The sequence below is a fragment of the Thamnophis elegans genome, chromosome 1 (genome assembly GCF_009769535.1).
Source record: "Thamnophis elegans isolate rThaEle1 chromosome 1, rThaEle1.pri, whole genome shotgun sequence".
Lineage (NCBI taxonomy): Eukaryota > Metazoa > Chordata > Lepidosauria > Squamata > Colubridae > Thamnophis > Thamnophis elegans.
The window spans coordinates 59,471,786-59,615,964 of record NC_045541.1 but is presented as its reverse complement, the minus strand read 5'-3'; the positions used below and the strand labels follow the sequence as shown (position 1 = coordinate 59,615,964).

The window sequence follows — 144,179 nt, the reverse complement described above, 5'->3', positions numbered from 1 at the left end:
CAATTGTATCACAGCGGCCAGTTGTTTCGCCGGATTTGGCATTGGTTACTGGTCGGGCCCCACCCAGGGGCCTAGGACGTCGTAACGTATTTTCGTAATATGCGTGCAGATCCAAGCAGTGCGGCTTTTTGCATTTGACTGATGGTGATTTTGTCAATTTTTAACTGTTTTAAATGTAATTCCAGTGCTTTTGGAATAGCACCCAGTGTGCCAATTACCACTGGAATTATCACTGCTGGTTTGTGCCATAGTCGTTGAATTTCGATTTTTAAGTCCTGGTATCTTGCGATTTTTTCATGTTCCTTCTCGGCGACCCTGCTATCACCTGGTATTGCGATGTCTATGATTGTGACCTTATTTTTCTCAACCAGTGTGATGTCTGGTGTATTATGCGCCAGTATTTTGTCGGTTTGTATACGGAAATCCCACAAGATCTTGACCATCTGATTTTCGGTGACTTTTTCAGGCTGATGTTCCCACCAGTTTGTTGCTGTTTTAATATTATAATTTTTGCACAAATTCCAATGGATCATTTGTCCTACTGAATTGTGCCGCAATTTATAATCAGTCTGCGTGATTTTTTTACAGCAGCTGAGTATGTGATCAACAGTTTCATCAGCTTCTTTGCAAAGTCTGCATTTGGCATCATCAGAGGATTTTTCGATTTTGGCCTTAATGGCATTTGTGCGGATAGCTTGTTCTTGTGCAGCCAGGATTAGTGACTCTGTTTCTTTCTTTAATGTACCTGTTGTTAACCATAACCAAGTTTGTTCACTGTCCACTTTATCTTTTATTTTTTCCAGAAATTGGCCATGCAGTGCTTTGTTCTGCCAACTCTCCATTCTTGATTTTATCACATCTTTTCTGTATTCTTGTTTCGTCTGTTGGGCCTTCAGTAGATTTTTGTTCTTTACTTCGATTAATAGATGTTCTTGACTTTCTTTTAAATAATCAGCCAGTCCATGTTTTTCTTCTTCAACTGTTTGCTTCACTTGTAATAATCCTCTGCCACCTGATTTTCGGGGCAGGTACAGTCTATCAGTATCACCACGTGGATGTAAACTGTAGTGCATTGTCATTATTTTCCTGGTTTTTCGGTCCAAAAGGTCCAAATCAGCTTGTGTCCAGTTAACTATGCCAGCTGTGTATCTTATAACTGGTATTGCCCAGGTATTTATGGCCTTGATTGTATTTCCACCATTCAATTTAGATTTCAAAATTTTCCTAACTCTGTTGGTGTACTCTCGCCTGACAATAGTTTTTACTTCTCCATGCTTGATGTTATCCAACTGCAGAATGCCTAAGTATTTGTAGGCTTCATTTTCTTTGCATTTAATTAGTTGGCCATTGGGCATTTCAATTCCCTCAGATGCAGTGATTTTGCCCCTTTTTATGGATACAGTGGCGCATTTTTCCATGCCAAACTGCATTGAAATATCGGTGCTGAATACTCGGACTGTATTTGTCAATGATTGGATTTCTATTTCTGACTTTCCATAGAGTTTCAAATCATCCATATATAGTAAATGTGAAATTTTTTCAGCTTTTTTGGCTGTTTGGTAGCCTAATTTCATTTTTTTTAAGATTACTGATAGTGGGATCATTGCGATGATGAAGAGAAGAGGTGAAAGTGAATCACCCTGGAAAATTCCTCGCTTGATATTAACCATTCCGTAGCTCTCATTCCCTACTGCCAACTCAGTTCTCCATTGTTTCATTGTCTTTTCAGTAAAGGATGTAATATTTTTGCTAATGCCAGTTGTTTCTAAGCATTTTATGATCCAACTATGTGGCAGTGAGTCAAATGCCTTTTTGTAATCAATCCAGACCATATTCAAGTTCGTTTTTCTGTTCTTACAATTTTCTAATATCATTTTATCAATTAGAAGCTGATCTTTTGTGCCCCTGCTCCTTCTTTTGTTGCCTTTTTGCTCTACTGGCAAGATGTTGTTTGTTTCCAAATAATCCATCATGTTATCTGCAATAATGCCTGTGAGTAATTTGAAGGTTGTTGGCAAGCATGTTATTGGTCTATAGTTTTCAGGTGTTGTTCCTTTAGTTGGATCTTTCTGAATCAAGTATGTTTTTCCAGTTGTCAACCATTCATCAATTTGGCCCTTTTGTAAAATTTCATTCAGTTGCCTGGCCAATATTGCATGTAAACTGGTCAGATATTTGAGCCAGAAACCATGTAATTGGTCCTTTCCAGGTGATGTCCAATTCTTTACCTTTTTAACTCGATTTTTGATCATCTCAGTTGTTATTTCTAATACTTGCATTTGTTTGTTGCCAATGGTTTTCTCAAAGTCATGTATCCACTTTGCTTCCTTGTTGTAGTCCTTTGCATTTTCCCACAATTCTTTCCAGAATTCAACTCTGGCCTGCTTTTCTGGTTTTTCACTTTTGGTGTCACCATTTACATTAAGACTTTGATAAAAACACCGTTGGTCTGATCGAAATTGCTGATATTATTATTATTATTATTATTATTATTATTATTATTATTATTATTATTATGCAAACTCTCCATGTTAGCACAGCATTAATTTGTGTGGCCACATACCTTCCGCTCATTTCTTTTGAATGCCTTAAGAGGATTAAAATGAATTATAATTGGTGAACTGGTTTTCAAAGGTCAAGGGATGTAATAATACAAAACCTGTTCTTTAAAATTCAGTATTTATTTTGGGGGAGGAGGAGAAGATGGGCGGGCTAAGGAAAACAGTTTCCATGAAAACTGGAAAATAAACAAGCTCTATCTAAATCAGGACAGGTTAACCAAAGGAAACCCAGAGTTGACTTCTAGAGCTCATGTGAAGCCTGAATAGGATTAATCTAGCAGTGTATTTGATTCGTTACTTCCATCTTGAATCACAGCAAATATGCCAGTGATATTTTTCCCAGTATAGTAATATAAAATTAATGCAGTATATAGTATAGTATATAATAATATATTAATTTCAATATTCAACTGCTGTATAGAAATACATTTTTCCCTTAATAAATTGTAGATAGTTCTAAATATCTGCTAAAATTATAAAATGAAGGATGTGTTGATTATACAAAGTTGCAATAATTTTTCTCCCTCTAAAGTATTACAGGATTGCATTGTTGGTCTGACTCTTTGAGTTCTGTGCTATACAACCAATCTAAATTCATCTGAAAAACAGCAGTGGCCAGGGTTACATCATTGTACTTATTTTGTTCCCCATCAGCTTTTATTGGGACATCGAATCTCCCATATTAAATGGCAAATAATTAGTAGAAAATCAACAAGCACCACTGCAGACCAAGATAAACCCCATTATCTCCCCCATTCTTTTCCATTAAGAGCATAAAATAGCACTTAATTAGTTTTTTCCATTGCATTTAAAAAATTTTCATGAGATCATTTGCCTAAATAAATCTGTAATCAGAAACACATTAGCTAATGCCATGGCATCCTTAAAAATGGATGAGCGGTAGATGGATTGATGCCTGCCACAACTGGAAGTGGACTGTAGTAAAACACTTATTGAAAGGGCACCCCAGTGAAGCTCTTAGCATTATTACAAGACACTGTCATTACTAAGGAAGGTAGGTTGGGATGGATAGATGAGAGAGGGCCAATAGCTGCCTCTATGGATGTTACACAACAGGTAGTCCTTGACTTAGAAACATTTGTTTAATCACTGTTTAAAATTACAATGGCACTGGAAAAAGTGACTTATGATCATTTTTCACACTTACTATCATTGCAGCATCCCGATGGACACGTGATCAAAATTCAGATGCTTGGCAACTGGCTCATATATTCTACGATGATTGCAGTGTTCTGCGGTCATATGATCACCTTTTGTGATCTTCTGATAAACAAAGTAAAAGGGGAAAACAGACCCACTTAACAAGCGTGTTACTAACTTAATAAAGACAGTGGTTCATTTAACAACGGTAGCAAGAAAGATTGTAGAATGGGGCAAAACTCACTTAACTGGTGCCTCACTTAGCAGTAGAAATTTTGGGCTCAATTGTGATCGTAAGTTGAGGACTACCTTTAAAACACCACTACCGATTATACCACCTAGGGCTAATGGGATTTTGAGTTCAGCATCTTCAGGTCTTGTGAAAGACTGTGGAAAGGAAGTGATGGATGAGCAATTTGGTTTATAGGAGAAAGAGTAAGTCTAGGTGCCAGGAAATTGGGGGAAAATGTTGCAAAGAGACTGTGCCTTAATTAACTCATGAGAACTATAGCTGGGAATTTCCTCTTATGGTTTTCAAGGTCCTGTTTTTCACTCAGGATAGCATTAAAGTTGCCTTCACAAAATCCATGTGATTCTTTGTTGGTTTGCTGGCTACAAAGGACTTGACATCATCCAATCATTGACGACAATCTTGAAAACTGATAATTTCTCAACAGGAATTATTACTAGTTAATTAAGGCACAGTTTCAAACACTTTTTTTCCAGATCTTGGCATCCGGATTGAGCTATGTTTCCTCACACAAACTCATCATCCCTCTGTATGTTGCCTATCCCTTTTTCAGTGTTGTAATTTGAGGAAGCTAGAATTAAAACTTGCACAAAAATCACAAAATTTACTGAATGTCTCCAAACCAAATTTCTACCACTCAACACCGAGCTCTCTCATGCTGCTGTTTTCAGTCCTCAAATTAATTGCACTTGTTTTAAACCAGTTCAAGATTTGTCACCTTGCTGCTTATCTGAACAGAAGTAGACCACCACAGGAATCGATAGATGATTAATGAGAGAACACCCAAATTGGCACACAACCAATACCATGATTCCCCTAGTCCATGTTGCTACTTCATATTATGCCTATTAGTTCAGTTTTTTTTTCTTTTTAAGTAGAACATTTTCCTTCTTGAGTTAAAAGAAAGCCAAATAGGCAGCAGAGCATTTTGGCAAATGGCCAGTAGAAGAGGATCAATTGAACATCTGACTTCACTTGTAGAGGCTCTTCAGAAATTCCCAAAGCATTGACCACATACCCACTGAGTGTACATTGAGAATATTATTGCCTTACCTGTTCTATGTGTATGAGGTTTTAAATTTTAAGGTATTTCCTTTTATTGATTCATTGGGAGCTGAGAGAAAATGGCTTTATTTCAGCACCATGTTTCCATTTGTAATGAAAATAAATAACCTAAAGTATAGGGTTGCCGTGAAGGCATATAATTAGCTGAATAAGGTTGTCTTGGTTTAGGGTCCAGTACCATCAGTATAGAAATGATACCCAATTATATGTCTCAGTCCCTGGTCAATTAAGTGCTGCCATCAAGGACGTGTCTGAAAGTATGGGAGTCTGGAAGCAGAAGAGCAGACTCAGGCACAATCTTGACAAGACTGGGTGACTGCAGATACTTTGTGCCCCAATATCTGAGAAATCTTCCATCTTTGATTTTGGATGGAGCTGCATTTCCCATTCAAGGATTGTGTACAATCTTGGACTCAATGCTCCTCCCATAGGTACAACTAGTACCTCACTTGTACCTTTTCCTGGAGGCAGTCACTCATACCTTAATCACCTCACAAATGGATTATTGTAACATGTTCTATATGGGGCTACTCCTGAAGACCACTTAAAAGCCTCAGCTGGCCCAAATGCAGTGGCCTGGGTTGTCTCATGTGACCCCTGCTGTTCTGGCTTTAGAGTATGCTTCAAGGTGCTGGTCATCACTTACAAAGCTTTTCATGGCATAGGGCCTGGTTATTGAAGCACTGCCTATCTCCAGTGTTTTCTGCCCATCTGCTAAGATGAGGCAGAGCAAACATGCTTAGATCTCATTGATTAAGTACTGTCATCTAGCAGGACCTGGAACTTATTTTTTATGTTTAGAGAGGTTTTAGCAAGCTGTTGTGTCAGTAAACAAATTTGGGATTTTTGGAAGCAAATAATGATTTTATGCCCAGGTTAATCACTACATTGTTGTGTCTGAGCTTTAGAATCGAAGCAGGCAGATAAGAAAAGATAGCTAAGATAGATGGATCATAATTAACAATTTCATTTTATAGCTGGATAAAATTGGGGATATTATTTTGTTTTGTTTATGAGTTAAGTTCTTCTCACATAGAAAGGAATTACATTTTCTTATAAAATCAGCCAAAGGCTGAATAACAGAATAGATTTGATTTGAGTCATGATTTAAATCATTACCTAGGAAGTCTCAGTTTAATCCTTTAAATATTTGATTTATTCACTAGCCAGGAAGATTCTATCATCATAATTTCTAGTAAAAATATGTTTAGGTTGCTTGATATAACCTGAATATATATTCCAATTATAACCTCTGTCAAAATTAGAGGATAAGAGAACAACCAGCAAAGCGAGATGGAAGGCAATTCAGAACAAAAAAAATAGCATCTCCTACTGGTGCATTATTTATTTGTCAATAGTCTTTCGGTCTTATCCCCAATGATGCCAAAATGAAGGACTTTGCATTATGATTTTGTAATTGGTAACAACGGATTTGCAATTAAAACTGATTCATCAAAAAATGAGTTTATTGGATAATAAAATAATAAAATAAAATAATAATAATGATAATGATAATGATAATAATATAAAATAATAATAAAATAATAAAATAATAAAATAATAAAATAATAAAATAATAAAATAATAAAATAATAAAATAATAAAATAATAAAATAATAAAATAATAAAATAATAAAATAATAAAATAATAAAATAATAAAATAATAAAATAATAAAATAATAAAATAATAAAATAATAAAATAATAAAATAATAAAATAATAAAATAATAAAATAATAAAATAATAAAATAATAAAATAATAAAATAATATAAAATAAAATCAGGCTGAGAGAAAGGCAGACCATTTTTAAGTAGGGTGCCTAACAGATAAAAAAATATTTAATTAGATTTCCCCCTAAATTTTAATTAAAAATGGAATGATGATCAGAATACTAATCAAGCAGATAAATAAAGTCATTAAGAGCTGTAGCTACTCCAGATCAATGAAGGGCAGTGGATGTTGTGGCGAAAGGTTTCAGGATATACTTGGAGAGTAGATAGATTTTAAGTGGTATCCATAAATTGCTTATTCTAATTAGATTACTTCAATAAATAATAAAAATATATTCTTGTTACAATAAACAACACAAAGTATTTTTAAAAATAATAATGTTATTTAAAGACATTATTTTTATTAAATAGAAATAGGTAACATCAGCCAAGCCAAGCACACAAAACCTAAAATAATAGCTAGGTTGTAAATTCAGTCTTTATCTGTGCCTTTCTTATTATTTATGATCTGGGCGCTAAGCTTTCCAGCTTTTTCATTTCCAAAATTGTTTCTAATTTTGAATAAATTACTTCAAAAATGGTGAAAATATGCCAGTAGACATAGCCACTGCTATTAAATTACTGCTTCAGTTATCGCTAAAGCCAGATGGTTAAGTGAAGTCCATTAGCTCACTGATATGGCTTTCTTTGAAACAATAGCAGGAAATCTATGTTTCTTCCCTAAATCATCCTTTACTTGGAAATTTATAATAGTTTGTGGATGATGGATGATATCTGGGTACCCATGCCAACTCATCTTCTTCAGCATTAAGGACAGATCTAGGCACTAATATGGAGAACATAAGCAAGAACGTGAACTGGAAACAATGCTTGTTTCATTTCTTTTTTTAGGGCTCACGTGCCAAGGACTTTTTTCAAGGTTCCACTGAGTTCCTTTCAAACTTCAACAGCAATAAAACAGCTATTACTCAGCACACAAAACCACAGAAATGGGGTTTAGTCATCAAGGGTTTAGCCTATGTTGGGCAATTTTGCCTGACTAGTTCATCTACTTTTTTATGATTTTGTTCATGAATTACCATCAGAAAGAGCATTTTTTTTTTAGTATAATACCCAAACAACCCATTCATGTGTTCCCTTAGACATCTTACTGGAGGGTTAATTTGTTTTCCCCACTCTCTTCAAAACAGTTACTGAAAAAATGCTTTGCCGTGACTATAATGTTAATATTTGTTTCTGGAACATCAATGTAATTTGCTAGGAGATGCATTATGACATGGCAGATGCATATTATTAATTGGGGGACTTCTTCCCTTTAAAAATCTTGCCCCATTTTTCATGACAAGGCTACATTCTATGCATTTGAAAATATTTTAGTTACAGCCTTTACTTCTCCCCCTTGTAAATGATTAGCAGAATGTGCATTCATGCTGTATTGGTACTTTCAGATAAAATACACTGCCTTCTTTTGATACTTACAGGTACTCCTTGATTTATGACCACGACTGAGCCCAGAATTTATATTGGTAAGTGAAAAATTTGTTAAGTGAGTTTTGCCCCATTTTACAACTTTTCCTGCTGCATTTGTTAAATGAATCACTGCAGTTAAATTAGTAACATAGTTATTAAGTGAATCTGGCTTCCTCATTGACTTTGCTTGTCAGAAGGTCGCAAAAGGGGATAATGTGGCCTCGGGACACTGCAACTGTTGTAAATATGAACCAATTGTCATGTATCCGAATGTAAATCACGTGACCATAGGGATACTGCAATGGCCACAAGTATGAAAAATGGTCATAAGTCACTTTTTTCAGTGCGGCTGTAATTTGAATGGTCATTTAAATGAACTGTTGTAAGTTGAGGACTACCTGTATATATAAGAGAATCCTTGTGGCCATTGAGATTCAGAATAAGGATTTCCTTTCTTCCTTCATTAATTTGCACATTTCTCACTTTCTTCTTTCTACATTTCATTCCAACGGTTTCATGCCACATGTGTTTCATTGGCTGAGCTATATTCTAGATGAAATAATTAAACCATGTCAAAGAAGTGTGTGGTGTCAAGCACTGAGAAAAAATAGATTGCTACTTAAAGAAACCAATGTTTTTTTCCCCTTCAATTGCTTCCTGCTGCAATCCAGTAGTTTAGACAAGTTATCTTGATGAAGGTGGGGCGATGCTTGATCTTGTAGCTATAGAATACTGTATATACTATGACTACCATGAAGTGGCTAGAAATAAGTACTTCTACAGCTCACATACCTGAGAAATGATTACCAAGGAACTCATTATTCCCTATACCATCCATCTAGTAAACTTGCAAGATTTGTTTCTCTTGCCATGTATACATCCAAATCAGGGGTGGTTTCCGGCTACTGGTACTGCTGGTTTGCTCAGGGACGTGCTGCACCCTGCGTGTGCTTGCCCGCTTTGCCCTTGATGCGCACTATGTGCCATGCACAATACTAAAAAAACCAAGATAGGCGCCACCGAGAAAATTGGTTTGGGGGCATGGCAGGCTGAGTTACTACCTACTTGGCTGAACCAGTCCAAACTGGTAGGAACCCACCTCTGATCCAAACTAAACTCTGTGGTTTTATTGTGTTATATACTATATGTGGGTATATGCATAATTTTGTATTTATTTATTTATTTAGTCATATTTATGTAGTGTATATTAGAGGTGGAGACCCTTTGAGAGCTGTATGCAATGAAATTTCATTTTAATGTATGCCAATTATTGTACATTCAAAGTAACAATAAAGTTATTCTAAGTCTAAGTCTTCTAAGTCTAATATATCATTGAAGGTGGTGTAGAAGATGGTGGAGTGGTCTGCTTGTGCTTTCAAGCTGAGTCCAAATAAACCAAGTTAGTGTACCTATTGCTTATACAATTTATAATCAAGGCACTGATAAAAGTGGAATGGTTAACTAAATATTTATCTGATTTTGTTTAGCTTTGGGAGGTAGCAAGAAATAAAATACCTGAAGGTGATTCTGCCAGCAGCCTCCTGAAGCAGCTGTTCCTGCAGTCAGGTGATGAGGAAGCCATCCCAGTAACTTTATATTTTCATGTTACCTGAGCTATAAAACAGCTTATAATTCCCTTGCCCCTATTTCTGCTTTGAAAGATAGCATGCATTTGATTCCCTCTTTCTTCAAGACCATCAGATCTCCTGGGTAGAAAACTTTGGCGTGTATTTAAAGCACAGATGGTAGCTTTACAAGAGGCTGTTTTGTGTGTTAATATTAAGGAGATAATCAAAACATCCTGCAAACAGCAAGATGCTGAAAAAAATCAATTGGAAATGAAAGTAAGACTTTCCTGGGAACATGTAGAATATTATAGAGGAGCACAAATCAAAAGGCTAGGCTGCAAATTCCTTGATGGAATTTATATAATATACTTAGGTTTATTGCTCACTGTGATTAAAGGGCTTCTGATTTCTGGTAAGGACATGGTAAACTGAAGATGTCTCTGAAGAAATTGGGACAGCATTATAACTGAAATCTGGATATGGAATCTGAGCTGGCTAAATCTCTCCAGAGAAAAGAGAGATTGAGAGGTAGCCCACACATATTCAGTACAATGACTGCTGATGAATTGATGGCAGACACCAACTTTTTGCAATCTACTTGTCAGTTAAGTGGCTGGGAGTCAAAAGATTACATCAAAGTTTATAGTCGTAATGTAGGCTTTAAAGACAAAAGGTTTGGCCAATCTTCATTTCTTAATCACTTTGGAATTAAGTTTTATTGCATTTTAAATATTGGGAACGTTGAGAAGAGCACGTTTCATGATATTCATTGTGTAAATTTCTTTCAATTCTTTATGAAAATTTTAAATATGAGTTTTAACTTTTTTAAACTCATAATTAACCTAAAAAGGACACATGAATAATAAATCAGAAAAGTGTCTTGGATAATCTGTCTGTATTAGATTTACAAAGGGATTGGTTAATGTTGTCAGAAATTTTATGGCAAGAGACAAAGAGAAAATAAAAAGAAAACAAGTGTTTAGACATTGTTTGAAGGGACCAAAAACCAAGATTATTGATAGCAAGATGAAGGAATATAAATTTGATTTATTTGATCAAAGTTAAAATAGATAGGTTTCTATTTTTTGACATTTTAATGGACTTTTTTTGTGACCAGTAATTTTTTTTTCTGATGATGATGCCTTAAGATATTGTTTATAAATAGGAATTAAATGAGAATGAGTTTATATGCTATATATTAGATTTATCTGATTATGTTTAAAATATTTATATTGTTGTCTCTGGTAACTTTTATTGGATTTTTACTAACTAGAGTTGACAGATATTTGTATGATTTGTTTTATGATAGAAAATGAAATATAAATGTAAAAGAAATGATTCAAGTGGGTTTATTCGATCAGGTTTATAACAGATAACTTATCTATTTTCTATTAACAGATCTTAACTATCTGTTAATCCTGGTAGCCCTTAATGAACTTTTTCTAATTAGGATGGATGTCAAGATTTTAAAGATTTTTTTATAGAGTGTCATGCCCCAGCATATAACTTTTATATACTGTTGTGGCTCTCTGGCCCCATTTAGTGGCCAGAGGGACAAATATGCTCCAACATACAATCTTTATATACTGTTGTTGTGCTCTAGCCCTATCTAGTGGCTGAAGAGACAAAATACCAAGTATATTATCTGAAGCTGACCTAACCCATTTTACCCATCAGCCTGCACTCTCAAACCAAGTGCGTGCTGGAAAGCCAGACTCTATTTCCTTTAGCATTTGGAGAAAGCAGAAGTACAAGAAGAATCCATCTTAATCTATGGCACATGTCATCCAAGGACAAACCCACAATCGGGGTGAGATTCTACTGGTTTGGATCAGTTTGGGTGAACCGCTAGCTCCAACTATCAGCTGGGAGTGAACCGATTCACTCTGACATTGAAGTGGGCCTGCCTGCCCGCCTCTGTGCTATACTCACCTATATTTCCTTTTCTGAAGCCCAGTTGATCGACATAGCAGAGTGGATTGCCACACTTCAGCTGTTTTCCTTGCCAGCAGTAATGCTGAAGGTGAGATTTTGGCAAACTATGCGCACATGTGCAGTGCGCATCAGACACATCATGTGCATGTGTGTGCTCAGCATGCGCTCAGCACACACTCAGTGAACTGGTTATTAAACTGATAATGTCCCACCCCTGCCCACATCTTACAGAAAGAGCATCGCTGGTGAGATTTAAAATGCTTGTATTTTACAAGCATTTGAAATCTCACCAGCGATGCTCTTTCATTGTTATGTTCAACGGTTACTTAATACTGTCTATCTTATATTTGGTTCTCATTGTATATTTCCCTATTTTTCCCAGTTTCACCATATTCAGCATTCAGATCTATGAAACACAGTCTGTTTCACTGGATGGTAGGTGGGTTTAGCTGCATGTCGAACTGCATACAGACTAACATGTAGTAAGGACAGAACATAGAGAATGAAGTGAAATATGGAATGAAGAGACTGTGTGTTGTATTTTAAGAGATGGTGATAAGTTGCTAAAGCTATTTATATTTGTTGAGACAAAGGAGGAAATTACTTCTTTTCGTTCTTTATAACTTTGCACATTTTCTTTTGTGTTTTCTTATTTTATATACTTCATATTAGTTTTATCATCTATAATATAATCTTTAATATAATTATTATCATTTCCCTATTCTTTTATTGCTTAACATAGACTCAGAGATAATAACATAATGAACTCTTTCTCTTCTCCTTCCCCAGAGTTACTTTTTTCCTTCTCTCTTCATTGTCTTTCCAACAAGCATCTGGGGTCCATAGCCATCAACTCCTGCCAACTTCATTTGGAAGGCACTTAACATTTGATTACTTGCTTCTCTCTCTTAAGCAATGTCATAACTTCCTTCCATTTATGTGTGTTTTGTTTATTGCTTCAGCTTGCAGGGGACTTCATTTTGGAAGATTCTGAGTGGCTTACAAATAATAACATGAAATTAAAGCATATCTCAATAACATAAACAACAATAAAACCCTAATGTGTCACCATTTGGGCAAGAGAATCTTCAAATATCTTCAAATGTTTCTCTGAAGAAGAGTCGTGTTTGCTCAACTCTTTAAAAATATAATAGCCTCACCATTTCTCTTGAAAGCCTTTGTAGGAATTCTTTTCATTTGTCTAGTCCTGGAGCAGTCTGTGATGTTCTCTTTGCTGCTCATGTGGATTCTGCTTATCTGTTTTCAGCTCCCTTCTCTGGCTTACAGCAGCTGTCAAATTCTCAACTCTGCATAACAAAATGACTGCCTCCTTTCTTCCCCTTCCAGGTTCCTTCCATTTTGCAGGTTAGCTTTCCTGGATCTTTTTAAACACTAGTAGTCTGCTGAATTGCATATCACAGCTTCTTGGCTTCTGTCTCATACACTCATACTCACATTCACACTTTCCAAAAGCAATCTCCTTGCCTTGTTGCAATGTTTTATCCTCTTCATCTTCAGAATGTCTTTTGAGCCTTTAAATGCTTAACTTCCTCAAGCTTCATTACTTCTGGTCTTCTTTTGTTTTTTCCTCTTCATTCTCTTCCCCAATATAAAGGAGCTCTTCTTCCCCCGAACCAAATAACTTCCCTTTTTAATGCCTGTAGTGTCGCCTCTCACCTTCTAGCATGTCTGGTTGGATATGTCTACAGGTGATTAATGTCCTTAGTAAAAAAGTGGTAAAGAGACCACCCTCTTTCAAAGGGTCTCCAAGGCTCTTGTAAATGTGCAAAAGGCATTGAAAAATATATTAAATATTTTCATGCTTTATGGACAAAAGAACTACAAAGACCAAGAATGGTACTGATAATAATTAGGTTTGCTGATGAGTACCCAGAGATAATTTAACTCCCTTTTTCTGTTCTACTGTTGACCTGATATGATGCTGGGACCAGTAGAACAATTGGGCGAACTTTGTATGTCCTTCTCCAACTGGGCAACCTCTGGATGGATGTGTCAATTTCAGCTCCCAGAATTGTCAATAATGGCTAGGATGGCTGAGGAAATCTGAAAGTTCAAGTACATACATCAGAGAGATGTCCAAACTGGCAGTATTTGGTTTAGAAACTCAGAAATTCAGTCTATGGTGCAGTGGTGGGTTCTGGATTCTGTTGCAACCATACCAGTTGCAACAGGGCCAAGCATCCTCCACATGAATGTGTGCAGTGTACGCATGTGCCTTACTTTCCAGCGACGTCTCCAAAAGCCTCTGCGATGCTCCAGCTGCTCAGTGGAGCATCGCACAGGTGCTGTATGCGCCATGCATGTGCACGGAAGCGCCAAAGGCTTTAAAGACAGATAAAGAGCACGGGCAGGCAGGTGGGCCCTCCGCAACACCATACCAGAATGGTACCTGGTGCTCCGGGCAGGCTCCATTACCCCCGTACTGGGCTCACCACCTGCAACCCACCATTGCTATGGTGAATTGTAATATTCCAGATGAAAGTGATGTTCACTCTTTCCCACATTGTTGAACACAAGAGATTCCATTGTGGTTTTCCAATATTGCCCTTTCTGCCTCTTTCTGAGCATTGCTGTTCTTTCATTTAGGCTCCATGCCTGTCTCATGGAGTGTTTCCAACAGAGTAGTAAGAAAGTTGATTTCAGACTGATCTTCTATGAATAGAAGTTACCTCTTTTATCTTTGAAATTGATTTAAATAGCAATAGCATTGTGTTTCGGGATAAAGATGAGCTCCAAGGTACTTCTCACTGTGCCTGGCCAGGATCCATCTGTTCAAAAAAGCTGGTTACAATAAAAAAAACAATTCATCTCTTTCTCCAAATCTTTGGTAAGCCATGAATAATATATGAAAAGATACTGAACTGTCCTTGACCAAGCTTTTTGTGTGCAAAGGAAAAGTGCTGTGTTTAACTCTTATTTTATACATGATTGCATAATGTTTCTGAAGTTCCAAAATTCCTAGGAAATCTAAACCTGGTTTCCTTTATGGGGAAGGACAAAAAGAAAAAAGAAGTCCTCTAAGTGTATTACCGATAACACATATTTTTCAGTATCATGATTGCTTCCCTGGTTGCCACCTTTTCAGTGAACACTTGTATGCTAGTGGAAACCTTTACAAATTTTATGTCCAAATTATTCCTCTCTTAATAGATTCCTGAGAATTCTGGAACCAGGGACATTTGTGAGAAGGAATGTTTCTTTCTCTTCATCCCCAGCATCTGTTGGCCTCTCTGAAAAGCCTCTGTAACCATCAAGAGGTTTTCTGAATACTGTAAGAGGGGAACATGGAGGATAGCTTTGGCGAAATGAGTTCTGTATCAAGTGATTCCATCTGAGAGACTTTTCTACCAGCATAGATTAATGCAATTTTTCTTCCATGAACATCTTTGTGTTTCAAGATGAAAGATTTAGCTTTCCATACCAAACAATGCTTTGAATAATGCAACTATTTGCACTGTATTTATTGATGTATTGTTGTGATTAATTCATGAAACTTATCTCTATGTCTATTGCTCTCTCTAGACTGCTCTTCTCACCAAGATAACTGTCTCGCGTAGCATGCTGCTTATAATGACTGCATCCCTCCTTCAATGTTTGCTTGTGATTTTCACAGCTATTAATTCCTTTATATTAAACTAGTTTTTTTTCTGCCCCTCTACTAATATCACAGAATTCAACTTCTGGTTAATTTCAATGTACACCATTTAGCAAGATTATTTTGCAGAACCTAAGCTGAATTACTTCATGAATTGTTTGATTGTTATATTTAAAAGTTCTCAGAGTTCTCAAACACATACAGCTTTTTCAAGCCAGTTCTGTTCTGCTTTAGGCATGAAAGGGCCAGTCAATCTCCTCCAGATCAACCCACCTGACAGGGCGATTTTTTTTATGGGGAAAATAGGAAGAGGAAGAAGTATTAGGTATGTTCACCACCTTGAGCTATTTATAAAAATAGTTAAGGTGGGGTATAAATAATTAAAAAGTACAATGTATTTTTTAAAAAATGTTAAATGTTAAGCAAGAGTCTTTAATTACAGGAAGATATCATAATTGATCTTATTGTTTTGTGTGACTTCATCTTTTAATTAATAAAATCTTTGCTATTTTAGCTTCTCTAATCTAGCATTGATTTATCATATTTCTTGGATAGTAATTTCTTTAGATATGCTAATCTGTATTCAGATTGGCTTATGCTGTTACTCTTAGAGCACTTCCACCTCATCTCTGCTTTGAACCCACCCCTAACTATTGAACAATTTAAAATGACTCACAAGCAGGAATGGGTTTCAAAAATTGTTCGAACCTACTCTGTGGGTGTGGCCTCCTTTGTGACTGGATGGGAGTGGCTTGCCTCCCATGTGACCTGGTGGGAGTGGCCAAGACGATGTTATTACTAGATATTACTAATTACTAGATATTATTAATATTGCTAGATCATTATTAATGCATAGATAACTGCGGGACATTACACACCCACACACACCCACACACAAACTATGACAGTGCAGGAAAACACCAAAAAATAAGAATCCCCCCCCCCCAAAAGACTGCCAATGAAACCAGTTTTTTTTCCTAAGCCTAAGGACAGGAAAGACAAAGTCACTGGAATAAAAACCATCAAGGCAATGTGGAAAATTATAAAGGACAGGTGCTCACAGAACCATCAACCACCTCAGAATTACCTAAACAACGAGGGCGAAACACACTAAATCTGGCAAAGCTGCCTTGCAAGAAACCTGGCCTGCCCATAGAACAGCAGCCACTTTGAGACACATAAACCTGGTCTGAACACTTAAAAGCAACATATTGCATCACAAATAAAACATTTGCAAAAAGGAATAACATTTCTTGTAGTAAATATATTTTATAAACAATTAAAAAATAAAATTCCCCCAAAAATAATTTAAAAAGATATTCTATAAATAAAAGAAATCCTTAAAAACCATTGTTAAGTATTACACCAGCAATAATTTACACTGTAACAATTTTAAGTTATTGTACCAGCCATAGTATACTGTAACCATTAGTTCAATCCACCAGCAATAATTTACACTGTAACAATTTTAAGTTATTGTACCAGCCATACTGTTACCATTAGTATTTAGTATTTTTTTTTTAGTATTTTATTAGGATTTATAGGCCGCCCTTTTCCCTGAGGGGACTCAGGGCGGCTTACAATCATAGGGAAGGGGGTGAAATGCAAAAACAAACAATATGTGAATAAAATAAAATGATAAAAACACAACTTGCATTCAACACTCAACACTCGGGCGGGGTGAAATTGGAAACCTATCCCCAGGCCTGTTGGGATAGCCAGGTCTTAAGGGCTGTGCGGAAGGCCTGGACGGTGGTGAGGGTGCGTATCTCGACGGGAAGGTCGTTCCACAGGGTCGGAGCTGCAACAGAAAAGGCTCTCCTCCATGTAGTCGCCAGTCGGCATTGACTGGCGGATGGAATTCGGAGGAGGCCCATTAGTTCAATCCAGCAGCAATAATCTACACTGTAACCATTTCAAACTGTTCCACACACAATAACTTAAAATCAAACCATTAATAATATTCCATACACAATAAATTACAATAAAACTATTATAAAAAATTCTAGGCACAATGCATTTCAAAGTATTGAGTGTATAATATTTTTAAATGGTTTATTTTAATTTATTTTGGATAGAATCTTTTTTTAAATAGTCTAAGACAATTTAAAAAAAGAATCCACACAAAATAAATTGAAGTAAACCATTTTAAAATATTCTACACTCAATACTAAGTAAAACTATTTTAAAAAATTATGTGCATTAAATAAAATATTATTTTAAAATACATTAAAAAAATAAAAGAAAAAAACCGGGTCACTTACCAGCAGGCAGAATCAGCAGCACTCCGATGGGATGGATGATCCTCATCGCGATGGATGGAAGCAACAGGGAGCAAGCAGGCAGCAGGAACAGGTAAGACACTGGACTCTCAGACAAGGCTAGGGTCACTAAGCAGGTCGCCTGGCAGGCTTAGCCAGCCAGGCGAGGCTGGAGAGGGGGGGCGGGGGGCTTCCCTTGCAAAAGGTAGGCCACCTTCACCGCCAGGCCATGGCTTTCACAAGGGAAGGCCTAGAAGCCTTCCCTTGCGAAAACTAGGCCGCCCCCCACCCGCCTTCGGCCGTGTAGTGCATGCAAGCCCGCGGCTTTCGCAAGGGAAGGCCTTGAGGCCTTCCCTCGCGAAAGCTAGGCTGCCACTCCCCCCCCACCCGCCTTTGGCCGCGTAGCATATGCGAGCCTGCGGCTTTCGCAAGAGAAGGCCTGGAGGCTTTCCCTTGCAAAAGCTAGGCTACCGCCCCTGCCTTCAGCCACTACCATCGCTACCGTTGCTACCGCTGCTACTGCTGCTACCACCCCACCCGGCTTCGGCTGCGTGGCATGTGCCAGTCCGCAGCTTTCGCGAGGGAAGGCCTGGAGGCCTTCCCTTGCGAAAGCTAGGCTGCCGCCCCCCACCCTCCTTTGGCTGCGTAGCATACACGAGCCCGCGGCTTTCGCAAGGGAAGGCCTCCAGGTGTTCATGAAGGCCTCATGAAAGCTAGGCCACTGCCCCCTGCATTCAGCCACTACTGCCACTACTGCCGCTGCTGCTGCTACTGCCGCTACTGCTGCTACTGCTGCTACCACCACTGCTACTGCTCCCACCCGGCTTTGGCTGCGTGGCGTGCACCAGCCCACGGCTTTTGCGAGGGAAGGCCTTCCCTCGTGAAAGCTGGGCCGCTGCCACCCACCCGAAGCCTCCCATGTCCTGCCACCGAGGCTTAGTTGCTTACCTGAGGGGGAAGCAGCAAGCTCCTGAAGGAGAAGGCCGAAGGGAATTTTCAAATGGAGGTCAAGCATGAAAAAAGCTTCGCTTCGCCTCCAGCCCGCTCACTGATTGGCTGGACTCCAGCCAATCAGTGAGCGGCAGGCTGGGCTTAGTGCGGACGGGCAGTGGAGCAAGCGAGCGAACTGCGGATGGGCGGGGGAATGAGTGAGCGAGCTGCAACGCACCGGCAAAAGAGTGCTTTTCAGTGACAGGGGCCAGGACCCGTGCCGGCGTTCCCGGAAGTTAATTACTTCCGGGTTCACCGATCAGCCGGTACGCGCAAAGTGGGGCGAACCGGGAGGAACCCACCCCTGCTCACAAGTGATCTAACTATCAAACCCAGCCATGTTCAGAATCTCACATAGGGGCTGTGCTACATTGGTTAGCAGATCTGTGAAGAAACAGCCATGGGGGCTCTTAAGGTAGGAGTGGGCACCATGGCACTATCTCTTGGCCTTCTGCAGTGTAACATGGTGCTGGTAGAGAAAGTGGTAGAGAAATAGTGTTCAGGAGTTCTGAGATGAGAGTTCCTACAAATCAGACACTGCTATGTGACCAAGCTCTATAAAGCTGCAGAGCAACACACTGAAACTCAGATTTTGCCATTTCTGTGAACCTGCAACAACTTGAAGTTAAATCAGCTTAGCTGCCTGATAGCAAAAGTGGTGTGAGATCCAAATATGGGATCAGCATCAAAGACCTGTATGGAAAGGCCCTTACTGAAACATACGATTTTTTAAAGCTATTGCCTATAACTTGTCTTAGGAAAGTTTCTTTTGAAAAGTAGCATTTAATATCTGAATTACATCAATATATCAATATGTACACAGGAGAGTGTGTGTGTGTGTGTGTGTGTGTGCGCGCGTGCGAGAGAGAGAGAGAGAGAGAGAGAGAGAGATTTTCATTCTTAATTATGGCTCAAATGTATGCTGCCTCTAGGACAGATTGACTGATGGCACCATCTTCCACTGATTTAAAAAATGGTATTTCTGAGTAGGAATGTGAGAGAACACTGGAACCTTCTTAAGCTTTGCTACCCCAAATTGATGCTACTTGGCCTTAACTAAAGCCAGCATTGGCCATAACACTATGTTAATATCTTTCTTAGTTCATAGACTATAGGAGGCCCAGGCAAATTTGTCCAGCTGTTTATTTAATTATTTGTTGAATTTATTTCTCCCTTTAACACCTCTCACTTCTTGAAAAATTGGTCCTGGTCCCATCTATCTTTGGAGTGCATCTCTTGACATACTGCACAAAGCCTGTATCAGAATAGAATAGAATAGAATAGAATAGGAATGTGAAAGTAGTTAATTAAATAAATACTATTAATTTTGAATGTAATTTAAACAATATTGGGAATTTAAAATGTTTATGATCGGGGAAGGGGAATTCGTGATTCGAATTATTTTCGAATTATTTTCTGGAAAGAAAAAATAGGGTAAATTACTGGGAAAACTGTAAAAACGGTGAAATACAAGGCTTACAGTGATGTTCACTATGTGCAAAAATTGAATAAGAAATGATAAAGAATTATGTAAAGAGAATAATATTGTGGAAGTTGGTATAGCAAAGCTATGGTTAAAAATGGTTAATTTGTAAAGATGAATTAATAGTAATTAGTTGAAGACAAAAAGGAAAGCGTGTTTAGTAATGATATGTAAGCTTAAATGAATTAATGGAAAAAAGATATACATTATACAATTATACAAAAGAGATGAATATGGATAAAAGTGGTGAGATTAGAATATATTGAAACTATGATTATAAATGTGATACATAAGATGTGACCTGGACCACACTCCGTCCATAAAGTATGTATGATTGGGGGGAGGGATGCAATAAAACTTGTCTTTTAAAAAAAAGAATAGAATAGAATGAGCTGGAAGGGACCTTGGAGGTCTTCTAGTTCAGTCCCTGCTCAAGCAAGAGGACCTATACCATTTTAGATAAGTGACTGTCCAATCTCTTCTTAAAAACATCCAGTGATGGAGCACCCACAATTTTGCAGGCAAGCTGTTCTACTGATTAATTGTCCTCACTGTTAGGACATTTCTCCTTAATTCCAGGTTGCTTCTCTTTTTGATTAGTTTCCAACCATTGTTTCTTGTCCTGCCCTCTGGTGCTTTGGAGAATAATCTGACCCCCTCTTTTTTGTGGCAGCTTCTCAAATACTAGAATACTGCTATCATGTCACCCCCCATCTTTTTTTCTTTAAACTAGCCAAACAAACTCTTGCAGCAGTTCTTCATATCTCTTAGTCACCAGGCCTTTAATCATCTGAATTGCTCTTCTCTGAACTTTTTCCAAAGTCTCAAATCTTTTTTGTAGTATGGTGACCAAAATTGGTTGCAGTATTCCAGGTGTGGTGTTACTAGGGTTTTATAAAGTGGTACTAGTACTTCATGTGATCTTGATTCTATGCCTCTGTTTATACAATCTAGGATTGTATTAGCTTTTTTGGCTGCTGCCACACACTGCTGGCTCATATTCAAGTGATCATCCACTAGGACTCCAAGGTCCCTTTCACAGTTACTATTTTTGAACCAGGTCTCACCTAATCTGTACTGATATCTTTGATTTTTCCTACCTAAATGTAAAAGTTTGCTTTTCTCCACATTGAAATTCAAACCATAACCCAAACCATAAACCTAACCCTAGCTTACCAAGAGAAGCAGGTTGTGGTCTACTTTGTCAAATGCCTTACTGAAATCTACGTGTACTTGAAGGTATGCACTGCTATACAAATATATATGACTAAGGTTGTCTTGTTTCATTTTCTACCTCAGTGCCAGACCACAGGACTTCAGATTCTGTGGTATGGGCTTGGTGGTCTCTGAAGATTGGAAAAGCATCAAAAACTTTGAGAAAGCTCTAAAGAAACCCCCAAGCTGAGAACTTTTGGAATGTTGTAAAGACACTGTGTTTTGTTAAATCTGATAAGGAAAAAAATAATGGTGTTTCAAAATATGAGAAACTTTAAGTGAAATTTCCATGAGTAACAAAGAATCTTGTGCTACAATAAAGCATAAAATATTTATTATGGCCATTAATAATGGATCAGGCATGAGATCAGGTGAAGGGGTGAAGATTGTGTCCTGTTTTTGTTGTGCAGTCAGTTTTTGTTGTGCTCTTGAATTTCTCTAGTTTCTCTACACATCTGATCTGATCAATCCCAAGGGAAGATGTATGAGACAATTCTGCTCACAGAGCTTTTTCAACTCAGGAAACAGGCAGACAGGAAGCTGCAGAGCAATGGAGTGTTGTAGAGGGGAAAAAACCAAAACCAAAAAGGAAGTTGCACCCACTTTTATCCTTAAGCTAGGAATAGAAACATCACAAAGACAACCTTGCGGGGTGGGGGATGACTTCTATGTGAAAAAGAGTTAGAATGACAAAAGTTTTGAAACTGATTTTCAAAAGTTTTTTTCCCCTTTAAATAAATAAATTAGATTGTAGCATTAGAAACATTAGGTTTTATCCTCAAAATTAAATGGTTTGAATTATAGCCAGATGCCACATTGAAAAGCATGCATGCAATTAACTCAGATTTTTAAAAAGAAAAATGCAATAAATATAACGATAACAATGCCAACAATAAAGCAATGATCCTCAACTGATGCATTTTGCTATATTAGAGCCAAGTCTGGAATAGCATCCTTGCAAAATATTAACTTGTCTTCAAAACTGGCACTGATTTCTCTGGATTTGGTTGCTGCCATGATTGATGACGCAGCAAGCACAGTGCCTGAGAAAGAAAAGAAAGACATCTCATATTCTGTTGTATCTGAACTTTAGGTCCTCTAGGGAGGGAGGCAGCCTATTTCTGCTGCCTATCAACTTACTCAATATGAGTTTTCATGTAAAAAACATCAGTAGCACCAGAACCTCAACAAATCAAACAATGGAAAATGAATCTGACAACATATGTAAATGCATAGGCTTTCACTGCATAAATGCAGACTGTGAAATGTTGAGGGTGAACAAAGGCAGAGAATGCTAATAAAATAGATTCTAAAAATAAAACCAAAATAAAGGATGAAGCTTTCATCTTGAAGCCTCTAAGATACAGGAGAAAAGGTCAGAAGAATTTGATTTCCCATTTCTAAACTTTGAGAGTTTGCATCACAATTTTCTGTCCGTATTTTTTATTTGCTGTCAAAATCCATGCCTTTGCCATTTTGTACAAACTGAAGAGGGATTTCTGAACATTAGAGATCCCTCAGTTAATCCACAGACCTCGGGGTCTTCAGAAGGAATTATTTAAATCAGTAGTCACCTACTGCTAGTCCGTGGACCACTGGTGGTCTGCTAGAAAATTTTGGTGGTCTGCAGAAAAATTATTTGCATTTTTATATTGCACTAAATACTATTTATCTTTTTTAAAAAAAAAAACCATATTAGTAGTCCACGGGATTTAAAATTAAGAATTTAGTGGTCCCTGAGGTCTGAAAGGTTGGTGACACCTGATTTAAATTAGTTTAAAGGGTGCAGAGGGTCAAAATACAGATGGACTTGCAAATCATTGCCTTAAATCAGCATTGAGATACTAATATATATTACTTTTAAAAACTTTACTTCTGCTTTTTATTTGTACTTGCTCAAGTGTTCTGACTTTACTTAAATTAGTAGCCACAAGGCCACATGGTTTGAAGCGTTCCTTAGCACACACCTGATTAGAGAGTCCTCAGTCAGATTCAATGGGTCAACCAGAGGATGTTCCCAGTGCTTTCAGAAGGTAACTACTGATTCTACTCAAGTTAATTATTATGGTGCCATTATATGGCTTAATTCATCCAAAATGAAGCATCCAAAATATAATTACAAGCATAATGCTTGGCAAGTAAATGCATAGTAAACATGAGGGAAACAATTAGCATCTATCTAAAAGATACATTTATATATAAATCTTTTAAGCTTCATTACTTAAAATGGTGCAATAAGCAATGTTCTTGGCTTATATCTGTTCTTCCCAACAATAAAAACAGCTTGAAAGGATTGCTGTTTTCCACTGAGAAAGAGAGGTTGCAATCCCCGGAAGTGCATTTGTATAACTATATATGTGATTGTAAAGAGAGAATTGGATATAGCTGGGGAGCAGGATGAATATCAAGACAATCACACAAATGATTCAATGGGGAGAGGGAGTTAGGGCATGACAATGTGCCTATTAAGTAGCCCATAGGGTTGGATTCCATAAGGCTTTCAACAAAATAGACCACAACCTACTTCTTGGTAAAAAAAGTGAAAAAAGTGGAATAGATAGCATCACCACCAGATGGATTTGTAACTGGCTGATAAACCATACTCAATGAGTAGTCCTTAATGGTACTACATCTACGTGGAGAGAAGTAGGAGTAGGTTACTTCCATCTTAGGCCCAGTACTCTTCAATATCTTCATATATGACTTAGATGAGGGAATAGAAGGAGAACTTACCAAATTTGGAAATGATACTAAGCTGGCAGGAATAGCCAACACCCTAGATCAGAGGTGTCAAACCTGATTGCATCATGGGCCGTATTGGGATATATCTGGATGTTTTTTTGACTTTGCGGAACTGGGATGGATGTGGCTTCCACAGGCTGTATACAGCCTGTGGGCCACCAGTTTGACAGGCCTGCCCTAGATGATTGGCTCAAAATCCAGATGGATCTTGACAGACTTGAACACTGGGGTCTCTCTAACAAATGAAATTCAATGCAGAGAAAAGTGAAAACTTATGCAAGAAAAACCAAAAATAAATATACAGATTAGGTGAAACCTGGCTTAATAGCAGTAACTGAGAGGGATCTTGGAATCATAGTGGACAATCAACTAAATATGAACCAGTAGTGTGCGGTAGCAGCCAAAAAAGCCAATGCAATCCTAAATGGCATTAACAGAGGAATGGCATCAAGATTACATGAGATACTAGTATAAAGCCTTAGTAAGGCCACACCTAGACTACTGCATCTAGTTTTGGTTGCCAAACTATAAAAAAGATGTTGAGAGTGCAGAGAAGAGCAATCAAGATGATTAGGGGCCTGGAGGCTAAAACATATGAAAATGGTAAAAAGATCTGGGCATGTGCTTGTCTAGTGAAGAGAAGGACTAGGGATGACATGATAGCAGTGTTCCAATATTTGAGAGGCTGTCACAGGGAGGAGGGAGACAACCTATTTGTCAGAACCTCTCCATTAGATAATTAGGAAAGAAAACCACGCGACTCCATTTGTAGAAATCAAGTGTACTTTTACTAATTATAAATGATTAAAGGCATAGCGTAGCGAAATCTGATTATTTAGGCGCGAAAGCGATTGATATATAGAATAGCCCATTCCCCACCCCTTGGCATCACAGTTACAGTCCAATCATAATTCTCTCAAGTGTCAGGTGTGAGATAATTTCAAAAGGCATCACGAAGATGGAATGTCGGTGCCGTTAGTCCTGGCGGGAATCTCCTACGCATGCGTAGTCAGACAGGCAGCTGAGCTCCAGAACCTTCCTCCAGCACAATGAGTAACCCCTCCCAAATACCATGCCCTCCCTCCCCGTTTCATGGCAGCCGAAGCAACAGCAAAGCAGAGGCTGACATCCGGCCGTCCCCCGGAAAAAGGCATTCAGGCCTGGAAAACAAGAAAACACAAACAAACAGACAAACAACAAAAAACAGAAGAGAAAAAGAGGGGAGGGGAAGAAAAAGTCAAGGCTTGTCAGGATAAGCAGAATAAAACTGTCGAAGCAGTCGGGGAGCACGGACATGGGACTTGTCCACCCATTCGGTATGAGAGGGAGGAAAATGCTTCCAAGCCACTAGGTACTGTATCCGATTTCTCCTTCATCGGGAGTCCAATATCTCACGAACCTCAAAATGTCGTTCACCATCAATCAATAGGGGAGCAGGTGGAGGATCCACAGGCGGATGTAAAGAGGAGACACGAACAGGCTTAATGAGGTTAACGTGGAAAACTGGATAAACACGGTTGAGATGCTTGGGCAGCTGCAAACGAACTGAAACAGAATTGATGATCTTGATGATGGGAAACGGGCCCACGTACTTAGGTCCCAATTTCTTAGACTTTTGTGTAGTATGCAGGAACTTTGTGGACAAATAAACCAGGTCACCCTCTCTGTACTGGTAAGGATGTGCACGCTTCTTATCAGCCTGTTTCTTATGAGCACGATGCGCCGCATCCAAAGTAGTAAGAGCTAAAGGCCAAACACGGCTCAAACGTTCGCTCCATTCAGAGACGGAAGCAACTTGTGGCTGTTCAAGGGGAATTTCAGGAATAGGAACAAAATCCTGACCATAAACGACACGAAAAGGAGTGAACCCAGTGCTGCTATGGACAGAATTATTGTAGGCCACTTCAGCGTGCGGCAACAAGTCCACCCAATCATCTTGTTGATAATTGATGAAACAACGTAAATATTGCTCCAGAACAGAATTAGTCCTCTCACAAGCTCCATTAGTCTGAGGGTGGTGGGCGGAGCTTAGGCCCTGGGCGGAGCCAATGCATTTAAGAAATTCTTTCCAGAATACAGAAGTGAACTGGACACCTCTATCGGAAATGATGCGATCAGGCACCCCATGCAAACGGTAAATGTGAGAAATGAAAAGTTTAGCAAGCGCCTTCGCAGAAGGAATCTTGTGGCACGGAATAAAATGAACTTGTTTTGAAAATAAGTCAGTAACCACCCAAATGACGGTGTGCCCCTGGCTCTCGGGAAGTTCGACAATAAAGTCCATAGAAATTTCCTTCCAAGGGGCGACAGGGCGGGCTACCGATTGGAGTAGGCCTTGCGGGTTCCCTGGTGGCCGTTTAGCGGCTGCACAGACCGGACAACTGGCAACATAAAGTTCAATGTCCTTTTTCAAAGAGGGCCACCAAAACTGCCTCTTCACTAAATGTAACGTCTTTACAAATCCAAAGTGACCCGCCAACTTGGAATCGTGAGCCCGTTGGAGAACGACGAGACGAAGAGAGGCAGGGACGTAAAGTTTAGCTCCGATCCACGGTAAATCGTCCCTCATTGTGCACTCACCCTGATGCTGCTGGAACCAGTCATCCTGGGGAAGGGCCCGTTTGAGGTCAGAAAGGAAATCCTGAGGCACCTCCACTTTCGAGCGCGCCTGCTGTCGAGTGACCACCGGAGCGGCAAGGCTGGATGCGGGAACGACAGGTTGAACAATACTCAGTTTAGAGCAGTTGTATTGAGGGAGTCTGGACAAAGCATCAGCCATGAAATTCTTCCCTCCCGGGATGTACTTGAGTGTAAAATTGAAGCGGTTGAAATGTTGAGCCCAGCGCATCTGCTTAGGAGAGAGGCGGCGTGGAGTCCTCAAAGCCTCTAAATTTTTATGGTCGGTCCACACCTCGAAGGGGTGTTTAGCGTCCTCTAGAAAGTGGCGCCACGTGGCCAAGGCCCAGCGTACTGCAAATGCCTCTTTCTCCCAAATTGCCCAACATCTCTCAGTGTCTGTGAGCTTGTGGGAGGTGTAAGCGCAAAGTTGCAAATTACCTTGGTCGTTGGCTTGAAGCAAAACGGCCCCAACAGCCACGTCGCTGGCATTAGTTTGGACGACGAAAGGCTTGTCCATGTCCGGATGCTTCAGAACTGGTTCCGCTGCAAAGAGGCGCTTCAACTTCTCGAAAGCAGCTTGACACTCCATGGTCCAATTCAACGGCTTGCTAGGCTTGGGTTTCGGCCCACCCTTGGACTTCAACAAATTAGTGATGGGAAGTGCAATTTTGGCAAAAGAAGGGATGAACTGGCGATAGAAATTGGCAAAACCCAAAAATTTCTGCAATTGCCTGCGTGTACGGGGTGCCTCCCACTCAGTGACCGCCTTGACTTTAGCAGGGTCCATCTCCACACCTCCATGTAAGATACGATAGCCAAGGTAGTCTATCTTCTCCTAGTGAAATTCACATTTGGACAACTTGGCATAAAGCTCCGCGGCTCGGAGTTTCTTTAGGACAGTACGGACCAACTTGACATGTTCATCATGTGTTTGCGTGTAAATAAGGATATCATCCAAATATACAATAACGCCCTTGTAGAGGTGGTCATGCAAAACCTCATTAATTAACTGCATGAAAACTTCAGGCGCCCCTTGCAGGCCAAAGGGCATTACATGGAATTGGAAGCAACCTAGGGGGCAGTTGAAAGCAGTCTTCCACTCATCCCCCTCCTTAATCCGGACCCTATAGTATGCCTCCCGTAAGTCCAGTTTAGTAAAAATGCGGCCTTTCCCCAGTTGGACCAGCATGTCCTTCATCAGAGGCAAAGGGTAGAGATTGTGGGAAGAGATTGAATTAAGGTTCTTAAAGTTCATGCAGAGCCGAAGAGAGCCATCTTTCTTCTCCCTTTGCAAGTTCTTGTCAATAAACTTCCTCATTTCCTCCATCTCTCTGGGTGACATAGAATATATTTGGGGTTTTGGAAGCGGCACCCCAGGCAAAATCTCGATGGAGCAATCAGTGGGTCTGTGGCGCGGAAGCTTATCGGAAGATTTTTCACTAAAAACTCCTTTCAGGTCCCAATATTCCTTCGGAATCTTCTCTTCCCCCTCAATTCTCTCTTGGCTCCTGGTGGCCAAAGTGGGGCCGGAGCCAGCAGGCTCTGAGGCTTCGGCCTCCCCGTCTGGGGCTGTGCTGGTTTGAATGCGCAGCCACCCCTCCCTCCAGTTAATGCGAGGGTTCCATTTACGAAGCCAAGGGAGTCCCAAAATAAGGGGTCTGTCCATCCCAGGTGTCACAATAAAAGAGATTAATTCTAAATGGATGCCCATTTTCATTTCTATAGGTTCAGTGTAAAAATGCCCCCCCCCCTGCAATGGATCCATCAATCTGGCAAAAAACAATAGGGGTTTTCAAAGTCCTCAATTTCAAGCCCAATTTCTCAACCATTGCTGGACTAATCATACATCTAGAGCAGCCCGAGTCGAGGAGAGCGGAAAGCTGCTCTGTCGCACCAGCAGGTGGCACCCTTAACTCAATTGGGATTAACATGGGGCCTTTATTTGAACTCACCCAATGAGGCGAGGCGTCGTCATCGGATTCATCAGAGGAGCTGGTGGTCACGTCCGCTTCCTCCTCCACCTCCGGCTGGAAATGCTGGGGGGTATTTTCAGCAGCATACGCAGCCTCCTTCTTCTTCCCCGGGGCCTTGCTTGCCTTCCCTTCCCTCTTAGCAGGGGGTGGGGCGGTCGGGGGAAGTTTAACGCAGCAATCCACGGTGCGGTGGCCTCCCTTCCCACAACGGAAGCACGTGAAAGGCTTGGTCTTGCTGGTGGAGCTTCCCTTCCCTTCACCCCTGATGCGGAATGGGGCTTTTTGAGCTGGGGGGGTGACCTCTCCGCTTTTTCCTCTTTTGCACGTTGAAGTCTAATCAAATCTAGCTCAACGTCTGCTGCATTTTCATACCAAGCAACAACTCACTGTTAACGCATTGTTGGTAAATGTCCTCATTTAATCCCAATGCAAACTGATCCAAGAGGGCCTCCTCTGACCACCCCCTCATATACGATGAAAGCTGTTGAAACTCCTGAACATATTCAGCCACTGGTCTATTTCCCTGCTTTAGGGCCATAAAATTCACCTTCCCGCGTTTCTCAATCAGCGGATCATCAAACCTCCTCTTTAGTGCAGCCATAAAGTCATCAAAATTCCTCAGGAGAGGGGAATTACATTGGTGTAAGCTCACCATCCAATCGGCCACCTTTTCTTCCAAAGAAAGTAAAACCATTCTCACCTTCATCTCATCGGATTCTAAATCTGGGCCATATATTTCCATGTAGTTCCAAATCTGAATGACGAAAAGGCCCAACCTCTTGGCATCACCGTTATATTTTACTGGTAAGGGAGGGACTTTTGCCATTCTGCGTCTTCTGGGGGGGCCTACTCTGGCAGCAGCCCTGGCTGGTGGGTGGAGGCTGTTTCTGGGTTTGCTTGCTCCCATCCCCCCTCGGCCTCTTCACCCTCCCTAAATTTATGCATGGAGTACCTTTGTTCAAATTCTTCAGTTTGCTCCCTTTCCATCGCTCTCCCTTGGGTCTTCCACTCAGTCATAGCTTCTTCCCAGTCTGCTGGGTTTTTTTTTAGTCTCCTTCTGGTAACTCCTGCATCCAATTCCTCAGAATCCTCTTTTTGCCCCACTCCCAAAGTCCATCGGGGGCGAACCGCAGGCTCCTCTACTCTTAGGCCAGCTAGCCTTTCAGGTAAAGATGGTTCTGCAGTTTCCCTTTCAGTCTCCTCTTCATCGCTCGCTCGCAATGACATTTTCTTCGTTCCTTCTTGTGAGTACACCCCCCATGGTAGGTTGAAAACTCCTGGTGGGGTGTGAGTGAGTCTTTGCTTACTGTCACTAGATGACCTACAAGGTCCCTTCCAATTCTCTTATTATGTAAATTTTATTCTGTAATCCAAAATTGGTGGAAGTTTTGCACAAAATTGATTCCATCCATAACCACTCTATGGTAGCACCAAAACCCAGCCAATTACTCTATTATGCTTATCTATTCCATAATGTGAGGAAGACAATGATGAACAGCTCTTACCATTCTTTACTCCAGCTGAGGTAGCTGAGAGTTATAGTACCACAGTGCCTGGAGAGCCATACAGAGTCTCCATCTATGATTCTATGCCTGATCTACAGCTGACGTATAAGTGTAATAAAAAGCCCAAGGAATTCACAAAGTACAATACACTAACTGAGAAGCAGCAACACCTGTTTTGTCTTCCAAACAATGGCATAACTATACTAACAAAGCCACACATATTTTTTTAAACTCTAACTTGGCTCACTATAAATGTCTCCAGATTACTGAAGTTAGGGCTAAGGTCTGTGTCCTGCATAGTACATCTTTACAGATGTTTGCGTGTTAACCTACTGATATTTCTAAGCTCTTCTCTCTGATTCCTACCATCTCAGTTTCCCTCATCCTCAATCATCCTTCTTACCCTCCATTGGAGGTCAAAATCCAATAGCTCCAACTCCTCCGGAGCTTACGACCAGTGGGATTCAATTTTTTTTACTACTGGTTCTGTGGGTGTGGCTTGGTGGGTGTGACAGGGAAAAGATACTGTAAAATCTCCATTCCCTCCCCACTCCAGTGGAAAATTATTGCAAAATCCCCATTCACTCCCAATCAGCTGGGACTCGAGAGGCAGAGAATAGATGGGGGCGTGGCCAGTCAGAGGTGGTATTTACCGGTTCTGCGGACTACTCAAAATTTCCACTACCGGTTCTCCAGAATTGGTCAGAACCTGCTGAATACCCACTCTGCTTATGACCCACTTAACCACAAGAGGAAGTACAGTATATTGGAATACTTAAGGATTGATTCTCTGTACTTTGTTCATCTTTCTTTTCTTTGTCTAAGAGATTGCTAATTTCACCTCATTTCCTTCTGCCTTTCCCCCAGGCAGAACATATGTTCTCTGAGTGTCCTGGTAGCATGTAGCTAACTAGCTACAGTACCATCCCTTGCTAGCTTCACAGAAAAAGGAAATTAACTGTTAGCATTCCCTGTCCCTTTCCCCTGTTTTTAGTGCATGTTATTTGTATATGTCTGGCTTTTGAAGAAAAAAGCCATTACTTCAGTTTTTCTTCAGTTTTTCTTTCTGTTCTGTAAATTATAAAGCAAAATAGATAGCAATTTGTCAGCATTTTTGCAATCAGGTACTACTCACGATAGTTTTACTTATGACTGATATTTTGTGGTGGCTGCAGTGGGATGAGGGAAACAGCAGAGAGTTGATCCTTCTTGCTAGTTTCTTTGTGGATCCTGGCCATTCTCTCAGGGTTATTTACAGTCGCCTTAGATGAAATGAGCAGCAGGTGAAACTTGCAAGAGTTCTGTCTATTTGCCCGTTTTTTCTTTGGTATGACAGAACTGGATTGTCTATCTTGCATAATAGGCATAGTGAGTAGGGTCTACAGATGTCCCAATACTTTAAATACTTAAAGGGTTTAAATACTTTAAACCCTACCAAAATCTCAAATGATTAAAAAAACAAAACCAGATTGATCTGATTTACTTAACAACCTTCCTGTTGTTGCATCAGTTACATTTTCTCTTTTTCCATGGTTGCTTGTGCCAAGTGTACTGCAATAGTAATCAAGATACACAACCATTTTCAAATCCAAGTAGGTCAGGGCAAAGTACAAGGACTGCAGTACAAATGTTAATTGGAAATCCCTAATAGATGAAAATCCAAAGGCACTTCCATTTTGTGAATCTTTCTAAAGATGGCGTTACTTCCCTCAACTGTGGAACCAATGATGTTGATAATCTTGCTAATTTAATCAGCTGTAAAGGGGAGTGGCACAGAAGTGGTAGCTCTCATCACCTTAAGATCTACATGCTAAAAATAATTCAAGATAACAGGACAGGCAACTCCTGAGATTACAATCCCGTGGTAAGTCGCAACTCCTGTGTTCAACCTGATTTGGATCTGATCAACTTTGTCTACAAAGAATGATACAATTTGCTTACAACTTGCCATTAACTATTTTGGTCCCCCCCCCCCCCAAATGGCTTGATGAAGTCGATACTACACTGCTTGGAACAGGGATGTCAAACTCACAATGACATATTGTCATCACATGATGTATCGCAACTCCCCCGCCCTGCTAAACCAGGGGTGGGTGTGGCCAGAGTGTGATACATCTGGCCTGCGGGTCACAATTTTGACACCCTTGGCTTGGAAAAAGAATGCTAACCTCTTCTGCACAAACATAATGGAGATTAAAAAGTAAAGATTTTTGACTACTTCTGAAGAGTGACAGTTCAGATGAGCCTTCAGCTACCTCCCTCTATACTTACATTCCCACTGATATCCCCTCCATTTTATCACCTTCAGTTTATAGTAAACTAAGGAGTTGATATGGCTGTAGAAGAAGACATAAGGCATAGTGTCAACTTCCTGGGCTATCTCTATATGATACACATCAAACATTACCCAAGGACATTCAGAACTCTGTCAGATTCCTCAGGTGTCTGGTTTGGACCATTGTAAATGTTTCAAATGGTTTACACCAGCTTTTAGTCTACATCAGGGGTGTCAAACCCAAGGCCCAGGGGCTGGATCTGGCCCATGGGGTGGATTTCAACCCCACTCGAATAGTATGACTGTTGTGCTCTTTTAATGATGTATTGTTTTCGTGTTGTAACTTGTTTGTCCTCCCTCCCCCTGAATTGTGAGCCGCCCTGAGTCCCCTCAGGGAAAAGGGTGGCATACAAATAAAGTATCTAAATCTAATCTTAGATCTGGCCCGCAGGGTTGCCCTAGAAACAGCAAAGGATCAGCCAGCAAAAATGGAGCTCGGGGTGGGGGGGGCATGTGCAGCTCTCCCAGGCTTTGTTTTTTAGCTGAAATAGCCTCCTTCCTCCCTCTGCCAGTGAAAACAGAGCTCATGGGGCCATGTATGCCCTCTCCAAGTTCCATTTTCATTGGCAGAGGGTGGAAAGAGGTTGAACTCGGAGCCCATTTTCACTGGCAGAGCACTCAGGCCACCATAGATGCCTGACACAAGTGATGTCAACTGCAACCCTGATGAGGCCCTCAATGAAATTGAGTTCGGCACACTTAGTCTACATGGACCAAGAAGTGACCTGTCTGTTACAAACAGATAAATCATGTGGATTCCTCCACCTTCAAAGCACCAGTTTAACCTGAACAAAACCAAATCCAATACATTCTGCACTAATGTGAAAGCAGCTCCAGAACTACCGGTATTGGATTTGGTTTTGTTGGTGCAACAGAGATGATATTCTGTCAGTTTGCCCCAGTTTGGTCGAACCAGTAGCAGCGGCGGTGGGAGCTCCACCAAGACATAATCACAGATGCTCTAAGCATGTATTGAAGTGCCATGTGCATGCACTCCCAGTTCAAAAGGTAAGAGGATTTGATGCCTGGTGTAGAACCCTCACTGGAAGGTGGATATCAAGCAAGTGCTATTCAAGGTTTTGAATATATAGATACACATACATATGGATACAGCAGAAGAACAACTTTGTTCTGGGGTTTTCCTAGAATGCCACTTAGAGCTAGCCTTTTCTTTTTCAATTTTCCTCTTGCCTTCTGTGTCCTTTATTTTTAGACTGTAGACCTGAAGGCAGAATCTTATCTGCATTATTCTTTTGGTGCTCTGCCAAATTTCAGGCTGAAGAACATGGTATAAAGGCTTATAAATGAATGAGCAAATAAATACAAAAGATTTCAGTAGCTGCCTTATATTATTCCTGGGTACTGTGTAAGGAAAGATGATTCAAGGGTAAAAAACGGCTGTCCTAGTCATGGAAAATTATGAATATGAAATAAATAAAAAAATAATTTTCCATTTGGTTGTAGTCCTAGTTTTTTGTGACAAAAAGGGGAAGGAATAATGCAAGGGGGAAAATCTGGGTGATTCTAGAAGGTCAATTTCCAGATAATAAAAGAGAAATAGGAATGTTATTCTTAGTTCAGAACAAAGTATAGGCTTTAACCCTTTGGTTGAAGGTGGGAGGGAGCGTTGCAGTAATTCTGTGTAATTCACAGATGTCTCAAAGACAATCCTGCAGGTGGAGTAATTGTCAGATTAATGCCAGATAGTGGGGCATTTATTACCTCAGGAAGCCAATGGAAACCTGAGCCTCAATTGCTCTAGTCTGTTTGAGTGTTTGTTTATTTATTAGCAAGTCTTTTCGCAGAGTTAAAAAAAACAGTTCTTTTCTGAGACAAGATTTTAGGAAACACTTTCCAGAAAGACAGTAACCTGCTTGTCATATCTCAGAGAAAGCCATCTTTCCAAGGGCATTATTCATGTAATAATGAACATTAAACAGTATAAGAACACTCTCTCTCTCCCTCTCTCTCTCTCTCCCTCCCTCCGTGTGTGTGTGTGTGTGTGTGTGTGTGTATGTATGTGTGTGTGATTAATGATAACAGAGAATCTGCAATCACAGTACCTTTCTTCATAACTATTGATAACTAAGCAGAGCAACTTTCCCACAGTGGAACATATACAGTTGCCTGGTTCTTCTTTAGCAAATAACTTTGTTTCTTTATGTGGGTGTGGGTGAGGCAGATGCAATGTAGACACCTGTATTCTTAATGGCAATATATTCATAAGGCAAAATGTCTCTTTTTCATCAGCAGCCATCTTCCTACCCTCAGCTGTGGTATTATGGAAACTTGAGAAATGGTGTGGGGTCCTTAGAAGGAAGATTTTTCTTTGTGTATTAAAATTCATGTTTCACCATTGCTCAGTGAAAGAAAAGGGATCTGCCTTTATGTTTCCATGAGTGTTTGCTGTGTTTAGAAAAAGGTTACCAGGGTGACATACATACATACATACATACATACATACATACATACATACATGCCCCATTCTACATATAACTTATTCTCATGGATTCTGCATCCTTTTGTTGTCACTAATTAGATCTACTGAGAACACAAGTATTATTTTTATGACTTGGGAAACATGAATAGTTATCTTCAAGCTGTGTAGATTTAACCAATTACCTCTAGAGGGTTTGTTCATGCATTGTGTTGGCTGCCAGACATACAAAACAGCTTTGCTGATTTTTTTTTACTTCCATCTTAAAAATGTGTCCTATGAGGCAGCAAGTGGTGGTGCATGCATAGAAATACAAGCTCCATCTATTCAGATGTGGAAGATCCTATTAAAGGAGATAATATTTTCATCGTGTGCACTCAGCATGTCTAATTATTGTCTTAGGGATGTATGTATGTATGTATGTATGTATGTATGTATGTATGTATGTATGTATGTATGTATGTATGTATGTATGTATGTTTTTGTAGATTTTCATGGGTATAGGTATGCTGGTCCTGTTGTATTTTCCTGTATAAGATTGAGAACGCTGAAACATTGCCAAGACAATCTCAATCTTACATGGGAAAAGACCCAAATAGAACAAGACCAGCTTATTTGTTGCTTGGACTTGAACTATGGGGAGGCTTATTCAGTTACCTTTATCTATTGTAACTTGCTAAAGTATTTCCAGGCAAAGAGAATGGCAGCCATCTCAGGAGAAGCATTTCGACAGACATTGTGTATAAATTGCTCTGATGGGTCAATGATGGTTAACCTTTTCGGCACTGACACAAATGGAGCATGTGTGTGCGCATGCACATGTGCATGCTGGAGCACCAGAATCTGGAAGAGAGCAGCTGGCTGGTGTGCATCTGCACTGTGGCCAACTGTTCTTCCAGGTTCCATTGTGCACATACCCACTGGCCAGCTGCTCTCTTCCAGGTTCTGGCGCATGCATGCACGAAAGCCAGCTGGCTGGCGTGCATGCACATTACGGAACCCAGAAGAGTAGCTGGCAATGGTGCATGTGTCCACAGAGAGGGCCCTGCGTGCCACCCCTGGCATGTGTGCTATAGGTTCGACATCACGGGTCTAGGACAAATTGCCATGGCCAACTTGTTGCAGCCAACTTACCACAGCTGACTCACCATAGTCAACTCGCTGCAGGACAATTCAGCCTTGTATTATTTCATTCATTTACTTTTGTTATTGATGACATTTTTGGTGAAATTATTGTTAAGACTTGTATTCCAAATTAACTTTATTTTATTATTATTGGCCATGGTTCCATTTAAATTAATTTAACTTTTGTATTTGTTAAATTGTTCTGCAGTTAGTTGTCCAACAGTGAATTGCCTGTGGCAAGTTCTCCTGTGGTGAATTGGCCATGGTAAGTTGTCCCATTCTGTGCTCTGATTATGTGCTATGTACAGAGGATGCTATTGATGTCTTGCAAATTTGATTGCTGTGTAGATTGTTTATCATCAGGCAAATTAATGAATGAGCAGTAGGCTACATACCTTTCCTTTTGGAGCATAGAGTATTATATAGAAAACTCTCTTTTCCTTTTTCTCTCTCACAGCAGCAGGTACATTGAGGTGAAAAACAGTGGCTGACTCAAATTCATACAGTGAAGAGTGTAGCTGAGGGGTGAACTTCAATTTTGGTGTCCCTGCTCTGGCACGTCTCAGCCACAACAAAATATTGGGGAATAGCAGTAGCACTTAGATTTACAATATATGCAGCCACATAGTGCTGTGTACAATGTCAGCATATTTTCCCCAACAATCTGGGTCTTTATTTTACAGACTTTGGAAGGATGGAAAGTAGAGCCAACCTTGAGCCAGTCAGGATCAAACTCCTGGTTGTGGGCAGAGTTTGCCTGCAGTACTGTATTCTAACCACTGGGCCACCACGGATCTGATAGAGCATTATAGATCTTGCCCTGTGCCTTTAAACTTGCCAACACATGTGGGATGTAGAATTTTGGATGATGGATCTGTGCCAATGTAGACATTCTATAGAGAGCAATAAATATTAGTTTGGGGAGGTGCAGAGTGCTACTGCTGGTAATGTCATTTTCTATCACATATCCTTCAGTCATTCTGACATCTCTGTGATTGGTTACACTTCCCAACCAAAATAATAAATCCATGGGAGGAGCTTCTTTACCATATCTTTCATGATGATTTGGCAAACCCAGAAATTCAGAGACCATTGGATAGATGAATGAAGGAAAAAATATTCATAAATAATGGCTACACATCAACAGGTACAAAAATACTAAACTATAAAATATATTTCCTTTCATCAAACCATCAATAGGGGGGAAATGCCCTCCCTCCCTTCCTCAAACCTTTTTTTGTTTTTGGCTATCCATGCTGGAAAAAGAATAGAGTTTTTTTTTCCACCTGGTAATTTAGGGATATGTGTGTGTGAGAGTATGTGATATTGAACCTCTAGCCCCCAGTTACTGTTTTTTATCTTCATTATCAATTGTTCCTTTCATAAAATTTAGCAACAAATGAGAAACCTTTAAATCCAGTCTTCTGTTGCATTCTGTCATGTCTCTCTGTGTGTTTGTGTGTGTGTGTGAAACATATGCCATTTATTGAGGGCTTCAGAATAATTGTTTATCAGCACTTTAGAAACAGATGGTACCCTTTAATGCATGCACTGATGAGGACAGTTATCATGGTGTAGCAGCATGAATGAAAGTTGAATTTGGGAGAGATTGGCAAATTATGCTTTTTTGATTTTTTTTTCCAGAACTGACAAATTCATTTGGCGGAAGGGAAGTTTAACAAATCAAACCTACAAACAAAAGCAACCTTTTCAATATGGTAAGGAATGGCTTCATTGCTTACTTCATTCTCAGACCTCCTCGTGGCTAATCCTAGCATTTTGGGATCTATGCTACAGCACTTACCACTGAGAACATAATAATCAGAGTAGAAAATATCTCAGCATGAGCAGCTACTGAAAAATTCTAACTGCTGCTATTCCCTGCACTGCTTCTGATGTTTTAATTGACATACTGTTATATGCAATAAGGTTTCTTGCTATTGATTTAAACCTATTTTTATTATGGTATTAAGTCATTGCCACATGAGGTAATGAGCGCCTCCAAGAGAGATAGCTTTAACAAAAGCAGCCTTAACACTAAACAGAATTGTATACTGACCTGGATCATAAAGCTATTAGAGGCCATTAAGGACCAGAGTTTTCGCTTCTAAAGACTACTGATTCAAGAGTATGATTAGGAGGGCATTAATGTTCATGTGTCTTTCTTGTGATCTTTCAGAATATTCTTTAGGAAGTAGGCCAGTGGTGAAATCCAGCAGGTTCTGTCAAGTTCTAGAAAACTGGTAGTGGAAATTTTGAGTAGTTCAGAGAACCGGTAGTGGAAATTTTGAGTAGTCCGGAGAATTGGCAAATGCCACCTCTGTCTGGCCCCAGAATGGAGTGAGAATGGAGATTTTGCAGTAGCCTTCCCCTGCCACACCCACCAAGCCACGCCCACAGAACCGGTAGTTAAAAATTTGAATTTCACCACTGAAGTAGGCTGAAGTAGGATTAAATAGATATTCTACATCCATTCCATTTATCTGTCCACTTTGGATCAAATTTCTATGGTTTATTTAAAAAAAAAAACCAGGAAATTTTACCAAACTAGATCCAGGACTGAAACAGTGCTTACAATTATTTCGTTTTTATTTTAAAAAAAATACTGTTTGTATTAAGAATTTTAATTACAATAGTAGAAACTAATATAATATAAACTTTAAGGTCAGAGAAATGGATGGGGAAAAAAAGAAAGGGAAGGAAGAAAAAGAAAGGGAAAAAAGAGAATATAATAAAGAAAAAAATATAAAGAAGAGACTTCACGGAGGAGAGCCTTTTCTGTTGCAGCTCCGACCCTGTGGAACGACCTCCCCGTCGAGATCCGTACCCTCACCACCATCCAGACCTTCCGCGCAGCCCTCAAGACCTGGCTCTCCCATCAGGCCTGGGGATAGGTTCCCAATTTACCCGCCCGAGTGTTGACTGTTGAATGAAAGTTGTGTTTTATTATTTTCTTCTGTTCGCACATTGTTTGTCTTCTGATATTGCACCCCCTTCCCTGTGATTGTAAGCCGCCCTGAGTCCCCTCAGGGAAAAGGGCGGCCTATAAATCTTAATAAAATGTCTTAAAAAAAAATGTCTAATGTCTTCAAACCTTCATTCCCATAAATATAAACAAATCTAATAACTCTTCAACTCCTATAAGATTAAAGAGATGTCTCTTCATCCATCTCTTATCTGTGAGCAAATCCACAAAAAACAGCATTTCAACTAGATTTTACACACAAATCCTGCTCTTCCTCTCACTATCACTACTGCTTGTTTTGTTCTGATCCCAGCCATTCGGCCAAATGCTATCCTGCCCATTGCCCAGTATTCCATCCACTGGCCACTCTCTGCCAACCAGGTACCAGCTTCCATATGCTCCTCTTGCAAACATACATATATGGCTTTTCAGGGCTGTAGAGAACAACTCTCTTTCCCTCCTTATGTCCAATTTGCTTTTGTCTAAACATTTATTTGTTAAATTGACAGGTGTTTACATTATGTTTCTCCATTACAGCTCCCACAATTCCTCACTATTGCTATGCCTCCTAGCTCTCCTGGGAGATGTTCAGCAACATTTGACATGGCATAAGTTACCCAGCCCAACGCAAACGCACCCTTGTTAGCATTTAATGCCATTTGTCTTGGAAATGAGATCTTCTGCTAGACATAGCAGACCACACCATATAGTAAGGTCTAGGTTGAGTAGATCAGAAATGACTAATATCAAGGGTACACTTATTTTTCTCTCTCCAACAAAACATTCTTTCTTGATAACTCCTTCCACAGAGGCACAATATTTAACATTTGCAACCCAGCCTGTGGATTGAGAATATAACTCAGCCTGTTGTTTCTGCATATCAACATAGAGCTGAATACACTAATCTTAGATGGCAGGGTGTTGGAATGGCCTGGTTGATGCTTGGAAATGAACTGTTAGTAAACAGAGTGAAAGTGCCTACAATGATGTAAATCAAATCCAGATTTGGCAATCAAAGATGATAGAATTAAAGCGTTGGCTGTCGTTTTGCTCTAATGTGAGTGACAGGATGGCATTTAAGGTGTGTCCCTCTCTCTGCTTTTGGCAGCCTTATGGCATTCATAATGCCCTGATGAAATTACAGATGTACATAATGTGATAAATACCATGAAGCAGCTTTGAATAATGATTCATGGTTGTCTCCTGTGGAGAAACAAAAATAGAGTGATTTTAGAAGCAGTCTTGGGGAAACAGGACAGGACGCCTGCCAGAATTTCAAAGTCAGGGAACAAATAATGCTTCAGATAACTCTGATTTCATGCCAAGCAGTTCCTTCCAATTGAAGCAGGGAGGGGTTATTTAATGCTTTAATATCTCTGCATTGCACTCTGCCAATTAGGTGCTGCAGTTTATTTATACTATTTCTCACCCAACACCTCCAATACAATTAACTATTTAAAAATCTCCTTAGAGATTTTAGAAATCAAGAAACATGGCTTTAATTCCTGCTGAGGATAATAAATCATTCCATGAAAGCAGGTGAAATAATGAAAGAAATGGGTAGAGCCATTTACAAAGCATAATCCCACTTTTTGCATTGTTTTCTGATGGCCGACAACAATTTTAACAGGAAGAAAAGAAGAAATAGTGTTTTTCAACTTCTAATCAGGGCTTTGCTGCAGGACTTTTCAAAAGCTTCACACAGAGAAGTAATTGCCCTGTCCTTTGGCCAACAGGTTCAATGTTGTTCTTTGCCTCAGTGCTGATTCAATCAAACCTTAACCATTAAATATAGTTGCTTACTATTACGGCTCACCTAATAGGAATAATCTATACAACTCACCGCCGCCAATTTTCTGCAGGACAAGTCGCCATGGAACAAGTGTTAATATTGAAGAAATAGAGGAATAGAATAATTAAAGAAAAGATGCCAAAAGAGGGACAAAATAAAATGTGAATGACCAAAATTAAAAGAATGTTTTAATTATTTTAAATAATTAAATTGGATTGTTGAATTGTCCTGCAGCAAGTTATCCATGGTGAATTGTCTGTGGCGAGTTGGCTGCAGCAAGTTGTCCCATTCCACTCTGAGGATCTACTTCCTAACTTTTCTTGTCTCACAATGAGATACATTTTGTATCTTGGGTTTCTTCAGACAAGTCACCAAATGTATATAGGACTTTTCTGATCATGGCACTAACATACCCTAGTAATATTTTCTGCCTTGGTCTCATGACAGTGTTTTCATTTCATCCCCAATCCATAGGTGGGCCAACTTTAAGTCATCCATGGCTGTTCGAGGGCTACAGTAGTTATTTCCCTTGCAGCTTAGTTTAATGCAATTGAATGTAGGCTTCTTAATGCTTTATCACTCCTTTGTTTGGTCAGAAGTCAAGTAACTGACAGCATTTGGAGGCAAAATCCATAAGAACAAGTTAGATTGGCAATTCACCGACCTGATGTCAAACTCTATGTTGTTAGGCCAGATCTAGGAACCAAGACCCTGATTTCAGGAAAGTATCTTTCATGCTAGTCTGGGATTAGAACGGAATCTTGGAAACTGTCCAAGGAATTTCTCACTTAATGCATTTATTATAGTGGCATCTAATTAAATTATTTCCAAGAGTTTTCCCCAGCTTTCTTGCCAACCGAACTGCATCACTATTTATGACGCAAGCTTCAAATTGATCACATCTTGTCTCTTTATTGTTTATATCTACTTTTTCTTCCATTCCTACTGTAGCCTCTGCATAAATTCTCCTCTAAACTAGCCCTTTCTGGGCTAAACATCTGCCTCAACCTTTACAAGGCAAGGGGTGCTATTTCTCAATTTTCCAGATGGATAGAATAGAGTCCATTGGAGTTGGGTGGCCAATAAATTTAAATACTTAGCCTCTCCTCGGACTTAAAACTCACACTAAGCTACGTTCCAGCAGCTGTTTTAAGATAGGCCTTTTCTGCAGACCGTGAATTGCTGCCATTTTCAAATTTCCCTTTAACAGTTGGGATTCACTTGGGTTTTGTAATTCTTTATTGATTTGCCCAAGCACAAATAGAATAAAATAAATCTCATGCTGGCAATGCTTTCTACAACAGGTTAGCACTTCATCTCAGCAGTGGGAAGAATGATTGTTGGGTAGGTGGATAGCAGGCTGTTCATTTTAAGCCACATTTAGTCCTTAATTCTAGTTTTCTGCAAATAGGAGATTTTTTCACAGCTGCTTGATATAAATATTCGGTACCCTGTTGTATTTTCAAATGACCATGTTAGCCATTTCTACAGTAGTCAATTACAATCATTGGTTATATGGAAGGAAAATATTTACAAGGGAACTTAAAAACAACTTTAGAAAGAGTTACTACTGACTTTAAAATATTTTTGTTTTCTGTCTTTTGAAGTAAAAAAAAAACATTTTAACTAAAAGGTGGGGAAATGTCAAGCTTCTGTCCTCAGAGATTGCAATGTTTTAGTCTGAGTGACAGGATCACAAGGTGACAAGTAAGATCACTTCATCCTCTGGGTGGCAGAAACCATATTTAAATAATTTCCTTATTCAAATATTTCCCTGCAAGTAAAAAAAAAGTACATCAGAGTAACACTGCCCTGTTTTTTCTTTGTTTTCTATTTTCAGGGATTTCTGGTATAGAACATGAATTTGATCATTGTCTGCTATTACCTGAAATTTCTACATGAATTTGATCATTGCCTGCTATTCCCAATATTAGCTTTTATTTTACTCCCTAATTATCATAGAGCAAACGTCAGTTCCACAACCTATTTTGTTACTTTGGATTAAAAGAAAGCAACATAAAAAGAATCATAGGAAATAATCACAGACTTCCATGATTCAGTTAACAATGCTCTCTGAATCTCTTGATTATTTGAAGGTCTAAAAATGCTTGGCTGTATTGAAATAAAATCCCAATAGGTCTAATTTTTTTCTTCTTCTGATATTCATTTTCACTGCATTAGGAATCTTGAAAGTGAACATTGGGAAAACAATCCATTGCAACAAAAATCCAACCAGATTGCTTTCTCTATACACATTAGTCCTAAACTTGTACCTAAACACTGTTAATAGTATTCCCTCAGGTTGGAAGCATCTGGACCAGAAATGCCCTTGGCACTGGGTTGCATAACTTTCTCCTTCATCAAGAAGCTGCAGAATAATGGAAGAGCTTAACCACCAGGGGACTTCTTACCTTCTTAAAAACCAATTAGTTATCTTCTGTTGAGGCTCACACCCCTCAAACATGTCAGTTTACTATGACGGGAAGAGGAAATGAAGATAAACGGAACAGCAAAAATATATGACCCACATGGCCCAAATGACTTCAAGCCAAGGATTCACTGTAAAGCTCAATCCTATATTTCAAATGACATACTTTTTAACTAAGCAGGGCACGAATTCTATGAAGAAAAATAGAACCTTTGGCTTTCAGATGGAACCAGATTAATGGGTAGAGAAACCATGGCTAACTTGTTTTAGGCTGGCCATGTCTCTTGCTTTATAGAAGATATTTGAAGGACTGAAAAAGGACAATCCATATTAACCAGCCCTCCAACTGAAGGATGTCCAGTCCTGCCCCCATTTCAAGGTGAAGAATGAGTTATTTAAACTTGTAACATTTCAAAGAATAGGTATGCATTTTATCAATACTTTATTTGGAAATGGGACTTCATACCCATTTGATACACTCCTCAGTTATTCTCCAGGTACCATTTCACCCTCTATATTCTATCTTCTCCTATTCTATTTATATCCCACCATTATTCAATTTTTTAATTAGAAACTTAAGGCTGTGAACCTAATACCATTTCCTCCTATTATATTTTGCTTTTTCAGATATTTCAGCTGCATTGTAATGAAGAGCTAGTTTTTCCAGTCCAATGATAAAAATGTTTTTAAAACTATTGTGTATTTTATAGGCTTTTCCCCCCTACTATTTCTTTGGCCTCAGCTTGTGGAAAGGGATTTATAAGGAACTCAAATATGTTGGCTTTTTCAAAAGCATTTTTAATGTGCATCTTTGATAAGTACGCAGCTGTGAATCATTGCAAGATTTTTTTTAAAAAAAATCTTGTAGATGCACTTCAAAATAAGCAGTTTGAAATGGGAGTCTCATTACTTACCTTTTCACAATGGTGTAAGTGGTTTATAACATGTTTACACTGTTCTCCAAGTTAAAATATATGACTATGACCTAGAATCAGCATCAGAAAGGGCTGTCTTGAAGAAAAGGTATGGTGGTGGTTGCAAAAGAGCACTCCAGAGCTTGTGGATTGTCTTGGGAAACATTCAGGCAGGGTTCAACTTGGGGTGAAATCCACTTACCTTTGCTACCAGTTCAATAGCAATATGAGAACACATGCATTTGTGACCTTATCTGGTGCAACACTTTGTCCCATGCCTTTATTACAGTGGTGGGTTGCAGGTGGTACACGCCGGTATGGCCGTACCGGTGCCTGCCTGGAGCACTGGGTACCGTTACAGTACGGTGCTCCGGAGGGCCCACCTGAGCTCCTTACCTGTATTTGAGCTCTTCTGCGCTTCTGCGCAGAGTGCACTACCTGTATGAGGTTATCTTTAAAGATTAGTCCAAAATGTTGTATCTTCTGTGCTACACTATTTAATGCTAAGAGTATGTTGCACTTAGGCTATAGTTTCTACAAGGGCTTTGCAAGGGCTTTTAAAGTAAGAGTTGCAGTGGTGCAGTGGTTAGAGTCCAGTACTGCAGGCTACTTCTGCTGATTGCCTGCAATTTGGCAGTTCAAATCTCACCAGGTTCAAGTTTGACGCAGCCTTCCATTCTTCCGAGGTCAGTAAAATGGAAGACCCAGATTGTTGGCGACAATATGCTGACTCTGTAAACCGCTTAGATAACGCTGTAAAGCAGTATATAAGCCTAAGTGCTATTGCTATTACTATGATTTCGACCTATAAAGTCCTTCATGTCATGGTATGTGGATACCTGCAGGATCCAACCAGAATTGGCTCAACCTATTGAGGATGAGGCTTAAAACAGTGCATGTAACTATTTTAAAAATAAAACAAGTGATGAAGTAATGTGAAAGTGAAGTTCTTGAACCAATCGCATGGAGTTCTATCAAATGCCAAAAAAGAAAATGTTCCTGTGATTTTCCTGTTGGCTAATAAGCATGGTAGTGGACATGGTAGTGGATCTGGGTACTTGAGAGACCGCCTCCTGCCAATTACCTCCTCGAGACCGATTAGATCTCATAGATTAGGCCTCCTCCGAGTGCCATCTGCCAGCCAGTGCCGGCTGGCCACTACGCGGAGGAGAGCCTTTTCAGTAGCAGCTCCGGCCCTCTGGAACGATCTCCCCGTGGAGATTCGTACCCTCACCACCCTTCAGACCTTCCGTGCAGCCCTCAAGAGCTGGCTATCCCACCAGGCCTGGGGGTAAAGATTTGATTCGCCCCCACCCGAATGCTGAATGAATGTTGTTTATTTTTTAATTAGGTGTTATGTTATATGTTACTGTTTGTATCCCCTCCCTATAAGTTGTTAGCCGCCCTGAGTCCCCTCAGGGAAAAGGGCGGCCTATAAATAAACTTATTCCTATTCCTATTCCTATATGGGCATAATTCAATTTTGTGTTTTGATATTTCTTGTGTGTTTTATATGTTCTTAGAGGTTAGTCTTTTGTGGTATATCACAAAGATATACCACCATATGTTCTTACCAGGTTAGTCTTTTGTGGTCCAAAGATGGGTTGCTCGTGGTTTGGCCAAACTGGTAGTGGCAATTTGGCCTGAATCGCAGAATCGAGAGTGACCCAGGCTAGCCATGCCCCTGAACTGGTTCATTGGTCTCTTCTGCCGTTGCATTTACAGTCAACTGTGCATGTGCGAGCAAAGTACACACACAGTGAACCAGTATCAACTGGTACAGGAACCCACCCTGGTATAGTCCTGAAAATAAGGAGTGAGAAAGATTTCTCTCCCAAGCTACTGTTTACCACGAATGGAAACAAACACTGAAACAAAACGTTTTTGAAAACATTTCTGAAAGAAATCAATGGAAATTAAATTATTTACCTATATTTTAATATCCCCAAAAAAGAGAGACAGGAGAGAGAGTGAAGCCATTTGAACTTTTTCTTTGGTTAAAGCAGAGGTAGGCTACATAAGGCACCTTTTGGCAGACCTGAAATTCCTTAAATTGCCCTGCTATAATTTGATGGCACAATTATTAAAATTGCTAATATAGCTTCTCATTATATTAAGGCAGAAAACACAATAAAAACATTGTACAAGCTCTAGAATAAGCTTAATGTTTCTTTAGGAGTAGTTGCTAAGAAAAACAAAGAAAGAAACCAAATTCAGAAGGGAAGTAGAACAATAAATCTAGAAAATGACAGCTTCCTGAAGTGAATAACATCATTTCGCCTATTTTCCATCTCGGCTTATATCCACTATAGTACTTAATTACTCCTGCCACTCCCAGGAATTAAATATGATTCCAATCACCAGAAAGATGAAGATCATAGGTTAGAGTTGTCAACAAAACAGCAATGTGTTATAAATGATGAGACTGTGATTAAAAAAAATAATGCTGGACAGTGAAAAATCATACACATTCAGAAACTGAATTTCCTATGGTTATATATACATAGCCTAGAAAGAATATGGGAGATCATTATGAAATCCCAACATGGGGTTAGGTCAGGAAGATGAAAACAGACCTCAGAAGAAGGGGGAACAGTGGTTGTTTTCCAGGAAAGTTACATGGATATGACCTTGACATTACCAGGAATTGAGCTTATTGGATGGTTTTGCCACTATAGCCAAAGCAATACCGTAGCTCACAAAGGTTATGTACCAGGGGTGGGTTCCTGTCAGTTCTAACCTCTTTTATAGAAGAGGTTCCACAAATCTACAGTGCTGTTTTGAACCGGTTCCAACACCCCCCCCCCCTCCCCGGCACATCAGCAAGATGAAGAGCGAGAGGAGGAATTCTGGGAGTTGAAGTCCACAAATCTTAAAGCTGTCAAGTTTGAACACCCCTGGTGTTTTTTTTCTAAAGGGTTAGGGGTGCAAGCGTCTTGTAATTTAACAGCTTTAAGGCTTGCGTGCTTCAATGCCAGAGTTCCTGAGCCAACATTTTGGTTGCTAAGCAAGAGCGTTGTTAAGTGAGTTTTACCACATTTTACAAGTTGGCCACGCCCACCCAGTCACATGGCTGGCAAGCCACTCCCACACAATAGGCCACACCCACAGAAGAGGTTCTAAAATTTTTTGAAACACAACACTAATATGTATGTACACCTAAACTCCATCCACATTTCATTGCTATCCCAAATCTGCTACTCACTGAACTCACTCACATGACTGAAATCAAATCAATTTGAAGAGAAGCATCTAATGTGCTTGCTTCCTGGTCACACAGCATATTTGTCCACATGCGACAAATATTTCTGAAGATAATTTAGTACAGGATTTTAAAAATGAGATTAGGATAGTCCATAATGTAAAATTTAGAGCTTTTTGTTGGAGTTTGGGGGAGGGGGGAATTGGCCTGCCAAAGTAATATCTACAGCGGTCAATCTGGACTGTACTATCCTTGATGGGTTAATACAGGCAAAATATAAAAAGACATTTAATGAAATGCACAATCCTCTTCAGACTCCAACTCCAAAGTTATTTCATTGTTTTGCTAATTTATGATTCTCCTGTACTGTACTGTATAAACAATAAAAAGGCAATCAGTAAAGTCAAGGATAAAAGCTCTCTGACTTATAATTTGAGCAGTGAAGTAAAACACTGTACTAATATTACTGCCATTGTACTATTGTTCCTACAAAAGTTACGTTGCTAATCCCCTCTAGTATTATGACTGCAGCTCCAGCCAAAATGTAATCATGGGGAAATTGTCAAACAGCTAACATGACTAGTACGTTATATTAGTCACAGAAATGGGGCATAATTTAAAACCAGTTTGCTGGGGGAAGGGGGAGAGAAAGAGAGTGATATTTTGGGTCCGCTGGTGCTAAGACTAACCAAGCACTTTTTTCCCTGCATCTCATTCCATTTTCAGCCAAAATAGAAGAAAAGACTCCCCTATGTGAACTTAAATGATTGGTTCTGCATCTGCTTCTACAATTCTCACCCTTTGTTGAGGTAGAACTGCCTCAATCAATTTAAACTGCTACTATAAATCTGAGATCACTCTCAAAATTGAGCAAGTAGTACCCAATGGAGGTAGGGAGCTCTACTACTTAAAACAAAAGTACAAGTTCAAAATAATTGATATGGCATTAAAAGCCGAGAAGTCAATAAACCCATCTCTTATATATGTCCACTGCAAGAATTATCCAGAAAAGACATTCTTTCATATTAAAAACTTTTTTCTACCTTTTCCTGCATTTTTTTTCCTGTGAGAATCTGATTGCTAGGTCATTGTTTTAAAAAACACAAGAAAGCAGAAAAAACTTCAGGGTATTCTAAGAAAGAAAGAAAGAAAGATCAAGAAAATATTGATAAGCTTATGCATGTTAAGAAAAATCTAGATACATGAATGACCCCCAACATTCTTGGGCCAGCTTCCTTTTTTTTTTTTTTGCTGCTATAAATTCACTTCAAGGTATTATATCAATATGGATGAATCAGTGTATCTATGAAGGAGCTTTCCATCAACCCAGGTATGTATATATATATATGTATGTATGTATGTATGTATGTATGTATGTATGAATGTGTGTGTGTATGTATGTATGTATGTATGTATGTATGTATGTATGTGTGTGTGTATATATATATATATATATATATATATATATATATATATATATATATATATATATATATTATAAAACCTCAGAATATATATATTCTGAGGTTTTCGCGGGTGTTAGTATGTAGGTCTTTGGTTATTCGGGTTTTGTCCCACGTAAAATTAGAAGTGTCGCTAAGACACTTCTAATTTTACGCGGGACAAAACCCGAATAACCAAAGACAGACAGACAGACAGACAGACATACATACATACATACATACATTTGCCAAATGTCAGGATTTGACATTTGATTCTTTTATCTGCTATCAGTTAAATCGTTCATCCTGAAACTTTTCTTTCCATTCATCTGATATTGAACCGAGTGGTGTATGGTTAATCAAATAAACAGCTATAGATCTGGCATCCAGTCTTTGCTGTTGTTAAACAGCAATATTTCAATTAGTTGCCTTGTTCTCTTTTGTGTAATCTCCATATCCTGCCCCTTGCGAAGGAGAGAAAAACAAAGGGTGTCTCAAGGGGGCCCGCTTTTGCTTTCAGATGAAATATTCTTTTCGGTTCTCATCCATGGCGTCTTGAAGGGTAGGGTCATTTTTCAGAGCAGCATCTGCGCTTTCGGCAAATTCAGTTCCCTTTGCTTCATTGGTATGATAGGTGCCCTTGTGCCGGTACATGTATCTCAGCATCAACACCAAGAGGCAAATCAAGACTAAGACCACAGCTGCAATGACACCTATAGAAAGGGAGAAACATTTCAATTTTTTCCCATTAATGATTTCAAGTAACCTAAGTAACCCCCCACCAACACACACACACACACACACACACGTTCTGGTTTTGATTTATTCCACATGGAAGCCTTCTGTTAGGACTTTTAAAGAAAGATAACAACCCCACATCAACAAAGGGCCCTGACATTGTAATGATTAGGATGGGTTGACAGAAAGAGTATTGCGAAAGAAAAAAAGAAAAACCAAAACAAGGGAGCACAAAGATGCCCTGGTTTTCATTCTAGTTAACTTATTGATCTTTATTTGGGCCAACATGGTGATATTTTCTAACTGTTTTATCCAAGACATCAAGAGAAGACCAGCTTCAGGAAGTTCCCAAAGGTGCTTTTTTCAAGAGGCAACTGGACTTTCAAGTTTTTCTTTGAAGGCGTTTTTTTGTTCTCATCCAAGAAGTAAAACATCTTCAAAGAAAAACCAGAAAGTCAAGTTGCTGCTTGGAAAAAAAAAAAAATCACCTTTGGGACAACCATAACCTGGATGACAGAGAATCTCCATAGACATTCAACTTGAGGAAGACTACAGTATAATATTGAGCCTTAAAAAAAATTGAAATGAGAACTGGCTCTAGATTTGTGTAAGGATTATATAATAGCAATAGCAGTAGACTTATATACCGCTTCATAGGCCTTTCAGGCCTCTCTAAGCGGTTTACAGAGAGTCAGCATATTGCCCCCAACAACAATCTGGGTCCTCATTTTACCCACCTCGGAAGGATGGAAGGCTGAGTCAACCCTGAGCCGGTGAGATTTGAACCGCTGACCTGCTGATCTAGCAGTAGCCTGCAGTGCTGCATTTAACCACTGCGCCACCTTGGCTCCTATATAATCCGATGCAACCTCCAACTACTTCGTTGCCTGAACAAATCCAAGTACTATCTAGCCAGAATTTAAACTCATTTCAAGAAATAAATTCATAAATTGTTAAAGTTGATCAATGCAAGTTTTAATTGAGAGCAAACCCAGTTCAGCTTGTAGAAGATGAGCAGGAGGGCCTCGTGAATTTTGCTGCTGATGTAGTGGGCATTTGACACAATTTTATTTCTTCACCATTCCTGCCAATGGCTCATTCCATAATTCTGACTAAATAGCTTATGGAGTGAATCAGAGGATCTTAAAAAAACCCTGGTGGGAAATCAGAGATTGGTTGAGAATTTAAGAAACACTTAGTGAAATAAGTGATGTTACAATAGCAATAGCAATTAGATTTATATACCACTTCATAATGCTTTATGGCCCTCTCTAAGCAGTTTACAAAGTCAGCCTATTGCCCCTCAACAATCTGGCTCCTCATTTTACCCACCTCGGAAGGATGGAAGACTGAATCAACCTTGAGCCTGGTAACATTCGAACTGCCAAATTGCAGGCAGCCGGCAGGCAGCAGAAGTAGCCTGCAGTACTGCATTCTAACTACTGTGCCATCACACCGTGGCACAAAAGGCAAAGATAGTTGCTTAGCAACCAAGTTATTTTACTTCTGCCTACCCAACTAGCCTGCATACAAAGTTCAAAGTTTAATGAATTTATATGCCGCCCAATCCTGAAGGACTCTGAGCGGCTTACATAAAAACAACTCTAAAAAGAATACTAAAAAATTTAAAATAGAGAGAGAAAGCAAGTTAAAAAGACACATCATGCACTCAACCTTAGTGGGGCTGGACCTCATTCAAGAGGTCAACAGCCCCAGGCCTGCCGGAATAGCCAGGTCTTAGTAGACTTTCGGAAGGCCGAGAGAGTGGGGAGGGTCCGGATCTCTGGGGGTAGATCGTTCCATAGGGCCAGGGCAGCTACAGAGAAGGCCCTCCCCTGAGGAGCCGCCAGACAACATTGTCTAGTCGACGGCACCCGGAGAAGGCCCATCCTGTGTGATCTTATCGGACGCTGGGAGGTATTGATCTAGCACTTTTAATTTGGTTCACTGTTTGTGATGTGGTTCCCACATGTGGACAGTTCAATTTTTAAAGCAAGCATAGTATTAGGCTAGAAATAATAGGCATGTGCAAAGTGGTCATGTTTCTTCTTCACACGGTACAGCAATTATGCAATGTGCTTTATTGCTTAACGCTGTGTTGTTTCAAAATCTCTTCTGGCACATTCAATGCCACAGAAGCAATGTGAATCTAAGCACCATGGCAGCTTCACTTCACTTTTTAGAATCAGGGGACACATTGCTTTGAAGTGTGCTTTGCTCAAAGCACCACTGGGGGAGAACATGCTTTCAAAAGGGATGCACAGCCCAAATGTTGGGTTCTAAGACAATCTCTTTTTCCTGAGATCTCAAAACAAGCTCACAATAATTAACATTAGAACCTCTGTTGAAATCTTGACTATATTAAAATAATGTTGTATCATGACAAGATGCTAATGGGATTAGAACTCAATTGCTGTAACATATTTCTGCTTTGGCAGTTTTCACTAGGGAACCATTTTTGTTTAACAGACAGTTGTTCATCTGTGTCTCCTGTGACTTGTGGGGAAAAGGAAGAAGAGGAGGCTTAACATTGTAAAGCTTTAGGATAATAACATCTGGGGTCCTGTAAAACCAGAAACAAAATAGACCAGAAATTGACTGATGCATCCCTTTTTAGCAACTCAGCAGTAGCAGGAGATCTTGTCAAAGAATTGGTAGGGAGTTTTAAGGATTGGGGAAGACTGGAAGAAATGATTACGTGCTACTTTTCTGATCATTAGATGGGCTCAACCAAACGATCAAATTATTGGTCTCCAATTCCAAATCTCTTAAACATAATCTAGTGCATGCCTGCCCCAAAGTAACCTCCACAGAATCATATGTAATTACATAAGTAATATGTAATTATTTATGCCAGGTTTGATTTGGAGAGAAAAATTATTCCTAGTTTATTTGTGGTACAGATAAATATCCTTTAAGATACTGCTGCTAGCACCTCAACATAAATAAGCTAGAAGTTTACATATTATTATGACACTGTTGCCTCTCTCTTGTTTCTCTTCCTTGGCAGTGTAGGAAGTTAGTACTCACCCCTCTCCTAGAAAAATGAAATATTAAAAAGGCAGAATATTATATTTCCTTGGATGAGAAATGGAGAAACATGTTTTTGGCAAGAAACAGACTCATTCTTAATAGCCCCCACCATCCTCAATAGCCCACAGCAGATGTCCGCACTTAAGAGATAAAGAGATAGCTAGGTCTATTTATAGACAAATGCCCTCACACAAGTTCCAACAAAGGTAGGATTAGCCCTCTACCCATCTCACCACATGGCACCTGGGAAGATTACATCACCGAACAAGGCTCAACCAAACCTGGGACTCAGAACAGCGTACAGAATTACCCCCTGCATGGCCCCATGGGAGTCTGACAACCAATCAGAATACAAGCTCAAATTCAAAAGCCCAGAGAGGGTATAAAACTCAGGCACTCTCAGCATCTCTCCCCTTTTTTCTTCTTCATTCAACATTTTCAAGGCAAGTGATCCTATCCACCATTAAAACCATCTTTCCAAACAGTCACCATGTTTCCAGTGTCTTTCTCCCTACTTGGAACTGAACATTTCTTCCAACAGCAAAAATAAAAATATTTTTAACAATTTCACTGTTACTATTAGAGGCACATCAGAAAAAAATCCTTCTGTCTAATAGCAGGATGAACATTTATCCTGTTGGAAGGGGTCATCAGAGATGTGTTTTTCTTTTGTTTGAGGTATACTGTAATTTCCTTTTCTTTTTCCTATTTCTTATCTTTCTTCTTAACTCCTCCCTTCGTTTCCTTGGTTTTATAGCTTTTATATCCTTTATAGGGATGTGGGTAATCAACTCTTTAGTCACTTTCTAACTAAATAACAAAATAATCTTCCATTAACAGTTCTCTCTCTTTTTCGAGATTATTATATAAGGTACTAGTATAAACAGATTTCTTCTATCTTTGTTTTAAATGTTTGGATTTCCACTATTTTAGGATTAAAAAAATAGGAATCATTTTCGGATCTCCATTTTTATTTGCTTTTTCTTCTTTAATTTCTCTGATATTCTGATATCTTCAGAATAAGTCTATCTGAGAGCCAGAAAACAACCAGAACAAGACAAACCACTTACTCTTATCAAAGAAGCACTTCCAGAAAAAAGTTAAATCAATTCTATAGTGGCTGGATTAGTATATTTCAGGGGAAGGGAAGAAAACACTGGAGGATATTAGCACATCCTGTTCCTGAATCACTGCGGTTTTAATATACCTAGACTGAATGCTTTTCAGCAAAATGATTGATATTTTGCATTGCTACCTCCATCTTCTCTAAACCATCTTTTTTTTTTTTTAAAAAAAAAACCTTTTTCTCCAACCAATTGTTTGTCTACATTGTCTTGTTCTTCTTTTATTAACTTTGTTTTTCAGCTGCTCCATCTACAAGCATTTTTTTTTAAATCAGCAATTTTAATTTATTTTACACTTCAGGCTGGTTTTCTCCAGCTCCCTTGTCTTGATTAAATGTCTTTTTCATATAACCTGTGATTCAGGGATGTAATAATCGAAATCATTTCCAAATCTCGTTCATTCTCCTGGTGAGGGCAGAAGCATATATATTAAGACCCATATTGTTCCTATAATAAATGGCGTGCATTGAGGATCTCTTACATCTACATTCAAACAACCATTTGGTCATAAGATACCCATCATGTGATCACCTTCATCCTTACAGGGACTCTTCAAACACTGGTAGCCTTATGTTATTCTATACGGTGCCTCCTGGTTGTGAATGTAACAGAAAATAGCATACAGGATATGCACTGTGTAAAAATAAATATTCTGTGGAAGTCATGCAAAGCCCTGTACACAAAGCATGACATAATACCTGCATCTTTCTGAGAGCTTAAGAAGAGAAGAGAAGAAGAATGCTGTATGTAGCATTCTGATTATGTTTCCAACATTGTTTTCTCTCTTGTTCATTCCTTTACTTGCAACATAATTTGTTGCATAATAATTTGAAGGGATTTTTGTTTCCTAATATCTCTACTGATATATGATAGACAGGCAGACCGTCAGACCAACGCATAGACAAACAGACAGATAGATATGGCATCGGAAACATTCCATTTTTCAAGGGGGTGGTTTGGCAATATTTTTGGAATATAAAATGTATCATGGGGTCTTAGATGAGCTTCTGTATTACAGTTGCATTTCTCAATTTGTTCTGTAAGTAGTCTGAGACCTGAATTATTGCTCCTCTCTCTTTTTCATGTCTTCATGAATTTAACTAGGGCCTGTACATTGGGAAACCTTAAATGTTCATATAGATGTAACTGTCAGCCTCTGCTTCACTGCTGCTTTTCGGCTGCCATTGAAATGGGGAGGGGGGCATGGTATTTGGGAGGGGAATCATTATGTACTGGAGGATTGTTATTAGGAGCTGTCCTGACAATCTATCTGCGCATGTGGAAAAAGGGAGTTTCCCGCCAAGGCCAACTGTCCAGCATTCCACCCTGATGATGTTTTTTGAAGACATCTCCCACCTGACGGTTGGGTGAATTATTTTTTTTTATAATAATTTTTATTTTATTTTTTTGTTACATAAACAACACATGCCCACAACAGTGGGGAAAAAAAATCAAAACAAAGAAGAGTAAAAAACAAGGCAGAGAGAAAAAAAAACACAACAAGTATATGTTATAAAAAAGTATATCAGCTGGGTACAAGTTTTTGTGCATCTCTTCCATTAATTCATATTAATTCAAATATCTTAACTCAAATGTTTACCATCATACCTCCACTTTTAGTTGACTACAGTTGTTTAAACATCCTTCATCCTTAACTATGCCAAAGATTTAATCCATAACCACATGCTAGCATTTCATTTACTTGTTTATAAAATCCTCCATTAACATCAAATCCTGTTTTAGCTAAACATCCATAATATTTAATACCAAAAATTCCATCCTCCATGTATATAGTTTATTATCACTCTCCTTTCTTTATGTAGTTATATCGTATATCATAGCATTTTCCCCATATTAGTTAAGATTTAACTGTATATAGTTTTATTTTATTTTTTATAGTAATAATTATTGTGATTAATAACCTTTATATATAGTCCAAAAATATTTCTAACCTTCCCTTCTCATATCCAATTATTATTTATCATAGCAACTCAACATTATATACATTACTATCATTATCAATTATTATTCAACTATATCTATTACAAATGAATTTAACTAGGTTTAGCTAGTTTTAAATTGTATTCTTCCATCTATCAGCCTGTGTCTCTCCAGTAACAAAACTTCCTTAATCCTGTTGCCATTCGTAGGTCGAATTCTCCAAACATCTTTATGAGCAAGTCCATACAAAAAAATCTTTGCACCTTTTTGCTTATGGTGCCTCTCATATAATGCTGCCGTCCTCCGTTTATTTCCTTTATCAGCTTGTCTTTAATTCTCAGTGGTGGTATCAAAAGTTTTGCAGATGGTATTTCATAAAGTATAAATTCTTTAATGCTTTTCACTCCTCCTGCGCCCTGTCTTTCGAAGTAAATCTTCTGTGTGGCTGCCCCCCCCTTCAGACATTCCATCTTTTTCTCCCTCAGAGGTAAACCAGTTGCCCCGAGTATCAGCAAGTTGAAAATCTTTATCTCTGACATCCCTCGTTTGTATTTGAAGAACATTCAAAGGTTCAACATTCTCATTTTTTTCTTCATATTTTGTTGCTAGTAACAGCAGATAATCCAGTTTCCTCTCAATTCTATCATGTGTGGCAGATAATTTTTGTAGTGCCGAAGAAATCATTTGAATAGAGGCTTGAATAGACGCCATATTTGTACGCAGTTAGTATTTTTTCTTTAGAAACTCTGAGGTATTTGCAAGTAAAAACAAGCTGGGAACTGTACAATCTTATCTGATCTTAGACCAATCCAGCCAAGCAATAAAAATGTCAAGTTGTAAGGAGCCAAATTATAGTGAATTGGTTTACAGCCCACTTGCAGAGGATCAGAGGAGATGTTGGAGTAATCTATCCTTTGTCCATGTAAATAGCATTTAAAACATTTAAAAAATAGGGTAACCACCGTCCATAAACCAATAAAGAGATCGAAATCGCCACTAGATTCTTCTGTTCTTTGATTTAAATTAGCTTGAATTTTTATGCGGACTGTCTTTCTCTGAGTAATAAAATCACCTTACCAGCTGGAAACACTTTGCCATTCTTTGGAGCTATCTGCAGTTTCAGTTAGCCTTGTGGCTAATCCGGAAGTCACTGGCAAAGGAGGTTAAATTCCAAGCCCCCCAGAGACTTTGCGAACATCTCTGGGGTCACTGGATCTCCTCCTACCTTTCACTGTCTCTCCGGGACAGCTTGGGTCCAAAAAAGAACCGGCCAAGTGCTTCGGAATAGGGGAATTTCAGGAATAGCCTGAAAATCCGTCTTCTCACTGCTAAGCCCTGCCTTCTTCCCGGTTGGGTGAATTATTATTGGACTATGAAATGGGGTGCCAAGGGGAGGGGATTGAATCATACATGATATCTATTGCTTTCGCGCCAATTTACTCAGACTCAGCTTTGCTTTGCTACGTTTGTAATTAGTAAAAGTACACTTAATTCTAAGCATGGAGTTGAGTGGTTTCTTTCTTGATTATTAAACGAAGGAGCACCTGACATTAAGCTGAGTCTCACCTCGCACCCAACCCGGAGCGAACACCTTCCGAGGGGGGTGCCCTCACAGAGAAAAAAAAATGTCTTTACAAGGCAGTGACCAGGAGGAAGAAATGGGAGCAACGGCAGCTCCATCATTAATGGAAATGCTGGCCGACCTGAGAGTGGAGGAACCTACTGTTCGACCCAGGTGGACTTGGGGAGTGGGACAGAAAGAGGAATCTGATGAACCACTAACTGGAGTCACGAAGAGGAGGCCCAGGAAACCAGCTGCTGACTGACGTGGCTCTAAGGATGAAGACTACAAGATGTCCCAAGCCATGAAACTCCTCGAAGAGGCGTGGGGTGAACGCCGGGCTCGAGAGAGTGGTGTGGAAAGAGGACCGGCGGAGGAACTAGATAGAAGGTACCCGTTGCTTAGCTTAAGGGAGAATGGGGGGCCCAAAGGGGAATGTGCACAAGAAGACCCAGCACCGACCGCTCCCCCTGCAGCTAGAGACATTCCGAGAGGGGGGGGGCAGGCGACGTCGGATGGCTAAGGTCCCACCCTTAAGCGTAAAATATGATGGAGAACCCAGTGGATTGGGGTTGTTTATAATTCAGGTTTGGAATTATATGCAAATATATGGGCCTGAACTGGATTCTGATGAAGCTAAAGTGAGAATAATGTTAATGGCCCTAGAGAAGAAAGCAGCTGACTGAATGGTCGGATTACATAATAGTGACTCCCCTCTCCTGAGGAATTTTGATGGTTTTATGGCAGCCATGAGAAGATGCTTTGATGATCCTTTCACTGAGCGCCGGGCTAGAATTAAATTTACGACCCTCAGACAGGGGAAAAAGACTGTGCCTGAATATGTACAGGAATTTCAAGAATTGTCAGCTTATATGAGAGGATGGTCTGAAGAGGCCTTGTTAGATCGGTTCGCGGATGGCTTGAACAAAGACGTTTACCAGTAATGTGTAAACAGGAGACTCCCCCGCCGCTTAGAACCTTGGTACGAGCCTGCTGCAGATGTTGAAGTTGATTTGGCTAGACTCCGTTACAAGGAAGAGGGAGAAGCTGAGGATTCCCCTCCCCCCACCAAATCTCCCCTCCCAAAGGTGCAAAAAGGGGGAAGGGGAGGATGACAGTAACCTGACAGTAACATAAAATAGAGAATATATCTTTCACTTCCATACTTGCTTTCTTTGGAAGCTCCCAATATCATACAAGGAGATAGTTTCCTGGAACCAGGTGTCTATTTTACCCTTTTTCCTATAATATGGGGATGGTAGTAGGGTTCGGTGATAAGATTATAGACAGCGGGGTGCCAGTGAACTCATCCCCATTCTACTAATAGAATACATAGCAACACACCATTAATTTTTCTTAGGGAAAAAAACCCCTCATTCGGTGGAGAATACTTTTTGTTTTGGTTAAGGATGGAAAATCTTGTTTCACTTCCAAAAAACTGTTTGATGAAATATAGTCTTTGTTCGAGTACTATTGTATTCTTACCTCCAATGACTGCAATATCTGTGCTTGTTGGAGAGCTTCCAATATTTGCACCTAGAAATAAAATATACAAAATTTAATTAGACAGGAGATTTCAGATAATAAATAATCACAACTACTCTACACAGAACAGAGCAAGGATTTCTTTTACCGCTTCCTTTCAAGTATTTTTGTGAACCTAAGAATGCGAAGGATTGAAATGGCAAAGAGCAGGATTCTTTTTCCTAAAAAAACCTTATTAAAACATTTAAGTTGTATAATATTATATCATATGGAGGGGAAAAAATACTACTATATTTAAGCAGTGACTCTGCAACCCAGGAAAACATTTATTGAACAACTCAAGAAGACTCCTGTGAAATATTACAAAACTTTGCAGGAAAAAAAATATGGATGCAATTATGTCTGAAAAGGAAGACAATCTAAGAGAGACAGCATTTTGATATTTAGATTTAGATTTAAAATTAGATTTTCCTGATAATGGCATTTTGAGCCCCCCCCCTCCTAATCGTAATTTTGGAGGGCTGAAACACATGGTGGGGTAATGGTATATGGCCCTTGGTCTCTGGATTGCTGACCTGTAATTTATAGTATCTATAGATTCTATACACTAAATGGAAGAAGGCACTTATCTGAGAAAGAAGGAATGCCCCACACACCAAATTCTTAAAGGCATTTCTAACAGCAATCAAACTGCTAGCTTTATTTCTCACATAATGACATTATGACAGGAATTTGAGTACAGAGAATAGAGGCAACTCCCATAATACACAATTCCTGAAGGGGACTGGCAAGAAGGAGATGGCAGAGAAAATAGTATTGAATGGGAGTTCATTCTGTATTACCTTGTGCATACTGCTAGGCACTTGGAGTGAGGGTGAACTTCTGAATTGGGCTAAGGAAACCTCTTAAGACCTTTCCTTCACCACAGCTTTCCAATTCCCTATTCAAGTTTTGTTTATTAGCAGAGCATTCACACTTGCGAAATCCACTCAATTTGAAATGAAACCATCTAATTGCAGATACGCCATCTTCAATTGAACAATCCTCCCTCAATTGATTGTGGAAAAGCAATGAAGAAGATGCCTATCTGGGTCATTTGAAATAAGCAGCTCCAGAGGCTCTGCTTCTTCTTTGTCTTCATTTTACACCAGAGGAGCATTTGGCTCTCAGAACCCCAATTATACTCATTACTGGATTATAATAATGCCAGAGTAGATAATTTCACAATTTTCAAAGCATATGAAAAATCCAACTATAGGCCTTTTAAGAATCTGTGACAAGAAATTGGTTTGAGAGTTATTAGTGCCTAAAAAAAATAAAGCATGAAATCTCAACCTTAATTATAGTTATCACAGGGAAGGGGAAATCCAAACTAATAAAAAGCAAAAAGCCTTTACAGCAGAGGAGTGGAGAAAATTTCAGACAATCCCCTTTCTCTTTCCTATCTCACACAGTAATAAGATACTTAATGCATCAGTAAATTGAGAGTCTTTCATTCCCTTAGACCTCCCTTTTCTTTTTTCTGTGATAGCCGCAATTAAAATTCCTTTACTTGAAGAAAGCTGCTTTTGAAAAATGGGATCACTGCCACAGTTGCAACCAGAACTACAGATAGCTACATTTTGATGAAAGCTTCTTGAATCCTGTGTAACAGGGGCAAGCAATCTGCTAGGACCAGAGGCCTCTCTCATTGACACACTCACAAAAGACTGCCATTGGGGGTCACTATTCTAAAATGGATGTCATGGTGAGTGTAGCCAGTCACAAAACATCCATTTACTAGAAAGCTAACTTTCTGGAGATATTGATATTGATACTGGAGAAAAACTGAAGTATTTATGAAGTGGACCGAGGAAGAACGAGGCAGGAGGCTCCTCTTGCTAGCAGCCGCTGCTTGAGGTGGATGTCCTGCACTCCGCAAACAAATTGTTCAACAAGGTTGTCATCCAGGTCTGGAAATTCACACTGAATGGCAGCAGTTCTCTTTCTGCATGCACTGCTGCAAAGTGTAGCGGCGTGTGATTTTAGAAGGGGTAGGAGCATAGTGGTTCTTCAGCCCGTCCCAGCTCAGCTCGTAGACTGGCCTCGGAGTCGCAAATGAGCGGGCTGTCCCGAACATTTCGTAACTGCAGGCACTAAGAAAAAAACTGCACTTGTGTTCCTGCAAGTATCCCTGCCTATTGTTCGCTATCAGGAAGCACTCGAAGCGCTCCAGGAACCCGGCCCACGACTCACCGGCGGTTCCGAAAGGAACGAGTGGGACTATAGCGGCCATGGTCCTAGCGGTGAAGGTCTCTCGGCAGCGCGGAAAGAGATAATATGAATTCTCTGTCTTAGGCTGTTACTCAGGGCCTGTGGATCCCGTCCTCGTCACCAGTGAAGTGGACCGAGGAAGAACGAGGCAGGAGGCTCCTGAGGTAAGTTAACAGCGCTTTATTAAACAGATCCGAACAGTAGACAGGCTAGCAGTAGATCGGGACTCCGCCCTGCTTGACAGCTATTTATATGGAGCTGTCAAGCAGGGAGGCCAATAGGCGCGTGTCTGACAGCCCACGCTCAGCCATGCCGCGCCTTAGCCAACCAGGTGCGGCCTGGCTGTTGCTGGCTGTTTGTCGTAGCCTTGAGGACTAAAACAATTTATCCTTAGATCTTCTTGGAATTCTGTCTGAATAGAAAGTCAGTTTTGGCCTAATGGTTATGGGATGACCCGGGGCAAGGCACAAAGGTCACATAGCCAGTTGAGAGTTCAAACTCTCCTTTAATGCTCCAAATTTCCACCCAAACACTCCCACATTATTCGCAAGTCGCAGAGCAAAGCACACATACATGACAGCCTCTGACTGTGCCTAGTCCAGCAATTCAAAAGAACAGGGAGATGAGTCCACGAAATGAGGAACAAACAATGACTCCATGAAGTCAGGAACAAGCTCATGAAACAAGGAAGAAGCAAGCAGTCCTACAAACTCCAAATGTCTGCACTGGTAAACCAAACTCTACAAATTCAGTGTTTGTTCCCAACAAATGCCCCTCCCCACAGCATCTCCTTAAATCTCAGTCCCCAGGTGTGCCTTGTGAAGAGGGACGAGGCACTCTCCCGAGTCATCAGGTCGGCCGGTCCTCTTCCCACCTTCTCTCCACTCTCTGTGCTCGGAGTTCAGGAGGGGGCAGTCCCTGCTTGTTGCCTGAGCTCTGTCACTCCTCATTTCCACTGCTTACCCTCTCCTGCCCCCATTCCTCCCTGCTAACAAGCCATCCCAATCCTGAGGGGCCCTGGACTGCCTTGTCCTGCTCCTCCGCCTAGTCCTTCGAAGCCAACCAAGCCGGCTCCAGCTCTGGCTTATCCTCTCCCCACAGATTTAGGCTCTGACGGGGACATGACAGCTTAAGGTGCTGGCCTAGAAATCAGGAAACTGTGAGTTCGAGTCCTACCTTATGCCTGAAAGCCAGCTGGGTAACTTTGGGACAGTCATTCCCTCTCAACCTAACCCATCTCACGGGGTTATTGTTATGGTGGGGAAAAAAAGGAGTATTTAAGTAGGTTCTCTGCCTTGAGTTATTTATAAAAATAAATACACACACACACACATTAAATAAATGAACCAGCTATTTTTTCTGCAGTTGTTGGTGACACTTTTTAAAATTTTATTTATTTCTCACATTTTTGAACTGCTCATCTCCCTCAAAGAGGGACTCTTTTTCTCCTATTATTCTGTTCTCCCTGATTAACATGGAAGCAGCAGTAGCCTAAAGGACTAAATCCAACAAGTGGAAATGACAAAGAGGCAGTTTTCTGCTAAAAGTTGGAAACTTCTTATGAGCTATTTATTAGAAAACAGAATAAATGAACTTAAATTAGGAAATGATGGGCTCTCCTATTGGACAGATAAATTGGCTGCTTTATGAGAGATGAAAAGGAGTCAAGGGAGGTGATTTTTCTGAAAATTATAGCAGAAACTTCCTTCTCTCTTTCCCCCCAAGTAGAGGTCAGTGTTTAAATAACATGGGCCCATGTAAAAACATGCATGGAATTTGGCCTATCAATTATGCTTTGCATGTAGTGCCAGGACAGGAAGTATGTTTTCCAACTACTGACTTGTTTGGTGTAACAAACGGCCAGTTTTTGATCCAACCCACTGATCGCTTAGATTTTGAATTCTGGCAATACAGCTTCCTTTACAATAACAGCTGCTCAATCTACACAACAAAAACAGGATTGTGGGAAGCAAAATAAAACATTCCTGTGTCTTATTTGGAAAATGTAAGCTTAAGTGATAAAATACATTTCTTACACTGTTTCAATTTGCGGTCACTTTTTGTATGCTTGTTCTTTCAATACCTGACCTTCATTAGAAAACACTAATTACATTCCAGGAGCATAGCAAAGATGTTTTGAATCAATGGTGGGTTCCGGATCCCGTTGCAACCAGTATGGTGCAATGGGCCCGGCCTCTTGCACATTCACATGCGCAGCATGTGTGCACACATGCACAGCACGCACATGAGTCCTTATCTCCACGATGCGTCCGCGATGCTCCAGTTGCTCGGCAGAGCATCATGCAGGCGCTGTATGCTTCGTGCACGGAAGCGCCAAAGAGCTCAAATACCAGAACGGTACCCAGTGCTCCCAGCAGGCACTGGTAGGCCCGTACTGGGGTGTACTGCCTGCAACCCACCATTGTTTTGAATGAAGAGGTAAAAACATACTTCACAAAAATAATGACCATGAGGTATTTGGTTTGTGATGCTAGAAGACACAATTGACTACAGGTTTGCACACTAAATGGCAAACTCAGATTGGATTTGACATCTTGTGTGAAATGACCTAAGGGGAAGTTTATTTAGATGAGAAAGCCTGTAAACCCTCTATTACACATTTATGTAATATTTCCACCCAATATTGCAGATAATTGTTGAAACTACCTGTTAAGCTCGGTAGGTTAACCCTTCATCAATTACTGGTACTTGTTTGAACACTTTTACTGAATTTCAATTTCAATTTAATTTCAATTTACTTTATTTGTATGCCGCCTTTTTCCCTGAGGGGACTCAGGGCGGCTCACAGTTCAAGGGGGAGGGGGGGGGAAACAGACAAGTTACAAACATGAAAACCATACACCGTTAAAAAAGCACAACAGTCATACCATTCGAGTGGGGTTGCAAGTCTTTTAGCTCCAGGCCTGTCGGAACAGCCAGGTTTTAAGGGCTATGCGGAAGGTCTGGAGGGTGGTGAGGGTACGAATCTCCACGGGGAGTTCGTTCCAGAGGGTCGGAGCAGCCACCGAGAAGGCTCTCCTCTGGGTAGTTGCCAGACGACATTGGCCGGCAGATGGAATTCGGAGGAGGCCTAGTCTATGGGATCTTATCGGTCTATTGGAGGTAATTTGATCCCCACATTAATAATTGGAGCTAAACCAGCAACTTCACAATTCTCCTAGAAGAACCCATTGCCCTAGGAATTCCAAAACTAATACTTAACAATAGTCCTTGATTACAAACATTTCCTTAACAATGGTTTGAATTACCAATCGCCTAGGGGAGAGAGGAAGGAACATATTTACAATCTATATTTGAACTTACAACTGTTACATTATCTCTAATCATAGGATCATAATGCAGATGCTTGGCAACCAGTTTACATTTGTGACTGGTTGTGTCATGTCGCAGTCATGATTTGCAATGTGTTTTTGCTTGTTTCAAAAAATGCAATTGGGGAAGTTGGATTCAGATCTGAATCCAACTTCCTTGACTTGAATCATGGCTGAGGTAAAATCATAATAAAAAAAAACCTTATCTGTCAGTTGGGATAGTAGACAGAACAATAGTGTTGGTATGTATGCCAAATAATAGTAATAATTACAGTATAATTATTACAATTATTATGATAATTAGAAGTTTAGAGGGGGCAACTGAAGCACACCAATAATTTAGGTGATTTTAAAGGTATTTTTTTAAAAAAGATGAAATTAAAGGGTATGAGGAAAAAGCTGTGAAACATCCTAGCTGCCCTATAATCAAAACATTAAAGGCCTGGCATTCATCATTTAGATTAGATCTCAAATTGCATTCAAATGCAAATATTTAATTGCATTTGTACCAAGTAAAATTATAGATCCTGGATATTTGTGGACTGCTTCTCCACAAAAGCAACACAGTTAAACTGTGAGAAGTTGGATGAATTAAATTAATTATGTTAATGCACTCCCTACAATCTAAGCAACCCACCTTTGGCATTAAAATATTTTGAAACTGTCACAGGTTTATTCCTGCTGCCTGCAATACAACAATGTGTTTGTCTAAAAATAAAAGAGGAGGTTAATTAACCTAGGGATTAAGAGTTTTCTTAATGCATTCTAAAAATCAAAGGAAAAAAAACAGTATTTGCTTTCTGCAGTGGCACTGTTATTCATGCAATACCATTACTTACTGATCCAGGCGAGACGATGCATTTTGGTATGTAGTTCAAGAGCACAGATGCTCTTTTGTTTAGATGACAATAGGGAAAAATACTGAGGTCAGGAAAACAACATCAAAACAGTAGTTTCTTGTTTACATCTCATACTTATACATGCCAACCCCGATGAAACCCAGTGACTTTCAATACTCTTCCTTGTTTGATTGACCTTTGGATGCTATAAAGCATCATAAACGGGTCCAAGGATGGGTACCTTCCATGGGTACCTTCCACTTCCATGGGTACCCAAGTGAAGTGGGTACCCAAGTGAAGCGTTCAAATCCAAGATTTGGAAGACACTGTGTAAACCGCTAAATTCAAATGTAATTCTCATTATGAACCCCTTCTTTCAGATGTTGCAAGTTCTAAATCAAATCAGCAAGGTGGTAGTAGATAAATGGGAGAATGGCAGTTGGTCTTACCTGAACTGCTATTTTAGGAGTTGGGAAAGGAGGCTCCAATTGTGATATATTCTTGATTTTTTGATTCTACTGCTTTTGTACTACTTTTTATCATTTTATTTATTTCCAGTCTTCAACTTACGACCATAATTGAGCCTGGCAATTAAACAACAATTAAAGTTGTAAGTTCTGATGGTCATAATGTGGGGGGATCAATCTGATTTTACTTTTCTGTAGCAGTCATAAAGCAAATGCCACAGTCATTAAGTAACCCCATTGGTCACTACAGATTGATTTTGCCCGAAACCAGAATGGCAGATGGTCTTCCCTGAACTGCTAGTTTAGGAGTTGGGACAGGAGGCTCCAGTAGTAGTATAATCATGCCACAAGAATGGGTGAAGGTGAGGTGGCCGCACTCATGGTGGAATGTGCCGTGATACCAACTGGCACAGGCAACTTCTGCAACTCGTATGCCAGGGCAATAGTCAAACGGATTCAATGCCTAATGGTGGAAGAGGTGACCCGTTTACCCAGTGATGAAGGCTGGAAAGTCAAAAATAATGCCTCCAACCTTCTCAAGGATGCCGTCAGCTTTAAGTATATGCATAAGGCCTGTCGCACATCCAACCGGAAATTGTGAATGTTGCGCCTTTTTTTTAAAGTGTTGTCTTGTCTATTTATCCCCTTTCCCTTGTCTGTTGTGAGCCGCCCAGAGTCCTCTGGGATGGGCGGCATACAAGACAAATAAAATGAAATAAAAAATGAAATGAAATGAAATGAACCGGTGCCACTAATTTTCCCGTTCCATGACTGGATCTGGATAAAAATCTTGGGAACAATGGAAAATGGAATTGACTTTCAGCCAAAAACTGGATCTAAGTGCAGCATAACCCTGTTGCTGTGGAAAACACATAAATCCTCCCTGGAGGAAAGAGCCCCTAATTCGGACATGCTCCTAGCTGAAGTGACTGCCACTAAAAACACCATCTTAAGAATGAGCAGCTTCAGGCTAACCAATCTCAATGGCTCAAAAGGCTCTGACATAAGAACCTGCAAAACCGTGGAAAGGTCCCACATGGGGAACCTATGGACAACAGGGGGACACAAATTCAAGACTCCCCTAAGGAACCGCTTAATCACCGGCAGCTGGGTGAGAAAAACCAAGCCCACACTGGGGATGACCGTAGCCAGTGCAGCCAGCTGCCTCCTCACTGTACCATGGGAAAGTCCTTTGTCTAACCCGTCCTGAATGAAATCCAGGACCTGTGGAACCAAAGCCCTAGTAGGCACCACCTGGGCAGCATGATACCAGGTCACAAAGGAGGCCCAGGTGGAGTCATAGATCCTCGTAGTGGACTGCCTACATGAAGCCTCTATGGTCCTGATCACCCGGTGTGACAGATGAGTCTCCCTCAGGCGTTCCCGCTCAATCTCCACACAGCTAGTTGCAGCTAGCGTGGCTCCGGGTACACCAGCTTCTCCTGATGCAACTCTATCTCCCACTCCTGGATCCCCCACGGGGGCTGGACCGAGAGGACCATAAGGTCCAGAAACCAAGCCCTCTGCGGAATGAGCTTCGCCTGTTCCCCGACTAGCTTCTGAATGACCCCGGGAGTGAGAGGAAAAGTGTACAAAAGCCCACCTGGCCACCTTGTGCGAAGGCGTCAATCCCCTCAGTTCTCCAGAAGTGCCGAAGGGCCAAATGGACCGCCCAGAGCTCCAGCCAATTGATGTTGTGGAGTAGGTCCCTCCATAACCATCGGCCTTGTGCCAACTGAGACCCCAGAGTTGCCCCCCAGCCAAATAGACTGGCATCCGTGGTGAGGATGAGGCGCTCCTGGTCCCTGAAGTCGCAGCCCTTGAACATGGCTGTGAACAACCACTGCTTGAGGGAGACCAGTACCTGTGGACTGGGGCTGGGACCTTGGCCGCTGAACTGCTGGAATTTGCTCTCTGTTACTGCAGGAATCGCCACTGAAGAGTTCTGGCCTGTAATCGCGCCCATGGCACTTACCTGGATATAGGAGATGAGCTTCCGCAACAAGCTGGAGAGAAGGACTGTGGAAACGTAACGGTCCCTGCAGACCTGTTTAACCATTTTAACCATACTGGCCCTGCGGTCTGGGGAGAGGAAAACCTTACCCAGCCGAGAATCAATAACAGCCCCCAAATGAAGGATCCTAATTGACGGGGAAAGTTAACAGAAAAACCCAAACGCTGAAGGGTCTCTATGACTTGCAAAAGATCTGCCCTTGTCTGACTTGGTGATGCCCCCGGATGAGGATGTCATCCAGGTAGTATTGTATTCTAATGGGAACCCCTCCCCAGGTAGGCTGCCACTACCGCCACCACCTCGGTAAAGGACCTAGGGGCTGAAGACAAACCAAACGGCAAGGCCCTGTACTGATAGTGGATACCCAGGTAAGAGAACCTGAGAAACCGCCTATGCTTCGGGAGGATGGGAATGTGGAGGTAAGCCTCCGTGAGATCAATAGGAGCCATGTAGTCACCCTCCCGTACGTCCACCAACATAGACTTAAGAGAGGCCATCTTGAACTGGGGGGCCATCTCAAGTCCAGAATAGTCCTCCAACCCCCTGAAGCCTTCAGCATGAGGAACAAGTTTGAATAGAACCCCCGCCTGTCTGGTCTGGAGGGACCAGCTCCATTGCAGCAATGTCAAGCAGGTGTTCAATAGCCTGACATATCAGCCTGCGCTTTTCTATATGCTTTGCCGGGGAAAACGTGTGGAAGAAATTCGGGGGAATGGAAAGGAACTCTAAATGAAGCTGAGATGTGACCGTGCTGAGCACCCAAGAGTCAGAGAAAATTTCCCTCCGGGCCTCAGAGAAGAGGGCCAGGCGACTCCAATGGGTGAGGCCGAAGCCGACCTATTTTCCCCTGGGGTAAGGGCGACTACCACCACCTTGAAAAGGGTGCTTACTCTGCTGCTGAAAATGGGGCCTATCCCTGTTGTAACTCCTCTCAGGCTGGGGGACCTGGGGGAAGAATACCTGCTCTGCTGAGCTTCCTGTTCCTGAGGCTGGTACGAGGGCTTGCGGCAGAAGGGCATAGACTTCTGTTCCTCCTTTTTGGCCGAAGTGGGCAGGACTTTCTTTTTATTCTTATCAGAGATCATCCAATTCCATGTCCTGCTCCTCCATGGAAAGGGGAGAAGTGGAAACCTCTCCAAAATATTCCCCAAGGGGAAACAGGAGAACCCAGGGTGGGGGAAACAGGCCTAGGCTCACCCCGTAATGGGGATCTGGAGCAGGAAGACAAAGAACTAAGCCTGCCCTGCTGCGCCCGCAGCTTCTCCGCCCTTGAAAAGGTATTGGTGATTGCCTTATGCCTCAACTCGTCCCTCTGAGTGGCATGTGAGGGACGTGAGGCAACAGACGCCTTTTGCCTCCTAGAGGAGGTTGTAGGTCTCTGCCTGGAGGATGTGCCCTCTCCAGGGGACAAAGGGGGGGATGGGGACCTCTCCACACCTTCCGTCATCTTGGCCATATGTGCGCAAGTACTTACGACCCTCCTCAGCAGCCACTGCCTCCGCATGCTCTCCCTTCGCCTCCTACGGCTGCAGCAACAGGAAATAAGAAGGAAGCCTTCCTGAGCTTTACAGGCAGCCCCGACGCAAGCACCAAGTTTGGCGTGCTCCAGGGGCCCCACCAGCAGCTCTCCTGGCTCCAAAAGCTTTTCGTGCTCTCTCGCCGCCATGGCTCGCCAAGGTGCTGAAAAGCCTCTTCGCGCTCTTCCCAGCGCTCTCAGACACTGCGGCTCGATTCCAGCCACCCAACAGGCAAGAGAAGCCGGTGTGAAGCCATAGGGCTGGTAATCCTGAGCCCATTAGCCTCCCCGGCACGCATGGAGCCTGCAGCCCTATCCACGTGGCAGTGACCCAAAATGGCTGCCAGAACAGCCAGCAAGCCACCTAAGCCCCCAGAAGCTCGACCTCCCTCCTTGATTCAAAACAGCAGCCACAGTCAGGAACTTACTGGGAACGAGGAAGCTTCCTGGAGGAGGCTGAAAAGAAGAGAGGAGGGTCCAGAAGTGGAAATATCCAGGAGTACAATTTTAAACATCTCATCTGTTTATGTTTATGTTTATTAACATTTATAGGCCGCCCTTTTCCCTGAGGGGACTCAGGGCGGCTTACATAAAATGGGGGAGGGGGGGTACAAACAATAGACACAAAATAGTACATAAAGATAAAAATAGAAGCAACATTCATTCATCATTCGGGTGGGGGCAATTATCTTTATCCCCAGGCCTGGCGGGCTAGCCAGGTCTTAAGGGCTATGCGGAAGGTCTGGACGGTGGTGAGGGTACGAATCTCCACGGGGAGATCGTTCCAAAGGGTCGGAGCTACTACTGAAAAGGCTCTCCTCCGTGTGGTTGCCAGTCGGCACTGACTGGCAGATGGTACTCGGAGGAGGCCTAATCTATGCGATCTAATTGGTCGCAGGGAGGTAATTGGCAGGAGGCGGTCTCTCAAGTACCCAGATCCACTACCATGGAGGGCTTTATGAGTGACAAGTAGCACCTTGAAGCGCACCCGGAGATCAACAGGTAGCCAGCGCAGCTCGCGGAGGATAGGTGTTATGTGGGCGAACCGAGGTGCGCCCACAATCACTCGGGCGGCCGTGTTCTGGACTAGCTGAAGTCGCCGGATGCTCTTCAAGGGCAGCCCCATGTAGAGCACATTGCAGTATTCCAGCCTAGAGGTCACAAGGGCCCGAGTGACTGTTGTGAGGGCCTCCCGATTCAGGTAGGGTCGCAACTGGCGTACCAGGCGAACCTGGGCAAATGCCCCCCTGGTCACAGCCGTCAGATGATGGTCGAAAGTCAGCTGTGGATCCAGGAGGACTCCCAAGTTGCGAACCCTCTCTGAGGGGTATAAAGTTTGACCCCCCAGCCTGAGTGATGGAACACTGATTGAATTATTGGGAGGGAAACACAACAGCCACTCGGTCTTCTCCGGGTTGAGTACAAGCTTGTTAGCCCTCATCCAGTCCATAACGGCCTCAAGACCCCGGCTCATCACGTCCACCGCTTCATTGAGTTGGCACGGGGCGGACAGATACAACTGAGTATCGTCCGCGTATTGATGGTATTTTATCCCGTGCCTCCGAATGATCTCACCCAGCGGTTTCATGTAAATGTTAAATAGTAGGGGGGATAAGACCGAACCCTGGGGCACCCCATATAATAGGGGCCTAGGGGTCGATCTCTGCCCCCCCACTAACACCGACTGCGACCTGTCCGAGAGGTAGGAGGAGAACCACTGCAAAACAGTGCCTCCCACCCCCACCTCCCGCAGTCGTCGCAGAAGGATACCATGGTCGATGGTATCAAAAGCCGCCGAGAGGTCGAGGAGAACCAGGATAGAGGGATGGCCTCGGTCTCTGGCTCTCCAGAGATCATCGGTCAATGCGACCAAAGCGGTTTCTGTGCTGTAACCGGGTCTGAAGCCCGACTGGAAGGGTTCAAGATAGCTTGCTTCCTCCAAGGACCATTGGAGCTGGAAGGCCACCACCTTCTCGACAACCTTCCCTACAAAAGGGAGGTTGGAGACTGGTCGATAGTTGTTAAGAACAGCTGGATCCAGAGATGGCTTCTTCAGGAGGGGTCTCACCACTGCCGCTTTAATTGCGGCAGGGAAGTGCCCCTCCCGAAGAGAGGCGGTAACAACCGCCTGGATCCAGCCTCGTGTCACCTCACTGCTGTTGGCAACCAGCCATGAGGGACACGGGTCCAGTACACAGGTGGAGGCACTCACAGCTCTCATGGCCTTGTCCACATCCCCAGGGGCAACATCCTGAAACTCAACCCAGGGGTGGTCTACAAGTTCATCCTCTTGTGCCTCGGCTGGAACTGCAGGGATGGAGTCCAAATCCGACCGAAACCGAGCAATTTTGTCCGCTAAGAATTGGGCATAATCCTTAGCCCTACCCTGCAAGGGTTCCCCCGTATCCCTCCTGTTTAGGAGGGAGCGGGTTATCCTAAACAGGGCGGCTGGGCGGGACTCAGCGGATGCAACCAAGGTGGCAATGTGAGATCTTTTTGCTGCCCTAAGTGCCCTGATGTACTCCTTGGTGCTGGCTGTTAGGATTGCTCGGTTCGACTCGGACTTATCGGACCTCCATAGGTGCTCTAGGCGTCTCCTCCGGCGCTTCATCTCCCGGAGCTCCTCGGTGAACCAGGGAGGTCTCCGGGATCCGCCGCCTCGGAGGGGCCGTAGTGGCGCAATCCGGTCGAGGGTCTCCGATGCTGCCGAGTACCAGGCAGCAACCAGAGTCTCCACCGGACTGTGGGCGAGAGTATCAGGAATAACCCCAAGCTCCGTCTGGAACCTCAGGGGCTCCATAAGTCGCCTGGGGCGGAACCACTTGGTCGGTTCCTCCTCCCTACAGTGGGGGTTTGGCCTCCGGAAGTCGAGCCTCAGTAGGCAGTGGTCTGACCACGACAGGGGTATGATCTCATTACCCCTTAGACCAAGATCACAAATCCACTGCTCCGAGAGAAATACGAGGTCGAGCATGTGACCCGCTGAATGGGTTGGGCCCCGAATTACCTGGGTCAAGCCCATGGCTGTCATGGAAGCCATGAACTCCTGCGCCCCATCGGAGTGTTCACCGAGCGAAGGCAGATTGAAGTCCCCCAAGACCATAAGTCTGGGGAACTCAATTGCTAGCTCGGCTACCGACTCAAGGAGCGAGGGGAGGGCTGCTGCAACGCTGTTGGGAGGCAGGTACGTTAACAGCAAACCCACTTGACCCTTGAGGTCCAACTTTAGCAGCAGAGACTCACACCCGACAAGCTCCGGAGCAGGGATCCTACGAGGTACTAACGACTCCCGGATAACAATGGCCACACCGCCACCCCTTCCCTGGGCTCTCGGCTGATGAAGCACCTGAAATCCGTCTGGGCACATCTCTACGAGGGGGACTCCTCCCTCCGTGCCCAGCCACGTTTCAGTAATACATGCCACGTCTGCCCTCTCGTCTAAAATTAAGTCCCGGACGAGGGGAGCCTTGTGAACAACAGACCTGGCATTTAGCGACAACAGCCTGAGACCAGGGTCCTGATTACTCGCGCCATCTGGCAGGCAAAACGAAAAGGTGGAACAGGCACTGGAATAGTCGAGGAATGCCGCCGCTGCTCTCAAAATAAAGCCTGCCTCCTCGGTGTCAAACGGCCGAAATAGCGCAAAAATCACCGGAGCCTCCGAGACCGCTGGAATCGCCACAATCTGCACGGCGCAGGGGCGGTCTCCCCGAGACCTCGTCCTCATCGTCCTCACCGTTAATAGACAGGGCAGGGAGATGGAATAGGCGATAAAGCCACCGGGAAGCGCCGTCGCTATTATCCGGCCGAGGTTCCTCTCCTCGTTGCCGAGCGGCCGGAAAAACATGGAAACCGCCGGAGTCGATGGAGCCGGTGTCGTCCAGGGTCGTCCCAGAGTGGCAACCCCTACCGCTGGCTGGTCTTCCTGGGTCCCCAGAATCTTGAACATCCCGGGCAAACCTCCTTTCTCGAGTTTACAATTGCTGCTGGAGACTTTTTTAGGCATTTTCGTCGGAGAAGCTCACGACGAAAAAAGCCTCGCAGCCATCTTGGTCTCGCACATGCGCACTTAAGACAAAGTCTGGCCAGACTGAGATGAAACAGGAGTCAGAAGGGTGGAGCACAGAGGCGCGGCTTCAGCTTCCTCCCAGTCTTGTGGCCAATTGGGCGTGAATATACAACAGCTGGAGACTCCTGTCCTTCACTCCAGAAAAGTTGCTTTGGATAAAATAAGACCCTAACCTCGCCCCACCCGAATGCTGAATGAATGTTGTGTTTTACTGGTTTATTTTTTTATTCACACGTTGTTTTTTTCTTATGTTTTGTCTTGCACCCCCTTCCTATTTATTGTAAGCCGCCTTGAGTCCCCTCAGGGAAAAGGGCGGCCTATAAATGTCATTAAAATGAAAAATGAAAAATGAAAATATTAATGTATGCAGTGATAAAGTATTTTTTGTAAGCAAAGGAAACCTGGAAATATGGGCTGCATTTTTAATGCACTTACAACATTTGACTTCTAACCCCTTCCTTACCTTTTTCCTCTTAATTTCATTTCTAAATGTATTCTGATGATTTAGTAAAACTTATCAGGCAAAAACGTCATTATCCCTTTAACTAAGGTGACCAGATTTTAACAGTGGTAAAGCGGGACACCATTGACCGGGGGGTGGGGTGAGGTGAGGGGTTTCTTGATATATTTTTTTAAATCAGGACTTTTTAAAAATGCCACGGGATGCGGGACAAATTGTTAAAAATCGGGACTGTCCTGCCAAAAGCGGGATGTCTGGTCACCTTACGTTAAGGTCTCCAACGATGCCAACCAGCACGGAACCTTAAGATAGTACTTTTTCCTCACCTTTTCCAACACTCCATCAAAATCTTCCGAATATAATGTCCCATGAAATACCTGTGGGGGGTATCTCGTTTTTGCCAGAGGGAGGCATGCCATCCCTGTGGGAGTCATGTCCCTCTATAGCCAATAAGCGCCTTCTACTCAACGTCGCCCAATCCTTCACCCATGTCATAACTGCTGCACTATAATATGCTTCCCAGTTGGGTACTCTGAAGCCTCCCACTTCTTTACGTTTTTGCAACATTTGGGCTTTAATTCGTGCTTTCTTGCCTTGCCATATAAATCGAGCCACTATTATCTCCAAGGATTTTTAAAAAATTGTCCAATTTAGTCGGTGCCATTTGAAACAAAAACAGAAATTGTGGTCCCCTTTTGATCCCCAATGGAGAAGCCCAGATTCACTTAACAGCCATGTTCCTGACTTAACAACCACCATGATTCACTTAATGTGGCAATAAAAGGTAGCAAAATGCGGCAAAATTCATTTAACAAACGTCTCCCTTAGCAACAGAAATTGGGGGATCAATCCTGGTCGTAAATTGAGGATTACTGGTAGTCAATTGCAAAAGGCAACTTTACTTGGAACAGGTGAGATTGTGCCCGGATCCCTTTCATGCCAACATCCCATCCTGTCCGTGGGGAGAACTCCACAGGCAGACAAAAGCCCCCAATCCCCTCTCAACCTCCAGCTGACTCTGCCATCCGCCATAACCACACATGACATTTAGATGCCCCTCAAAGGCAAAACTCAGGGGGCTGAATTCTACAGGGGGAGGAGTAAAGGGGGGATTTGAGGGGCAGCCCAAGGCACCGTCTGTCTAAATTTGCATCAGGCAGGCAGTAACATTTTCATAGACCATGATCAGAGGAGCAACTGATCCTATGGAGAGACTCCTCCTCCATTCAGTCCCAGGCCTACAAGTGGAAGTACCCCTTCCTTCCTCCTTTAACCTTCCTTCCTTCTTTCCCTCTTTCTTCCTTCTAGCCTTCCTCCCTTTCCATTCTTTCCCCTTCCTTCCTCTTGCCTATCTACCTTGTCTTTCTGCTCTTTTGATCTCTCTTCCTCTTCCCTTCCTTCCTCCTTCCATCCTTTCACCTTCCCTCCTTCCTCCCTTTCTTTATTTTTCTGTTTTCCCCCTTCTCTTCCTTTCTTCTTCCATTATTTTCTTCTTTCCTCCCTCCCTCCCTTCCTTTTTTCTTCCTCCTTCCATCCTTCCTCCTTCCTTCCTTCATTCCTCTTGCTTATCTACCTTCACCTTATCTGTCTTTCTGCTCTTTCCCTCTCTTCCTTCCTTTCTCCTTCCATCCTCTCTTCTTTCCTCACTCACTCCCTTCCTCCTTTCGTCCCTCCGCCCTCTGAATGGGACTCGGCGTGACTCCAATTTGAATACGAGCACACGGAGCCGGGCGGGGAGATAAGCATCTTCATTTGCATTCTATGCGACAGTGATGCTTTGCGAGGAACAATCCCCGGGGCTCCCCGTGACTTTTTGCAGATTTTTCCTTTCGTGCGAAAGTAAGGTGACCAGATTTTAACATTGGTAAAGCGGGACACCATTGACCGGGGGGGGGGGGTGTCTTGATTTTTTTTTTAAAAAAAAATCAGGACTTTTTAAAAATGCCGTGGGACATGGGACAAATTGTTAAAAATCGGTATTGTCCCGCCAAAAGCGGGACGTCTGGTCACCTTTAACTGCAATCCACTTAGTTGCTTTGATATCACATCATACGTCCTATATCCTTGAACCATACAACAGAATGCAGAGAGGAATTTTTGATATCTTGTTTTTATTTTATTTCCTCTTCTTTTGAAATACCATGATTTTGGTACACCTAGGATTTTCAAATGATGCCTTATTGTGCCAAATGCAATGGCTTTAGTTTTCTGTTGGAGATCAGAGAAACAAATTTGTTTGACATTAATGGAAAATGTGCTGTAAATGCAAAATGGGCTTTCATTTTATTCAACTAAAATGTAGGATTGATTTATCTCCAGCAGCATAAAAAAATGGAGAGTTTCCCTTTGGATACAATAAGATCTCTTTGATGGTGGCTTCTAGTTTTTTTTAGAAGTCATTCTGCCTAATGCTTCAAAATGAACATTGTAAAACCTGCATGTCTGAGCCATATACTCACTTTTCTTTCGTTTGAACTGTATTAATCTTCCAATTAGAAAAAAGTGGTGTAGATACTTGCTTTATTATCTTTACTCCTAATCAGTGGAACAGACTATTCAAAGACTTGATGGGTCCCAGGCTTCATCTCCCACAAGTAAATCATTCCTTGATAAAAATGATTATCAAATCACAAATGATACTTTATGATACAAAGAGGATTAATAGAAAAATTAGGTGCAATAGCGCCATAGAGCAGTAGCGCAGAAAGAACTGGAAAATATTAAAAATCATAATGGGGAGAATGACACTGGATTGTTCACCACAACCATACACACACACACAAACGGATACAAACACAATATGATATTCTAAAAATTGGCACTGCTTATAGTACTCACTCCTTAACTCAAGCATCTCCGTGGAATGGCACCACATTCTTCTCGACTTACTATGCAGTTCCATAAGAATACTTAGGGAAGTATAAACTTTTGCTTAATCCTATGGGATAATTTGCATCTTGAAAACAAAACCTTACAATCCAGAGGAGGCTTGCAGGTTTACATCCCCTGAGAAATGCACTGAATAGGAAATATTTTATCTTTCTGTAGTTTCCCTGTCCTTTGAAGATAGGTATAAACAAAAACACCCTTATTATCTTAAAAGAAAACAGCAAGGCTGTATCTTTATTCCAGGCTTCTGGAAGAATAGATTATGCTCTCCTAGCCTCTCTATCTCCTATATCTACTTAAACTGAAATTGTATGGTGTGTTTCTCAGTGTTAGTGAAGTAGATTTCCTTCACAAGATATCTAGAAGCGTGAGTGCAATAAAACAGGATCTTTGTTACTGTGGAAATAGCTGATTCTCAAACTAACTCCCAAAATAAAATTAAAACAACTAACAGATAGGAGATGTGCATATTCCTCATCTGTTGAATACCTGCCTCATTGATGAAATAGAGCTTAGCATTAGAAGATATTTATCCTGAATTACTATTTTCAAAGTTTCTCTTCTCCAGAAATTCCTCCAATACCAAGGAGATTTGTAACGAATCACCCACATATTGTTTGTGAGTGGCTTCTTGGATATACACAAGCACATGTCAATAGACGAGAAGACTGAAACCTGTAGCAGGGAAAATTACTGTGGTCTAGATTGTGCATTTATTTTACTACAAATATCAACTGGGAAAACTAAAATAGTGAAAGCGAAAGCAATAGGGATAGTTTAAGGTGACCAGATTTTCAGATTAAAGAGGGACACCATTGACGGGAGGGGGAGGGGGCTTGATTAAAAATTTTATATTTTGTCAAAAGGTCACACAAGGCGATTATATGACCCCAGGACACTGAAACCATCATAAATACAAATCTGTTGCCAAACATCAAAATTTTGATCACGTGACCATGAGGATGCTGCAATGGTCGCTAAGTGTGAAAAATGGTCATCAGTCACTTTTCTCAATGCCATTGTAACTTTGGTCACTAAATGAACTGTTTGAAAGCTAAAGCTAGCTTGCATTATAATGCCTTATGCTAGCTTACATTTTCAAGAGAGAGAAGCTAAACTCCTTATTAGAATTGAAATAGAAATGAATAGAGTAGAGTAGAGTAGAGTAGAGTAGAGTAGAGTAGAGTAGAGTAGAGTAGAGTAGAGTAGAGTAGAGTAGAATAGTTTATTAGCCAAGTGTGATTGGACACACAAGGAATTTGTCTTTGGTGAATATGCTCTCAGTGTACATAAAGAAAAATAAAATAGAATACATTCATCAAGAATCAGAAGCTACAACACTTAGTCTCTCTCTCTCTCTCTCTCTCACACACACACACACACACACACACACCTCCTCTGGATTCACTGTGCCGTTTATAAATTCCCCCTCTTGTGAAAACACTCCCCTCTTTCTGGATTCGCTCCAAAGTTTTTAAAATTACCTCTTCTGTATAGAGACCAGGTTATCAGCCACGTGAGACATACGCTGTGTTTCTATGGCACTGTAATCCCCTCCCCAAACAACACGAGCAGCCGAGGCAAAGCAGCAGTCCGGGGCGGGGGAGGGGCTGAGCTTGGACAGCCTCGGAGGCAGCCGCTAGCTCTGCTAGCTCCGAGAGAGAGAGAAAGAGGGGGGGAGGGATGGGCTGCTCAAAGCAACAGAAGAAGAAAAAATCCGTGAGGGAAGCCCGCGGTCTCCACATGGAGTAAAGTTTTCTCCTCCCTCAGCCATTGGCAACAGCTCCCAAGGACGCGTGGGCGGGAATGCACTTGGCTCGAAGAATATACGCTCCCAGTTGCTAGGAGAGCCTCAAGGCGGCTGGAGACTTTTTCGTACTTAAAAAAAATCGGGACTTTTTAAAAAAAAAAACCGGGACGTGGGACAAATTGTTCAAAAGATGGACTGTCCCGCTTAGAATAGTTCCAAATGAACTAGGCCATGGTTAGCAAGTGTAATGGATGGTAGAAATGGATCTTCAAGTCTGCACTACTTCTTAAAAATTCTAGAAGGGTTCAACAAACCCTGAATGTTTAAAGTCTAAATCAGCATCTGTGATCTACCTCCTATTGTTTTCCTTATGCTATTACAGATTTCTCTTATATTTTTATCGTTCACTAGTCACAATTCAAGAATGAAAGCAAATTCATATTAGGCTAATCTTCACATTACCAGTAAAGTATGCCCCCATTATATTAGGGGAGACAATGCAAGATCTATTGAGTTTCAATCTGTGATACAAATCTGGACAACCCACAATGGCTACTGAATTTAATTAGTGTTGTTGGATCATAAATTGGTTTCTTCTGGATTATGCTACCAAACCCACGGAGTAGATATTAACACACAAATATTCTTTCTGGCTTTTCTAGAGTTAGGGAAAGTTGTTCATTAATCATGTTCAGAGTCTGTTATATGATTTTCTTATTTGGAGCATAATATTGAATGCCTTTGGCATGCTATATTTTATTTGGAGTATATTTCTGTGTGTGTACTTATTGCTTTAAAACAGAAATGAAATAAAATACTAGTTATGAACTATGTTTTAGAAACTAATATAGATGCTTCTGCTTTTTACAACAGGTTTCTTTTCTAATTTAGAATTTAACAGTCCATTATTTCTGGATTAAGTTAAAGATGAGCTGTGATGGGTAGAATTTAATTTGGTAAAGATTTGTGGTTTATTTTAAGGACACAAACATTACATGAAAGCAAAAATAATCAAGCCTCTGACATTTTAATTTTGCACTGAATTTTGGTAGCATAATCTTTGGGAGTTTGATTGCAGAAAAAAAGGTAACAGAAGGTCACACATGCCTATACAAAGGATAAATAGTGTATATTGATTTCCTTGCTTTTAAAAGTTATGTTTTTAATTATTAGAATAAAAATGATACTTGACTTGGAAAATAAATCATCATCATGACTATTTGACTCTTCAAGATGGCTGTATAGATAGAATCCTAGGGTTTTGTTTTTGTAAATATTCAGAACTTAGTTCATCCATAAAAGTTCTGGAATTGGGCAATAGTGGGAAAATATTGGGCAAATTTCAAGGTGTTTCAAATCATATCTTAAACTTGTTAAGTTTTAGATTTTTGTTAAATAGGCAGATAGAGGACATTGCCTGATTTTGTTTTCCAGATTATTATTTTTTCATACTTGGTATTGATATTGGTGTTAAAAGTAAAGGTTTCCCTTATCCAGTCAAGTCCAACTCTAGGAGGCAGTGCTCAACTCCATTTCTTAGTTGAGTTAGCCAGAGTCGTCCAAACACGACTCTGCCCTATCCATATCTATTTATTCTTGAGCCCCACACCACAAATTATTAACTATTTTCACTTCTTTTTTGTCAGTTTTAAGTTCAATAATCATGCAGATTGATATTATGTTTGTCTTAATATTTTACTTTAACCCATTCTGTATCCTACTTTTACTTTCACAATAAACTCATTAAATCCTCTTTAGTTCCGGCTAATAAAAATGTCATCCACATATCTCAAAGTATTAATATTTTGAACTCAGATTTGATTCCACTCTCATTTCTTATAAATCCTGCCATTCAAGTCAAACAGATAAAATGATAGCATACATCCATTTTTAACTCCCTTTCCTCTTCAAAATCCCTCGATTTCTCAATATTTTTACAGTTCTTGGTTTCTTGTTTATCACAAAGAATAATAATCAGCATAGCGATTAGCCTTAAAATATTCACACATTCTCACATGCTGGCATCAGCTACTAACATACCTTGCTATAGTGAATAAACAAAGGTTAGCCTCCTTCTTAAATATTCATACTCTCTCCCTTATCTATCTTAAATTAGCTATTTGAACCATGCATTCATCTGCCTTTTCTGGAACCCTCCTCTATTATGTTGGGATCTATTCTTCTTTAAAAGTTCTTAAACAAAATTTGCTTGCGTAAAGAATTTGCGCAGTGATTCTGTAATTTGTGCCTTATCTTATATTTTTTAATGCAGATTTCTGCTGATTTGTAGTTGCATCTTCACCTACATCTTTAAACAATTCAATTCACCGGATGCACTATTTCCTATTTCACAGATGACTTATTGTTGTCCATTATTTTCTAAAGCACCCAACTCCGGAATACATTTTGTCTGTAGAGGTTTCTGTGATACTATAATCCCATTTTAGTACACTAGTTTCCTCTTCTTTTTACTTCAAATACTTCTAACACATGATTATTCTTATTATATTGTTAGCTATAAATTCTTCTGAGATCCCTCTGAGAATCTTAAAATGATCTTTCAAATTCCCTTTCCTATTATTTTCTCTATTTGTTGGCATTCGTGATTAAGATTCCTCCGTGGTCTTTCTTGCTTGATGTTTTGATGGCACAATTGTAAATTGCAGCCTCCCAATTCTGTGCTATTTTATGGCATGGAACCCTGATATATGCACCATGACTTCCCCTGCTGATAAGGAACAATGTCATAAATAACTCAGATCCAGTGCTGTCATTGGTGTATAATCAATCATCAACTTGTCTGCCAGCAAAGCTGGGATAAGGTAAGAGATAGGGACATTAAACGTTTCAATGATTTTTCAGACCTGTAGCCTCCTCCTAACTACATGCAATTCTGAACTAAATCTAATGTCACCATCTTAGGTTTCTCTACATCTCATCTGATCAGGTTTCTGGGATGGTTTTGAGGGAGTCTCTCATTCTCATTACCACCATTCAAGTTTCAAGTTTATTAGGATTTGTATGCCGCTCACTCCCATAGGGACTCTGGGCGGCTCACAACAGACAAGAAACATTTAAAATTTAAAAAATAGAATAAAAAAGATAAAAATACAGTATTAAAATTCAATCACCCATTCCATCTAAGCAGGGCTGGATATCACTCAACAGCCCCAGGGCTGCCGGAACAGCCAGGTCTTGACAGCTTTACGGAAGGCCGAGAGAGTGGTAAGGGTCCGGATCTCTGCAGGTAGGTCGTTCCACAGGGCCAGCGCAGCAACAGAGAAGGCCCTCCCCCGGGGAGTCACCAGCCGGCATTGTCCGGTTGACGGCACCCGGAGGAGGCCCAACCCGTGCGATCTTGTGGGTTGTTGGGAGGTAAGTGGCAGGAGGTGGTCTCTCAGGTAGCCTAAACCATGAAGGGCTTTAAAAGTAATGACTAGCACTTTGAAGCGTGTCCGGAGACTAATAGGAAGTCAGTGCAGCTCGCGGAGGATAGGTGTAATATAGGTGTACCATTCACCCTCAAGGCTTCAAACAGCATGAAAAATGGTTTGGAGAAAGAGGGAGGGAAAGAACTGAATAAAAGTTTGCTTTTGGGAAACTTCATGTTCCAGTCTCCACCCTTAATCCATAAAAGAAGCCCTAAAAAAACAGGCCAGAAAAATTGCCCAGAGTATATTTCTACTTGTTGCAATACAAGCCAGTGGTTGTGCCGCTGTGCCAGTCCAAATAAATTACCTCAACCTATCTAAGGTATGGTCTTTTGCTTGACCCGTATGTCCTCATGCTAGCAATAAGAGAAGCTGTGTCGTCACAGCAAACCAATATTTGGTCAATACCATTCTGATTAGATTCTATTATTTTGCTGAAATGCATATGCTGGAAAATATTATTAACTTAAAGCAGACATATTTATTGAGACACTCCTATGGTCTTTCCATTTTCCCTCTCCTTGTTCTAATTTAACAATGGCTGGTTTTATTTATTTCTTTTAACTGGTACAATCAAAAAGTTAATTTTTTATGTGTGGAAGAGCTCTGGTGGAATTAATAATCAGCCTGATCTTTAATTACAGGACATGTGTAGCAGATGCGCCCTGGTGATAGCGACAATTACCCATCTGACAAAAATAGTCATGTCACGCTTCAGACAAGCAAGCCTCTACATACGCCAATTGGTCACCTCCAGGCAGCTGTCAGGATATGTAAGTCACAACACCGGTCTATGCACTGTTTTTTTTTAAAAAAAAAAAGAGGTGCAAGGGCAGAATGTGCTTAGCACATGCCACCTCACTGATTTAAGATAAGACTTTGCTGAAAAGCAATACCGTTAAGCAGACATGTGGAATTTGTAAGTTCATTCACTCAGTTACTGCCTAGGGTTGGTATCAGAGAGCCTGCAAACATAACATAGGGGTTGGATCCCTGTCTGGGTAATGCTTTTAAGAGCGCAAGATAGAAAACACTGCCCTTCTCTTTCTAGAAAGGCTAAGCCTCCAAGAAAAAAAGGAAAAACGTTTCCCTCAGGCTACTTCTCATTTAAACCATGCTCGCATATATCCTTTCTCTGTCATCTCTTAAATGGTTCCTTTGCTGAAGTCTCATCCATCATGCCTTTATTCAGGCAGGAAGCACACCAAAAAAGCATCCATTCAAGATTATTATAAGCCCTTAGGTCAATCACAAGTCTGTGACCAGAAGAATCAGATGCTTCTGAAGCCTTAAGGCTTGATTTGTTTCTAACCAGTATAATAGTTTAGCTACAATCATCCTTGTCTCATCCCATACCTCCATCTTACACCCCACCCACCCCCAATCTTCAAATTCTGTAATGAAAAAATTAAGAAGCTGTCACAAAGAAATGCAGTGCGTTGGGGAAAAGCAAAGTTACAGAACCAAAGAAATAGTTGCATATGCTAATTTTTGCATATAATGCAGTTTTAATTTATTAATATAGTTTAAAATAGAAATGCAATATACATGAATGCATAAAACTATGACTGACCTCCGTAATTGTTCAGTTTGATATGTGGCTGCTGATGAACAATGCTCTGCTATTTTCTTCATATATCTGCTTATCTTTACCTGGATATGGACTAGACAATTCTTCCAACAGAGGACAATTTTAAATAGAGGTTTACATCAGGAAAATACCCAGGAACCCTAGATGAAGCTGCAGAGGGAAATGGGCAAGAGGCTTGTGCTGTAGATTGAATTAGGAACCATTAGTTGCTATAACTAAAGTAGAACTATGAATTTTACTTAACAGGCATGATGCAGAGTTTCTTGCCAATCAATTCTTGGTTAGAGTAAAGATCTAGGACCGGGATGGCGAACCTATGGCACACGTGCCACAGGTGGCATGTGGAGCCATTTCTCAGGGCACATGAGGCGTTGCCCTGTCAGCTGGCCAGTGCGCATGCGCATGCTGGCAAGTTAAGTTCAGCCTTTTTTAAAGCCATTTTTTGCCCTCCCCAGGCTCCAGAGGCTTTATAGGAGCCTGGAGAGGATGAAAACAGCCCCCCCCCCGCCCCACGGAGGCCCTCCAGAGGCTTCAGGATCTTCCCTGAAGCCTCTGGAGTGCAAAAAAAGGGCTCTATGGTTTTCAGGACATTTCCAGAGGTTCGGGAATGGACTTCCGGGTTGCTCATAGGGCCGTTTTTAGTCCTCCGGAGCCTTCAGGGAAGCCTCCTGAGGGCTCCTGAACGCTCCGGAGAACTAAAATCGCCCTTACAAGGGGTGGGGGAGGTTGTTTTCACCCTTCTCAGGCTCCTATAAAGTCTTTGGAGCCTGGGGAGGGTGAAAAAAGCATGCAAAAAAATGGGGGGAGCACCTGTCATGCGTGCAGGGGGGGTCATGCATTGCATTATGGGTGCAACACGCCCACACATGAGAATCTCTCTCTCTTTAAAAGGTAGTGCACCTGCGCAGGGGAAAATGGCTGCCTGAGCTTGCCGCTCAGGCTAGAAGAGAGATAATTTTAGCTTAGTTTAAGCCTCTACCAACTGCCAGCTCTGTGGATAAGCGGAACCTGGGTGAGGAAAATCTAAGACGCTCTCGGAGGTTTGTTTGTTATCTGGAGAGACGCCTCCCAGGCAGCTTTGGGCGATCTTTCGGCGGCATTGGACAGCTTTTTAGGCGGCGCCCTCCCTCCTCCCGAACGGCGGTCCTTCAACATGGAGCGGCGTTCTGTCTCGAGGTTTGGCGTTTTGCCTGGAAGGGCATTGTTCTGGCAGCTTAGACTGTTTCTGGCGGTGTCGGGCTGTGGCGTGCGGCCTTTGAGCGCCCCCCCCCCCTTTAAAAATAATAATCTTGATTGGTTATAAAAAAATTTTAAGAAAAAAACATACAAATACAAATACAATTTTAAACATACAACATCCCCCCCCCCGCCGCGGTGACAGTCATTCACAGCCCAACCTTTTTTTCCCCTTCCTCATTGTTTAGTCTCTAAGCAGCAGCATCTTGTTACAAAGTTCAGGGATCTATTACAATACCCACGTTCACTTTAGTTCCCATTGTTAACAACTGCTATTTAACTTTCCCCGTTTTAAGTCCCTGCTGTTCTCCTTGTCGCCCACATATACCATAGGTTCCAGCTAAGATAATGTTCCGTTTCTCCTTTGTCCCTCAGCCAACCTGTCATTCTGTCCATTTCTGCACATTCATAGATCTTTTTAATTATGGCATCTTCCGACGGTATGGTAGTAGATTTCCAAAATTGTGCATAAGTTATTCTTTTTTTTCAATGTTCAAACATTTTATTTCATTTTCATTTTCCTTTATACAATCACTTAAATACTGTGCAGTTAAAAAAAAAAGCAATAAACACAACTCATAACACTTCTATCCTTCATACACCCTTTCTTCTACCCCTCCAACTTTCATTTCTCCCCTCCAACAATCCCCTCTTCTACTTCCCCTCCCCCTCAACCATTCCTTTCTCCCCTTCCCACCATCTCACCCTCCTTACATTCCCTTCTCACTCCCTCTTCATTCCTCCCTCTTCTTTCCCTCTACTCCTCACTTCGGTGTATTTTTACTATTCATTGGTCTATTCGTTTTGTAATTTACACTAAAATTATAAGGAAAAAAAATTTTTAGGGAAAAGAAAAAAAAAGAAAGAAAAAGAAAAAAAGCAACAGTATCCAAGTGCATTCATTGTTTTAAACATTGAATCTATATTTCCACCCTCCCCCCCTCCCCCCCATAAACCCCCCTCCCAGACCCCCTGCCGACTTCCCAGATCCCATTCCCGACATCGTTCCTTATCAAGCAAAGTCTGGAGTATATTGAAACCAGATAGATTAAAAGTTAAAAAATAATAAAAATAATAAAAAAGTTATTCTTGTGGCCACAATTATATGTAGGCTCAAATGCCATATAGATTTACTCATGTTTTCTGGTTTTATGCTTAGTAAAAAATTCTCAGGTTTCCATTCCATGCTTGCCCCGGTAACCTCTTTTAGCCATTTTTGAATCCTTCTCCAGTATTTTGTGGCCTCAGTACAAGACCACCAAATATGGTAGAATGTGCCATCCCTTCTTCCACATTTCCAACACAGTGGAGATAACCCAGGAAACATTTTGGCTAACCTCGTTGGGGGGAAGTGCCATCTATAAACCACCTTGTATATGTTTTCTTTAAATGATGTAGATATTGTAAGTTTAATAGTCTTACTCCACAGATCCCACCATTTGCCCATTTCAATCTCATAGCCAAAGTTTCTCCCCCATGTTATTAGAAGGCTTTTGTCCATCTCTTCTTTAGCATTTTGACAGATCAAAAATTGATAAATCTTCGATAACATTTTCTTATCTCCGCCAAACAAAATCTTATCTAGCCCCTGAGGGTTTGGTTAGATCCCAAACCATACCTTATCACTTTTAAACCTATTTCTAATCTGTAAATATTCCCACCATTCCAGATTCCTGCCCTGCTGCTCTAATTCCATCTTTGTTTTCATGTTGCCATCTTCTGTCATAATGTCTTTATATGTTATGTTTCTTGTCCAATTAAATACACTGGGATGCGTTAAAGCCTCTAACGGTGCCAACCAGCACAGAACCCTATGATAATATTTTTTCTTCATCTTTTCCCACACCCCCATCAAAATCTTCCGAATATAATGTCCCATGAAGTACCTATGGGGGGTATCTCTTTCTTGCCAGAGGGAGGCGTGCCATCCCTGGGGGAGGTCATGTCCCTCTATAGCCAATAGGCGCCTTCTACTCAACGTCGCCCAATCCTTCACCCATGTCATAATTGCTGCATTATAATATGCTTCCCAGTTGGGTACTTTGAAGCCTCCCAGTTCTTTACGTTTTTGCAACATTTGGGCTTTAATTCGTGCTTTCTTGCCTTGCCATATAAATCGAGCCACTATTGTCTCCAAGGATTTTAAAAAAAAAATGTGCAATTTAGTTGGTGCCGTTTGAAACAAAACCAAAAATTTTGGTAGTACATGTGTCTTAACTGTCGCAATCCTGCCCATCAAAGACAGTTGTTTACCACTCCAATTAGTCATATCCTGAGATACTTGTTGTAGTAATTTCATATAATTATCTACCTTGATAGAGGAACATCTCTCCGTGAGCCAAATTCCCAAGTGTTGTATTTTATGGGCCATGTTAATCAGGGATGTGCAGTCACTAGAGGCAAGGGAGGCGGGGCCTCACCAGTCTCCTGAGGGAAAGGAAAGAATTTTAAAGAATTTTTTTAAAATAATTAAAGCCAGGGTAGTTGCTACCAGATTTCAAGTCACAGTGGCTTGGTGTCTGCTCTCAGTGTTAACTAAAGGAGGAGGCCAGAGAACACGGGGCCTCCTTTGCATAAGGAATTTTTCACCTTTTAAAAGTTAAGAGTTAAAAAGTAGGCTGGGCTGGCTGCAGGCCGGGGCAGCAGGATTGTTCGTTGGAGGAGGCGGGGGGGGGCAAGGCAGCGGAGCGCAACGGCAAGCAGCTTGGACGGAGCCAGGACAGCCAAGCTGCTGGCGGTGGGGGCCACCTGAGCAGCAATGATCCCGGCTCTGCTGCTCCTCAGCGGCATACTTTTGGAATGTCAGCGGGGACGGAGGAGGCAGGGGGCGAGGCGGCAGAGCGCGGCAGCGTCAAAAAGCAACACCCCTGCCACTGTGTCCGACAGGCATCTCACGTTTATGTCCACCATAAATGCAAGACGCCTGTCGGACACAGTGGCGGGGACATTGCTTCTCGCCGCTGCTGCACTCTTGCCTCACCAACGGTAACCCTCACTGCACGTCACTGATGTTAATCCCTAACAGGCGTTGTACTTCCCTTTTCTGGTTCAAAGTCATATTCTTAATTAACAGTTTTGTCTTCTCTTTATTTCTACGTAACCCCGCTATCATACCATACTCCTCTATTTTTCATAAAAGTTGTATCCCAGAAGCCATAGGATCCTCCAGAATAAAAACAAGGTCGTCGGCAAAGGCCTGGACCTTAAATTCCTGAGCTTTAGCTCATAACCCTTTAATTTGTATATCACTCCTCACTATTCTAAGAAGAGGTTCTAATGTAAGGATAAACAGTAGGGGGGATAATGGGCATCCTTGTCTTGTGCCTTTACCAATCTCAATATCGCCCGCCTCTTCTCCATTTACCAATAATGTCGCAGTTTGTCGTACATAAATTGCCCGAACTGCATTTAAGAAGTTTTCTCCAAACTTCATATTTTCTAATTGTGACAACATAAACTTCCAATTTACCCAATCAAAAGCCTTTTGTGCGTCGAGAAACATAAAGGCCACTTGTTTATCCGGCCGGGCTTCATAATATTCTAAGGCATCTAAGAGCCCCCCCTCTTTTTCCCACGGATGGCAATTTTCCAACTGGCGGCATTCTCAGCTTGAACTCTGATTGAACTCTGATTGCTACGGCCTGCTTTCTCCTTGGCGAGACACCGTTGAGCCCTGTGGCCGCCTTGGGGGGGTTGGTGAGTCAAGCGCTAACCCAAGCGCACCCCCCCTTCCATCACAGCCTTTCTGACTCAGACTCTGACCACCATTGCTGCGGACTGACTGTTGGGATTGCTGCTGCCATCCGTGATTATTCCCAGACGTGCCTTTCCAGACGGCACTGCCCCCTGACTGTCTTCCATCTTGACTGTTCCCACTCTCGCCTTCGCCCCTAAGACCACCATTTTGGAAAGAACTAGACGCGTGAGATCAACCGCTTGTCGCCTTTCCATCGCCATAAATTGGGTTCTGGGATGACCTCTCCCCCCTCACCTCCTTCCCTCTACTTTCTCATTTGATCCCAAATTAACAACGCGGACACGGGGCCTTCCCCCTCACCATTTCGGCTGCTGCGGTTCGGCCATGGAGTCCTCAGACCTCCGTCTCTGCCGAGAGTTCTGCATCCCACCCTGTGTTTACAATCTTCACAGAAAGGGAAAGCATAGGACGAAGAGGACGTGGGTAGGGAGCTTGTCCCCCTCCCCTCCGACCAGCGTCAACCCCCCATCCACTTTAAACTTTAGAGCTTTGTATTTCTTACTGGATCCCACAGAGGAGAACCTTCTGAGCGCAAAGACATTCCTCTCTTATATTACTACTAACTTTATTTATTTAAAAACTGCGCTCAACCGCTTGGCGGTCCCAGAACGGCACCCATCTTGTTGCTGAGTGAAGGAGTGATTGTAGGTATGGATGGTTGATAGAATGTTCCCACGTGTTTTTAAACTTAAATTTTTTAAATTTTCTATTCTGTATCATTGTATGTTTTAATATTTTATTATTAGTGGGGTATGTGTGTGGAGAATGTCTGGTCGGTATGCATGAGGGGATCGAGAGTGCGGCCCACTCCACTGAGTGCAGAAGCAGAAGTGGATTGGGGCCCGGTTCCGCATCTTGTCCCAGAGTGTATGATACAAATGGCCTGCTGGGGAGAATGGGGGCCGTGGGAGGGGAGGGGGGTCTACGGTGGCGGGGACAGGCCGGAGCATCCCGGTCATGGTTGGGAGAAGCAGGTATGAGGGGAGTTTCAGGGCAGGCCATTACCGGGGAAGGAGGGCTCGCTATGTTACAGCGATCCCTCATTCCGGCCCTGTAAACTCAACCCTAGGACCACGTGGCAAGAGATGCCAGGGCCCTGGCCTCAGGTTGCTGCTACTAAATGCCAGGACTGTGATTCAGAAAGCTCCCCTCATCCGGTACTTAATATTGGACGAGGGGGCAGACCTGGCATGTATTACTGAGACCTGGCTGGGCCATGAGGGAGGAGTCCCCCTCTCAAAAATGTGCCCAGAAGAGTTTCAGGTGCTGCACCAACCATGACACCAGAAAGGGGTGGGGGAGTGGCTGTTGTCATCTGAAAATCATTAGCACCTCGTGGGATCCCTGCTGCAGAGACTGTTGGGTGTGAGTCCCTGCTGGTGAAGCTGGACCTTGGGGGTCAAGTGGCCTTGTTGTTAACGTACCTACCTCCCAGCTGCATTGCAACAGCCCTGCCTTTGCTCCTTGAGTCAGTAGCCGGTTTGGCGGTTGAGTTCCCCAGACTTATAGTACTGGGGGACTTTAACCTGCCATCTCTCAGCGAACGCTCTGGTGGGGCGCAGGAGTTCATGGCTTCCATGACAGCCATGGACTTGACCCAGGTAATTCAGGATCTGACTCATACAGCGGGACACACTCTTGACCTTGTGTTTCTCTCGGAGCAGTGGAGATGTGATCTGGAATTGAAGGGCATAAAGACCTTGCCCTTGTCATGGTCAGATCACTTCCTACTGAGGCTTGATTTTCTGAAACTACTCCCCCACTGCAGGGAGGGGGAACCTATTAAATGGTTCCGCCCCAGGCGCGTGATGGATCCCTTGAGATTTCAGACAGAGCTTGGGGAAATACCTGACTCCCTTGCCCACAGTCCGACGGAGTCCTTGGTCGCTCCTTGGACAAGGCCATGGGAGCTGTAAGTACCTCCACCTGTTTACTGGACCCGTGTCCCTCCTGGCTGGTTTCGACCAGCAGGGAGGTGACACGAAGCTGGCTCCAGAGGATTATTAATACCGCTCTACAGGAGGGATCTTTCCCGCTGCACCTGAAGGACGCGGTGGTAAGACCCCTCCTTAAGAAGCCTTCTCTGGATCCAGCTATTCTTAACAACTATCGTCCAGTGTCCCACCTCCCTTTTGTAAGGAAGGTTGTTGAGAAGGTTGTTGAGCCTTTCAGCTCCGACGGACCTTGGATGAAGCTGATTATCTGGATCCCTTTCAGACAGGCTTCAGGCCTGGTTACTCCACTGAAACTGCTTTGGTCGTGCTGACCGATGATCTCTGGCGGGCCAGGGATAGAGGACATTCCTCTATCCTGGTGCTTCTTGACCTCTCAGCGGCCTTCGATACCATCGACCATGGTATCCTTCTGCGACGACTGGGAGAGGTGGGAGTGGGAGGCATTGTGTTACGGTGGTTCTCCTCTTACCTCTCAGATAGGTCGCAGTCGGTGTTGGTTGGAGGACAGAGGTCGACACCTAGGCCCCTAAAATATGGGGTGCCTCAGGGCTTGGTCCTGTCCCCCATCCTATTTAACATCTACATGAAGCCGCTGGGTGAGATCATTCGTCGGCATGGAATCAAATATCATCAATATGCGGACGATACTCAGTTGTATCTGTCCGCCCCGTGCCAACTCAGCAAAGCGGTAGAAGTGATGTGCCAGTGCCTGGAGGCTGTTAGGGTCTGGATGGGAGTAAACAAGCTGGCACTCAATCCCGACAAAACCGAGTGGCTGTTGATGTTGCCCCCCCAAGAACGGACCAGATATTCCATCTCTTAGCCTAGGGGGGCGAAACCCTTCGCCCCTCAGAGAGGGTCCGCAACTTGGGTGTCCTCCTGGATCCTCAGCTGACATTAGAATACCATCTGTCGGCTGTGACCAGGGGGGCTTTTGCCCAGGTTCGCCTGGTGTACCAGTTACGGCCCTACCTGGACCAGGAGGCACTTCAAATGGTCACTCATGCTCTCGTCACCTCTAGGCTTGATTACTGTAATGCGCTTTACTTGGGGCTGCCCCTGAAGAGTGTTTGGAGACTACAATTGGCCCAGAATGCAGCCACACGAGCGATATCGGGTGTACCTAGGTACACCCATGTTACACCTATCCTCCGCGAGCTGCACTGGCTTCCCATCGGTCTCCAAATGCGCTTCAAGATGCTGGTTGTTACCTTTAAAGCCCTACATGGCTTAGGACCTGGATACCTACGGGACCGCCTCCTGCCACATATCTCCCAACGACCTATAAGATCTCACAGATTGGGCCTCCTTCGGGTACTGTTGACTGGGCAATGCCGGTTGGCGACTACTCGGGGGAGGTCTTTCTCTATAGCTGCTCTGGCCCTGTGGAATGATCTCCCCACAGAGATCCGGACCCTTCCCACTCTCTCGGCCTTCCGTAAGGCCACTAAAACCTGGCTGTTCCGGCAGGCCTGGGGCTGTTGACCCCAAAATATGATCCAGCCCCACTTGGAGTGGAGTGCATGGTGTGTTTTTTAAATCTATATTTTCTTTCTTCTATTCCTTTTGATTTATTTGTATTGTTAGCTGCCCGGAGTCCTACGGGATTGGGCGGCATACAAATGTTATTAAACTTTGAAACTCTGAAACCTGCCTGTGTTTCCCCTGCTTATGTCATGCGAGCCAAAAAAGGTTCGCCATCACTGGTCTAGGAGCTCTTTTTCTTAGAAGATCCTGAAATAAAATTCAGATGGTTAGGAAGGAATGTTGAACTAAAAGCTCTTGGAATAAAATAGTAAAGGTATTTTGAGGGAGAATGTGTCAACTTGAGGCCTTAAGCCTGTGATGGCGAACCTTTTAGGGACTGAGTGCCTAAACTACAACCCAAAACCCACTTATTTATCACAAAGTGCCAACATGGCAATTTAACCTGAATAATGAGGTTTTGTGAGGAATTTCAATCACTCTTTCACAACTTGACTTCTCCCTGGTGGCACAGGATTTCTTTAACAGCAGAACTCAGGAATGATGGAAGTGTAGTGAAGTAGCCTCTAGAGGGCTATCACATCCTTATTCCTTCCTTCCTTCTTTCTTTTTCTTCTTTCCTTCCTTCCTTCTCTGATTTCACCCTTCCTTTCTTTAATCCTGTATATTATGGTTCGTTATTGTTAGTATTTATTCATTTTGTCGCTGGAATTGTTCTTTTTTTTTACATAAAGTTTTTATTTTCCATTTTCATAGCATATAATCACATGTATACTATTACATAGTCAATATTGTGTTGTATTATTAAGTAATTACATCAACTCATCTCACCATCAACTACCAAAGAAAAAAAAGAAAAACCCAGCTATTGGCTTTTCTGTGCTCCATATACTATATTTATACCTTATCCGACACTTTCTTCCCCCTTTCTCCTCCCCCTTTCTACATCCTGTCTTCCCTCCATCATTTTCTACTCTACTTCCCCTTCCTTTCTCCTTCTCCTCTCTCCTTCCCACTCCTCCTTATACACCTCATCTTCCCCCTTCAATCTCTCTCCTATCCCTCTCTTCCTATCTTTCTTCTCTCCTCTACTTCCCACTCTTCCTCTAATTCACTTGGTGTACTTCAGCCTCTGAGCAAACTCCCTTTTGTGTTGATGGTATTTATAATTCCATTTCAATATACATAAAAAAGAAAAAATAGCAGTATACATGTACAACCATCCAACATCCTCCTCCAACTTAGTAAACTCCACTCCCTCCCACCCTCCGCCCAACCCCCCCAACCTTCCCCCACCCTGACTTCCCAGAACCAATACAAGGTATAAATCTTTAACAAAAACAGTTTAAAATATACTTAAAGAGAAAGTAGAAAGTTAATAACGTCTTTGAATTGAGCTTAGCTCCTCCTTGCTAGGTAACTATAAACAATTTGTATCATTTCTGATCTTAATCATAAGCTATCTGAAATTTCCTAGACCCATATTTATTTTGAATATAGTCAATCCATTTTTCCCAGTCTTGTTTATATCTCTCGTTTGAATTATCCTTGAGATATGCAAATATTTTAGCCATCTCTGCTAAGTTTGTGATTTTCAATGTCCATTCTTGGATAGTAGACAAATCTTCCTTCTTCCAGTATTGCGCCACCAACAATCTAGCTGCAGTTATCAAGTGCAAAATCAAGTTAATCTCTATTGCTGTACAGTCAGTAATTATACATAACAAAAAATAGGTGGGGGGTAAACTTTATCCTTTTTTTAGAACATTTTGCATAATCCATCATATTTCTGTCCAGAATACCTTAACCTTTTTGTAAGTCTACCATGTCATTTAATTTATATTGATGTTTTTTCCCAACCCGCAGTAAGGCATTCCTTAGAATATGACTTTTAAAATTCTTATCCACCTTTTTATTATATAGCAAATAAGCAACCATATACCAAATCATGCCCTTCAATATTGAGTATTCTATCCTCTGTTAAATTGATCCAATCACTTAACATTCCAAATGAGAGACTTAGTTACAATCATTAGCCCCCTGAAACTTTTTAAAAGCCATCTGAACATCTTGGGATTTAATCTTTGGCCTAGCTCCCCCCACTGCTTCTGATGTAACGCCTGTATGCTCCTGAACGGTGGCTTGTGTACGTTGCTTTTTTAATTCCTGTTCCATTCGTCTAGTAACCACGCGGTCTTGTCTTTGTTCTTTAGCTTCTTGTACCTCTGAGAGAACAAGTTGATCCCCCCTTGTTAATACCTGAGTGGTTTGCTTTCCATCATATCCTTTTTGTTCTCTTTGTCTAGATCTAGAGGAAGAGGGTTGTCCACCCTTCAGTACGTTGGTGTAGAAATCTTGTGCCTTCCATACTGTATTGAGGCGATGTCTTTTTCCAAGGTAGCTAAATGTGATGCCGGCTGGTGCGTCCCATCTAAACTGTATCTGGTGATTTTTAAGCTCTTCAACTAAAAAGGCATAGTGTTTCCTAGATCTCAGCATTTTAGGTGGTATCTCCTTCAAGACAGTCACCTCCCGACCCCCGATTTGAAGCTTATTTTTGTAGGATTCCTGTAATATTTTTTTTTTTTTTTTTTTTTTTACTTTTGCCTTTATTTGTATGCCGCCCTTTTCCCTAAGGGGACTCAGGGCGGCTCACAATTCAAAAGGGAAGGGGAAACAACAAACAATAGACAATACAGCATGTTAAAAAAAAGAAAAACACAACAATCGCACAATTCGTGTGGGGCTATAATCTTAACCCCAGGCCAGCCGGGACAGCCAGATCTTTACAGCAGCACGGAAGGATTGGAGGGTGGTGAGGGTCCGAATCTCCACGGGGAGTTCGTTCCAAAGGGACGGAGCAGCCACCGAGAAGGCTCTCCTCCGGGTAGTTGCCAGTTTGCACTGGCTAGAAGATGGAATTCGGAGGAGGCCTAATCGATGCGATCGAATCGGTCTGGTGGAGGTAATTGGCAGTAGGCGGTCTCTCAAGTACCCAGGCCCACTACCATGAAGGGCTTTATAGGTGATAAGTAGCACCTTGAAGCGCACCCGGAGATCAACAGGTAGCCAGCGCAGCTCGCGGAGGATAGGTGTTACGTGGGTGAACCGAGGTGCACCCACTATCGCTCGCGCGGCCGCATTCTGGACTAGCTGGAGACGCCGAATGCTCTTCAAGGGCAGCCCCATGTAGAGCACATTGCAATATTCCAGCCTAGAGGTCACAAGGGCACGAGTGACTGTTGTGAGGGCCTCCCGGTTCAGGTAGGGACGCAACTGGTGTACCAGGCGAACCTGGGCAAATGCCCCCCTGGTCACAGCTGACAAATGATGTTCGAAGGTCAGCTGTGGGTCCAGGAGGACTCCCAAGTTGCGAACCCTGTCTGAGGGGCGTATAATTTGACCCCCCAGCCTGAGAGATGGAGTACTTGGCCAATTCTTGGGAGGGAAACACAGCAGCCACTCGGTCTTTTCTGGATTGAGCACAAGCTTGTTAACCCCCATCCAGTCTTTAACAGCATCCAGCCCCTGGCTCATCACATCCATCGCTTCGTTGAGTTGGCACGGGGCGGACAGATACAATTGAGTATCGTCCGCATATTGATGGTACTTTATCCCGTGCCGTCGAATGATCTCACCCAGCGGTTTCATGTAGATATTAAAAAGAAGGGGGGACAGGACCGAACCCTGAGGCACCCCACACGTTAGGGGCCTAGGGGTCGATCTCTGCTCCCCAACTAACACCGACTGCGACCTGTCCAAGAGGTAGGAGGAGAACCACTGTAAAACAGCGCCTCCCACCCCCACCTCCCGCAGTCATCGCAGAAGGATACCATGGTCGATGGTATCGAAAGCCGCCGAGAGGTCAAGGAGCACTAGGATGGAGGCGTGGCCTCCGTCCCTGGCTCTCCAGAGATCATCGGTCAACGCGACCAAAGCGGTTTCTGTGCTACAGCCAGGTCTGAAGCCAGACTGGAACGGATCGAGATAGCTAACGGATCGAGATAGCTAACAAACTGGTACTCAACCCAGACAAGACCGAATGGCTGTTGTGTTTCCCTCCCAATAATTTGGCCAGTGTTCCATCGCTCAGGCTGGGGGGTCAAATTCTACACCCCTCAGATAGGGTTCGCAACTTGGGAGTCCTCCTGGACCCACAGCTGACTTTTGACCACCATCTGTCGGCTGTGACCAGGGGGGCATTTGCCCAGGTTCGCCTGGTACGCCAGTTGCGACCCTACCTGAACCGGGAGGCTCTCACAACAGTCACTCGAGCCCTTGTGATCTCCAGGCTGGAATACTGCAATGTGCTCTACATGGGGCTGCCCTTGAAGAGCATCCGGCGACTTCAGCTAGTCCAGAATGCGGCCGCGTGAGTGATAGTGGGCGCACCGCGGTACACCCACATAACACCCATCCTCCGCGAGCTGCGCTGGCTACCTGTTGATCTCCGGGTGCGCTTCAAGGTGCTACTTACCACCTATAAAGCCCTTCATGGTAGTGGATCTGAGTACTTGAGAGACCGCCTTCTGCCGATTACCTCCCTTCGTCCCATCAGATCGCACAGAGTGGGCCTCCTCCGAGTTCCATCCGCCAGTCAGTGCCGACTGGCGACTACGCGGAGGAGAGCCTTCTCAGTAGCAGCTCCGACCCTTTGGAACGATCTCCCCGTAGAGATTCGCACCCTCACCACAGTCCAGAGCTTCCGCACAGCCCTTAAGATCTGGCTATCCCGTCAGGCCTGGGGATAAGATCTTCATACACCCCACCCGAATGTTGAATGAATGTTGTGTTTTATTGCTATTATTATTTGTACTCACATATTATTTTATGTTTTGTCTTGCACTCCCTTCCCATGAGTTGTAAGCCGCCCTGAGTCCCCTCAGGGAAAAGGGCGGCCTATAAGTGACAATAAAATACTAAAAAAAATACTAAAAAAAGCTAATATCGTGTTTCTCACATCTCTAGTGGCGAAATACACCACTATATCTCTTGGTAATTGTTTTTGTTTTGCCAGCCAGGAATTAATGCGGTAAACCTTTTCGATTTGCCAATCAAGATTCCCTCCTGACCTTCCCGCCATCAGGTCAAAGGCTTCAGAGAGAATCTGTTTCAGGTTCTCCTGTGTATTTTCAGGGAGGCCCCTTATCCTTAAAGCAAATTCCATTTGCCTATACTGTAGCATTATGATTTCATTTTCTGCATTGCTGACCTTTTGCTGGACCGCCTCCATCTTCATTACCAAGTTCGTATTAGAGTCACGAAGATCTTCTAACTTTTCTTCAAGTCCATATGCATAACCAGCTAGCGAATTCAGAGCCATCAGAAAGTCCCCTCTAATAATTTGGTTACATGTCATAAGTTCTTCAGACATCTGTTTGTTAGAAGCAGCTATCTCTTCCTTAAGTTTTGCTTCCATCATAACAGCATGATTTTTAACGCTTGAATTAATTCTTTCTGCAGAATTTCCCTTGTCAGGGGGTCCCCTGCAGAAGTAGAAGGGAGTAATGACTGTAATTTAGCAGAAGGCGCTGGTGAATTTCCAGAACTTTTCGATGCAGGGGGAGGAGGGGGGGATTTTTGCTTAGAAGCCATCTCAAGTTTAATCTTCTTTAGTCAGTTAAAAAGTCCAAGCAGTCCAATTATGCAGTAATTGCTATTTGTTTTGATAATAAATCACTTCTTGGTAATACATCACTTTTAGGTTTCGCAAAAATTCTATCCGAGTCACGGCCCTCCTACACAGCTCGGCGCCATTTTTTATAGAACTTTCAGCAAGTAATTAGCAGAAGGAATTCTTTGCAGATGGAGCTAAGGATTTATACATACAATTAGATGTTCACCAATATTGGTTCAGCTCGGCTTGAAGACCACAGTAAATCATTTGTGCTGAGGATGAGCGAAAACCTTCGTTCTGCAACAAAAGGCAGAATGAATCCCGGCTCGGAGCTGCCATGCTGCAACCGGTGCCCTCCCCCTTCCTCCCAGCGTTTAGGCTGAAAGGGCTAGTTGGAGGTCTTCCGATGCATAGCTTCTCACCTCTCTCTTCTAAGCCCGAAGAGAGGGTAAATAAACTGCTAAACAGCTTGATAGATTGCTGTTTAGACAGTTTAACGATGCCAAGATTCCAGAGCTGTTAAAAATAACAACCCCCTGTCAGGATCCGCCGACTGGAAGCCCCTATTGTTAGTATTTATTAAAGAATGCTGTGTAGATTAAAAGCTCTCAGCAAAAATAACAACAGCTGTTGTTTGCGGCTGAAGCTATCCCAGGCTGTTATTTACACACATACACACACACACACACAACTATTTTTATTCCACTTTCCCTGGGTCCTTTGAAAAGGAATGGCATCCTTTTCCCATCCCCGTCTTTAATTAACCTTAACCCTAACCCCCTTGCAACCTTTTAGCTACTATTGTCCCCACCTTGCTTCCCCCTCCCCTTAAAATGAGGCTAGGGAAGAAAGCTGGGAGGGGGGAATCTAAGGAGGAAAGAAGAGACCCAGGCAGATCCCACTCTGAATAACCTCCCGCCCAGATTTTAACTGATTAACTCTCCAATCCTCCTAAGAACAGACCCAACCCATTTTTTGGACTCTGTGCAGCCAGGCCTTTATTTTCCCCATTTATTGGGGGAAATTGGATTTTTATTGGGACTTCCCCCACACACACCAAAAAGAAAGCTAGCTGGACTTCTCCTCCTAGAAGCCCCCCTACCTTCCCCCCTGTTCCCTTTCCCCCATTCAATCCCAATTTGGGACAGAGGAACGCATGCTAGAAATGCGTGTTGGAGCGACATGGGAGTGCACCTTTTGACCCTCTGGTGCTCAGCCCGCAACACTTCTCCAGACCCAGCTTGCTGAGGAGTGGGGGAGCAGCCCGAAAGTTTCATCTGCCCCCCCCGGCCCCAGCCATCACTCCCAGGCTTCCTCAAAGGTGTGGCACATTTTAAAGGCGGCAGTTCGCGTCTGGAGGTGCTGAACATTGTGTCTCACTGCGGAAGCCAGGCTAGGCCTCTCCACTGCCCGACTCACCAATAGGTGTGCTTCTGTTGGGCCACCCCCCCATGGGCTTTTGTGCTCAGCGTTCAGTCGCAAGGGGATCTCTTCCCCACACCACCCTCTTCTTTCTCTTGGCCCCACCGTCGAGGGAGAAGGAAGGTCAGACTTGGGATGTCCCCCACCCCATAAGATCTGCCCCCACAGTTCTCTCCCAGCCCTCTTTGCTGGTGGCAACAGCAAATGTATAGCAATGAAGGCAGAATGCTGTTGCTGCGCAAAGGCAAGTGTAGGGGTGTTTCACTCCTGCACTAAGGCTCCGCCCATTGCATGCGTGTGTCTTAGCACCTCCGCAAGCCTCTGTGATGCTCCAACTGCTCAGCGGAGTGTTGGGCAGGCACTGTATGCACCATGCACGGAAGCGCCGAAGACTTAAAAGATCGGTAAGGAGCTCGAGTGGGCAGATGGGCCCTCCTGAGCATCATACTGTAATGGTATCCAGTGGTCTGGGCAGACTCCAGTATGACCGTACCAGGGTGTATCACCTGCAACCCACCACTGGGATGAATAGATTTAAGCCTGAATCAGGACTGTCCAGAGTGATGGTTTTTGGCTTCCAATAGGAAATATGATTGGGTAATGATGGCGCAGTGGTTAAATGCAGCACTGCAGGCTACTGCTAGATCAGCAGGTCAGCGGTTCAAATCTCACCGGCTCAGGGTTGACTCAGCCTTCCATCCTTCCGAGGTGGGTAAAATGAGGACCTAGATTGTTGGGGGCAATATGCTGACTCTCTGTAAACCGCTTAGAGAGGCCTGAAAGGCCTATGAAGCGGTATATAAGTCTACTGCTATTGCTATTGCTATTGCTATTGCTAATCAAATACCTATCTCTTTTTAATATGTACCATATGCACTACACTCTTAAAGGGCTTTACCCATCTGGTCATGCCTACCATTTTGCAGATAGCCCTGGCATAAAAACATGTAAAAACCAGCTATGATTCTCATCTGTCCCTTAGAAGCTATTCTTTCTTATTTTAAAATAGCCAAGGACAGCTTGAAGAAGGCCTCCAAAACTAAAGACCAACTTTTATTTAATAAAATACAGGCACTTATATGTCTACTGCCCAAGTTCCTAGCTTTCCAATCTTTAAGCTGAATAAACAGCACTCTGATCTATGCAACTTACAATATATTTTCTAGATCTCTAAGTTTTTCCATTATTTTATCTTGTGGAGATGCTTCACTCTGCAACTAATCCAACTGGAGATGACACTCCGCCTCATGGTACTGATACAATCAGTTTTTGTGAACTGCCTTAATCAGCATCCTTGATCAGTAAGAGTGGATTTCACACAGTAGCTATTCTTACAGTCCCATTGTTAAATGGATTAGTCAATGAATTCCAAAGCCAGGCTTATTTAGCATCAGAACTAAAACTTTGCATTCAAAGATGCAAAACTTCGATAAGTAGATTTATTGTGAGAGAAAAAAATGAAAGTACTAAAAGAGAAGTCCAGTGACTATTATGAACCAAGTGTAATCCCCATTTATAGTGAAATGAAGATTCAAATCCCTGCATATTTTCCTCCTGCCACTGAGGTGACTCTCTTCTGTGGGAAGGAAGGCTATTTTCTATATATCCATTGTTTTGATAATGTTCTAGTCTGGTTTCAGTCTGTTTACTCTTGACTTTGCCTGAACTAGCTTTCACATCCTATTTTCAAAAGCAGGGCATTGCTTTGCAACATCCTTTGAAGAGGAACACAGTGGAAAAGAGCAACATTTTGAAGGGTTGTGTAGCTTTAATATCTTGTACACCTGATTCTAGTGCTACTTTGTCCTGGCCATGTTTCCAATTGATTTTCAGTAAAGGTTTCCATTCTTCCATTATTATCGCATCCTGTATCTTGCAGCCAAATGAACAGAAGTATAAGTAGTCTTCACAATCTCAAGTGGGAGCAGTGACCATTGCTAAGCAATGCAGCCATAAAGTAAAACATCATGTGACCACACTGATTTATGACATCAGTTCCAGCTGCAGTCATTGTGCAACATCATGTAACCATGATATGCAACTTCCTGTAAGCTTCCCCATTCACTTTGCTTGTCAGAAGCTCTCTGTGAAGGATCATAAATGGCAATCACATGACTATGGAACCTGCAACGTTATAAATGTGCCAAGCACCCAAATTGTGGTCATGTGACATGCAGAGGTTGTGACAGCTGCAATTTTGAGGACCTATCTTAGTTATCCTTTTTCAGTGCCATCTTAACTTCTAATGATGGTTACTAAGCAAAGACTAACTGCAGAGAAATTTAAATTGGAAAGACAGAGAACTTTAAGGCAGGATAAAGATAGGTGACTCTTCAAAAAGGACCTTAGGAGGAGATGTATAGATCATATCTGGGAAGGAGTCCCTTTGGCATCATGAGAAATACCAATAAGTTCTCCTGATGAACTAATGCAGGAAGTCCTGATATAATCCACATTGCTGAAGAGGAAGCCCTGATTATTTTTTTTCCAGACTAAGGCAATTAAGTGCAAGAAGGCTAATTGGGGGGGAAAAAATCACAAAATAAATTCCAGTAAGGTTTACAATACCCTTTTGCCATCAATTAACAGAATTCTCCAGATCCAGAAACACAGTTTAGTTGAGAGCCAAACATCATCAATACTTATTTTTGAAGTGGAAATAACTATTCTCTAACCTCAGCAACATATTTTTGCCCTTTCTGTTTTTTTCTGGGAGAAGTAAATTGGTCAGGCCAACTAGATTATCTGAGAGATTATTCCTAATCAACCTTGGCAACACTGACTTCTGACTGAAAATATTTAAGGATGTTTAGGTATCCTTTAAAACAAAAATACCTGAAGAGCACAGTGAAGCTGCAATTAAAATCAACTTAGGGTTGTTCCTCGGGGTCATGTAAATGCACATTACACAGATCTCTGAGCCAGCAGAAAAGTAAGGTTGCGTAATTTTCTTTCCTTGCCACAGTTGTTAAGTGAATCAGTGCAGCTGTTTATAACATGCTGCTATTAAGTGAATGTCTTCCTCATTGACTTTGCTTGTCAGAAGATCACAAAAGGTGATCACATGATCCTGGAACACTGCAATTGTCATAAATATGAACCAGCTGCCAAGCACCCAAGTTATAATCACATGACCATGGAGATGCCACAACAGTCATAAGTGTGAAAAACATGTCACTTTTTTCAATTCCCTTGTAAATTCAAACGGTCACTAAATGAACTGTTGTAAGTCGAGGACTACCTGTATCTCCTACTATCTAGTAGAAAACCACCACCAATTACTTTTTTTAAAACTAATGTGAGGTAGATATACAGAAGTGTGGGGATAACACCTTCAACAATTTTTGACACTCTTATCTCAATGACATGCATCCTAGTATTTCACGTTAACTCCTTAGCTGGGCAATTTTTGGACACAGATTCATGGCCTGATCTGTATCTAGCTAAGCTGACAGGCCACTGAAACAGAGATACCAAGGATGAAGTGAGAGAGGTCTCTTACTGCACCATGTTAGCCTCCTTTTTTCAACCTGCATTTTTCAGTCCTACCAACCTATTAGCCGAGCTATTTTTAGAGATGGGTTTACTAGTCTTCCAGAAAAACAGTATAACTGTGTTCATAATTAACCCAAAGACATGTCATAATAGGAAGCTTATGAAGAACATCAGGGCATTCTCTTTTAACTCATTCCATACACATACTCTTGCGACTCGTCATTCAGGCTAGAAGGAAAAACTGGCTGAACTCTTGTCACTTTAGCAATAGCAATAGCAGTTAGACTCATATACCGCTTCATAGGGCTTTCAGCCCTCTCTAAGCGGTTTACAGAGTCAGCATATCGCCCCCACAGTCTGGGTCCTCATTTTACCCACCTCAGAAGGATGGAAGGCTGAGTCAACCTTGAGCCGGTAAGATTTGAACTGCCGAACTGCAACTAGCAGTCAGCTGAAGCGGCCTGCAGTACTGCACTCTAACCACTGCGCCACCTTGGCTCCTTTAGTGCCAACTCCCACATGTCTCAAACTGTTAAGCTTTGCAGGAAAGAGGTGATGGCAAGGGATACCCCAAAAGAAAAAAAAAATACATATGATACATTTTATCAGCCAAAGGCACAATCGAAGGGACAATAGAAGTAGGACTACTCCGAGATGCAGACTGTGACTGACCGAATATCCCACTTTTATTATTATATTGCTGTTTCTGTTTTAACTTGTATTGTGGGGGAGTGATTGGTTATATGTATGGGTTTGTTTGGCGGGCCGGGAGTTTAGCCGGGACCTCCTGCACTGAGTGCTTTGGCAGAAGTGCTAGGGGGACCCGGGCCTGGTTCCGGCCCTTGGTTGTGTGTGTCGAAAGGCCTGCCGATGAATCCGGCAGCTGGGGAGAGGGTGAAGGGACCACAGATGCGGGAGTGGGCCGGAACATAGGGGTCATAATGGGGAGGGGCAGATATGGCGGGAACTTCAGGGCAAGCCATTACTGGGGAAGGAGGGTTCCCTATATCAGAGGGATCCCCCCTTCCGGCCCTGTGAGTTCCACTCCAAGGCCAGATGGTGTGAGTAGTCAGGACCCTGGTCTCAGGTTGCTGTGCTAAATGCCAGATCTGTGTTTCATAAAGCTCCCCTCATCCAGGATCTAATTATAGACGAGGAGGCAGACCTGGCATGTATTACTGAAACCTGGCTGGGCCCGGAGGGAGGAGTCCCCCTCACAGAAATGTGCCCAGAGGGTTTTCAGGTGCTTCATCAACCGCAACCACAGAGAATGGGGCGGGGGAGTGGCCATTGTTATCCGACAGTCTTTAGTTCCTCATAGGATCCCTGCTCCAGAGTTTGTCGGGTGTGAGTCCTTGCTGGTGAAGATGGACCTTGTGGGTCAAGTGGGCTTGTTGTTGATGTACCTGCCTCCCAACAGCGTGACAACAGCCCTCCCCTTGCTCCTCGAGTCAGTAGCCGAGCTAGCAGTTGAGTTTCCCCAGACTTATGATACTGGGGGACTTCAACTTGCCTTCGCTCGGCAAACACTCTGATGGAGCACAGGAGTTCATGGCTTCCATGACAGCCATGGGCTTGACCCAAGTAATCCAGGGTCCAACTCACTCAGCGGGTCACACATTCGACCTCATATTTCTCTCGGAGCAGTGGAGTTGTGATCTTGGTTTGAGGGGTAGTGAGATCTTGCCCCTGTCATGGTCAGACCACTTCCTACTGAGGCTTGACTTTCGGAGACCAATCCCCCGCTGTAGGGAGGAGGAACCGATTAGGTGGTTCCACCCCAGGCGTCTTATGGATCCTCAGGGTTTCCAGACGGTGCTTGGTGTTATGCCTGATACTCTTGCCCGCAGTCCAGTGGAGACCTTAGTTGCTACTTGGAACTTGGTAGCGTCTGAGGCTCTCCACCGGATTGCGCCTTTACGGCCGATCCGCAGCAGTGGATCCAGGAGGGCCCCTTGGTTTACCGAGGACCTCCGGGAGATGAAGCGCCAAAAGAGATGCCTAGAGCGCCGCTGGAGGGCCAGTAAATCCGAGTCAGACCAAGTACTTTTGAAAACCTGCATCGGAGCATATCTATCGGCAATACGGACAGCTAAGAACAATCACATTGCCGCTCTGATAACGTCCGCTGAGTCACGCCCTGCCGCCTTGTTTAGGGTGACCCGCTCCCTCCTAAATACGAGGGTTGCGGATAACCCCTTACAAGGTAGAGCAGAGGAATATGTCCAGTTCCTCGCGGACAAAGTTGCTCGGCTTCGGATGGACCTGGACTCCAATTGCACAGAGCCAGCCGGGGTACCGGGGGAAGGTCTTGAACGACATCTCTGGACTGACTTTCAACCTGTTGCTCCTGATGAAGTGGACAAGGCCATCGGAGCGGTGAGTACTGCCACTTGTGTACTGGACCCGTGTCCCTCCTGGCTGGTTGCGAACAGCAAGGAGGTGACGCGGAGCTGGATCCAGGCGATGGTGAGTGCTTCTCTTCGGGAGGGCTTCTTCCCACCAGCACTGAAGATAGCGGTGGTGAGACCCCTCCTGAAGAAGCCATCGTTGGACCCAGCTAGTTTGAACAACTACCGTCCAGTCTCCAACCTCCCTTTCATTGGGAAGGTTGTTGGGAAAGTGGTAGCCTCTCAACTCCGACGGTCCTTGGAGGAAGCCGATTATCTGGACGCCTTTCAGTCGGGATTCAGGCCTGGCTACAGCACGGAAACCGCTTTGGTCGCACTGACCGATGATCTCTGAAGAGCCAGGGATGGAGGTCGTTCCTCCATCCTAGTGCTCCTTGACCTCTCAGCGGCATTCGATACCATCGACCATGGTATCCTTCTGCGACCATTACGAGAGGTGGGAGTGGGCGGCACCGTTCTTCGGTGGTTCTCCTCCTACCTCTCGGACAGGTCGCAGTTGGTGTTAGTTGGGGGAGAGAGGTTGACCCCTAGGCCCCTGAAATATGGGGTTCCTCAGGGCTCGGTCCTATCCCCCCTTCTGTTCAATATCTACATGAAGCCACTGGGTGAGATCATTCGACGGCACGGGATAAAATACCATCAGTATGCGGACGATACTCAGTTGTATCTGTCCGCCCCGTGCCAACTCAGTGAAGCGGTTGACATGATGTGCCAGTGCCTGGAGGCTGTCAGGGTCTGGATGGGAGTTAACAAGCTTGTACTCAATCCAGACAAGACCGAGTGGCTGTTGTGTTTCCCTCCCAAGAATTTGGTCAGTATTCCATCACTCAGGCTGGGGGGTGAAAATTTACGCCCTTCAGACAGGGTGCGCAACTTGGGAGTCCTCCTGGACCCACAGCTGACCTTAGAACATCACCTGTCGGCTGTGACCAGGGGGGCATTTGCCCAGGTTCGCCTGGTGCACCAGTTGCGCCCCTACCTGAACCGGGAGGCACTCGCAACAGTCACTCACACCCTCATGACCTCAAGACTGGACTACTGCAATGTGCTCTACATGGGGCAGCCTTTGAAGAGTATTCGGAGACTACAACTTGTCCAGAATGCAGCCGCGCGAGCGATTGTGGGTGCACCTCAGTACACCCACGTTACACCTATCCTTCGTGAGCTGCACTGGCTACCGATCGGTCTCCGGATACGCTTCAAAGTGCTAGTCGTAACTTATAAAGCCCTTCATGGTATTGGACCTGGGTACTTGAGAGACCGCCTGCTGCCAATTACCTCCCATAGACTCGTTAGATCGCACAGGGTCGGCCTCCTCCGGGTTCTGTCTACCAGCCAATACCATCTGGCTACCACCCAGGGGAGGGCCTTCTCTGTAGCAGCTCCGGCCCTTTGGAATGAGCTCCCCGCGGAGATTCAGACCCTCACCTCTCTCCAGGCCTTCTGGAAAGCCGTCAAAACCTGGCTATGCCGGCAGGCCTGGGGTTGATGAGTTCCCCTTCCCTCTCGACTTGTATGGCTGTATGACTCTTGTGTATTTTTAATTATGTGTATTGTGTTTGTGTCCCCTTTTCCCCTTTTGAGTTGTTCGCCGCCCTGAGTCCCTCCCGGAGAAGGGTGGCATACAAATAAACTAAATCTGAATCTGAATCTGAATCTATTCCCATCCCTACTCATAAAGACCCTGCCCATTCAAACTAAGAAAAACCGGTTCAAAATTACTGAGGAAAATGAGGAATCAGAAATACTTCCTTAGCCATGACTTTCCTTAGCCATGAATGGAGCACATGCTTTTCCTCTAAATACTATTTTAATCAGTGACTGAAAAGCATTTGATTCCAATTCTCGGTTGGTCCTTGTGACCGCCAGAAGCTGCCATTAGTTTTCCTTTAATCCTTGACGGAGAGACAGAAGCACAATCAATTGGAAAATAATAAATCTGGATCCGAGTTGCCATGACAGAAATAATTTACATTACTTCTGAAACAATTTTAGACAACTCTTATTTGCCATTCTGTTATTAGCAGGCAGCATTGTGTCTCCTCAGTATCTTCACAACATTTTAAAGTCGAAGTTACCAAAGCAAAGAAAGTTTACTGAAGTAAAGCTTCAAAAGAAATAACAGGGTTTTTTTTTTACTTTTTTTGTTTTGTTTAGGATTTTTTTGGCTAGGGTCCACTGGTTGACTAACACACTAAGTGGCTATGGAGTAGAGTGTTTCCTCAGAAGTAATTTCCTTCCAAAAATCAGGGATGTGCTACCATCCAGAATATATTTGTTCCAAAAATAGATCTTTGTTCTTGTCACCTTCCTCATGAAGAAAGACTTCTGCCTAAAGGCCTTTAAGAATTCCCAAAGAACTACAACATTTCTGCATTAGCTGAAAGACCTGAAGTTTCAGAACGTGAGTGGCTTTTGAGAGGATTCTACATCTATTTAGTTGTTATTTTCCTAGCGAAGAAAAACAAAAAACAATCATCCAGGATAGTAAAGAATAAGTGACTGCCCATATTTATGTATTGTGGGACTCAGCTGAACATTCATCCCTTCACAGGAAAAAAGAACCGCCACTAGATGTGGAAATTGGAGACACATGTGGTATTAGAGGAAATTATGTCACTTGTATCTCCTTTTGACACTCAGGAACCTGTACAATTATTGACCTCAAAAAAGACTAGGAAGTAAGCTGTTTTTCAGAACAGATAGCTTTGTTTTAATTTGTACTCCACAGAGTTCCTATGTCAAGACAGTTTCTACTGCAAGCTGGTTTTCCCCAACAAGTAGTTATGTTGGTCGCAGTGTAGAAATGCTATTCATTGTCTAGTTGCTACTTGGAGGATACAGAGAAAAGCTCCAGTTGAAGTATCTTGTCATCATTTACAATTCAGGAAGTGAATACACCAAGACAATTTGGAAAAAATTAAAAGAAGAGTGATAAATTCTGATGATCTTGCAAGGACAAGAGATTTTATTTTATTATTTTATGTTATTTTAGATTAGTGTCCTACAACGGAAATACGGGTAGTTCTCAACTTACTACTAGTTTAGTGACTGTTTGAAGTTATAATGGCACTGAAAAAAGTGAGTAATGGCCTTAAGTCTGTTGCACCATCCCCATGGTCACGTGATCAAAATTCTGACACTTGGCAACTGGCTTATATTTATGATTGCAATGTCCTGCAATGTCCAATGATCAATTTTTGTGACCTTCTGACAAGCAAAGTCAATGAGGAAGCCAGATTCACTTAACCTAACAAGTGCAATGATTCACTTAACTGTGGCAAGAAAAGTCATAAAATGGGGCAAAACCTATTTAACTCACTTAGCAACAGAAAGTTTGCTAAGTGGTTGTAAGATATGTAAGGGGGAAAATGTCATATCTAGCACTTCAGAAGTCAGAGATCATAAATATCTTCAGCAAAGATGCTTGGACAAAGCAAGTAACTTTTGAACAGATTGAGAAAACCCCAAACTAACTAACAAACAAACCCTCACTTCAGGGCATAAGTAAGTTGAAAAGGAAAGATTTATGCCTTCCTCTCCAATGGCAATACCTTCCTTAATTTTCTTATTGTTTACTGTACTTCTAGAGTACCTTGGAAGAAAAGGCAGCAGGTTTTTAAAAGTGCATACTATGTTCAAAGTAAAACCCTATGGGGATTTGATGGAATAAGGCAGGAGATATGGAGAGAAAGCTCCACAAAGCTCAGGCTAAAGTTTGAATGTTTAATGGGTTCTACTCCCCCCCCCCCCCTCCAGACAGACCACAATGCTTACAACAGTAATGACCCTGTGTTACAATGGATGGCTTAACCACAAGTTATCTTTAAAAAGGAAATGGCACAACTCCAGGGACCTTTGTATCCCTTAAAAGGTTCAAATGCACAACCAGAAACTTCTATATGTTGTTGCTAAGTGATACATTTTCACAAATGTGAATTCAAAGAAATCATGTTAGATATGTAACTAGAAAGTAATTACATTAGCTTTAAGTGTTGTGCAGTGCTTTGGATTTGGGTCTGGAAAGGGCTTCAGAACATATAAGAAATGCGTGTAGTAACTGCCTGCAACTCCTTAGAGCAGTCGTGTCTGCTCTTGGGATCACTTGGTAGCAGCATAGGCCAGCTATGCAATTCTGGGAAAAGAATGCAGACAGGTGTTAGGTTCACACTTCCAGGTGCCTTGAGGTATCTTTCCCAAATGGTTCTAAAGCTCAGCCCCATTAACTATAAACAATTTTAATTATAGGAATGTACTTGCTAAGTTGATGAACCAGATCTCTTAGCTGGCTTTCAAAAGAGAACTAAAAATACACATTTTAAACCAAGATTGACATGCTGATGATTTTAAGTTTAAGACTACACTAGCCATGCATTTAACTCTGGCTTTTATTTTATTATCATCAGCCACTGGGAATTGTTGACTTATAGTAGTGTACAAGTGAAATGAGTAAGGTTAACATAAGAAAAATGAAATCAAGCAATCGGCCTACTGCAATAAATTCTACCCAAGAGCAATGTTCCCTCTAATTTTTTTTCAGTGTGAGCGGAAAAGTATAGTGTGTGAGCTGCACAGTTTCATGCCTGAGCACCTAAGAGAGCCACAGTTTGAACTGCTGTCGCGTCTGCTGGACATTTGCGCAACCTTCCAAGCGTCAAGCGCCAACTGCGAGCGAGGTTTCAGCCCGATGAATGCCAGACATGAAAAGTGCCACTCAAACACTATACTTTTCCGCTCACCCTGAAAAAAAAAAGGCTCTCTGCTCAGCTTTTAGATTGTTAGACTGGCTAGAGAGAGACATGGCACCAACAGGGTCCTGGGTCCTGGCATTTTGCAGGCAACCTGTCCTCTCACATTCCTTTGGAATGCAACCCATCACATGTGAATTAGATTTTGCCAATTATCCTATTAAAAGATAACGCTATTATTCTAAAATATGACTAACTCAATATTAAAAACTGTAAATATGTAATGCTGATAAATAATAGCAGTAATTGTTATTTAGTATGATTAAAATCAGTATTGATATATCAATATAATATCTATCGAAATTGACAATATACACTAAAATAACAATACAAATATATAATGTGGAATATAAATGTAATAAATATAATATATAAATGCAACATAAATGTAATAAAATAATTTATCATGAAACTCTCCTCCTTTAAAGTAGTAAGATCAAGTAAATAGTCTAGCAAGTTTGGAAAATATGCTATATGTTATGTTACTTAAGAATATATATACCTCAGAATCAGATACAACATCCACATCATTTCCAACTGAGTCAATAAAATCATATGCCATGCCAAAACTATTTTAAATAAAGATATGAAATTAATCAAGTATTGCATTTATTTTTCAAAATGAATGTACAATTTTTTATTATTTAAGTTTTGTACCCTATCTTTTCTAACTAACGTTAACTTTAAAAAGATGTTACATCAGACTACAATACAAGTAATTAAATGAAGACTAAAATAAGTGTTTTGGCATATTGAGCTTTTTATATTTCTTTCTTATATTTCTTCCTTAGTTGAGAACTTGCTCCTCAGCTTACTTACGCATTAACTGTTTGTTGCTTTTATGGTTTATTCATTCACTGCTCCATCTTCAGTTTTTTTCACAGGGGGCAGGGCTTCCTTCCTCCCTTCCTTCCTTCCCTCCCTCCCTCCACTCCTTTGGCCACCAATTTTGATCCAATTCTCTCTCTCTCTCTCTCTCTCTCTCACACACACACACACACACACACACACACACACACACGTTCTTTGGGGGGGGTTGAATTACTCCGCCTCACTGCGCAAAGTCGGCTCAGCATGTGTTCGGCCCCCACTTACGCCGAATCAAATCCGCGGCCGGCGGGACCAGGGGGTTGCATTTCAAAGCCGCCAGTCCTCTTGCTTCTTCTCCTTCACCGGCAAAGCTCCCGCTGGCGCCCCCGCCCATGGCAGCGGCGGTGGTGCCTCCCCCTCCGCTCGGAGCACCTCAGCTGGGCTCTGGGTTACCCCTGCCGCCGCCACCTCCGCCGCTTTCCTACTAGCTCCCGCGGCCTCAAAAGCACGGCAGAGGAGGAAGGGGGAGGGATAACACGGGAGCCAGCTCAGGTGCTCCGCGTGGAGGGAGAGGCACCACTGCCACTGCCATGGGCGGGGGCGCCAGCGGAAGCTTTGCTGGTGAAGGAGAAGAAGCAAGAGGACTGGCGGCTCATCAAAACAAGTTTGGGGAGGTCCTTTGCGGGCGGCCAGTTCTAGCCGCCTGCAAAGGACTTCCCCACGTTTGCTTTGGTAGAAATCTCTGCGCGGCAGTTAGAAACTGCTGCGCGGGGATTTCTTTCCATGTGCGCGGCCGCGCAGCTGCGCACCTTAGAGGGAACAGTGCCCAAGAGGATTTTTGAAGATGCCTTTGATTAGGGCTGTCAAACTCCCGGCCCACAAGCTGGATGCGTCGCACGCTTTTCACACCCACGCCCAGTTTGGCAAAGGAGAAAAAAGTCCTGATACATCATGTGATGCTGCCGTGATAGCATGAGTTTGACACCCTGCCTTTTATTACTTTTATGAATAACTCAAAGCAGCAACCAAAATCAATACCTCTTCCTTTTCCACACAGTTTTACAACTTTACCTCTAGTAAACCTTTTGCTCCTGGCTTTCAGAAAACTGTCTTTTCTTTTTAGCCAAACGTTGGACAGTTTTAGTAATGAGGATGGAAGATAGTCATCTGATTTTATGTTTTGGATTTTATGGTCATTTAATTTATTTTGTTGATAGTTATGTCTGGAGATATTTGTTTTTTGAGATTCTTCTATGCAGTGTACTGTCTAGTGATTTAGGGAAGTATCTAAACATTTGGTTCTTGATTTATGTTTGCCTACTGCTTTCTACTGTTTTGTTCTAGCTCTTAATACATCTGCAAATATATAGAGCTGGTTCCACCATGATGTTAACGTAGTAAAAATGTTATCATTTGTAGTTTTATGAACATACCTTTGCCTACACATGTATGGAGTCATTAGGGTTAGATTTTTAAATACAATTGATTTGGTCTTGGGATGCCAGCATTTATTTATTTATTAAACTTATATGCCACCAATCTCACAAAAGGAGACTAGGAAGCCTACAATCATGCAATGTTTTCAGTAAGCTCACTGTAAGCATTCCAAATACCATGTAAAATTAAATCAGAGTCAAAGCCAAAACTATGCTTAAAGTTCCAATTTAATAAAGTCCATCACATGGTCCAATCTTCTTCTTCCACGCTGGCATCCACGCCTAACTACTTCCGTCCAGGTGTTCAGGTTTGGAAGACAAAAGTTGACCTTGAGCTTCTAGGAAAGAATTTCTTATTTTGAAAACAACACATTCTACCCTTTGCTAAATCCCCCCCTTAATAAGAGTGTGGCAGGCCAAAGATTCTTAAAGGAACCGCTGCAGGCCTGACAGGTGGCCTCTCCTCAAAAGAAAAACATTTTCTGGAAAAGAAAATTAAAGGAAAGTTTCTCTCTCCCTCCCTCTCCCCCCCCCCCCGAGGTGGCGCAGTGGTTAGGGGTGCAGTACTGCAGGCCACTTCAGCTGACTGTTATCTGCAGTTCAACGGTTCTAATCTCAACGGCTCAAGGTTGACTCAGCCTTCCATCCTTCCGAGGTGGGTAAAATGAGGACCCAGACTGTGGGGGCGATATGCTGACTCTGTAAACTGCTTAGAGAGGGCTGAAAGCCCTATGAAGCGGTATATAAGTCTAACTGCTAACTAACTCTCTCTCTCTCCTTCTCTCTCTCTCGTATGTATGTATGTATGTATGTATGTATGTATGTATGTATGTATTTAGTGTCACAACCCCTGGTATGCCCAAATATGGGAGGAAGCCTACTGTTTCCTTTCTCTGTCTATTGGCTCGTCACAAGAGACCATCCAGACAGAAACCCAATATTTTTACTGTTGCCTTTGTTACATTTATTTATTTATCAGCAATATATATATAAACACATACACATACACATACACACACACACCTTCCCCCAGGGGGACCCTTTGGCTTATCAGGGAACTTCTCATGGAATTGTTTCACCAATTCATCTGCTTTTAAATCCAAACTTTTCACCCATGTAGCTTCAGACAAAGGGTAGCTCTTCCAATGCACCAAATATTGTAAACGACCTCTATACATCCTGGAATCCAAGATTTTTTTCACTTCATAATGTGTTTCCCCTTCTACCACTACAGGAGGAGGGGGAGCTTGGGCAGATGGCCTTATGCTAGATCCCCTTACAGGTTTTAACAAACTACAATGGAATACTAGATAAATTTTCCCTAGAATTCTAGGTAGGCTGAGTAACTGGGTTAATTATCTTTTCTATTGGGAAAGGTCCTAGGAATTTTGGACCCAGTTTCTTACTAGGCATCCTCAATCTTATGTATTTTGTGGATAAAAAAACGTTGTCCCCCACCCTAAAGGGGGGGTTGGAGGGAACAATGTTTATCGGCTTGCTTCTTGTAGGCTTCTGCCGCATCGGTTAGAGCCTTCTTCGTATTTTCCCATCCCTTCTTCAGTGTGTCTATCCATTCATTCAGACATGGAGGAGGGAGGTTCTTTTGGTAGCTCGGGCATGGGAACAAACTCCATGCCACTGGTAATCTGGAACAGAGTTAAACCGGTACTGCTGTGGACCGCATTGTTGTATGCCACCTCAGTGAAGGGTAGTAAGTCTGACCAGTTGTCTTGCTGATAGTCCACATAACACCGGAGGTATTGTTCCACCATTGCATTGGCCCTCTCTGCTGCGCCATTGGTGCTGGGATGAAATGCTGAGCTGAGCCCCTGCGTGGACCCAATTGATTTGAGGAACTCTCTCCAGAACGTAGCAGTGAACTGAACTCCGCGATCTGAAATGACACTTTTTGGCACTTTGTGCAGGCGACAAATGTGTTTCACAAACATTTTCGATAATTTCTTTGCGGATGGCAACTCCGAGCAAGCTATGAAATGCGCTTGCTTGGAAAACCAATCAATAACTGTCCAGATAACTCTATTACCGCCGCTGTTTGGAAGCTCGACGATGAAATCTATGGCGATCTCTTCCCACAGTCTGCTGGGGCTGGCCACTTGTTGTAGTAGTCCAGGGCACTGTTCCCTGTAAGGTGCGCGGCTGCGCGGCCGCGCACATGGAAAGAAATCCCCGCGCAGCAGTTTCTAACTGCCACGCAGAGATTTCTACCAAAGCAAACGTGGGGAAGTCCTTTGCAGGCGGCTAGAACTGGCCGCCCGCAAAGGACCTCCCCAGACTTGTTTTGATGAGCCGCCAGTCCTCTTGTTTCTTCTCCTTCACCAGCAAAGCTCCCGCTGGCGCCCCCGCCCATGGCAGTGGCAGTGGTGTCTCTCCCTCCACGCGGAGCACCTGAGCTGGCTCCTGCGTTATCCCTCCCCCTTCCTCCTCTGCCGTGCTTTTGAGGCCGCGGGAGCTAGTAGGAAAGCGGCGGAGGTGGCGGCGGCGGCAGGGGTAACCCAGAGCCCAGCTGAGGTGCTCCGAGCAGAGGGGGAGGCACCACCGCCGCTGCCATGGGCGGGGGCGCCAGCGGGAGCTTTGCCGGTGAAGGAGAAGAAGCAAGAGGACTGGCGGCTTTGAAATGCAACCCCCTGGTCCCGCCGGCCGCGGATTTGATTCGGCGTAAGTGGGGGCCGAACACATGCTGAGCCGACTTTGCGCAGTGAGGCGGAGTAATTCAACCCCCCGAAAGAACGTACATGTGTGTGTGTGTGTGTGTGAGAGAGAGAGAGAGAGAGAGAGAATTGGATCAAAATTGGTGGCCAAAGGAGTGGAGGGAGGGAGGGAAGGAAGGAAGGAAGGGAGGAAGGAAGCCCTGCCCCCTGTGAAAAAAACTGAAGATGGAGCAGTGAATGAATAAACCATAAAAGCAACAAACAGTTAATGCGTAAGTAAGCTGAGGAGCAAGTTCTCAACTAAGGAAGAAATATAAGAAAGAAATATAAAAAGCTCAATATGCCAAAACACTTATTTTAGTCTTCATTTAATTACTTGTATTGTAGTCTGATGTAACATCTTTTTAAAGTTAACGTTAGTTAGAAAAGATAGGGTACAAAACTTAAATAATAAAAAAAATTGTACATTCATTTTGAAAAATAAATGCAATACTTGATTAATTTCATATCTTTATTTAAAATAGTTTTGGCATGGCATATGATTTTATTGACTCAGTTGGAAATGATGTGGATGTTGTATCTGATTCTGAGGTATATATATTCTTAAGTAACATAACATATAGCATATTGTCCAAACTTGCTAGACTATTTAATTGATCTTACTACTTTAAAGGGGGAGAGTTTCATGATAAATTATTTTATTACATTTATGTTGCATTTATATATTATATTTATTACATTTATATTCCACATTATATATTTGTATTGTTATTTTAGTGTATATTGTCAATTTCGATAGATATTATATTGATATATCAATACTGATTTTAATCATACTAAATAACAATTACTGCTATTATTTATCAGCATTACATATTTACAGTTTTTAATATTGAGTTAGTCATATTTTAGAATAATAGCGTTATCTTTTAATAGGATAATTGGCAAAATCTAATTCACATGTGATGGGTTGCATTCCAAAGGAATGTGAGAGGACAGGTTGCCTGCAAAATGCCAGGACCCAGGACCCTGTTGGTGCCATGTCTCTCTCTAGCCAGTCTAACAATCTAAAAGCTGAGCAGAGAGCCTTTTTTTTTTCAGGGTGAGCGGAAAAGTATAGTGTTTGAGTGGCACTTTTCATGTCTGGCATTCATCGGGCTGAAACCTCGCTCGCAGTTGGCGCTTGACGCTTGGAAGGTTGCGCAAATGTCCAGCAGACGCGACAGCAGTTCAAACTGTGGCTCTCTTAGGTGCTCAGGCATGAAACTGTGCAGCTCACACACTATACTTTTCCGCTCACACTGAAAAAAAATTAGAGGGAACATTGGTCCAGGGAGTTTTCCTGGCCGGGTTTTCATTGTGGCACAAGTATCACAGCTTTTGACATAATCTTCCACTTCCGATTTCATCTTTGGCCACCAAAATTGACGTCTGGTGAGGTGGAGTGTTTTTAGGAATCCGAAGTGGCCTCCTAGTTTCGCATCATGGCTCTGCTGTAGCACTTGCAGCCTCATCTCTGCAGGAACGTATAGCTTGGACCCTTTCCAGGCTAAGCCCTCGCTCACCGTTAGGATGTCCTTATTGTTGTTGAACCACGGGTCTGTCTGGAGAGCTGCCTTCATCTCAGTTGTCAACTTATCTTGGATCCGAGTGGTGACTAGAGCTGCTTTTTGGTGAGAGGGAGATATGATGGGGTGGATGACTTCTTTCTTCTTACTGTCATATTGTGGTTTTCTCGACAGAGCATCTGCTAACAAGTTCTTTCCTGCTGGGATGTGTTTAATTTCGAATTTGAACCTTTGGAACTATTGTGCCCAGCGAACTTGCTTAGGGGATAACCTCCAATGAGCTAAAAGTGCTTCGAGGTTTTTATGATCAGTCCAGACCTCGAATGGTATGTCCCCCCCCTTCTAGGAGATGTCTCCAGGTGAGCATGCTCCATCTGATTGCGAATGCCTCTTTCTCCCAAATGGGCCACCTTCTTTCAGTAGGGGTGAGTTTCTTGGAGATATAAGCGCAAGGCAAGAGGTGGCCTTCTTTACTTTTTTGTAGTAGTAGTGCAGCTATTGCTACATCACTGGCCTCCATCTGGATTATAAAAGGTCGTTCTGGGTCGGGATGTTGCAAGATGGGCTCTTGGGCAAAGAGCCGTTTTAATTTCTCAAAGGCTTTTTGACAGTCCATCGTCCACCTTAGTGGTTGGTTAGCTTTTGGCTTTGTTGGGGAAGGACCCGTTTTTAGTAACTCAGTTAATGGTAGAGCAATTTCAGCGAAAGTTGGGATGAACTGCCTATAAAAATTCGCAAATCCAAGAAAGCTTTGCAGTTGTTTGCGAGTACTGGGAGGTTTCCAATCCAACACCGCTTTTACTTTTCCTGGATCCATTTCTACTCCTTCGTTGGAGATCCAATATCCCAGGTAATCTAGCGAGGTCTTGTGGAATTCACACTTTGACAACTTGGCGTACAGCTTGGCATCTAGAAGTTTTTTCAGAACTTGACGCACCAGTTTTACAAGTTCTTCTAAGGTCTCAGAGAAAATCAAGATGTCATCCAAATAAATGAGTACTCCACGGTACAGGTGGTCATGTAATACCTCATTTATGTACTGCATGAAGACTGTGAGTGCTCCTTGTAGTCCAAAAGGCATGACTTTGTACTGGAAGCTTCCCAGGGGAGTGTTAAATGCAGTTTCCCACTCATCCCCTTTCCGGATTCGTATGCGGTAATATGCCTCTCTCAAGTCCAGCTTGGTGAAGATTTTGCCTTTAGCCAAGTGGTTCAACATATCCTTCATGTGTGGGAGGGGATAGGTGTTCTTTTCGCACACTGCATTCAAAGCTCGCAGATCTACACAGAGGCGAACTCCGCCATCTTTCTTTTCTCTGAAGAGCATGAGGGCCGCTACCTTCGACTTGGCTGGTTCAATAAAACCCATTTTTAAATTGGTGTCGATGTACTTCCTCAATTCAGTCATCTCCTTAGGAGTCATAGAGTACATTTTTGGTTTTGGTAAGGTTACCCCTGGTTTGACGTCTATCGCACAGTCTGTGGGGCGGTGAGGTGGAAGGTAGTCTCCATCTTCCTCACTGAACACACCCGCCAAGTCCCAGTAGACCTTTGGCACTCATTGGATCCCCGGAGGTTTGGTGTCTGCTGCGGGGGCTGCAGGTTCTGGATGGTTTAGGCTGTTGGTTCTAATTGTTCCTGGGTGGCCTTTAGGCTCCATGGATGGTAACGGCCCAAAGTCAATGATCAATTTTCTAACACCATCTTGATAGTCGGTGCCCACTTGTCCAACCATGCAAGTCCCAAGATAATTGACTCCTGCATTTTGGGGGCTACAATGAATCTGATGAACTCATAGTGTTGGCCTATCTTCAACTTCATTAATTCAGTGATCTTTGTGGCCGGAGCGCCCCCAATTAGGGTTCCATCTACTTGCTCGAACCGAATAGGGTGGTTTAGGGGTCTTGTGCGTATACCTAGCTGCTCCACTATTGACCTGCTGATTAAGCATCTGATGCAGCCGGTGTCTATGATCACCCCAACTTCCCCTTCTACCCCTGTTCTGGGCACTTGGAGTTGGGATTTTATGGTAAAGGAAGGAATAGGTGCACTCACCATTGGGTCGTCTTTGGCATTTTCATCCTCCTCCTCTGAGGCCCCAGGGGCTTCTTCAATAGCAGGGTTCTCTGCCTCCATTGGCTGCTGTAGTAAGCGGCTCTTTTTGGGTGGCTTTTTTGGTTTTTTCTTCATTGCACTGGCAGGTGGTTGGTGCTGTTGTGGAACAGGAGCTGGAGCCAGGCATTCTGTTGCTCTGTGGCCCATCTGACCGCATCTGTAGCACTTTATGTAGGCCCCACGGGAGGTTGGTAGAAGCCTCTCAGCTCGCTGCCTCTGCATACGTTGGCCCAAAGGCTTTTTGGCAGGGGTTCCGGTATCAGGCTTTTGATAGGTGTTAATCTCGTGGTCTAGTATGATTGCAGTGGTATATCAATCTTGGAGATGTTCCGGGGTCCCCCTTATGGCACAAGCTTCATGATCTTGCCCCCACACCCACAGTCCATCACATGGTCCAATCTTCTTCTTCCATGCTGGCGTCCACGCCTAACTGCTTCCGTCCAGGTGTTCAGGTTTGGAAGACAAAAGATGACCTTGAGCTTCTAGGAAAGAATTTCTTATTTTGAAAACAACACATTCTACCCTTTGCTAAATCCCCCCCTTAATAAGAGTGTGGCAGGCCAAAGATTCTTAAAGGAACCGCTGCAGGCCTGACACTCACTTTATTCGAAGATTAGCTTCATAATGAGTCTTTTACTCGGTGGTCTTAAGGGAAGATCTCTGAACTGTCCAAGATGAATTTCCTCATGGGGATTTCTGTACTGGTAAATCACTCTTCAGGGATCAAGTTGTACTTTTACCTATACAGATTATGACCTATGTATTACATCTGTTCATAACAATATTATTTGCTTGTTTTTCTATAATATTAAAATTTTAAAATTCAGTGCAATTCCATACCTTTTTATTGTTCCATTTTGTAGTTCAAAAATCACTTTCAATTATGTTACAGAATTAAAATACACAGTTTATACTTCAACATTGTCTATACTTTCCTGGAAGCACTTTTTTCCCCCCAAATTTAGTTGGAAGGAAGAAGGGGCAATTTCAACAGCTGCTAAAAAGTGAGGGATTTGGTTTCCTGAAACCAGCCTGCAGCATATCATTCAAAGGCCAAAAGTAAACCTCAGCCTATAAAAAGTTGCATATTCCTATTTCAAAACCTTACAGAATCCCAGACTCTCGATGTTGAAGGTATGTGTCTGGACAATCTTTTGAAAATGTTGAATGGAAGGGAAAAACCTCTTGGCATTATTTGGAAGTTAGGAGAACCTCAGCCTTTATGCCAACTTTGTTAAATGTGAACCTTTGAGACTGAGAAGCCACAAGAGTGGCTGCAGACTTTAAAACTGTTTCAAGAGCTGCGATCAAAAAATCCCGACCAAATAGCCAGCAAGCAATGGGAAAAAGTCTGCTTGTAGCTGTGAAGATGGTTGAAACATTAGATTTCACGAATGAAGACAAATATGAATGAATGAAGAGTAACAAAGATGATTAGGGGACTGGAGGCTAAATCATATGAAGAACGGTTGCAGGAACTGGGTATGTCTAGTTTAATGGAAAAAGGACTAGGGGAGACATGATAGCAGTATTTCAATATCACAGGGGTTGCCACGAAGAAGAGGAAGTCAAACTATTCTCCAAAGCACCTGAGGGCAGAACAAGATGCAATGGGTGGAAACTAATCAAGGAGAGAAGCAACTTAGAACTGAGAAGAAATTTCCTAACAGAACAATTAACCAGTGGAACAGCTTGCCTCCAGAAGTTTGAAAGCCCCAACACTGGAAGTTTTTAAGAAGATGTTGGATAGCCATCTGTCTGAAATGGTATAGGGTTTCCTGCCTAGGCAGGGGGTTGGACTAGAAAACCTCTAAGGTCCCTTCCAACTCTGGTATTGTATTGTATTGTATTGTATTATTGTATTATTGTATTGTATTGTATTGTATTGTATTGTATTGTATTGTATTGTATATACATGTCCCAAAATAATGTTGCAGGATCCAATCTCGGTAGGTCACCAGCAAAGAGAAGTTCCCTGAAGATGGGCTCCAGCACGATTCTGAAAGCTCAGAAGACAAAACCTCCCAGTGACTGAGTCAGTTTGGATCCTGCAGCATTAGATTTCAGCTGTTCTCAGCATTGGTTCCTCAGATTTTGTAGAAATAATAAAATAAAATAAATCTCCGTTAAGTCTGGAGACAGCATGGATGTAACCGTTTAAGGCAGTGGTTCTCAACCTGTGGGTCGGGACCCCTTTGGGGGGTCAAACGACTCTTTCACAGGGGTCGCCTAAGACCATTGGAAAACACATATTTTTGATGGTCTTAGGAACCGAGACACAAATTTTATGGTTGGGGGTCACCACAACATGAGGAACTGTATTAAAGGGTCGCGGCATTGGGAAGGTTGAGAACCACTGGTTTAAGTTTTTGCAGAATTACAGTATGGGAAGTGGTGGTGACTTTTACTTTCTCCTGAGTTTAAAAAAAAAAATCCAGTGTAAAGCAAAGCCCTAGCAACCTTCCATTAAAGTACTAGCAGGTCAATTTCTGCTTAGCTATTTCAAGATCCTGTTATTCCTGGTCAATATTGTCATTTTTTAGAACTGTAGTTCAACCATTTTTCTAAACTACAAAAAAAAAGATACACAGTGGTGTATTAGCATAATATACCTTCTGAAGCATATGGTATAAGTACTTTCATAAACTGGAGATAATATGGTTTGAGAATGATTTTGTTTATCTACTGGCATAAACTGTATATCAGAAACAGGCAATCAATTATTCTCAGCAAAAAAAAAAGAATGGCCTCTTAAAATTCTATTCTAGTTTCCTCAGTGATTCTGGAGAGCCATATACAGAAGTTAGAAAAACTATCTACATTTGAAGCCAGGTGAGAATAAGTCAATTAGAAAGGAAATCAGGGTCTTAAATGTGCAACACGTGCTATTTCATACAAGAGCATTGAACTGAATGTCATTCATTTTATCAACATGGACTGTTCGTCTTCAACCAGGATTGGCAACTTGAAGCCCTTTGACTGAATGTAGCTTTGGAAAGACTAAACTGCCAAGTTTTCTCCCATTGTGGAGTGAGAAACACATGAACATGTTGAAATTTAAACAAATTAAGCCAATACAATAAACTCAATAAAACCCAAAATTCCCAGTTCGCCCAAATAAAGGAAAAAGGGGAAAAAAGAGAAATTCCCCGTGTTGTATTTTTATTATTTCTTGTATACTGCTCAATAAGACTTGCCCCCAACTACTTCACATCATTAACTCAGCCCTCTTTCCAGAGGAAGTGTGTACTCTAGCAAAAACAAATATGACTCACTCATGTTGTGATATAGCAACAGCAATAGCAATGGTTAGACTTATATACCGCTTCATAGGGCTTTCAGCCCTCTCTAAGCGGTTTACAGTCAGCATATTGCCCCCAACAACAATCCGGGTCCTCATTTTACCCACCTCGGAAGGATGGAAGGCTAAGTCAACCTTGAGCCTGGTGGGATTTGAACAGCCGGACTACTGAACTGCAGTCAGCTGGAGTAGCCTGCAGTGCTGCATTTAACCACTGCGCCACCTTGGCTCAATATCCCAATGGAACTTTAATACGTAATATAATTTCATCTCTTTCTATTTCAATATAATATCTAGAGGATTCAGTATAAGCATCTATTAAAAGTGTATGTACTTTCAATTGCATGTGTAGTAATAGTAAATAAACATTAGCAATAACAAAAAGGTTTCCCAGATTAAGTTACTGTGACACACTAAACATATTTCCCCCCTTTAAATACTAAACATTCTATCTTTTTATCCAAAAGGGACACTCAAGGTGGTCAGTTGAAGATAATATATATATATATAAAAAAAAAATTAATTAAAGCACAACTGAAAACAAGGTTAAATAATACATAAAAAATAATGGACACTTAAAAACATTTTAGAGCTCAAGGGATGTAGGACAAGGAATGAGTCACTCTTTAAATAAGCTTAACATGAAAAAGAAATGGGAAATGATGTTTATGGTGGAAATCCACTTTTCAGCACTAATGGCATATTTTCCCCAAAAAAAGTTTTACAGACAGTAGTTTTCAGCAGAATTTGTCATTTTAATTTGGAGAGATCCCTGTGGATCTCTCCAAATATGTTGCAGAACAAATTATATGAGAGGCTGCCCTGCTTTAGAGATTTTGCAAAGTCAACTGGTTTATCTGGCTGTCCATGTACCTTCATTCAGCAAACAAGCAGTCATTGTTTCAGAAAAGGATTTAATGACAATAATTATGGCAATGTCTTGGGATAGCTTATTAATATGGATTCCTCATACTGTTTCTTGCTGGTTTTATATGCCAGGTGGTTGGCGCTAGAGATGATCTGGACTGGGGGTGGAAATAAATCATTCTCCAAAGATGCTTCTGTAGCTCTTATCACCCTCACAGAGACCTAATCTACAAGAAAGCCTTTGTAATCCCTTCACCAGACAATACTATACATTTGCCTGGATTTTAAAAATTATGCTGATGGTCATATAAATTAGATGATGTGTTTCTGTTCTTCTCTGGGGAAAAGGCCCATTCATCAAATCATAGCCAATTGGTGTCCAACCACTCATATCTGTTCTATGTTAATCAGGAATAATTGCATTCCAATTATGCAAGTGAAAATGTATTATGTAGAGTACTCGTCCTGATTGGCTCTATAATATCTTCAGAAAACAGAATTAAACAAAAACAGCAGGCTAGATTTGGAACACTTTGACTTAGATTCCTAAGGGGATAGAAGGATGTAGTTTTCTAAATACAGATTTTTCAGGAAACAATGAAGCTACAAGTGAAGCTACAAGTGCTGTGCACCAACAATTCACCAATTCTCTGTATGTTTGAAAAATCAAAAGCTTAAAAGGCAACTTGGTACATATCACAGACATGAAATACGCTGATTAGCTTGTTAAAACTGCAATTGGTAAATAATGAATGCATTTGAGTTGATCTTTATTTGATTTGCAGAAATGAGAACTAGGACATTTCACTCAAGGTATCTATACAGGTAGTTATCAGTCCTGGAGCCATTTTTAATGGGAGTCTTCAGCGGTGGATGGGCAAGCTGTGGGAACGGGAGGGGGGAGGTGAAGATAATGTAGGGTGTGTAATCATAACAACATTTTCCCCTTGGGAGTAAAGGACTTGGGGAGGTGTGACTGGAAGTCACACTGGAGGTGCCTGCACCAGGGAAGGTGTGACTGGAAGGCAACCAAACCTGGGACAGTAACCTGATTGGACCATGTGATGCACATGTGGATGGAGGGGAAGGAACTTTGACTTTACTTTGGGTAGGGAAACCCAGGGCTTTCAGATTTGAGTTTTCCCGGATATGTCAATATGACATCTCTAATATATTCATGCATTGAGGAACAGAGTTTTGAATTTTGATTCTATGGGGGTGTCACTTGGAACACTCGTTTAACGACCATACACAGTTGTAGGCCATGATGAAAAAGTAATTTTATGACCAATCCTCTCATGTACAACCATCTCAGGTCTGTAAAGCCAAAGGAAAGCTGAAGAAAGAGCCTAAGTCATGGTTTCACTTAGCAACCGTCTTGCTTAATAATCCAGTTGACAATCCCAATTGTGGTTGCTACCTGGACTACCTGCATATAGAAATCTTTTTTAGAAAGCCTACAGAGAGAGCCTTCTATCTGTTGATATGTTGTATTTATTCAAAAAATGAATAGTTGTGGATCCTAGATCACATTATCCAACATTTTATCTGTGTTGAATGACAAAATGATTTGAAATTATTTGCTGTTTTAAGGTAACCTTTATACACATGAACTCTACGCATTCAATAAGTGGCCTAGTCAAAAGTCTAGCTGAGAAGACTCATCTTTTAATGTAAACATAGTTAGTTAAAATGAAAAATTCATAATATGGTCATACATATGGCACTGCCTGCACAATGAAACATCAGTTTAATAACACTGCAAATGTTTGTTTGTTATAAAACACCGACATTCATATTCCATTTTCATCAACAATGGTTTGTATTTCTCTGCTCTTCTGAGAATGAGAATGTAGCACTGCAGAGGCAAGATAACAAGCTGCAGGATTAGGTCCTCACAGCCAGAAGGCTTCCAAACAGTACAGCATCAGACTGCTTTCTCTCATTCTCTCTCATTCTCATTCTCATTCTCATTCTCTCTCTCTCTCTCTCTTCTTTCTTTCTTTCTTTCTTTCTTTCTTTCTTTCTTTCTTTCTTTCCTTCCTTCCTTCTTTCTCCCTCCCTCTTTCTTTTCTCCCCACCTTCCTTATAAAAACATGCTATGAAACAGCTTGTTTTCTCCATTGGGGAAATGGCTCCATTTCTCTGTAGTGCCTGAAGGAAATTTGGAGAAACGGCAGCAGGCAAGAAAGCTGACAATGTTTCTACAAGATCAAGCTAATTACTCATTTTTCAAGGAGGAAAATAAGTAGGCAGGGAGGGAGAAAATGTATCTTCCCTTCCTTCCTTTTATAAAAGGAAGTAAAAGGAATCTAGACTTCTCCTGTTTATCATGAGACATAAAGTGATTGGTTTTTTCTCCCTTTAAGTAATGGGAAATAAGGGGGAGACAGCAGGATATAATTCAATGAATTTTTCATAATGACTGCCTCCAGCATAGTGTCACCACTAAGCAGGGTTCATAATACCCCTCATTTTTATCAGATGATGGGCAGCAAGAGACATAGTTTCCTATGTGCGCATCTCTCTGTGGCCTTTTGGATAGGTCTGTAGTTCCATCCAAGAACGGAATTCTTGATGATTTCTCATATATTTCTCAAAGATGTCTATATTGTCTTTGGCTTCAAAATGAAAGTTCCAAGGCAACTTGCAACAATATGGGGTATTTTTTAACAAAAGCAATTCACAACAAAACCTATTGCTGATTTGAACTTTTGTTTGTACCCTGTTGTGAAGTGGAGGCTATCACACTGCTAGGCCCAAACTGTGAGGCAAGAGATCCTTCCAAAGAATTTTATGAGCAGTAATTTTGTACATTTGTGCTTTAAAAAAGAACTAAGCAATAGCTAAACACATATTAAAACCCACTGGAACAAAAATGTCCTAAAGGATTGCCTTTTGGGGATAGCCAACATATGAAAAATATACCTTTATTGCCTCCAGGTCAACATTTTTGTCCGTTTTTTTATTTTTTTTCCTTAATGCAAGATAAGACATAAAATCTCCAAGGACATTAAAAATTGGACACCAGCAGAGAAAAGTTTTTCTAATATGCTTTTCACAATAGCAGAGTATCAATTCTGTGTTTGTTTTCTAGATGCAGTCCTTCGGTTATGGTGAAATTTCTGACACTAAACAAAATGAACGTACATGGCCCTCTCTGATTATAAAGACTACAGGTAATCCTTGACTTACAACCATAATTCAGCCCAAGTAACACTGCTGTTAACTAAAACTGGCTTCCCCATTGACTTTGCTTGTCAGAAGGTTGCAAAAGATGATTGCATGACCTTAGAACACTGCAACCATCATAAATATGAGCCAGTTGCCAAGTGTCTGAATGTTAATCATGCAACCACAGGAATGCTGCAATAGTTCTAAGTGTGAAAAACATTCAAGTCACTTTTTTCACTGCCATTGTAACTTCAAACGGTCACTAAATGAACTGTTGTAAGTCGAGGACTATCTGTATTCTGGGGTGAATGTCACTTTCAAATGGAAATTGGGCTGGATTTTAGATAATGTTGGATTAGATGACCTGCTGTTCTTTTGTGTGCTTGCGGTTTTATGATGCACCTAATCATATGGATGCTGGAATAGTTACACCAAAGATGAACAGCATCAGTACATGGCCTGACAAATGCTGACAAACATCTTTTTATTTTATATATTGGCATAGACAGATTTACCTAATAATCTATGGGAGGGACCCTTGACATATTTTCTCCTATCAGTGGCACATTTTTGCAAGGAAGCCAGGAGCCTGACCCTCCCAATATTCCATATTTAGCACGACAGTAAAAGAATGTTAATGCCACACAGAGGGAGAAGGCACTGTAGAAGGATGAAAGGGATGCATCTTGATTTTCTATAGATACTGAACCTTGTATCAGAGGGGGGTGGGGTGGGGAGAACAGAAAACAGTATTTTGAAAAGGCCCATATGCCCTAGTGAAATGAGTTTTTTTGGTGGGCAGGGGGGGGGTGGTGTCAAAGAGTTATCATAACTCCAAGGATCCTCCCCACTTCCTGTCAAGAATTGGTCAAACCATCAGAAAGCTTGAAGACGAAATCTTTTGACATGGTCGAGTTAGGGACCATAATGGAGGCCCCAATTAAGGCCATGAAGTGGGTCATATGATCAGAATCAATTTTACAACTTATGGGGGCAGTTGTTAAGCGAGTACATTGGCTGTAAAGTAAATGTGGTGGCCATTAAGCGAATCCATTGCTTTGAGGTGGTTTTTGCCAAATACTGCAAGTAAGCACCGGTTTCTGACAAAAATGTCCTGTGATGATGGGGCACTGCAAAAAGACGAAGGCCCAAAATGTGGCCATTTGACTGCAGACAGACAGAGGGGAAAGGGGGCAGATATTGGATCTTCATAACGTTTTCAGAATCCAGCAGAACTTGTCACTAACTGGCCTTGAGTCTACCTGCAGTTCCAATTCTCTTTCTGGAGCAATTTGTTATTTAGGAATTGGGGAAGGCAAATGGCAGTTCCTTTGCCATAGCTGCATAACACTCCTCCATAAACCTCCACTGCTAGGCCTATTCTGTGCTCAAAGTTCAGGAAGTCCGCATAAATCAGGAAAACTTGGTGAAGGGGAAGCAAGGCAGCTTGCCTTGGATCTCTTCAAACCTGGAGCTGACACGGCTGCTTCAAGAGTAGAGAAAAGCTATGCCTGAGGGGTGGTATCAGCCAATATCCTGTCAGGCAGAGCTGCAGGCTCTGAAATTCAGGTGTTAAGGGGGATTGCTGTCTGCCTTTTTACATTAAAAGGAAGCATGTGTGCTGCATACTTTTTTCTCAATCAATCCAAACCCCTAGCGAATTATTTTGCACACATACTATAACCTTTTGATAGCTACATTGACAATTATTGAAAAGGTGCAATCCAATTTATTTTGGATTCCAATAAATGTGCAATCCAATTTATTTTGGATTCCAATCAGCTATAATGAAACACTGCAAAATAAGAAGAAATCCAATAGAAGTCACTGGGTCACTGGTCTCTCCTAAGCACTGGTGACTCTCTAGTTTTGTATTAGCTCTGCTACCATTAAAGTAGGATGTGGTGGCTCAGTGGCTAAGACGCTGAGCTTGTTGATAAGAAAGGTCGGCAGTTCAGCATTTTGAATCCCTAGTGCCGCATAAACGAGTGAGCTCCCATTACTTGTCCCAGCTTCTGCCAACCGAGCAGTTCGAAAGCATATATAAATGCAAGTAGAAAAATAGGAACCATCTTTGGTGGGATGGTAATAGTATTCCATGTGCCTTTGGTGTTTAGTCATGCCGGCCACATGACCATGGAGATGTCTTTGTCTCTTCGGCTTTGAAATGGAGATGAGCATTGCCTCCTAGAGTCAGGAACAACTAGCACGTATGTGAGAGGGGAACCTTTACCATTAAAGTCCCACCTAACAAAGAAAATTTATTTCCCCAGAACAAGTAAAATTTCTATTTTCAGCAGACAGCAGAACCAATTGCTTTCTCTCATGGGCTACATCCATTGGAAAGAATTTCTTGGGGAAACATTAGGTGGGGCTTTAAATGAGCAATGGAAGGATTCAAAGCCAAAGCACCTTGTCTGACACCTCTTAAATCCCCCATTTCCCTTGCCTATCTGTATCTTTTATTCCTTTTTTTTTCTACAAATGGGACAGGTCAGGGCCATCGGTTATAGATAAATTGATTTAGGATGTGCCCATAGGATCACAGAGTAGCAACTATTTGCATTTTACTTTAGTAAGTCAAAATAAAAGTCAGGGTTACCAAAAATCAAAGGCATAACTGCAAAAGCGGTGCATTTACAAATATTTATCGCAGAGGAGGAAAGGCAGCAAATATCTTGCATCCTTCCCTTGAAACTCCACCTAACAACCAGAAAACATGTTTATACATTTGCATTGAAGCAGGATATGGGTCTCAATGCCACGCCATCATTTTGCAATCTGACAATTTTGGATCAAGTCTAAACTTAGTCAACAACAATTAGTTTATATTAATATGTCTGCTCTCACAGACCTTCACATCCTTTGATAACCGGCTGTGGCCTGAACACGTGACAGGAACAAGAGATAGTCTCCACTGTACTGGATTAGCTCTTCCCCTACATCTTTTTTTTCTGTTCGTTTTAAAGTGGGAGGCAGGGCCTAATTTTGATGTAAGGTACTTCTGTACAAGCCACATCCCTGATATTATGGGTAAAAATACTAACGGCGTTGAGCATTATGAAACCAGTTCCCTGTAAATTCCCATCCCTCTCTAGCTTGCAATATGATCTCGGCCTTAATTCTCAGTTCTCAGGGTCGTGTTGAGGATCGAGTGTTGGTTCACCGCCCACATGAAATCTCCCAGGGCTAACTCGGTTCCTGCTATAACTTTTCACCAAAGTACATAACATTCTGGAAACAGGAAACACGCCCACCCACATTCCCCCCTCAATCGGCTGTCATTCAGTGGCTGCAACACCAGTTCTGAGAAACGATTGGAAAACAAAAATGCATTGTGGCTAAATATAGACCGTCAGTTTGGGGCTTGGCTCTCATGTTACCGAGAGACAGTTCCCTGTCTGTATTTGAGCAAGGTGCTAACACCTCAAAGAGGGCACAGCGAAAGAAGCAGAACGCAGTTAAACAACTGCATTTCCCCACCTTTTGGTGAAAAGGGAAATCAACCCCTTAATCGCTCCTTTTCAGCCCCCTTTCAATTATACTTTCAGCTATGCCGTTGAAAAAAATAAAATAAAGGTTGATCTTTGCAAACGAGTTGGATTCCAGCCTTGTCCCAGGCACGTATGCACAAGTTTCGGTTTTTTTCTGCTTGTTTTTCACACCCAACAACACTCGTAAATGCAGGCAAGAGAGGCGTAAAGTTTCCAGAACTTACTTTAAAAAGTTTTTTGAGAGAGAAAAGAGAGAGCAAGGCAGCGATTCCCCACCTCCCTTCTTTTTTAAACACATCAAGCGTAAGTTGTACGTTTGTCATTTTGCACAAGGATGGGTTTTGAGTACTCACGCGGAGCAGAGGTTGTTGTACTGTTAAGGAAATCCATCCTGTAAGCATTCAAAAATGCTCCCCCCTTGGTTGTTGTTTTTTTTCACTGACTGTGTGCTTTCCTATCCACGTCCAAAATGAATGAAGCAAAGCTGCAGCAAAGACCGGAGAAGCAAACAGGAGAAAGCCTCGCTTGTTCAGATGCTTCCAGCATGGTTCTTGACCATTTACCACTGGAAAAGGAAGCAGCACATTCAGCTCGCATGAAAAGGGGAGGGGCCTTGCTTTTTTAGATAAGCACCAGCTTCTTCTTCTTCCTCTCGCGCTCTCGCTCTCTCTCTCTCTCTCTCTCTCTCTCGACATGCAGTCTTCCTCTTCTGCTAATATTTACTGTGGGACATTTCCATCTTTAGCAAGGGATACGGTTTTCATTGTTCTTTTGCCTCTACGATGTAGAGTCTACATCAACAGGTTTTGCAGAGTTTTCTAATCTTTCTAACACTTTAAAAAAAAAAACTTATGAGAGAAGTAGTAAAAAAAACAGTTTAAAAATGAAGCACAAACTGAGAATTCCCTTCTTTTAACTTCTAGCTTGTTGTAAAATCTTGAGATGGTCTTGGAGCCAGCAAAAATGTTACATATTCTCTATAATAAATCAATAATAATACATGGAATACTTCCCTTACAAGATTTTAAGGGAAATATTCTATGTATATTCTATGTGTGTATATATATATACATATACATATACACTATGGGTTGTAATAATGATTATCTAAAATCTTGAGAACTTCAAAGCATGATCTCTAGCCCCACCTTAAGCCTGAAAGCCTGGTGACTTTGGACCAGTCGATCAGCGCAACCCACCTCACAGGGCTGTTATTCTGGGGAAAATCAGAGCAGGAAGGAGTATTTGCCGCCTTGAGTGTAATAAGGTCTTAAAGGGTTAAAAATCTAATAAATTGTGTACTGTAGATGCTTATCATGAACAATGACCGTAAAGAACATCAAGTTCCTATAAAGATGGTTCTGTAAGATTTAAAAATGTTTGTTATCATAAGTAAATATTTGTGTTCATGTTTTTAGGAACTTATTTTGAATACATAATTTTGCTCTGATACTGGAAACACTATCAGATATTCTTTTGTTTACTTCTGTTTGTTCCTTGTTCAGTAATTCATGTAGCTGACAATGTTTAGTTTAGTTTAGTTTAGTTTATACTTTATTTGTATGCCGCCCTTTTCCCTGGGGGGACTCAGGGCGGCTCACAATTGGAGGGAGGAAAAGACAGACAAGTTACAAACATAGAACCATACATCGTTAAAAACACAACAGTCATACCATTCGAGTGGGTTTACAAATCACTAGCCCCAGGCCTGTTGGAACAGCCAGCTTTTAAGGGCTATGCGGAAGGCCTGGAGGGTGGTGAGGGTGCAAATCCCCACGGGGAGTTCGTTCCAGAGGGTCGGAGCAGCCACCGAGAAGGCTCTCCTCCGGGTAGTTGCCAGTCTACATTGGCCGGCTGATGGAATTCGGAGGAGGCCTAATCTATGGGATCTTATTGGTCTAGAGGAGGTAATTGGCAGTAGGCGGTCTCTCAAGTACCCAGATCCAATACCATGCAGGGCTTTGTAGGTGACAACTAGCACCTTGAAGCGCACCCGGAGATCAACAGGCAGCCAGTGCAGCTCGCAGAGGATAGGTGTTACGTGGGTGAATCGGGGGGCACCCACAATCGCTCGCGCGGCTGCATTCTGGACAAGCTGAAGTTGCCGAATACTCTTCAAGGGCAGCCCCATGTAGAGCACGTTGCAGTACTCCAGCCTAGAGGTCACAAGGGCACGAGTGACTGTTGTGAGAGCCTCCCGGTTCAGGTAGGGACACAACTGGTACACCAGGCGAACCTGGGCAAATGCCCCCCTGGTCACAGCTGACAAATGGTGTTCGAAGGTCAGCTGTGGGTCCAGGAGGACTCCCAAGTTGCGGACCCTATCTGAGGGGTGTACAATTTGACCCCCCCAGCCTGAGAGATGGAACACTTGGCCAATTAGTGGGAGGGAAGCACATCAGCCACTCGGTTTTATCTGGATTGAGTACAAGCTTGTTGACCCCCATCCAGTCTCTAACAGCCTCAAGGCCCTGGCTCATCACGTCCATCGCTTCATTGAGTTGGCACGGGGCGGACAGATACAGCTGTGTATCATCCGCATACTGGTGGTATTTTATCCCGTGCCGTCGAATGATCTCACCCAGCGGCTTCATGTAGATATTGAAAAGAAGGGGGGACAGGACCGAACCCTGCAGCACCCCATATGTTAGGGGCCTAGGGGTCGATCTCTGCCCTCCAACTAACACCGACTGCGACCTGTCCGAGAGGTAGGAGGAGAACCACTGTAAGACAGCGCCTCCCACCCCCACCTCCCGCAGTCGTCGCAGAAGGATACCATGGTCGATGGTATCGAAAGCCGCAGAGAGGTCAAGGAGCACTAGGATGGAGGCATGACCTCCATCCCTGGCTCTCCAGAGATCATCGGTCAATGTGACCAAAGCAGTTTCCGTGCTGTAGCCAGGCCTGAAGCCTGACTGGAATGGATCCAGATAACTAGTTTCCTCCAAGGACCGCTGGAGCTGAAAGGCCACCACTTTCTCAACAACCTTCCCCACAAAGGGGAGGTTGGAGACTGGACGGTAGTTGTTTAGGACGGCCGGATCCAAAGATGGTTTCTTCAGGAGGGGTCTCACCACCACCGCCTTTAATGCGGGGGGAAAGACCCCCTCCCGAAGGGAGGCAGCAACAACCGCCTGGATCCAGCCCCATGTCACCTCCCTGTTGTTAACAACCAGCCAGGAGGGGCACGGGTCCAGTACACATGTGGAGGCACCTACAGCTCTCATGGCCTTGTCCACGTCCTCAGGGGTAACAGCTTGAAATTCAACCCAGCGATGACCTACCAAATTATCCCTTAGTGCCTCGGCTGGTTCTGCATGATTGGAGTCCAGGTCCGCCCGAAACCGAGCAACTTTATCCGCTAGGAATTGGACGTAGTCCTCAGCTCTGCCCTGTAAAGGATCACCTGCATCCCTCCTATTTAGGAGGGAACGGGTTATCCTGAACAAGGCGGCTGGGCGCGACTCAGCGGAAGCAATCAGAGTGGCAATGTAAGTTCTTTTTGACGTCCTGATTGCCTGGATGTACTCTCTGATGCAGGATGTTAAAAGTGCTCGGTTCGATTCGGATTTCCTGGATCTCCATTGGTGCTCTAGGCATCTCTTTCGGCGCTTCATCTCCCGGAGTTCCTCAGTAAACCAAGGGGCCCTCCTGGATCCACTGCCTCGGAGCGGCCGTAGAGGCGCAATCCGGTTAAGAGACTCCGTCGCTGCCGAGTTCCAAGCAGCAACCAGAGTCTCTGCCAGACTGCGGGCGAGAGTATCAGGAATAACCCCAAGCTCCGTCTGGAACCCCGAGGGGTCCATAAGTCGCCTGGGGCGGAACCACCTGGTCGGTTCCTCCTCCCTACAGTGGGGGTTTGGTCTCCGAAAGTCAAGCCTCAGTAGGTAGTGGTCCAACCATGACAGGGGTAAGATCTCACTACCCCTCAGACCAAGATCACAACTCCACTGCTCCGAAAGAAATACGAGGTCGAGCATGTGCCCCGCCGAGTGAGTTGGGCCCCGGATTACTTGTTAGGTCATGTCCTTCTCTTTCTCTAGTATTTAGGAAGATGTAATTTCCTGTTAGGAATATTATTCTAGTCATTCATTTATCCATTCCATGCGTAGTGCATCCTTCCTTCTCACAATCCAGGATTTCAAAAAAGGATACACAAATCTTCTCTCATCCATTTTATTTATATAAATGGCTTGTGAGATTGGATAGGTCAGAGTTTGCAGTATAGTCCTAAAATAATAAAAGAATGAGGGCAATTCCCCTTTTGCAAGAGAGAGAGAGATAGAGAGAGAGAGACAGACAGACAGACAAACAGACAGACATCATTTACATTTACTGTACAGAATCTCAGCCTGTATAGTTCAAGTGAAGAGCAACCCTAAGAGAAAGTTTTCATAATCACTTCACCTATGCAAACCAAAATAGGTTTAGAAACTAATCGCAAACACCCTCCAAGTTGCCTGTAAGCCCCCCTTCCTCTCCATAGTTTACAAACCTCTGTATTATAAGGTGACCAGACGTCCCAATTTCAGCGGGACAGTTACGATTTATAACAATTTGTCCTGTGTCCCGGGGCGTTTTTAAAAAGTCCTGATTTTCTGGCTTCATGTTGAAAGCCCAGTGGATTTGCTTAAGAAATCCTAACCAGGGCAAGACAAAAGACACTCTGTCCTAACCTCTCTCTCTGTGTCAGTACTTTCATTGAAGATATTAAAACTTTAAAGCAAGAAAACGGACCTCCCCCCGCCCCTTTTACTCACTTTTATAAGAAAAGATGACCCAGTACCATAGAGCTCCAGGAAATACTTGGCTAGAGAGGTAGCGAGTGTTCCTTCCTGGATTGTCCGGAGGGGAGGGGCACGGAGGTTAGAGGTCAGCTCGTGTGGAAAAAATGGTGGCAAAGTTTCTTTGAAAACTAATTTCACCATTTTAATTTGCTCAGTTCTTTGTATTAACACCTACATCATTCTGGATTGACTTGGAGTGCTCACTTGTGCCTGCTGGTAAGTGAGCTGGGTTTTTTTCTTTTATTTTTTTAATGTATTTTAAAATAATATTTTATTTGTTGTGCATAGGATTTTTTAAAATAGTTTTCTTCTGTGTGGATTCTTTTTTTAAATTGTCTTAGACTATTTAAAAAAAGATTCTATCCAAAATACAAAATACCAGCTGCAGTTATTCACTTAAGAACTGTGGCAAGAAAGGTGGTATAGTGACCAAAGTTACAATGGTATTGAAAAAAGTGACTGATGACCATTTTTCACACTTAGCAACCATTTTCATTGCAGCATCCTCATGGTCATGTGATCAAAATGTTGATGTTTGGCAACAGTTACAATTTATTTTTGTAAATTGTAGTTATGTTGAAATAAAAAAAATTACAATACTATTTTTGCGTTGTATGAAAATTTTTGTTGCTCCGTATAAATTTTTTTTATCCACAAGTCTTTTTTATTTCCATTTCATTCTATACAATCACATGTTTACTGTGCAACCGAGGCATATAACATTGGGTAATAAACACAGCCCTCACTTTTATAGAAAATGCCCCCTACAATACAAACCCAATATACCGCCTTAGCCCACCATACACCCTCTTTCATCCCCCTCCAACTTTCATTCTTCCTTCTCTCATACCCCTCTACACCTACTTCCCCTCCCCCTCTATCTAACCCTAACCCTTCCCTCCCTTCCTTCTCCTCTTCCTCTCTCTCACCCTCTCTACTCTCCTTCTTCTTTCACTCAACTCCTCCCTTTGGTATCTATTACCTTCCAATATATTCGGTTTGTTCTGTTTTGACACTAACATTAAAAAACCACAGTATACAAGTGCAATCATGCTTTAAAATTTAACACATATTATATTTCCCCCCTCCCCCCCTCCCCCTAGATCCCCACCTCCCTTCCCTCCCCCTGACTTCCCAGAGCCCATACATGGTATAACTTTTTGACAATCACAGTCTAAAATATCTCTACATTGAACTCAGCTTCTTGCTGTTACCCAAATTTTTAACAGTTTAAGTTATTACTGATTTTAAGCATAAGCTATCTGGAGTTTCTTAGTCCCGTATTTGCTTTGTATATAATCAATCCATTTTTTCCAGTCTCGTTTATACCTCTCGTTTGAATGTTCTTTAAGATATGCTGAAATTTTTGCCATTTCGGCTAAGTTTGTAACCTTCAAAGTCCATTCTTGAATTGTAGGCAGGTCTTTCTTCTTCCAGTATTGTGCCACCAAGAGTCTTGCTGCCGTTATTAAGTACAGAACCAAATTAATCTCTACTGCTACAAAGTCAATACATATACCTAGTAAAAACAGCTGGGGAGTGAATTTTATCCTTTTTTTGAAGATATTTTGCAGGATCCACCAAATTTTTATCCAAACTGCCTTAACATTATGACATGTCCACCATATATGAAAATACGTAGCATCAAAAGAACCACATCTCCAACATTTAGGCTGAACATTTGAATACATAGAAGCAAGCTTTTTGGGATCTAAGTGCCATCTATAAAACATCTTATAAAAATTTTCTCTCAAATTTTGTGCTTGTGTAAATTTTACATTTCTTACCCATATTTTTTCCCATGTGTCCAGCATTATAGGTTCTTCAATATTCTGAGCCCATTTTATCATACAGTCTTTAACCATTTCGGTTTCTGAATCCATCTGTATTAATACATTATATATCCTCTTTATGTGCATTAAACTTTGATCTCTTATTTGTTTAAACAAGTTATCCTCAGCTATTACAAAACCTATTTTTTGGTCTATTTTCCACCTGGCCTGTAATTGGCCATACTGAAACCACGTTTGAACTACCTTCTCTTTTTTAAGTACCTCTAAGGATTTTAATTGCAACACCCCTCTTTCTATAATAAGGAGTTGTCTATAAGTGGTTCTATCGTGTTTTTGTTCTATATTCATATTTTCAATTGCATGTCTAGGAATTGCCCACATGGGCAATTTGTCATTTAGTTTATGTTGATGTTTTTTCCAAACCCGCAATAAGGCATTTCTTAAAATATGATTTTTGAAATTCTTATCCAGTTTTTTGTTAAATAACAAGTAAGCATGCCAACCATATACCAAATCATGTCCCTCAATATTCAATATTCTGTCATTGGTTAAATGGATCCAATCACTAATTGCAGATAATGCCACTGCATCATAATATAATTTTAAATTTGGTAATTTCAATCCTCCTCTTTCACATACATCTTGCATTATTTTCATCTTTACCCTCGGCTTCTTTCCTGCCCATACAAATTTGTTGATACCCTTCTGCCATTCTAAAAGATTCACATCTCTTTTGAGTATTGGTAACATTTGAAACAAAAATAAAAATTTTGGTAAAATATTCATTTTCACTGCCGCTATCCTTCCCAGCAAAGATAAATGCAGTTTCTCCCACCTTTTCATCTCCGTTTGTATACTATGCCAGAGTGGTTCATAATTATGCTTGTATAATTTCCCATTTGAAGTTAAAATATTAACTCCAAGATATTTGACTTTTTTAACAACCTCACATCCTAACATCACTCCCAATTCTTCCTTCTGTTTGGTATTCATATTCATTGCTAATATTTTAGTTTTTCCTAAATTGATTTTAAATCCAGAGACTTGACCATATTGATTAATCGTATTCATTAAAACCTTACTGGATTCCTGTGGTTGTTTCAATATTATAACCAAGTCGTCCGCAAAGGCGCGGACTCTGTATTCTTGCTGTCTAATCTTGATCCCTTTTAAAGCATCCAAGCCCCGTATCTTATTCAACAATACTTCCAAAGTTATAATAAACAATAGTGGGGACAAAGGACAACCCTGTCTTGTACCTTTTTCTATTTGAAAGGAATCTGTTAAACTTCCATTGACTATAATTTGGGCTTTTTGCTGCTGATATATTGCACCAATTGACCTTAAAAAGCCATCTCCTATCTGCATTTTTTGCAGTATCTTCAACAAGAATTGCCAATTGACTCGATCAAAGGCTTTCTCAGCATCCAAAAATATGAATGCGGCAGGGATTTGATTATTCTTTCCCAAGTATTCTAGAGCATTAATAATTAACCTGACATTGCTCTTCATCTGTCTGCCCTGTATAAAACCTGTTTGGTCAGTATGTATCAGTTGTTGGATAACCACCATTAACCTATTTGCTAATATTTTAGTAAAAATTTTATAATCTACATTAAGTAATGAAATAGGTCTATAATTTTTCGGCTGAGTAAGATCTTGGTCTTCTTTGGGTATCAACGATATGAACGCTGTCTTCAATTCCGATTGAATTTTATTAAATAATTCTCTAAGAGGTTCTACCATTTCTAACTGTAAGTTTTTATAGTAAACAGCTGTTAAGCCATCTGTACCTGGTGCTTTCCCTAGCTTTAATTGTTTGATTACCTGCAGGAGTATAAAATTTTTAATCAAGCACACACACACCCCGGTCAAAGGTGTCCCTCTTTACCAATCTGAAAATCTGGTCACCTTACTGTATTAGGCTGCTAGATAGTTACTGAGGCATGTTGCAAAAAAACCTAATGGGAGACTTAAGTCTTCCAGTCTTAAAGCTGATTTAGAATTGCCTGCAACTGCCTTTAGCCCAATTGGCCTTTCCATGCAGGGTCTACAATGCAGGGAGTTGCTACAATCTCCTTGGTGACAGAAGGCTGTCTGGCCTCTGTTGAAATGCTTCTGGCAAAAGGAATAACATTGACTCCTTCCACATTGCAGATAGTTTTTGTTTCTGAAATGTTTCCATAATGAGGGGACTTTGCTGATCTCTAAGTTTCATTGTTTTCTTGCAGATGTTTCATTACCCAAACTAGGTAAAATTATCAGTGCTAATCCTAGTACTGGTGTTTACCTAGTTTGGGTAATGAAACATTTGCAAGAATACAATCAAGTTCAGAGAATATCTATCAGGCACCCCTCATTTCAATCCTGAGCTACAAATATTCTCCTTTAATTTCTGTAACATTTGAAGAAGTCATGGGTTCATACAACGTAACATACCAAAGAGATATTCTGCAGGAGTTTGTCAAATAACGTTCCTTATAAGGGAGAGAATGAATGGAATTGTTTGAGGCCACTAGCCCACTAGTGTCCATCTCACCCATGATTATAAATGGAGGAAAAATGCAAAGTGGTAAGAGGCCAATAGGTCTATAGTCTTTAGTACATATGCATAGATGGGAGGAATATAACTGAACTGTTTGGGTAACCATTTGAACGGAAATATTCCAAAATGAGGGCCATAATGGTCATGATGTTGAACATAACAAAATATTTAGCTAAGACCCTGAAACACTCTTTTCCTTCATATTACTTTCATAATATTCAGAGAAGTGTAAATTAGACACACAATTTTATTCCATTTTGCTTATATTCTGAAGAATGGACTTTGGGTCCTTGGGATATGGCTGAAAATGATCTCTGCTGTGAACAGGGATCACGATGTGTTAAAAAGCCCAGTTTACTGTATTTCAGGTTGTTCAGAAACAGCCTAGATATCAGGTTTAATTTGCTAATTTACTATTTGTTTGTTTATTTAACTTGTTTGCTGCCCATTTCCCCTAGAAGCGACTGTGGGAGGCTTGCAAACATCAAAAGCCCATAAAACATTGACAGACAACAACTCATAAATATATTAATTTACAACTTTAAAAATGGGGTGTAAGGGAGCAGAGTGTTCACAGGAGAAGGTGGGATCTTATCTTAATCCATCAGCCACTAACCCTGCAGGATGACATGCATTTGGGTCATACAGGTGAAACTCGAAAAATTAGAATATCTTGCAAAAGTTCATTTATTTCTGTAATGCAACTTAAAAGGTGAAACTAATATATGAGATAGACTCATTACATGCAAAACAAGATAGTTAAAGCCGTGATTTGTCATAGTTGTGATGATTATGGTTACAGCTCATGAAAACCCCAAATCCACAATCTCAGAAAATTAGAATATTGTGAAAAGGTGCAATATTCTAGGCTCAAAATGTCCCACTCTAATCAGCTAATTAAGCCATAACACCTGCAAAAGGTTCCTGAGCCTTTAAATGGTCTCTCAGTCTGGTTCAGTAGGAATCACAATCATGGGAAAGACTGCTGACCTGACAGTTGTGCAGAAAACCATCATTGACACCCTCCATAAGGAGGGAAAGCCTCAAAAGGTAATTGCAAAAAGAAGTTGGATATTCCCAAAGTGCTGTATCAAAGCATATTAATAGAAAGTTATGTGGACGGGAAAAGTGTGGAAGAAAAAGATGCGCAAGCAGCATGGATGACCACAGTCTGGAGAGGATTGTCAGGAAAAAGCTATTCAAAAATGTTGGGGAGTTTCACAAGGAGTGGACTGAGGCTGGAATCAGTGCATCAAGAACCACCACACAAAGACGGATCCTGGACATGGGCTTCAAATGTCGTATTCCTCTTGTCAAGCCGCTCCTGAACAACAAAAAATGTCAAAAGTGTCTTACCTGGGCTAAAGAAAAACAGACCTGGTCTGTTGTCAGTGGTCCAAAGTCCTCTTTTCTGATGAGAGCAACTTTTGCATTTCATTTGAAAACCAAGGACCCAAAGTATGGAGGAAGAATGGAGAAGCACACACTGCAAGATGCTTGAAGTCCAGTGTGAAGTTTCCACAGTCTGTGTTGATTTGGGGAGCCATGTCATCTGCTGGTGTTGGTCCACTGTGCTTCATTAAGTCCTGGGTCAACACAGCCATTTAACAGGAGGTTTTGGAGGACTTCATGCTTCCTTCCACGGATGAGCTTTATGGGGATGCTGACTTCATTTTCCAGCTGCCCACACTGCCAAAAGCACCAAAACCTGGTTCAATGACTGTGGGATTACTGTGCTTGATTGGCCAGCAAACTCGTCTGACCTGAACCCCATAGAGAATCTATGGGGCATTGCCAAGAGAAAGATAGGAGACATGAGACTGAACAATTCCAAAGAGCTGAAGGCCGCTATTGAAGCATCCTGGTCTTCCATAACACCTCAGCAATGAGACAGGCTGATAGCTTCCATGCCATGCCACATTGAAGCAGTAATTGCTGCAAAAGAGGCCCAAACCAAGTACTGAGTACATATGCATGCTTATACTTTTCAGAGGTCCGATATTGTTCTATGTATAATCCTTGTTTTATTGATTGCATGTAATATTCTAATTTTCTGAGATGGTGGATTTGGGGTTTTCATGAGCTGTACGCCATAATCATCACAATTATGACAAATCACGGCTTGAACTATCTTGCTTTGCATGTAATGAGTATCTCATATATTAGTTTCATCTTTTAAATTGCATTACTGAAATAAATGAACTTTTGCATGAGATTCAAATTTTTTGAGTTTCACCTGTAGATGACCAAGGCAACAGTACAGATTTTCAGATGGAGATACAAAGAAGGTAAACCATGTGAGGACAGTAAGCAGGGAAGCCTTCTTTCCCTAGTGCAAATGAAAGAAGCAAGCCATACTGTATTCTACTCATTTTCTTTAAGGGAAACAACAGTCAGGTGGGAGTGAAGCCTACTTCCTGCCATAAATCTGTGATGTAATTGTTCCTTTGTTGGTGGTGTTGAGAGTGCATTTCCACTTCCTGTGCAAATGAATGAAGACAGGATATTTCATTCACCCATAGAGAAGATAAATTTCACAATGAAACAAAATGAGTAGTATGTCTCTATCCACATCTTTGTCAAAAGATGACAAGCCATAAACACACACTCATTAAGTATAGCCACAATTATCCCTCTGCTCATTCTAAAGTATCAAGGCTCTCCTTTGTTTATCATTAAAAGCATTCAGTAAGAGTCTTCCCAGTATTCAAATATCTTCCTTTAATTGTTACAGAGAAGGTTAGAAGAAGCATATTCACAGGATGACCAGGAAGAAGGTTGAGAACTGGGAACAAAGCAAAGCCTAATTGTCCTCTTCTTTTTTTGCAACTGCCCTGAGGGTAGGCAAGAAATGGACAATGAGGAAACAAGAAAAGGACTGTGTCATGCCCTTTAATTATTAAATTCCTCCTTGTGTGAATTTTTCTGGGTTAGAAGCTGTGGGCAGTAAAGTAGAGATGACTAAAAGGGTTATCAAATAACTTCTGCCTGAAGAGCACTGCCCTTTCCCAGGAAAATATATAAAATAGCAAAGATTATTTATGGGGAGGGAATTTGTAAATGACCATTAGCTAAAATATTCATCACATTTCCCAATAAATACGTATCCATATTGGGATAGAGAAAAAGGGATGATAATGCGAATAGATATTTTTCTCTGATGATGGTGTTTCCATAATTTGGTGGAACTGCTTATATACAGTATATTCTAGTTAGTCTGGGGACAAGTTTATGGAAATCAAGGTCTAGGCAGGAGAATTCTTGAAATTATTCCAGCTATTAAGGGTTTTTACATATTCAGATGGATAAACCAAGGTCAAACTAATTGAAAGAGAATGAACAACTGTGACTTGTCTATTTTTCGTTCATGATATTTAATTTTGAAACTGTAACAGGATATCTTGTGACACCTTGAACCATCTTAACTGACTGCTATCATCTACCTGCCACAGATCTTAGCATGACTGATTTTTAAGTAGACATCTAGAGAACTGTACTGTTTTGAGATCTATAGGAAGAAGGATGACTTCTAATATAAAATGGAACTGCTTTGCTAAGGTCCAACAATTTTTGTGACTCTGTATATAGGTAGTCCTCGACTTACAACCTCGATTGAGCCCAATATTTCTGTTGTTAAGTGAGACATTGGGTAAGTGACTTTTGCCCCATTTTACATCATTTCTTGCCACAGTTCTTAAGTTAATCTCTCCAGTTGTCAAGTTAGTAACCTGCTTGTTAAGTGAATCCAGTTTCCCCATTGACTTTGCTTGTCAGAAAGTCATAAAAGGTGATCACATCAAACAGGACAATATGAACTAGTTGCCAAGCATCTGAATTTTGACCATGTGACCACGGGGATGCTGCAAAAATTGTGAGTAAAAAATGGTCATAAGTCACTTTTTTCAGTGTTGTTGTAACTTTGAACGGTCACTAAATGAACTGTTGTAAGTCGAGGGTGACCTGTATTGTAGTTTTAACATGAGCAACATTGATATCATTTTTCAATCTGTTCAGAAGTCTCCCCACACACCCAAAAATCTACATCTTTTGATTGCAGTTTGAGTAAAGGGTTAACAGGGCTATTTCTAATAATAAATTGCATACCGATCATTCTTTGTTCAGAGGCATTCAAGTTGTATCAGATTGGCTTCCATTCAAGACGTGGTAACTTTGGAGGAGCTCAAGAACAAAAAAAATTGCACTATGCTCAGATTGTTTCTAACCACTGCCTAAAACAAATCAGCCTCCTAGAGGCATCAAGATAATATTTACTATAAGGTGACCAGACGTCCCGCTTTTGGCGGGACACCCCCGCTTTTTAATGCATTTTCCCGCGTCCCGCCCGCTTTTTTAAAAAGCACACTTTTTTTGGCGCTCGCAGCTCCCGCCCATCAGCTGCTAGCTTGCTGGGCTGGCTCATCGTTCTGTTCTCTATCCTACCTACCTACAAATTAAAGCCAGCCCAGCCTGCCGCTCACTGATTGGATTGGCCTGGACTCCAGCCAATCAGTGAGCTGGCTGGGATGGGAAATTTTCAGCACGCCACGTGCTGAAAATTTTCCATCCTAACCAGCTCACTGATTGGCTGGACTTCGCTTAGCTGAGCACGCCTGCGCGAGTCTCCATTTCCTTTCGTCTTTTGGGGTTGCAGCTGCGCTTACTCACTGGTGAGTAATCTAATCTATTCTATCTAATAATCAGATAATTTTCCGCTCGCCGCGGCAGGAGGAGACGGTGGGGGCAGCTGCAGCCACCCGCAGAGAAGTTCCTCTCGCTTCCGGGGCTCCCGCCGCCCGGCAGAAGCCCCTGAAGCGCGTGGAAGTTCTCTGCGGGCGGCTGCCGCTGTGCCCACCTCTCCTCCTGCCTCTTCGTGAATGGGATCGCCGCCTCCGAGAGCGTGGGCACAGCGGCAGCCGCCCGCAGAGAACGTCCTCTCGCTTCCGGGGCTCACGCCGCCCGGCAGAAGCCCCTGAAGCGCGGGCGGCTGCCCCCTCCCTCTCCTCCTGCCACGGAGTCCATTCGTGCAGAGAATTTTCCGCCCGCCCCAGCTGAGTGAATGAATTAAATTTGGGATCGCCGCGGCAGGAGAGGGAGGGGGCAGCCACCCGCGGAGAAGTTCCTCTCGCTTCCGGGGCTCCCGCCGCCCGGCAGAAGCCCCTGAACCGCGTGGAGGTTCTCTGCGGGCGGCTGCCGCTGCCCCCCCACCCTCTCCTCCTGCCGCGGAGTCCATTCGTGATCGTGCGCCTCTGCTCTGCAGCGAAAATGCCACCGCCACCCCCTCTGGCTCTTCCCACCCAGACACCTGCCGCCCAGGAGCTGCCCGAAAACCTTCCTGCCCACCACCGCCTGCACCGCAGCTGACTCGCCCTGAGTGGGCTGGAAGGCTTTGGGCATCCAAAGAAGAGGCGCGAGCAGATGGCAGTGGGGTCGCCTCCCGGGAGCTGCCAGAAGCCTTCCCCCCCTTTCCTTCCCTCGGCTGCGAAAAGGATGAGTGGGGGGCGGAGCCGCGGAGGGTCTGGACCGAGACGGGCCGCGCTGAGGTGGGGAGACGGATAAGGCAGAGCTCCAAGCGAGTCGTGAGTTTCCTTCTTTGGAAAATCTCTGAAAACAGAGTGCTAGCTGGGGGAGCCGCCGCAGCAGCAGGAGCCCTTCAAGGGAGCCCCTGAGCTGCGAGGGGAGGGAAAGATGCCCCGACTTGGGAGCCGTGTAGTTTGAAAGAGAAGCAGCAGCTGCGCGTTTCCAAAAAGCTCTCCCGGAGCCGGCGTGTGGACTGAGGAGCGTCGGGCGCATGTAGGATTTGCTGGAGAGGAGGACTTGGTGCTGGGTAGGCTCGGAAGGGCTGTAGAGAGCTTTGCGGGGCAGGGGGAGGGAGCGACGGGAGGATGCACCAAAGGTACCGGGGAGGGGCGGCCTTCGTGGCGTAGGTTAGCTCAGGATCGGTCCCCAGCCCCACCGCTTTTATGGGCTGGAGGAGCGGGCAGTGATGGGGATGAAGTTGAAGAGTGCTGGCGGAGAGCCTGAGGAAGGGGTTACTTGGGGGGGGGCTTAAAAGGAGACGGCCGGGTGAGAAGAGGGCGAGCACTTTGGAAAATCTCTGAAAACGGAGCGCTAGCTGGGGGAGCCGCCGCAGCAGCAGGAGCCCTTCAAGGGAGCCCCTGAGCTGCGAGGGGAGGGAGAGATGCCCCGACTTGGGAGCTGTGTAGTTTGAAAGAGAA

The 144,179-nt window shown here is 42.3% G+C and overlaps 1 protein-coding gene across 1 annotated transcript; it reads right to left on the bottom strand.

Annotated features, from left to right (window-relative positions):
* Nucleotides 1-49,075: 49,075 nt before the first annotated feature.
* GYPC (glycophorin C (Gerbich blood group)) lies at nucleotides 49,076-129,431 on the bottom strand. The gene is made up of 3 exons (XM_032222113.1): nucleotides 129,193-129,431; nucleotides 58,669-58,719; nucleotides 49,076-49,499 (listed from the first exon to the last, which is right to left on the bottom strand). Exons 1-3 carry the CDS (start codon nucleotides 129,227-129,229, stop codon nucleotides 49,303-49,305), a joined length of 285 nt encoding a protein of 94 aa, XP_032078004.1. The 5' UTR covers nucleotides 129,230-129,431; the 3' UTR covers nucleotides 49,076-49,302.
* Nucleotides 129,432-144,179: the final 14,748 nt, after the last annotated feature.

Excerpts from the sequence above, each read along its gene's own strand:
- GYPC (XM_032222113.1), bottom strand. The coding sequence starts at position 129,229 with ATGGATTTCCTTAACAGTACAACAACCTCTGCTCCGC. Across the intron at positions 58,720-129,192 it reads TACAACAACCTCTGCTCCGC|GTGCAAATATTGGAAGCTCT; the intron begins GTGAGTACTCAA and ends TTTTATTTCTAG. Across the intron at positions 49,500-58,668 it reads AGATATTGCAGTCATTGGAG|GTGTCATTGCAGCTGTGGTC; the intron begins GTAAGAATACAA and ends CCCTTTCTATAG.